The sequence below is a fragment of the Cynocephalus volans genome, chromosome 1 (genome assembly GCF_027409185.1).
Source record: "Cynocephalus volans isolate mCynVol1 chromosome 1, mCynVol1.pri, whole genome shotgun sequence".
Taxonomy (NCBI): Eukaryota; Metazoa; Chordata; class Mammalia; order Dermoptera; family Cynocephalidae; genus Cynocephalus; species Cynocephalus volans.
The window spans coordinates 153,276,404-153,420,582 of NC_084460.1; the positions used below are offsets into that span (position 1 = coordinate 153,276,404).

General features: G+C 33.1%; 1 long non-coding RNA gene across 2 annotated transcripts; it reads left to right on the top strand.

The window, feature by feature from the left end:
* Positions 1-54,667: 54,667 nt before the first annotated feature.
* Positions 54,668-118,024, top strand: LOC134361955 (uncharacterized). 2 transcript variants are annotated; one of them, XR_010021508.1, is made up of 5 exons: positions 54,668-54,753; positions 81,527-81,563; positions 83,348-83,442; positions 102,380-102,558; positions 117,241-118,024. It is a non-coding gene; the product is annotated as an uncharacterized LOC134361955 (long non-coding RNA). The 2 variants fall into 2 exon arrangements; XR_010021509.1 differs by having other exon boundaries at positions 102,380-102,482.
* Positions 118,025-144,179: the final 26,155 nt, after the last annotated feature.

Here is a 144,179-nt window from a genome sequence, read left to right on the forward strand (position 1 = left end):
CTAATATTTATATGAAACAAAAGACACCAAATAGCCAAAGCAATGATGAGCAAAAAATAAAGCCAGAGACACAACACTATCTGACTTCAAAGCTATAATAACCAGAACAGCATGCTACTGGCACAAAAATAGGCACTAAGATCAACGGAAAAGAACAGAGAACCCACAGACTTACAGTCAACTGATCTTTGACAAAGGCAACAGAAACATACATTGGGTAAAAGACTGCTTCTTCCATAAATGATGCTGGGAAAATTGGACATCCATATGCAGAAGAATGAAACAATATCTGCACCACTTGCCAGATATAAAAATCAACTCCAATGGATTAAAGACTTAAGTATAAGACCTGAAGCTATAAAACTACTAGAGGAAAACATAGGAGAAGCACCTCAGGAAGTAGAACTGAGCAAAAACTTTATGAATAAGACCTCAAAAGCACAAACAACAAAAGAAAAATAACCGAATGGGATTATATCAAACTAAAACTTTCCACACAGCAAAGAGAACAATCAAGAGAGTGAAAAGACAGCCTACAGAATAGGAGGAAATATTTACAAACTATACATCAGGCAAGGGATTAATATCTGGAATAAACAAGGAACTCATACAATAGTAAAAAACACAAAAAAATCCAATTAAAAATTGGCAAAGGAGCTGAATAAACATTTTCAAAGGAAGACATACAAATGGCCAACAGGTATATGAAAAAATGCTCAACATCACTAATCATCAGGGAAATGCAAGTTAAAACCACATTAAGATATTATCTCACCCCAGTTAGCCTGGCTATAATCAAAAAGTCTGAGAATAACAAATGCTGACAAGGATGTGGAAAAAGGGGAACTCTCCTCCACTGTTGGTGGGACTCTAAATTAGTACAGCCATTATGGAAAACAGTATGGAGGTTTCTCAAACTAGTATATATAGATCTATCATACAATCTAACAATCCCATTTCTGGGTATATACCCAAAGGAATGGAAATCATCATGTCAAAGGGATACCTGCACTCCCTTGTTCATCACAGCTCTATATTTACAATAGCCAAAATATTGAACCAACCTAAATGTTCATCAGTGGATGACTAGATAAGGAAAATGTGGGGTGTGTGTGTGTGTGTGTGTGTGTGTGTGTGTGTATACACACACACACACACACAGTGGAATACTACTCAGCCATCAAAAAGTATGAAATACTGCCATTCACATCAGCATGGACAAGTTTACAGAAAATTATGTTGAGTGAAATAAGCCAGGCACAGAAGTAAAAATACTGCATGTCTTCACTTACAAGCAGGAGCTAAGAGAGAAAGAAGGAAGAAAAAAACACCATAGTCATGTGCTGGATTTGCAGAGGGAGAGAACACAGCTAGGGTTGCTGAGGGAGAAGGAGTGCGGGGGGTGGGGGAGGTTGGTGAGTTGTTGGGTGGGAGACATGGAGAATAATTGCTATTTGTGGTGGTGGGCATGCTTATAGTAATGACCTGATCATCACATCTTGGACACAGAGGCTGATGGTCAGCTCTGTGATCCATGAATATGTATAATCAATATATATATTAACATAAAAACTGCAAAGTTGGAATTAGAATCCAAAAAACCTGTGTCAGGATCCAAGTGGCACTACTCTACACTAGCTTATGTTATATTAAATTACAGGTAGAAAAGTTGTCTCTTTGTCAACAAAACATAAAACAAAAATAATTTAGCTTGCATTCTTGTTCAGCTGAAGTCATCTCCTGTCTACACAGAAGTGAACATTAGAAGTATACTTAGAGCCATAATTTCAAAAGCTCAGCTTGGATCTACCCTAATTTAACAACTTGATAGAGCTTTTTACCATAAATTATGATAGATATGACTTTGGCACAGAAGATTTGGACAAGAGAAGTGTTACGAACACCTGTTTATACTATAAAAGATCCTATTTTTGGCTCTTGGGACCAGTTCATTCTGAAAACTGAAGTGAGAGGTATTTGAGCACAAAGATTTTATCAGCATCTGTTATAGGTTGTCTAAAAATTTTGTAACTTAACTATTTTTTCCTATCTTCTTGTGTTTGTTAAGAAAGAAAACCTCTGAGACATAGTTGACTTTTATTTGGTATGCTATATGAACACGTGTGCAAATACTCTAAGAACTGAATCAAATTACCAATAAAATGCATTCATCATAAAAGGTATGGATGTAGGTGGAGACTGCTAGGACATGGCTCTGTTTTATTGAAAAGCCCTTTCTTACCCATGCTATTTCTATAGGTCGTATTTGGATAAACGCTTTGAAAGGAAAAGTCTTGATATCTATGTTCAGTTAATGGCTCTACAGTATTTAATAATAGATCAATAGACCCAATAGAAAACTAATTTTCTCACTGAAGGAATACTTTGGGTAGCTAAATTCAATAGTAGTGTAGTTGTGCACAAACTTTCCTAAGGTCCTTCAAGATTTTAAGTTGCACCTGTTATTTGGTACTTAATTGAGGGGAGCAGAATATCAGCATGCTGAATGTGTAGAGATAGGACTAATAGGTTTGTAACCTGGGAAGATATGTATACCTGTATGAAAAAGAAAAACAAACCCTTAAATCTGTGAAAATATACTTGAAATACAATGATAGGATTGTTCTAAAGCCTAGCCCTATTCCACAAAATGTATCAAAAAATATAATGCAAATTATCTTCCAAGAGAAGGTCTTTCTCCAAATGCTTATACAATTCAAAGAAATTAATAGACACTAAAACAAAAGTGGTTAGGAGTCTTGGCTGAATAGTGTCTGGTATCTTCAAGATATATAATAGTGAGAAATTTATAAATGTCATAAGTTTGTATAGGGTGAGGTGGGGCAAATTCCACACTTGGAAACTTTTTTGTAATTACAGAGAATTCTTTTGCTAATTTTTCCAGAGGTATACTTCAGAAAAAATGTGTAATCATTTTTAATACCAACATTTTTTAAATGCTAAATTAATCAAATTCAGTTGAAATGCTAAAATAAAAATTTCAATACTTTTGTATTTTAAAATTTTTAAAATGAGCTCCTTTTAGCAAAATAAACCTAAATAATGTTTTTCTTTGAATGTTTAATTTTCCTGAGTTGTAAATATTTACACATAATTAATAACATTAAAGTTGACCTATTTTTCTTACAAGATGACAGACTGGAAAGGAAATCACGTGACCACGTAAGCTGGGAAATGTTTCTCTCACATCACAAAGCACTATCTTAACAAAGAGAAAAGAAGCATGGAGACTTTGACATTCTGAACAATGAAAACTGCAGCATTTAAAAAATTTAATTATAGTAAAAATTGGTTTTTTTTAGTTTAATTGTCATTTTAATGATAAACTTCTGTAGATTAGGATAAAATGTTTTAAAAAGAAACTCTGGAGTAAGTATATTCTAGCAGATAAGTTACCAGTTCTAGGAATAAGGAACAAAGAATTTCAGTGGCGACTGTATGATTAACTCACTCGTTCACCTTGGCCAAATATAACACCTCTTTGATATTTATTGAGAAAAAGTTCACAAAAAAGTTTGGATTTCTAAGTTCTCTGAATTTATTTTAAGAGTAAAGCATAACATACAATCCTAAAATGTAGATGATAAGGCAAACTGCTGGTTTGAAAACATACACACATACATTTATATGTAAGTTAATACATAAATTTGAAGTATTTGTTGAAACATAATTATAATTTTAAAATGATATGTGAATGGAAACCTCCCCTAAAAATTGTGAGAATTAAAAAATACACATCTATTTATATGAAGTTCAAGAACAGGCCAAAGTTTCTCTGGTCATAAAAGTTGGGATAACAGTTACATCTGGGAGAGGGGATACTGACTGAGAAAGGACACAGGGGATATAGAAGCACTGTATCTTGATCTGTGTATACACATAGGTATATTCATTTGTAAGAGGAATTAAATTGCACATTTAAAGTTTGGGAAATTTATTGCATATATATTGCAATTGAAATAAAAAGAACAAGCATCTTGTGTGTATAAAGTATAGGTATAAAGCAATGTTCTCTCTAGACCATATACTATCTTTGTGGAATTAGACAAGGTGCTTCTTCCAGACAGATTCAGATTCTTGGGCACAGAATTTGGCCAAAAAAAAAGAAAGAGATTCAGATCCATTCACTTGGAAGAGCCTTCACAATAGTATATCCTCAATGCTGCATAAAAATAAATATTTTTGAGGAAGAAACACAAAAACATCACTTGTGTGAATTTAATCACATCGTTAAGTTAGGTGAAAACTATTTCGTGTCAATATGTTTTATAATTAGTTAACAGAAAATATTTTCAATTTTCTAGGATAATATATTTTAATATGTAAATTTTGACATATGTAATTTACTGTTATTTAATAATTTGCTCAAAGAAAAGAGAGCTATATAAAATATAATTCCTTTCATGAGACTGACATAATCAATAATGAAGTTTTTGCTTAGTGACCATAGAGAAATTATCTTTTTTCATAGCACTCACAAATCAATTCTTGACAATAGATTTGCACTTAAAAAAGGTATATTTAAAGCAGGACTAAACTGAACATGGCCAAAGATGAACTAAATTGCCTCCCTTGTTCAAATTTAAGAGTTCAGGTTACACATTTTGTGAATTGTTGTGGAAATCTGTGATCCAAACTATCTTCAATACATCCTTGTACAGAACAAAAGTATCTTGAGCTATCAATGGATAATTCATCAAAAACTACATTCACCTCAGAAATTATGATAGGAGCAAATCTCAAGTTTTCATTCCAGCAAAAATGTATGAGATTTTATCCTACATTTCTGGAGATCTTGGGTATGAGACTCTATATGATGTGTTGTTCATAACTGGTAAGAGGATTTTGTGGTGTTAGTGACATTCATTGCTAAATGCTGTTAGATAAGTTTATTTTCTAAGTTTAGTACTTCCATTTACAACAACAAAGAGGCAAGCTAAGTATGCACTTGTTAGATTTGTTTACTTAAAATGTGCTCTAAGTGATGGATTTAAGTAATTAAAATGCTTTAACTTGAATAAAAATTCAGAGGGTAACTTGTGAATTCTCTGCACAAAAAAATATAGAAGATAAAAACATTAGAAATCAATATTTTCCTTAAGCATAATGATGAGGAAATTGTTGTATTACATTGTCAATATTCTGGCTTTTGAAAGATTTATATTTTTAATGTCACTTCATTTTGAAACTGGATTTAATAAAGTAGATTTAATAAACATGATTGTTGGTAGCTGGTGGTTTTAATCACTGAGTTGACTACCAATTTACTCTTTCTATTATAATTTAGTTGTGTAATCCTTCAGGATTAGTTACTTTCTCAAGCTCTATTTACTAACTCTGAAATTTGGCAAGAAATTGCTTCTATTAATTTTCTATTAATGGCTGTCTGTACATATAAAAATGTATTACAGGATCTCCAGTGGGTAATTCACACATATTAAAATTAATTTTTTTTGTATAAACAGAAATAGAAGAATAAGGTGGATTTTTTTTCCCCTTTCAGATAAAAACAAGTGACTTTAAATTCTCAATTCCAAATATAGCTAAGCTACTGAGGTAAGAAGAAAACTAAATAATCTCATGATGGTTTATTTAAAAGGAAATTTCCTAAATGTCTTGCTTTCAGGACTAAGAAGAAATGATTCCCTATAAGAAAAATCATTTTTAAAAATTCATTGTGCATTGGTAATTTAGTTACTACCAGAAACCTGGACAAAAAAAAAAAAAAAAAAAAAAAAAAGCTAAAGTAAAAGCACAGAACATGGTTATGTTTTGCAGACTCAAATAAATAACACATGTAAAAAATATTTGAAAACTGTCCATGGCTATGATTACATTACTTTTCAATAGCTATAATGATTTTTATTACTTCAAAACCATTATTATCTTCAATGACAAAAATCATCTATCATCTACCTATTGTGTTTTACTGTGAGAGTGGAGAGTCATAAGTGAAAGACTACATCCTTCAAGGACTTACAGTATAATTAGAAAGAAAGATCATATAAAAAGAAGGCACATGATAATAAAAAGTAATATGTGTGAACTGCCAAAGGAGCAGAAGAGACAATAAATTCAGTAGGAAATCAGAGTTTGGGGTCATGATGATATTAAGTTATTGGTATCCCTATGCAAATCAATTCAAAATTATTATTTCTTAAAAAACAAAGTTAAGCGTATGACCAGTGAAAAGAAAGGTCAGTTATTACAACCATTGATTTTTCCACCTTCATACTCTCTCCTTTTCCTATGGAAAACACATGCCCTCTGGTGGACAGGACTATTAGGTTTATGAATTTCCAAGGTGACCCTATCTTTTTTTGCTGATATCAATAACCATATGTTAGAAGTGAAGATCATACTGTCATTATCAGTTAATTTTTAGTATCTTAAAGGTCATTGAATCAACATTTTAAAATGACTTACTGTTTTAGATAGTTACATAAGGACGATGATAGTTTCTATAATTTTCAAAGAGACTAAAAGGATTTTCTATATAATTATGATATTCTGTTTGAAATCTCTAAGAACAATATTGAAAACATCTACTACTCCATGATTATATGAAGTTTAAGGTAAAAATAATACAGCTATCCCTTCCACTTGCTCATTTTACTGCTGACAGTCACAAATCTCTGAATTTTGGACATCTATTTATTATGTTTCTTAGAACAGGAAACCTGAAACGAATCTAAGTGTCTTCCACCTTCCTAAACCAAAAATGGTCAAGAATTTATAGCATGGAGTTGCAAGTAAAAATATTTCTTAATATATGTGTCTTTAAAAATGAAATGCAATCGTCCCATTTTTAAAAGTTTATGTTTCTAAGACTTATAGGTGGAGGGTGCTAGGATTGATTCCTCAGGTCTCAATGTCCGAGGACCTAGACTGAATTTTTTGGTAATTTGTTTGGGGTGTTTGTCACTGCTGTTTTGTACTCTGTGATTCTATTTGCTAAATGATTACATTAGCCAAATTATTTAATTCTATGAATCACTTTATATGCTAGTCACATTTCAATGAAAGCCTACATTTAATGTTTTTAAGCAAACAACATACAAGAATTAGCATCCCTCATTAAACTCTCTAATCTGAAATAAAGGAAAAAAAATAGGCATTCCCTGAGCTTCACATTATATAGACCATTTAATACCAAGGGAAAATCAAATGTTCTCTCTCCTTAAAGGATATGCTAGAGAATGTATATCATATGACCTGAAGTTTACAGGCAGAAAGCATTTTACTTTGGTTTCTTATTCAAATTTTAGAGATTTTTCACAAGCAATTTATGTAGGTACAAGCTTCTTAAAATGTCCTTTGGGCACATCTGTCTTCCCAATTTCATCAATTCAGCTGAATATAATACCCATGTCCCCAGGTAAAAGTCATGATGCAATTCTATCAGACAGTTGCTGTACTTTGCGCAGTGTGGGTGTGAGAGCTAATTTTGTCCTTAGATTCAGAAGCTTCATTAACAGTCTTCACACATTCGCTGCAGCTTTCTAAACCTCTCAGGCTTTAACACTTACACTACTGCAGAACTGGGGAGAAAGAAAAATAAAATGTTATCCTTGTTTTGAAAACACATTCCTCTGATTTGGCAACAAATACAGATCTTTTTTACACTTCTAAATCTGAGTTCCACCATGTCATTCTGTGGAAGCCTTTTGACAACACACAATTGATATTACAAGAAAAGTACTTTTACACACACATACAAACACACACAAAAATTTTGTCCAAACACAAGTGAATAAGAGATGATGCCTCGACTTACAGAGATTCAGAAATTGTGATTAGCTACAAAATAGTATTAAAAAAAATCTTTTTACTGCATTTTGAACATATAAGTTCCATATTATTGTAATTTCTCAATATTAATATTAAAAAATTTCTCAGATTTCAGTGATTAATATTCCTATCAAAATGCTGTCCAGTTGTAGAATGAAAACATTTATCAAGTCTAACCTTTGATTCTCAGTATCTATATTCAATTATTATGCCAGTAACTACATACAGTTGTGATATATAGAGGGTGAAGTCAAAAAATGCAAATTATTTCCTTAGCAATTAGAGCAGGCTTTGTCAGACTTACTCAAACTGATATCTTGGAGTGATGTTAAGCAAAACTTTGCCATCCAGGTATGCCAACCTATCCCTACATCTACTTATAATATGTCATAGTTACAGTTCACACAGTGTCCAATTTAGCCAGTCCAAACTTGGGGTTGCACATATGAAAAACAACATATGTGGTTAATGAGAAAATGTATAAATTAGAATTTGCACATATTAACATTTTAACAATTAAAGTTATTCAAGATGAAGAGAGTATGTATGGAAACATGAGTAATTACTTATTTTATTTTAATTTTTAATATCCATACAGTTTATTTTCTTAGAAAACATTAAAATATCTAGCTATGTAAAGTCATATTTTTAAGGAAACATTTAGGGCTTCTAAATTGTCTCAAAGCTATTGACAGAAATAGTTGTGATTTTTGGCACTGATCTGAAAATCTGGAAAATATCTTGGAAATAGGTTCAAGTATTAATAAAAAAATTGAGTGAAGCATTTTCAGATATATCTGCAGTCAAAATTATGAAAAAAGAAAACACACTGTTCACACTTAAACATTATGTAATGACATCTAGATGACCAGGAATATAAATTGGTTGGAACATAGAGGCAAATGGTTCCATTAATTTTGTGGTATATACTTTAAAGCAAAGGAATTTAGTTGTTTGCATGACAATAACACATATTAGAATACACTGTTCTGTCTGGTATCATCACACCTGATTTTCTAACAAAACATTCTAAGAAATCACTTAAATTGAAAGGAAGAAAGGATTTTTCAGAAAAGATATTCATATAATAGATTCAGTTATTATAGAATCACAAATAACTTTCCTTTTTTTCTGATGTCTAACCAGAAATGTTATTCAAATTGCACTATTGGCGGGGGAGGGGGTGTCTTTTTAATAAGGGTTTCAGGAAATTTGATCTCCCTCATTTGACAAGATAAATGCATCATAATAGGGTAGTCATTCCAGTCTTACGGGATACTTTGCAGAAGACCTGTGAAGTGCAATATTCTATAGTATTCTACAGGCACTGTGTGCTCTGTAGGACACCTTGAACTCATACACAACAGAACAATTTTATAAAGGCAAGTAGACTATGTGTAAATAATATCAATCACATGCACACTTAGCCTCCCACCCACCCACCCACAGGTAAACTAAAGAATCTGGAACCATCTTCTCCAGCTTATTTTATCTTATGAATCATTTCTTTCTTAAACATTTTGGGTGGATGCTAGCACACACGTAAAAGCAGATAAACTGGAGCAGATCCTATAAAATTGAAGAGAAATTTATAGGAGAAAATATCAAACTTGAGAAAATTCTATTTATAATCTTATCCTCTCAATCCGCCTACTTCCCCTCTCCCACACTACCGAACACTGGGAAAAACTAACACTTCCATTTCAGCAGCTGTAGGTCTGACCCAGCCAATTACAATTCTTTGTAATTACAGATTGAGAAGAGCAGGGACAACTACATAGAGGGGAGGGGTCCCCTTCCAATGGGCAAGGGTACAGGAGCTGTGTTTGCATGGGCCCCCAGTCTGAGGAGGAAGGAGTTATGTGGTACCTCCTTAGGTGTATGCCTGCTGTGGTGTGGTCTGGACTAAGTCTTATTTTCCCTATCCACTTTGCCTAGTTCTTATCTCACTGCAGATGCTTATCACAGTTTTATTAATAAAAGAGGAAAACCTAGAATGTCTCCCTGTGATTCTTCCTTTGATAACCACTTCCCTTGTTTCTTCTTTCGGCCCAGCAACCTGACTCTCATTCTTGCTCTCTCTCATGTGGGGTCTTTATTTTTCTTCAGATCATATATGATGTTTACCTGATGCTCTTGGCACAAAATTACAAATGTCTAAAGAGCAAGGAGCAAGTCTTCCTCGCATTCTGATCCTCAGTTCCTCCCCTACTCCTGGCAGTAGCCTGTCCCCTTCCAGAGGTACTCTGGGCACATTCAAACATATTTGTGCACAAACACAATTGTCTGATTATGCAGATAGGAACATACCTTATGCACACCTTTCTCTGCCATTCCCCATTTATCTCTGTGATTTTTTCCATATCACATGGATCTTGACCTCTGTTTTCTTGATCATGGATCTTTCCCAGACGCTGATGAGATTACAGCTGCTCAGAAAAAAGAGCTGAAATTTTCCCCCTACAATAAATCCAGTATCCAACAGAGGTCTGGGAAGTGGAGGGTGACAATTTTACTATCAACACACTTTTCGGATACAATGAATCTTGTATTATATATTTCTATAAGCAGTCAATTAAACTAAACAGCAACTAATATGAAGTCACCATATTTATGCAAGTTTCCAAATAGGAACTCTTAAATAAATGCCACCTACATAACACCATTTTACAAAAGAAGGTGTTTTAACACACACACACACACACACGCACAGGCAAAAAAAAAAAAACTAGAAAGTACAATCTCAGAATAAAGTATATAATTCTTATGAATGAAGTATTATGTGAAAGTCACAAATATAATGATTTTTTTTCTAATTCTACTGCACATCTATGGAAACTTCTTCAGAGATCTGCTCTGGTCTAGAGACCATTACTTGAGATCCACTGGCACGTGCTTCATACACTCAAGTTACAGCTGTGTCACAGGGGAAACTGCCTGGACAAGAATTCCAAATCCTTCGGAGCTAGGAACCTCAGTCTCTTCATTTGAAAATGGGATTAAATATCTATTACTCACGCCTTCCATGATAAGTAAATGAATAAAATATATGAGGGTGTTTCAAAAAGTTCATGGAAAGATTTGTGTTATCTTTTAATTTTATTTTTCCATGAACTTTTAAAAGTACCCTTGTATGTAAAAGATCCCTGTAAACAATAAAAAAAAAAAAAAAAAAAAAAAAAAAAAAACTTTGTTACAGTAATCTACTTAGTTATTAGTGTTGACAGTGTTGGTCATTTCCCTGGAAATCTTTGTTACATATTTTGTCTTACTGATAGATCTTCTACAGAAGAAACAAAAATATTTTTTACTTCAGTCTTTGGAATGCTGGTTAGGAAAAGGGAGGACACAATAATGATCTGCTATTAAATCTTTCAAAATAACCTAAGTTTCTTGTATTATAGCTCTTACATGCTTCTGGAACAAACACAAGTCAATAACATAGATCAGAGGGAAAGCAGTGAATTCCTTGTTTTGGATTTGAAGGCCTCCTACTATCTGCACCCCCATCCCAACCCCTGAAGTGCTCTGGAGTGTAGGAAGGCCTGGTACTACAGCTCTACAGTAAAGTTTCCACTGAAATGTGGACTTACCTAAAAACTAGTTCATTTTAGAGTAGATATTGACATCTCTTGATCCATATCACATTTTATATGTCTCCCTTAGATCTATGCTGTTATTATTATGCCCAAAATATGATGTGAATATTTGTATATATTAACCCCACAGAATAGAACGCAGCTTAAGAATTCTCTTCTGTTTTGGAATTGAATTTATGCAAGAAACTGACATGTCTGCATGAAGTCATCTGATCCTTAAAAAATTATAAAAAGCCCTAAATACTTGAAGGTGTATTAGAATGTATTTGTTTTGGCCATGTAAATCCCTATTCCTTAATTCATACAAGTTTTTAATCTTTTTCTTAGAAACTGGGTCTATAAAGTCACATTTATATTTACCAAATTATACTTACATGTTCTGTATATTAACATAAAATTTCTGTTACATTAATACAAGCCCTCCAAATTTTTTAAAATGATTTTTCTATGTTTCTTTAAATGCAATAAAGATAGAGAGATAGAGACATATTTAAAAGGAGCAAAGAATGTTTAAAAATTAGAATAGTGGGGCCGGCCCGTGGCTCACTCGGGAGAGTGTGGTGCTGATAACACCAAGGCCACGGGTTCGGATCCTATATAGGGATGGCCAGTTAGCTCACTGGCTGAGCGTGGTGCTGACAACACCAAGCCAAGGGTTGAGATCCCCTTACTAGTCATCTTTAAAAAAAAAAAAAAAAAAAAAAAAATTATAATAGTGCTCCAAAGAAATATCGCAACAATTCACTCAGTCTTCTAGTAGACAAAATAGGAATAATCTAATAAGTTTTCTTGGGGATAGGGTTTTTTACTCTGTTTTGGGAGAATTTATAAAACTATAGTTGATGTGCTTACATTATACACACTGTTCTGATTCTGGATTTGAAATAGTTTGCCTTAAATGTGTCATTTTGCTAGTATTTTGGGGGAATGACTACATGTTGCCCTTTTCACTGAGTTTTTATCTCAAAATGAGCTAAGAAAAAATTAATTTCAGTATTTGAATATGTCCTTATTTTACGTTATTTTTGCATGGTTTTACCTCCTTAGTTGTGAGATTCAGGATTATAAAGGCGGCTTGTTCAACAAATATTTTGCTTGCTGCACATATTCAGCTAAGGCTTAGGGGTAACAGATGAGAACTGGTTTTTGCTTTTGAGGAGCTCTCTTTTGAATTCCCTTTCAAATGCCTTTGTTCATCCTTCCTGTTTGGAATCCCCAGGCTGTTCAGAAACCCCTCTCACTAGAAATGCCAAAAAGATCAAACAATCTGCATTTAGGAAGCATATTTTAAAATTAAGGGGTAACACATACTCATCTAGAAATATCCTCAACTGCATAAATGTATTTGCAAACAGTAAAGTCTCCTTAATATCAGAGGAAGAAGATTTCCTGTGGGCTAGGATGGTCAAGTGAAGCCTCATCTTCCTACAAGAGGCATTCCTGTTTCCACTCTTTGCTTCTCTGACAGTAACTGAGAGTTCTGTCACTGCATGACAAGAGTATTGCATTCAAGGCAATATCTGCTAATCTACTTGGTTTGTAAGTATCAGCAACATCACATGGTTTTAGATACTCTATAATATTGTCAACCTGTAGCTGAATCCTCTTCCAGTCTCTCAGTTGATTTGACCAAAGTCTAACCATGTGAGTAGATGTAACCACAGCAGACAGATATGTGAATCCTCTTTTGTTCCCCTTGCCACAAGCCTAAATAATATGATAATAGACTAGAGCAAAATCTTTGCATCACAGTTGCTCAGCACAATGAAACCCACTTTTGCTTATCAGTTAATGCTTTCATTTTTTTATTTCCAACTTTCAAATCAGCTAGCAAATATTTATTGAATGTTTCCTATGATCAGGAAGTTTGTTAGTTTCTTGGGTATACAGGAGTTTTCAGGACAAAGTCCTTGCCCTTGACAGGCCATTTGGGAAAAAAATAGTTCATAACTATGCAAATCAATAATTAAATAAGTTGTTTCCGTGGAAGCTGGGTGTTATGAAGATGTCATGGGTAATCATATAGGCTTTTATGGGGAGCTAAAAACTGAATGGAGAGAAGGAGGGGCAACTCTACAAGAATCTGAGGGCAAGGGGTTGAGAGGAAGGAGAGTGGAGAGACTAAAGCAAAATAGTCAGTTCAAGACTCAAGAAAGAAAAGAGCCTCACATGTTATTAGGAATTTTCCTTAAAGCTCAGATGCTTGGCTAGAACTTCAATATCCTGTTTAGTTCTTCCTAGCTCCTCACTATTTTATTACAGGCATCTTGCTCAAGATTGAGTGGGCCGCCTATAACGAAGAAGTCACCCTAAGGAGTCTGAGTATCACTGCCACCATCCTGGAAACACCTGTTGTGTTCCTCAATCTCCCCAATGGAGGGAGTAGGACGTCTACCCCTTGGAGATAAACACCAGCCCAGATAAAGCCAGAATGCACTCTACCTCTTAAATGTTACAGTTAAAGCCTTGTGAATAGTACAGTTACATCCAGAATGACAGGAGTTTTCATTTACTTTTTTGTTATCAGAGATGTGGATGTAACTCCTATCTCATGTGATCTAAAGAAAATCACTTAACTTCTCTGACTTCCAACTCTATCAATAAAAGTACATATGCTAGTCTATCTTAGTCTATATAATTTTTTTAGATCTTATATTAGAAAGATTTTGAATAAAGTAGTATGGAGTATACAAAGAATGATAAGACAGTGTCTCTGCCCTAAATCACAGTAGCATCCTGTGAGGGTGATAAAACACATATAAAAATTACAGGAGACCAATTAGAATGTAACAGCACCATGGAAAAGAAATCAGTAAAACATAATTAGAATCTGAGTAGGAGAATATATTACTTTTAAGCTGGGGGACTAGAAGTAGGGGAAGTTGTGTCCATGTGTTAGGCCTTGAAGGATAGGGTATTTGCAACTTATATTCAAAAGATAAGGGTGTACACCTACATCATCTGGTTGGAAGAAATAATGTGGAATCCAAAGGCGTAAAAGTAGAAGATCATGGGATTTGTTTAAAGAATATTTTTCTATCCAGTTGGATCAGATTTCAGAAATAAAAGGGAATAGTGAGAATTAAGCTGGAAATGTTTAGGAGACTGAATTTTCTTTTGTGGAAATGAGGAACCACTGAAACTTTTACATTAAATGATGACATGTTAAGGTGTCCTTACAAATATATTCATGTTTCTGTATGTAGGAAAATTTGTAGTGGGGAAAGACTGAATGTTTTAAGATCTGGCCCAGTCATCTGACTGTAAGACAGGTTAATGTTTAAGTACAGTGTATAGATATATGGACAGAAGGGGTACCATTCCTTAAAACAGATAAACCAATAGTGTTTCTCACAGTGATTATATTAACACAATTAAATGCTAGTAAAGGTCTTTATTTAGGGCTTATACATTATTAAATTTGAGACATGCATTATTGTCTACAAATAATAGGTAGTACATAATAATTGTAGTACTACTTCTATTCAGAACATTACTATTGAGTTCTTAGCTGTGCTTTATACCTCATAAACTCAGACTATGGATTTACATCTTAAAGTTATCATTAGTCTTTTAGACCAATGTTCTATCTATTTACTACTGCATAGAGGGATTGGCTATTTTGATACAACATTCCATACATTTCATGTTTTTCAAAAATATTTAAGATGTCTAGTCTATTATGGATATTAATTATAGTGAATAAAAATCTACAGTTAGTGGCATTTATCAATTACACGAGATTTTATCTTGAGCCTTAGTCACCCGCTTTAAATAGAGACATCTGACACACTTTCTAAGTAGATTTATATCTAGGGTTGACTACTTCCTATGTATACAACCTTGGTTAATTTATTTAATCTCCCTAATTTTCTGATCTTTAAAATGGGATGACTTTAGCATCTGTCTAACAGGATTAAATGGATTAATAAAAGTAACAATTTTTAAGTAGTCTTAGTACTAAATTGTTGTTTCAAAAATAGTGTTTGTTATTGTGTACCAGGCACTTTTTCCTCTCAAAGCACAATTTTTTTCTTGTAAATAAATCTTAAAATTTCAAAGATTAATTTGAGAAAGAGGGAACACAAGCCATGCATGTTAGTAAAATTATTGCTTTTTTTTCAGCAAAAGTCTGCAGCAACCAAACTGAATGAAAAGTTAGCAATTAATAGATCGATTTACACTATGTCTAAGTTAACTTAGTTCATATACCCTAAAGAAGGTTCATGTTGGGGCTTGACTGGCTGTCTACATTGACAAGTTAACCAGATAATTGATATTTCTTATCTTAATAGTGTTTTGTAAGCATAGAGTCAGGTTCTAAATTCAAATGTCATGCAGTATTTCAAGACTAAAGTGAATTTGAAACAAAATGTGCAGTAGTTTTACCTTTCATTAACCCATTGACATTCCCATCACTAACCTCATTTAAAAAAGAAATTCCATAGAGATTTGGTAAAATTAAAAGAAAACGCAGTCTATGTACTTTACCCCTCCATAATTAGTAATGTGGAGACAGCATGTTATAATTTGAATAGAACTCATAGTACAGTCAATGTCTTCCTAGTTGTTAACTAACCAGATGTGTAAATTTAAGCAAGTTATCTATGTGCATCTTATTTTTTTCCTCTGTACGATGGAAGTTGGGTCCATGGTAAGAAAGAGGCACTAGGCAAGGAAAAATTCACAGGCAAGCATTCTATTCTATACCCTTGTTGCTTAGCAAAACTCCTGACACATAGTAGGAAGTGATAAATATTTGCAAAACCAAACCTAATGCTTCCAGCCACAGAAATGTATAGTCTGTATTCATCTCCTGAAGTGCTGACATATCAAGGAAGCTACTTAAATTGTGAATGTACTGTCTAGGAAGAAACCAAAAAATTATCAAGAAAACAATAATGGTCAGGGTTGTCAATTTAATCTATCGCTGGGAAATTAGCCATGACAGAAAAAAGAACATACTGGTAAAGTAAAATACTGGAGGAAATAAAACTGTCTTTAATTGAGGTATCTTCAAAGGAATATATACCTAAACTGCAGCAGTAAAATTTGCATCTGAGTCTTATCTTTGAATTTTGCATGTGTGCATACAGATCAGGTACAGCCTAGCTAACTTCCCATTTCTCACCATGCAATTACTTGAAATATGCATGTAATTGAATATATTACAAATTCTGCAGGTGCAACTTATAGGTCAGCATGAAAACTGCATTTCTCTAATTTTAAAATATAAATTAATTTAGCAATTTTATTATATATTTTAATAAGTTTTAAAGTATCCACATTCTTGTTACATATTTTCTTTACAGAATATATGTATTAAAAACACAACAACAATAGTAGTAACAAAACCACCTAATTCAACTCATCCATGGAAACACATAGGAAAAAAATACATTTTAAAAACTGACAAAAACTTATAGTGATGGTTACAGATTGTTCTACACAGAAGGCATATATAGTACCTTCAGAAAGTATATATAGTACCTTCAGTATGGGAGGTGTGGGGGATTGGTTCCAGAATTCCCAGAGATACCAAAATCCACTGATGCCCAAGTCCCTTATATAAAATGGTGCAGTATTTGTGTATAACATATAAATCCTCCTATATACTTTAAATCATCTCCAGAATTATTAATAGTACTTAATACAGTGCTCACACATCACTTCACTGGATTCAACATAGTACTCAGTGCATGGCAAATTCCATTTTTTTGCTTCCTGGAACTTTGTGGAATTCCCCCCCCCCAATATTTTCAATTTGTGATTGGTTGAATCCATCTAGTTGGAATTCATTGACAAAGAAAGCCAACTGTATAGGACTGTCATTATGGTAACTGTTCTTTTTGCACTATTTCTAACTTTCACAGTGATTTTGTAAGGTGGAATATTAACCCATTCTAGAGGCAAGGAAACAAAAGTTCAGAAAGCCTATGTGCTTTCTGAAGGACACATTGCTAGTAAATGTCTGATCTGAGACTTGCAAACTAGGACTGATTGACTCCTTCTGTGTCAATGGTAGTTTTTTGATATTACACGAATCTAATTTTCTTTAGAAAATGTAAAGAAAATAATTTAAGCACTTCATGAAGTCATATTCTAGAATTATTAACAGTGAAATATTTAGTTCTCAATTTTGTGATATATAATAATGGCAAATATCCTGAAGAATATATCTATGCATATTTTAACAAACAATCAACATAATAACTTCGTTATTGTTTTTCTGATACCACAGGGATGATAAATAAGAATGAATAATCTATTTTTTTTTTAGGAAATTGATTTTGGCAAAGAAATGAGAAGAAATCTTGTGAGTTTTCAATTATTATTACTCTAATTAGCAAGTTTAATAATCTCATTTCTCCATTAAGATACAAATGGAGCAACATAGAGTATGAAACTCAGCCATATAAGATCATGGAGAAAAATGAATGTAAAATTTCTTTCATGACTAAAAACCAGTTTGCAAATACTATTCAAAGCAAAAAGGTATTACATTGTGGAACTGTCACTATTGGATAAGTTGGAAAAGATGAGTCTGGACATAGAGCATATTGTCCCAGGAGTTTACGGTTTGGAATTTGTCAAAGGATTAGATGAGAAACAATGCAAGGTGATATGAACATAGCTATAATTAACTCTTTGTTGATTTGATTACATTTTCTTTTGATTTCTTATTCAAGATATTGCCACCTATTCAATTAAAAGCAGGATCACAATAAACTCGAAGTTATCTGTCCAGTTAAATTCTTTACTTCTACTACTCCAAAGATGTAAATCACAAAGTAAATTTTAAGAGGGACAGTCCAGCTAAAACTATATTTTAGCTGGAGGCACCTAAAAATATGTCTAGATCTTTCTGGTTTAGTTCTTCAGTGTGAATTTACAGAACATTAAATTACTAATATTAAATAATAATTAAAATATACATTCCAAAATTATAACACTATTGTTTACTTTCTTTTATTAGAGATTAGTGTAGATAATACCTGATGTCTCTAGCTTGTAATAAGTTTCAATAGGAAAAAAGAAAACTTAACAGGTACAAAGAAAAATAAGACAAGATCAGATTAATTAATAGCAATCAATTAACTTATTTGGGCTTAAGCAATCAGATGATATATTGAAATGTATAGCTAGTGTTTTCTGGCTTTAAAACTACATATTAACCTAGTGGTATGTGTATTATCTGCTACTTAGATTCTGTCCCTTTTGGTTTACCTTATTCTTATTAATTTTGAAACAATAATTTTATTGTTGCACTTATCCTAACTTGCTGTTCATACTTGAATTATTTTAGTTATTTCCCTATTCAAAGTTAAGTTTCCTGTGGTCATTAAGTTTTATTTATCAAAATTTTCCTCTTTACTTTCCAACTAACTCTTAAATGTAATCCATGTAACCTCCTTCATCATTTAGACAGTTTTAAGGTAATTTTTCCACTTTTCTTGTCACAACACATGTCTCTGTATAGGCCTTGGTCTTGGTTTTTGGACACCTTCTTTATCTGCACTAACTTATGTCATTCAGTCACCTCTTTTAGTAACATAACTTTTATACTAAATACAAGAATGTACTGAGAACTGAAAAACAGAGCAGAACATGCCTCTGAACTCCAGACTCATATATCCAGTATCTCCATTTGGGTGTGGAATAGGTATCTTAAACCAAGTTTCTCCAAAACTCAATGATATTCTCATTATCAATAAATAGCAACTTTGTCCTTTCAGCTGCTCTCTTCACAATAACTCTGAAATCACATCCCGTATTTAAAGCATCAGCAAATCCTACATGCATTACTTCAAAATCTATCCAGCATTTACTGCTATCGCATCTAAGTACCATCTCCTGGTCCAAGGCACCGTCATTTTTCTACTGAATTATCTCAGCAGGCTACAAATTCATCCCCTTGTTTCCTCCATTGCCCTTTCCCTACCCCTTCAACCTATAGTCTAAACATGACACAACTGCCAGGTCTTCTTTACAGTGTGAAATCATGTCTTGTCTCTGTTTAAAATGTGTCTACCTATCTCACTAAGCGCAAAAAACAAGCTCTTTTAAATAGCCTACGAGGTCCTACAAAACCTGTGATGGTCTGCCACCCACTGCTCCCACACCTGTTCACTGACTTGTGTCTCCTTTCCCCACACATCACTCACTTGATCAATGTCAATCTCCCATTCACAGGCAGAAAGGCAGACTCCTATCTCAAGTTATTTTTATCTGCTGTTCCCTCTACCAGGAAGGCTCCTCCTTCAGCAGTTTATGTAACATACTCTATCAGCAACATCAGGCCTCTTCTCAGATGTCTCAGTCTCAGTGAGATTTTCCTTGACCATCCTTTTGAAATTGAAAACATCTCCACATCCACAACACCCCTGCCCTTTCTCTTGGTATTATCTTCTCCCTCCCTGTTCTATTTTTATTCATAGCACACATATATCCATCTGACACATATGGGTATATCTTTGTGTTTATTGTCGGCTTTCTTTTCTAGAACATGAGCTTTATGAATACAGAGACTTTGTCTATATCCAGGGCACTTAGGACAGTGCCTGGTGCTTAGCTAGTATTAAAGAAATGGTTATTTAATGGTGAATAAGTAAATAAATGAATGAATAAGTTGCTATAATCACAAGATCCTCAGACTTTTAGAGCTATTTCTTCAAGGGACAACATAACTCATACAAGTTCTCAGAAAGAAAATCTTAAATAAACTGTTAATTTTTACTTATACACTCCACTCTATAGAGTTTCTTTCTCTGATTTTAGACTTTAAAAAATATTCATTGGGTATAACTTTTCATAGCCTCTTGGAGTTCAATATTATTAATTCTGTGGTCATCTTTTGTTATGTTAGTACAGTATCCATTTCCTTGTGTTCACAGACTCAATACTGTAGTAAATTATTACAACAGCTTCAAAAGTTTGCTTTGGCACATTTTGCTGGCATTTTTAGACTCCTTCAAAGGTTTTGACATGCTCTTCACCAATGTCTAGGTTATCATTACAAGTCTGATAATTTGCCTCCAATTTATACTTGGTTGTCCTCAAATCTCTCACTAACCCCTGTTCTACTTATTTAATTGGCTCAATTTCACACTCTAAATGCATAATCTACATTGCAGACATATTCAAAGCAGCTCTGAGGTGAAGTACACTATATATTTTGTTATAAGCTTTCTTTATAAAGCATCTCACACTTAAAGAGTAACAGCATTGGTGAAAACAACAATATAAAGAGTAAAGTGTAACATTCAACCAATGCATATAGTTGCATACACATGAAATATAGCATTATATAATATAAAGTATCAAATATATAATATCAGCCATTTGGTATAAAAGGAATCTTCTTTTTTTATTAAATAAATCTAAGAGTATCATTATTTCTTAAAAATAACTATTTTTAATGCATATGTACATGTGCAATCTTTACATTTACAGAATTGAATGATAGTGGATTGGATAAATGGAATAAATTTATAGATTCAACTATTAGAAAAGCATATTACCAACAATGTAAAATTCTAGAAGGAGGGTAATATTTGGTTTAACTTCCTAAAATACAAAGGTACTTCAAAAAGTTTGTGGAAAAATGGAATTAAAAGACAACGCAAATATTTCCACGAACTTTTTGAAGACTCCTTGTAGTACTACCAATATTAATAAATATAATAATACCAAAAAAACCCCAAAACAAAAGTTGAAAACTATAGGAAAAACAACATCATAATTTAAATTTTTTTCAATAGAAAAAGAGACTTAAACATAATTTCAAAATATGAAATATAACAACAAATATCTCAAAGAGAATCATTTCAGGTATATGAAATTTAACTTTTTATAGGAGTAAATATAATTGTCTCTATAAATATAAAAGTCTGCCACATTATTTTTTGAGGGCTAGCAGAAGAATATATATATATATCCACCATATTGTATACTTTAAGTATTAAATTCCTGTTGTTTTAATAAGCTGAAAATATGCACAAAAAAAGCAACAAATAATATAAAATAACACTTTGCTATTTTAATTCTCTTGAGATCTACATAAGTTTCAGTTTAAAGGTAAATCTATCTATTTGAAGTGGATATTTTGGCAAGCACAAACTCTGGTTTATACATTTATGTCTGGAATTATTTTAAATTGATTGATTTTCTTGTTAGAATTGGTCAATATTTTATGGTACAAAGTTTTATTCTATATATATTAAATTATATAATTTTAATATATGTTCTATATTAATATTTCATAATATTTCATATGTATAATATTTTAAGCGTAAGTTAGATTTTTTGAAGAATTATTCAGGTAAAGAAATTAAACCTTATTGTTGAGTAGGATTTATTTTAAGATACTTTTTTTTCCTTCACTCATAGAACTCTCGATGTAATGAGATTTTATAAACATATGACAAACCATTTAAAGTAAGAAACGAGCAAGCAGGTGTACAGCTTGTGCCTAATAGGCCTTTCTTTAGTTTCACAGTCTGATAATTTTCTTTGCAGACTGTTTTGACCTGATTATTCATGACTTTTTGCATAATGAGAGAAAGGTTTTAGACATGTTAGGTATGACACACAAAATCTGAAGCTAGTCAACCATCCTGAGAAGTCCTGTTGATTCTTTTTTTTTTTTTTTTAGGAAGATTTAGTAGTCAAATGATTTGACGCAACATGATTAAATTGTTGAACCTATTTGGTGCATTATTTGAAAACACAAAACACCTTAGAATATTTCAGTGTATCATTATATGCATAAAACTGTTCTCATACTTGCTTAAATGTGTTTAAATGAGCAATTAACACACTGTTTGGCAATCTTTAAAAAGTTCTTTAAAGTATTTTACTCTATTAACATGTTACCTTTATCCATTATTTAAAAAACCCCAGAAATTAAAATAACATTCCAGTCATAAATATCACCTATAAATTGGCCTTTAAAAGGTATAAACTCTAGAGATAAATTTCATCAACAGAGATGTTAATATTTCATAAACTGCACAAATTTTAAAATAACATTTAAATCGGGATATCATTTACATTTTTGCAGTTTTTTGTTTTTCAGGGATAGTTTTATTATGAACATTTTTTATATCCTCAATCATTCTCATTAATCCTGACTTGAAAATTCTGCCATACACAACATCCTCTCCGCCCACGTGCGCGCGCGCGCCCACACACACACACACACACACACACACACACACACACACACACACACAATGATATAGATAATCAGTTCCCCATTTTTGGGGGGGTCATTTACTTAAAACTTATTTTACTATTTGTGTACTGTTGTGAAGTTTGTCTACATCTTTGATTTTTCAATTTATCTTCAGTTACTGTGTCAAAAATTTAAATATTTTATGTACACTTTACATATATTGCCAGATATATTCCTGAATGGTTATATTAATTTATACTTAGAGTGAAGATTTCCTCTGATTTTTTTTTTCTGGACTTAAATACAATAGAGTTTTTTGTCTCTCATGTCATTTTCTTTTTTGTAGTTCTTTGTAATTTATTATACTTAATCCTGGCTAATGATTTTCATGTGGAGTACATGGGAGTACTTTTTTAAAATCCTTCCGTTAAAATTATATGTTTCTACACTTTTAATTTTTTGACCGTTTTCTAACAATATAATTCTAGACTGAAAATTTTTTGTTTTGTCTTGAACATAGAAAATATATTCCTTCTATAGCATCTGTTGCTGCTAATGAAGTTTCTAATATCAACTTGATTATTGTCCAATTTTAGTAATCGCTCCTAAAACTATAAGGAAAGTTTGTAATGTTTTTCTTATCTTTTACTATATATATTTTTTTGTTTTGTCTTATTTTGCTATGTTTTTATTCACATCACTGAGCACTTTGTGGGCCTTTCAACCTGAATATGTATATTCTACTTTAGTGCATGAAAATTGTACCATAACAATAACTTTTTTGTAATATTCTCATTTCCATTTCCTTCCTTTCTTCCTTTAGAACCAGTATTAGACCAATGTTAGAATTTTTCTGTATATCTCTTATCTCTCCTTTTTTTCTCTCTCAGGTTTTTTATCACTGTGACCTTTTGTTTTACTTTCTGGAAATTTATTAAACCTTATCTAGGGATGATTGGCCTGATCTTCAGCCCTGTTCATTCCATCGTTGAGCCTCACCACATTTTTCTTTTGAAAATTGTATTCCTATTTCCTAGGAACTTATTCTTTCCTGCTTTATTTTCCTATCAGCCTATTCTTGCTTTTTATAAGAAGTAAATCTGAGGATACCAAGCAGATATTGTGAAATTTCTATTTTTTAAACTATTTCGATTATTTCTATGATCAGAGGGAGTCTTAGTTCATTTTACCTCCTCTTTCATGAATCTAGCTGTCCTCATGAATGGCCTGTATTTCATGCCCCCTTTTCCATACTTGGAATCTTAACAGGTGAATCACCTAATTGTTTAGGAAGCTGTTCTTAGGAAATGTTTGGTGTTGGCTGGGAGGCATATGCTTATGTGATGGAGAGAGGCTTAGGCCCACTAAGCTTTACAAATTTCTGGTTCTTGTGTTTGGAATTTATTTAGGACTCCCTTGAAACATACTACTCTAATCACAGTAATTTGCACTATGGTTTGTATTCTTATTACAGTGTTTTTACACTGTGGTTTTCATGGTCTCTTCACTTCATCATTTCAATCTTATATGCTTTCTATCCTCAAGACTTTGATAAAGAATGAGAGAAAATTAATGAGCCCCTTTCTTAAAGTCTAGTAGAGTTATTATTTTATGCTTGTTAGAAATAATCTATTCTAACATTATAAAAGTTTCTTAGAAGCAGGGTGTTCCACCAAATATTTGAAATAGAATTGTTTGTTCTTTTAATTTTAATGATGGACATGAGGGAGGCAGTTGCAGCCACTGGCACCCCTGCTGCCCCAACTAGGCAACTTCACTGCCACTGCAGAATTTTTAATATTTTACTGTTAATTTGCATTTTTTCTTTAATTCACTGCTAGCTTACACATCTTAAAAATTTTCCCAGTTGAAAGTGACATCAGCAAGATGGTGTAATAGGAAGCCCTGTACTTTTCATTCCACCACAGCCACACCAATTCAACAGTAACACACAAATTAATTTCCTTTATAAGAAATCCAGAAACTAGTAGAAAGTGCATCTTGGGTAAAGTGCAAGTCCAGTCATCTTGAAGCTGGTAGGTAAAGCAGAGATACTCTGTTGCCATATCTACTCCCCAGTGCAGTGCCATAAAATCAGGAAGGAACCCCAAACTTCCAGCTTCTCCATAAGGAGCAAAGGAGTAAGACCACACATCTAGTATCCCAACTTTTCTGGCTTTCACCTGAGACACTGGCTTCTATCTTGCCTGTCTCAGAAAGCTGATGAGGACTGCATTCTCTAGTCTCCAAGAGCAAAGTAGTGTTTGAACTAGGTACAACACCCTCATATCTCATCCTCCCAAATCAGTGCAGATCCCAGATTATCCCAGAGAAGGGAGAGTGTTGGATGACACATCTAACAACCTAATTTTTCTGGGGGCTATCCAAAAGACTGGCTTCTAACTTGCCTGTCTCAAAGCACTAAGTGAACCGAGCATATTCTAGCTGCTAACTGCCTGGGGACCAGTGAGAAAAATGATGGCAGTCAGATCTAGCAATTGGTCCCCACAGCCCCTACAAACCAGCTCAGCACAGAACAAACAGGCAAAAAGTCCTGTATCCCAACTTCTCCCTGCAGAGGAAAAGAGATGGAAAAGCATCCGACAATCCATCTTTTCTAGGGGCTTCCCAAGGAACTGGCTTCAGTCTCACTTGTCTTAAGACACTAATAGAACCTGGCATACTCTAGATTCCTGGAGACCACTAAGAATAAAGAAGGTGAGTTTTACTGGCATGAAGATTCAAGAGGCTTCTTAACCTTTGGCTGCTGTTTGGTGAGGGTCTTCTCCTGTATAAGCCCAGTCTATGAAGACAGAGAAAGGTGGCTGTTTTGTAGAATGAGCACAAACTAGCACAGAGAGTCAAGAAATAAACACAAAATATATTCCCAGAAAGGAACAAAATAAATCTCCAGAAACCAATCCTAATCAAATGGAGATATATGATTTCCTGAAAAACAATGTAAAATAACCATCACCAAGATTAGAACAATGCACGAACAAAGTAAAATTTTCAACAAGGAGATAGAAAATATAAAATAGTACCAAGCAGAAATTATCGAGCTGAAGATTATAACTGAACTGAAAACTTCACTAGAGGGTTTAACAGCAGATTAGATAAAGCAGAATAAAGGATTAGTGAACTCAAGACAGTTCATTAAAATTTTTTCAGTCACAGGAGAGAGGGAGAGAGAGAACGAAAAAGAGTAAAGATAGTTTAAGGGACTTATGGGGTACCATCAAGCATACCAACATATACAAAATGGAATTCCCTGAAGGAGAAGAGAGAGAGAAAGAACCAGAAAGTATATTCATATAAACAATGGCTAAAAACTTCCCAAACCAGGGAAAGGAAATGAACACCCAGATCCAGGAAGCCCAAAGTATACCAAATAATGTGACTCAAGAAATGTGCACCAAGATGCATTACAGTCAAATTATCAAAAGTCAGACAAAGAATTTTGAAAGTAGCAATAGAAAAACAACTTTCCCCATATGAGGGAACATTCATAAGATTATCAGCAGATAATTTAGTAGAAATCTTGCAGGCCAGGATAAAGTGGATGATATATGTAAAATGCTGAAAGAAAAAAAACTGTCAACCAAGAATACTATATATGGCAGAAAAGTCCTCAAATGAGGGAGAAATAATGACCTCAGACAAACAAAAGCTAAGGGAGATCACCACTAGACCTGTCTTAGAAGAAATTTCAAAGGGAGTTATTGAGCTTGACGCAAAGGGATGCTAAACAGCAACACAATAGCATAAGAAAGTGTAAAATTCATTAGTAAAGATAAATATATAGATAAATACAGAATACAAAATTACTGTAATGATGGTGGTAAATCACTTTAATCCTAGCATAAAAGTTAAAAGACAAAAGTACTAAAAATAAACCTATAGGATGTGTTAATGTATACACAATATAAATAGATGTAAATTGTGACATCAATAACAAAGTATGTGAGGAGGAGAAAAGTAGAAGTGTAGAATTTTTGTACGTGATTAAAGTTAAGTTGTTATCAGCTTAAAATAGATTGTTATAATTATTCTTGATGATGATTTCATGTATATGACACCCAAAGCACAGGCAACAAAAGCAAAAATAGCCTAGTGGGACTACATTAAAATAAAAAGCTCTGCACAACAAAGGAAATGATTAATAGAGTAAAAATGCAATTTACAGAATGGTAGAAAATATTTGCAAACCATAAATCCAATAAGAAGTTAATTTCCCAAAATAGTTCAGGAACTCCTTCAATTCAATAGCAAAAAAACCTAATAACCTGATTAGAAAATGGACAAAGGACTCAAACAGATGTTTCTCCAAGGAAGATATAAAAATGTCCAACTGATAAATGAAAAAAATGCTCAATAGCACTAATCATCATGGAAATGCAAATCAAAAGAACAATGAGCTATCCCCTCATACCTGTTAGGCTATTACCACAAAAAAAAAAAAAAAAAAGAAAGAAAGAAAAGGCAACAAGTGTCTGTGAGGATGTGAAGATATTAAAACCCTTGTATACTGTTGGTGAGAATGTCAAACGTTGCAGCAGCTATGGAAAACAGTATAGAGATTCCTCAAAAAATTAAAAATAGAACTACCATATGATCCAGCAATTCCACTGTTGAGTATTTATCTAAAAGAATTGAGATCACCTTCTGAAAGAGATATTTCACGCCCACATTTATAAAGGCACTATTCACAATAGCCAAGAGGTAGAAACAACCAAAATGTCCATCAAAGGACGTGTGGGAAAAAGAATTTTATATATACGTACAATGGAATATTGTTCAGCTTTTAAAAAGAATGAAATCCTGCAATGTGTGACAACATGGACGAACCTCAGGGATGTTATGCTGAGGGTAATAAGCCAGTCACATAATAAGCCACAATATAATGCCTGGCTCCATTTTTAGAAGGTATTCAAAATAGCCAAACTTATAGAAGCAAAGAACAGAATGGTGATTGCCAGGGGGTATAGGGAGGGAGAAAGGGAGTGTTACTAATACAAATGTATAAAATTTCAGTTATGCAAGATTTATAAGTTCTGGAGATCTGCTATACAACATTGTGTTTACAGATAGCCGTACCGTATTGTACACTTAAAAATGTGTTGAGAAGGCATATCTCATGTTAAGCGTTCTTATAACACTTTTAAAAATCTCATTAGTCTACCACAACACTTTCCCTTGCTCACAGGGGACTTTAAAAATAAGCATAAATTTGTTACAGTACTCTTTAACATTTTAGATGACAAATAAAAACTGTGAGTCAATAACAATAAAAAAATAAAAAGACACACAGTATGAAAAGCAAAAAAAATCAAAAGCATTCAGTAATAAAAAAATATTTCTTAAGGAAAATATATGAAATTAAATCCAACAAAAATTTAAATATTATTTGCTCAAAAGTAAATGTCTAAATATCCCCACAATTAAAGCTGAATATATATACATTGAATCTCCTTTGGAGAGAGGATAATTGTGTCCCCTTTTATGATATTTTTTTTAAAATTTTTATTTATTTATTTATTTATTTTTTAATTTTATTTTGTCGATATACATTGTAGCTGATTAATGCTCCCCATCACCAAAACCTCCCTCCCTTTTTGATGATTAATAAAATATCACTTATCTCATCTTGAATATTAAAAGACTCAGAGAGTAAAAATGTCCTGTTTTTGTTTTCTGTTTTTTGTTTTTGCATGGAGTCAGTGATTCACTATAACAATGTACTCACAGCAATTTATCTGCTGCTGTAGAGAGGTTACCAATAGTTAAGATTATCCAGACCTCTAGAATCTCAAAACATATTTATTGAAGTGATCGGCAGCTGGGACACTATGGCAGAGATTTGTACTACTGAAAAATATAAGCTGCATTTATGTCACTCTGGTAAATCACCATTGCTTCTGATTAATCTGAATAAAAACATATTTCATACTTTTGACAATCCAAAATGAGGATTATATGCATTTCTAGTTTGTTTTTTGAGGGACTGCTCTATAATTACTTATCTGTAAGCTATATAAACTTCCAAAATTTGATGTCTTCTGCCAATGTGCAGAACTACTTTTTTTTTTAGAAAAGACAAAACCACAGCTTAGTATTGTCTGAGATTAATGTGTCATATTTCATAATCAGAATTTTAAACCTGCTCACATTAAGCCAGAAACATTTCCAAGTTATAAAATACATAGCTTTGGGCCGAGCCGGTGGCGCACTTGGTAGAGTGCTGCGCTGGGAGTGCGGCAACGCTCCCGCCGCGGGTTCGGATCCTATATAAGAATGACTGCTGGTGCACTCACTGGCTGAGTGCTGGTAACGAAAAAACGACAAAAAAAAAAAAAAAAAAAAATACATAGCTTTCAAATATATCTACAAAATATTTTACAATGATGCTTAAAACATTGCTACTTATCATAAAACTGCCAACATACATGCATGTACACATACATGAACACACATACACAAAACAGTATCAACAGTAACAACATTTCCTCCATAGATCTCTGGAAAAATACATACTTTTAAAGAGAGCATGCATTATCTATCTGCATAAACAAAAATTGTTCTGTAATGTACCATGGTAGGCACAGAAAATATAAAAAAGAATCAAACAATTTGTATGCCCTCAGAGGACTGATATATTTTGGAAGAATGGAACAGTTATAAAATTAAATGCATCAACACTAGTGATGAAATACTAAGTGCCAAATGAGTGGGACAAGTCCCGCTATGCTAAAAAAATAAATAAATAAATAAAATTAAAGGAGACACTATCAAAGGCTTATAAAGTGGCCTGAGTAATACTTTAGACAGAAATTAGAATTTACAAGGGTTGAGAGACAAATAAGATAGCATTATACATAATAATTAGTTAAACAAAGCTGTAGAGGTAACAGTGGGAATGGAAGAATATTTACGAAGTAATACCCAGATCATTTTTATTGGGGTAGAGAATTTGTAGGTGACACCTTAAAAAGATTGATCTAAAAAAGCAATAGAATTTATCTTTAGTCATTAGGCATCTATTAATCTTTAACTTACTTTATTAAAAGTAGTAAGTACAATTTTAGGACAAATGTATAACAGAGGTTATAGAAAAGAGATAGAAATAGTGAAATAAAAAAGACTGTACAGAGCTCAGGAAAAACCAAAACAAAACAAAACACGATGGGTTTTGCAGAAACTGAAAGAAAGGAAAAAGGTCAGAAGATGAAGAAAGAATCTGCAGGACTGCCATGTGGGCAGAAAGCACAGTCATACAGGGTTATTAATAGTTTGGCCTTAATGAGTGAAAAAATAATAGAATTTCAGAGAAAGACAACAAAGTTTAGATACAGATTTATTTGTGAAGTGGCTGGAAAGGGTGCTGGGAGGCATTTATAAACTCATTCAATCCTTCCTATTTTATCTTTTATGAAGAATTATTTATTTACTGCATGTTATCAAATGGCTAGAAGAGAGGAGATTGAATGTCCTTATCACAAAGAAATGATTGTTTTGTAATTACAAATATGCTAATTACCCTGATTTGATCATCACACATCATATACATGTACTGAATATAACTTTGTACCCCCAAAATACGTATAATCAATGTAATAAAAAAGAAGATAGAATGAAAAAGGCAAATATACTATAAATTTAATAACTAAAATAGTCAACTCCAGTCTCAGAAAGGAGAAAGCTCACCAGAAAAGCAAACACAATTGACTGATTTCACAGTAGGTTGGCCAATTTGTATCTAGTGCAGTAAGAGAAATACAACGAGTTAAATAATTCCACGTGACAGAATGTAGCACACCAACCTTCAGTGAGAGATTTTTTTTTTTTTTCTTAGAGTTTCAGGATGATGCAAAATCCAAGATAAAATTTTCAGGAGAAAATTGATTCATGCGAAATTTAGACTTGAGTGAGAAGTTACGGTTAGATACAAAGAATAAGTTGTGGTGACGATAACTAATAATATTTTATTGTATATTTCTAAATAGCTAGAAAAGAGAAGCTTGACCATAATCACCACAAAGAAGATACATGTTGAGGTGATGTTTATGCTACCTACCCGAAGTGTATAACTACAATATATGCATGTATTGATACAACACACTGTAAACCCACAATTATGTACAATTAAAAATAAATTTTAAAAAAAGAAGTTATAGTTAGAAATGCAGCTCCCATAGGATATTATAGAAGTGATGGGTGAAGAGTTCTTCAAATTTTTTAAAGAACTCAAAAATAGGAAATTACAGAGCTAAAAGCCTTGGCATGCTTTCACTTAGAGGGTGGAAGGTGATGGTTCTGTTTCACTATTCATTGACTGCTTGTATAGTCTTGGGCTTGTTATTTCAGCTTTTGAAGATTCATTTTCCTCAATGCTTTAGGGGGACACTCAGAGTTTCTCTTTCACGAGATTGAGATAGTGCAATTAAGGGATTATTCCAGTTCTGGAATTTAATGTTTATTTCCTTTAAAATATAAACCTCAGTTTCTGTCCATTCCTCCTGTCACCATCCCAGATCAAACATTATTTTATCACAGACTAGCAACATAATGTTTTATCAGTTTTCTTTTTCTTTTTCAAACTCACTTCTGTTTTGTATTGGCTCAAGATTAATATTCATAAAGATTACTTTGAACATATAAATATCCTGCTAAACTGTTTTTCAAAGAATTTATACCTAGTTCTAAATGAAATTCAAAAATCTTAGATAGTCACAGTCCTCTAGAATATTTCCTTAACTTACCTTTCTAGACTAATTCTCCATTACTCGCCTATCCACTCTTACCACCTGAGTCAGATTGCACAGTTCACCATACCTGAGCATAGCACAGTTTTTCCATCTACATGCTTCCATCCCTGTTATTCTTCTTAAAATACACTCCATCCTTTCCTATTGAAAATCATCCAAGCTTTTCTTTCATGAACCATCTTAAAGCATTCCTCTGTTCAACCTCTTAGCATTTATTTGCATTGACATTACCTGCATTTATGATTAGCCTTATAGTATTATTTTTAGTGCAGATCAAATTGGATGAGGACTATAAACAAACCATTATGTTTAGCCAAATGGGAAAACTAGAACTAAAGGAGAGAAAGTAGTAAGACATGTTTCTACTAAACACAAACAAGAAGTTTCTTAAAGTCAAAGATAGAATGCACTGCCTTGAGAAATTAAGTGTTCTGAAACAGTGGTTGGGTTACCAATTAGTGGGGGTGTAATAGAGGCTGATGGCTGATCCAAAGGATTTTCTAAAGAATCTCAAATTTTGATTTTCAATTACGTTGAAAGACTTATGAGGGTACTTCAAAAAGTTCATGGAAAAAATAGAACTTAATGATAATACAATCTCTCCATGAGCTTTCAGAAGCACCCTTGTCTTTTCAGTAGCAAGGACAGCTGAAGCCATATACTATTATTAAGTACAATGTAAAGTCATATGGAAATAAATGATTTGAATGTAGTCAAGAGGAAGAATTCATGCTTAATTGAACATCAAGGTCAAAGAATTGTGTGTGTGTTTGTGTGCGTGTATCTTTGTGTGTATGTGTGCATACATTGTTTGTTTTGGGTTTTGCTTTGTAGGAGATACTAGAACAATTGAATTACATATCTTATCAGTTTATTATATAACATTAACACTGTTATGAGATATCACATGACAAGCATCTTGCTTTATTTCTTTTGAAAATAGTGATCTGCTTTGACTGACAAAAATGTTAGTACATGGGCCACTGCTTGACAAAAAAATTTTTAAATTATTTAGAAATACCAATAATAGTTCTCATTTTTATACAGTACTATAGCTCACACATAATGACCCTGAGTTTCTCTATAATCAGTGTTATTTGTCAAGAAAAAAAGATTCTGCTGTATATTTGAAATTCAAAGTGAAAATAGCTTTGAAACTATGAAATCAGGGTCAATTTTATACTACATTATTATTTTTATAATATATTCTTGGTTTCAATAATGAAAATCAAAAGATATTATGATCATTACTTCACCATCTAAGAAATCACTTAGCAAATACATGTAGTAAAAGAGAACATTTGGCAAAATATGCAATTGTAACAATTTGAGAGCAGAAGCCAGATCAATGGGAAAAAAATGCATGAAACCGAATGCTTAATCAAGAAGTTCAAACCCATGCAAGCTTTATGTGTATATATGGATTTGATATTTTCATTAAAAAGATACTACTTGAAATCCCCCTTCCCCCCAAAAAGGTGTAGAAATTATGTATATGTCTATCTACTTATCTGTTATATGAAATTTTTGTGGAAAGCAGGGGCACTTATTTAAAAACAAAACTAAAATTCATTATAAATAAAACCAAACCTATATTAGGCATTTACTATTAAATTGTTGATGACTCCTATAATTCATGTGTTATGTAAAAGTATTTTGGGTATTTCCTTAGGAATTTATAAAGCACCTTTGTAATCTTTAAGTCTGCAAGACCCAGAAGAAAAGCATCTGATATTATCACTGCACAGCAAGTTGAATATTATCACAAGTATTAAGAAGGAATTCAACAAGGCAGTTGCTTAAATGAGAATGTCCAAATTGCTCTTCTACATCAAAATCTTTGCTAGAGCTTTTCGACAAAGAACAGAGTATTTGAAGTGGCCTTAATGTGAGCTGCTCAGTTCCTCTTTAGCCACAACTTTTGCCTCCTTCTCCCTGTTCATTAGGTTCTATGGCCAGGCTTTTTCCAGTTTCTCATTGATTCCAAGCTCCGTCCCTTCTTAAGGTCTTCACACATTCTCTTGCTAGAATCTCTGTCTTCAAAGCCAAAATTCTCATACTCTTTTAGCATTGCCTCTTCAGTGTTGCTGCTTGGGAGAAACCTTCTCAATCCTCCTTAACCAGGGTAGGACCACTCTGAATTTTTTACTGCTATAGGTTTTTCAGTAGTTTTTGGTTGTTGTTTGTTTTATGTAATTACATATTTAATTCCTTTTTGAGGTACTCCATGAAAGCCCATGAAAGCACGAATATCTGATTACTGCTGTTTCCCCAGTGTCTACTTCAGTAATTTTATTGAATGGATACATGAGAACCATGTGCAGAGATAGAAAAGTATCCCATCCTACAGTACTGGCATTGGGTAGATGATCTTTGGACTGTTTTGTCAGTACTTCATTTAAGAATACTGATTAACTCCAGGGGGAATAATATTAAGAATGTGTCTGATAAAATGATGTGTACATAAGCTGGGTCTAAGTGCCAGTTTACAAATAGCTTTTAACTTGCTGTTTACAAATTGTGTGATCTGGGAGAAACTATTTAATTTCACTCAGATTTTTTTCTTATTTTTAAAATAGAGATAATTATTCTTACAGCTAAAATGAAATAAAAAAGTTAACAAAACACTGTAAAATATACATGTCTATCTAACATATCTTCTAGTAAAGTAAGAGCTAGTATGAGGGCAACGTTGACTTCCTTGTTTGCAAATTTCAATGAAAAATATGTTTATAGTTTTTTTATATATATATTCTTTCCTTACTGATTCTAGCTCTCACTTAGGACAAAGCTTCCCTTGAAGTTCCCTAATGATAGTTTCTTCTTCCAAAATCTTTTTTATTGCTGGGCCTTGAAAAGGTCTTGTGCTTCACCATGCCACTTTCAAACCACTTTCCTCCCTCCTCAGAATTCCCAAGCTTTAAATCTCATTTCTTCAGATCATGTCACCCACATGGTGTCCACTTCTCTAGTTATCTTATTTGTCTTGATTCAATGAACATTTTTAGCACCTGGCTCATTGTTACTTCCGATCTCTCCACTCCTGAAAGCCCCCAGGTTGTTTGAATCCTCACAAAGACTCTCAATTCCTTGACTTCTTCTCCTCTTAACTTGTCCCTTTCCTACCATGGACAGTCACTCCCAGGGTCTTGCTATGCACCTCGCCTTACCCATAACAGAAAACTCTTCATCATCTCAGTTCTAAGCATTCCACTCTTTAATCATGCCTTCTTTCCATCCAGCTGAATTTCTCTAGCAACTTGACTCTAACACACATTAATTTAAATGCAGGTGGAGCCACAACCCATTGAATGCACCACCTTTCACTGTCACTAACCCCTAAATGTTCTCACTTTCCTCTTTATTCACTTCAGCAACAGGCCACCACTTCAAAGGCCACTCTCTTGCATATACCTTCAATTTCCTTGCCCTTTTCTCACACTGTCATTCTTAGCCAAATCCTAAGCTCCAACCCTAAACCCATCCCAGGCTTGCATCCACATAGCTATATGTGGCTAGAGGAAAGCACACATCTGTGAATACTCTTCTCTTAAGTTCATGATCATAAACTTCATGTGTCTTTAATGCTTCAAGCAAGCATACTGCATTTCCAGTCTAATTTCTGTCTCCCAATCTCTAAGTGAATTATTTTTAACTTTCCATCTCCCCTGAAAATTCCTATACTGTCTTTCCATCTTTACTTTTAGCTCACAACCTTGCTTCCAGGGCCCTTAGACTATAAAATGTATCAGAAGGGAAATACCTAAGCCACCACTAATTCATCTCCTGCCATTCTGAATCCATGTCCATAACTTAGACATCCTTCTTCTTAGTGAATGAACAGTCTGGGCTTTAAATTCCAGGTCTGTGCTCCCTGCCACTTGTGTCCTAGCTCCCTTCTCATTTGCTCTAGGGCATCACTGTAGCAATTCTCTCCTTCTGTGTACTGTAAGATATCATCACTTTACCTGTTCTATTCTCTCTCTTTCCTACATTAACAATTTTTTTGTTTATTGCATTATTCCTATAGTTTAGACAGTCTGTTACTTCTGCTGTTTACTTTTCTTGAACTCACTTCATGCCCCAACTGTTGCTCCATTCATATTAACTCCTCATCGAAACTCCTCAAAAGAGCTGTATTCATTATCTTTAATTCCTCTCCTCTTACTTTTTCTTTAACTCACAGCATCACTGAAATTGCTCTTGTCACACTTACCTGTGGCCTTCACTCTGCTAAATCCTGTTTGCAGTTCTGAGTGTTCCTCATTGACCTATCAACAGCATTTGACCCAGGGGATCTCTCGCTCTGCCTTGAAGCAGTTTTTCTACTTGGCTCCTGTTACACCTCATTTTTCTAGTTCTTTCCCTACCCCACTGCTTGTTCCTTCTCATTCTGCTCTGACGCTTCATTCTTACCATCCTCTCCTGTGAACATTAGAATGTCCCGGGGCACAGACTTTGGAGATAACCTCTTGTGTACATTCCTCTCTTGGTGATCTCATCTAGTATCAAGGCTTTAATTACCATTTATACAATAATGATTCAAACTTTAAATCCAATATGAGCTTCTTCTCTAAGATCATAAATCCAAGGGCTAATTCAACATTTCCAGTTAAATATCTACTAGTTGTCTCAAACTTAATATGTCTAAAACCAAAATTCTGATCTTCTCCCCCAAACAATTCCACCTACAGTTTTATTCATCTTAACATATGACAACTTCATACATTTAAGAGTTTACTTCAAAATCTTGGGGTCATCCTTAGCTTTCCTCTCCTCCCTCCCATATTCTTTATTCAATCAATTAGCAAATCATATTGTAACATCTTCAAAATATGTTGAGAATCAACTACTTTTTACCACCTCCCTTGTAACCATGCTGATGCAAGCCAACACCATCTTTCCCTAAGATTTTTGCAGTATTCTCTTGCTGTGAATTGACTGTCCCCCCAAAACTCATTGAAACTTGATCCCCATTGTAACAGTGTGAAAAGGGTGGGAAATCAGACTATGGCAGCATTGAAAAGAAAATCCTTTGAGAGGTGGTGGGATCATGAGGACTATGCCTTTGTGAATGGGTTGATGATATAATGGGTTGTCATGTCTGTGAACTGGTAGCTTTATAGGGAGAACGCATAAGAGCTCTTGTCAATCTTGCCATGTGATATACTGCATTGATACAGAGGCCCAGCCAAGAAGAAAGCCCTCACTAGATATGCACCCTGGACATTGGACTTCCAAGCCTCCAAAACCATAAGAAGTACATTTTATTTCTTATAACTACCCAGTTTTGGGTATTCTGTTATCAGAGACAGAAAAATGGATGAATACACATTTTAATTGCTCTGTTCTTTTTTAGTTTCTTCTCAACACAGCTGCCAGAGTGATTTTGTCAAAATATAAATTAGATCATGCTCCTCTTCTACTCAAAATCCTTCAGTGTCTTCCTCTCTCATTCAGAATAACCATCCAATGGCCTATGGGAACTTAAAAGATGAGGCCTTCACTAACTTTGACCTTATTATTTCTTAGTGATCTATCCCTCATTCACTCAGATCGAACCACGCTGGCCTCCTTGTCATTTCTTTAAACAGACCAAGTACAGTCTTGCCATGGGGTGTTTTCCATTTCTGTTCTCTCTGACTACACTTTCTTCCTCCCAGTACCCATATGTGACTCACTCCCTCACTTCCTTCAGGATTTTACTCAGAATCACCACTTTACTTATTTATTTTTTTGTTTAGAAATCTCTCTCTCAGAAGGCAACTATGCTCACCATTATACCACCAATGCACTTAGAACCATTACTCTCTTAATTCTAACCCCTCTGCCTCCCAGTATCTTGGCACCTCTATTACCCCTTTCCTGATTTTGTTGTGGAGGTTGTTCTGCATAACACTCAATGGAAAAAAAACTTAATGCACTCGATGGAAAAAAAAACTTAATGCTCTCGACGGAAAAAAAAACTCATTTACTCTGTTTAGTGTCTGTCTTCCCTTACTAGAATGAAAGCAAGGGCAGGTATTTTTGTCTGTTCATTCATGGCTGTATCTTCCTTATCTGGACAATAGTTGGGATTGATAGTAGGGGATTTCCTGACTGAATGGATGAATAAGCACATGACCTTCTCAACTAGTAAAGTCACATAACTCAGTAACTGTAAACATAATTGTGGAAAAGTAAGCCCTATGATAATTGGTGATTTTTGCAGTTGCTTCATTCTTGCGCTGAGGCACCGAAGACATAGAATGCCATTTGTATCACTACATAATTATGAATCTGAAAAAAAGGTTTCTGTATTTAATACCATCTTTCTGTTCTTTTCTCTAGTTTGAGGAGAGAAGCATTTTTATACAAAGTTGTTTGAATAGAACTGTATAAACAGCTGCCTTTTTTCTTAACAATAACTTGATTTTAAATATTTTTTCTTTTCAGCATAAAAGAAGTAAATTCAATTTAAAACATCCTATAACAACATACTTCTTTTTCATCAAGAAAAGTGCAGCACAACAGGTTATATAAGCTCTTTACCAGCAAGATGATTTTATATATGCTTGCATTTTCATGCTATATGTTTGCTGCATAAAAATAAAAAGATTTTACTTTTAAGGTGAGAAAGCTATTTTGTCGTCTCTCTTTTTCTGAGGTTGTTTGGTACAGTGGAAAGAACATTAGATTTTGGCTTGGAACCTGTCATTTCTGTGCTTGGCTCTGCCATTCTCAAACTCTGTGGCCTTGGATCATTCACAACAAACTTTTTTTTTTTTTTTTTTCTGTAAAATGTTGACTCCTGCCCAACCTTGCTCACTGCAGTGGTTATGAAACCAGATGACATACAACAGTTCTCAAATGTTTGGTAAAATAGTGTTGGCAGGTGTTGGGATATTCTTTGGTTCAGAGTTACGACAAAAATAAGAGATGAAATGATAAAGTGTATGATTTTTAGAATAATATCTATTATATGCAAAAGGGATTTTCTTTGATTTGGTATCAGGTATTTCCTGTTTCTTTTAGTAGTAGTAAAATATATTATAAGTTGAGCAGCTGAAGATGGCTATCTTCTTTCTATTTTGCTTTTTGGTGTTTTTTGTTTGTTTGTTTTTTGATTGTTTAATTATATTCTTTTGGATTTTCTCTTTGGTGAAGTATAACTCTGAAAACCCTATGTCAGTTTTCCAGATTTTACTTATTTATTTTTAATCTAAGAAATATATGAAGCCTCAAAGCCTGGGAATGACTGAGTTAAATATATGTGCTATTCAAATTTTGATGGCTGGGCCTGACAAGTTAGAGGTAGAGGCAGGAGAGATGGTTATTATTCTAGTTCTGCCATTACAAAGCATTATGATCAGGGGCAACTCACTTATGCTCTCTGTGTCTCTAATATTGTTTATATGACACAAAGAAAATAGATTGAAGGATTTTGGAAAAGGCTTCTGTTTCAAAATTTATGACTAAATCATACTATATTATTTTCTATCTTGATATTTCCTAATCCCAACCAATTATGGAGTCCTGCTTCTGTGTTCTAAAAGATAGTAAGGCATTTTGATAATAAATCCTTTAATAAAATTTTATTTTGTCATTGATTATTACAGTAAAGCTCATATTGATCTCTGAAAATAAATGTTTTAAATAAAAAGCAACACAGGATTATAACAAAACAAAAGCAACAAACCATTACACATTGTTTTAGCATAGAGCAATATTCAAATCAAAGACCGAAGTCACTCTGAAGTATTTCCCATTCAGGAAGCAATTTTGCTCAAGAATAACTGCTAATCATTCATCTCTTTAGACAACATTGACTTTTAACCGGACACTGCTAGGTTCTAAAGCTTCATATGGTGTTTCAATCAGAGTGATTGTGTTACGAGAAACATGAAAGGGTAACAGCAATTAACCTCCCCCAGTTTAAAATGGAAAATTGAAAAACATAAATGAGTTAGCTTGTATCCATAGGTCAGACATGGCAATGATCATGTTCATTAATTTTTTTTTCATGTTCTTACTCATTGAAGGGACTTATGCTTCATTTAAATGTTTTCATAAAATTTGTATTTGTGGCAGGAGCACTTAGAAGTCAGTGCTTAGATATGATATTTTCTCTTGGTTTCCTTTTTGCCATGTGTTTAGATATGTGTGAAATGAATTGCAACCAAAGATTAATTTGTTCTGATGAACATGAGCCCTTTACGCCCCTGGACTAACAGTGAGGACCAGATGTTTGAGTTCATTCTGTATGCTGGGTTTACATGAGGGTTGGTGGAGGACCAGGAATTGCTCAACTTTTTCTCACCACACCATTACCAGCTTCATAGATTTGAAATGTTAATCCTAAAGACTAAATGGAACTTAAGGCAAGGAAGCATAATCACATATATATTTGCTATGAAGCTTAAAAGAACACCTAATAAAACTAGTGTTCTAAACACAATGTTTTAGACAAGGTGGCTATCACCTTGTGCAAAATATTAATTCTTTATTGGTATCTCAAACACAAAATGTATAGAATGTATGACATATACCTAGAATGTATGCATATATACATACATAAAGTTATACATTTTAATTTCCTCTTTGGATAGCTATGCTGACAAATCAGACCTTAGAGAATTTATGTAAAAATTAAAATTTTCTTGAATTACTTGAAAATAGTCCATCTTATAAAGTATTTAATTATGAATTTCATTACAGAATGTGTAAATAGGACCGATCTCCTTTTAAAATATTTCATCTCAGGCCAATAAATCCAGTAAGTGATTTAAAAGTAAAATTTTGGAGGTAATTATAAGAAGTAAAGTTCTGCAATATATTAGAAAAAATAGACTAAGCTAATCCTTATGATACTTAAAAAAAAAAATTGTTATTGATAAATGAGGATGATGCTCCTATTTTTTCCAGGAACCTAAGTGTCTCTCATGAAAAACCATTATTTTGCCTGTAAATGATACTGGTTAGAGAGTGATGGAAAGACAACTTAGCAAATAATACATTTTAATCTGATGTTGAAACATTTTTAAAATAAAGATAAAAACTTTGTAAAAACAAAGATAAAACTCAAAAGACAGAAATATAAACTGAAGAAGTATCAAAGAGAAGGAAATTAAAAATGTTATTTTGTACTAGAAACAGATGGCTTGCATTGATTTGGCCTCAAAAGAAAAAGAAAGTGAAATTGAGGGTTGTTAGGGCCATATGTCTTTTTATTGTCTTTCTGTCATATGAAACATAATGATCCTGAGAGGAAATTCCCAGGGAATGAGTAAAATGATATCTGACTCAGTACACAAGAGATAAGGAAATGTTAAATTAGCTATACGAAACAGATTTCTGTTCATAAAATTAACCAAGGGTTCCTAGCGGTAAAAAACTAGAGTTTGTGCATCATTTTTTAAACACATTTTTTTTCCACAGCTCACCAGATTTATGTTAATACTTTTACTGTGGTATTAATTCTTCATCATCTGAGACCACAATGTTGATTAATTTACTTTGTATTTTAGTATAATTTGTCTTTATTTAGTTTCAAAACATATATAGTACAGTAACTAGTTTTCAATTTTACTTCTTTCAAGTAAAAAAAAGTAAATAGCTAATTCTCAAAGTGATGTTAATTTTCTATCCAAGTGACAGTGTAAATGAATATGTATAAATAATTCTGTAAGGGTCATTATTCTGTCAGATCTTCTCAGGTTTTAAATATAAGTATTTACATTATTTATTATTATACTTGTAGCTTTAATGTTACTTATGGTTTTTTGAAAATTTTCCTGTATTCCATTCAGTAATATGGCAAGATTCCTATTATTCTTTAGCTGCTCAATCCAATTCAAAGTAAGAATTTGTTTTATTTTATTTTATTTTAGCCTACTTATTAAGATTGAATCCCTCCACTGCATTTTTGTCAATATTGTTTGTTTGTTTAATGTCAGATTAGATGGCATAAAGTAAAATTTTGATTCGTTTTACGGTGTGGAGGATAGTTTCTTACAAACTAGTGGTTAACAATATATTTGTAAAGTAATTCAAGGAAGATTTTCAATATAATCAAAACTCAGAGAAATAAAAAATATTTATTTTACTCCATATCTTTGCATTTTATTTGATTACTAGAAAATAATATCCCCCCAATGTAAAATAGTTTTATTGTTTTTCCTTAACTTTAATTTTCTTTATAGTGGCAAGAAATTCTGGAAGTATGGCAGAGATAAATCACCAGGCTTACAGTCATAAAATCTCAACTAAGATCCTAGTAGGTTTCTGGTTCCTAAGTAGTAATACACAATTCAATCAGTTACTTAATTTTTTTTTCAGTTTCAAATGAAAGTATATATGTGTAAATGTGTGTTCTTTGCTTAGATGGGATGTTTACACTGAATATATTCAAAGAAACATCTATTAAAGCAGATATTTACAAAATTAAATAGCTTAACTATCAAAAATATTAATTTGTGAGGAATCTATTCCCCTCTTGATTATCAGAAATGATTAACTTAATAAAATTTTTAGTATTTCAACTTTTCATTGTAGAAAAAGGGTTCATCTTGTGTTCAGTTTAGTTTAATAAATAATAGAAAAGAATACAAATATGCCACACTAGTTAAATCCTATTGAAAATCATTTTAATATAAGTATGGTTACAAATTAAATAAAATTGCTTTTATTCATGGGAATGAATGAAGTATATCAAGTTACCCAAACTGCCACAGGGTTTTTACACATGATTTTTTCCTTTGACTGCAACACTCTATTCTGCCCTTTCTCCTTTACCTAGTAACCAAGTTATCCTCAGGTGTCAGTTCAATCATTATTTCCTCAGGAAACCTATCATTATAATTCCAGACCAAGTCAGATCATCCTAGAGTACATTTTCATAAAACTTATTGGTAACATCTGTAAGTTTATATTTTTGTAAGATTATCTGAAACCTATTTCCGTTACAGGTCATAAACTTCAATATGTTTATGACATTGATATAGTGCCTAGTACATACTAGGAGTTTTATCATTATTCTTTCAATAAATGACTTTACTAATGAATGAATAAAATGAACCAATGTAAAGTACATTGCTAATAAGAAATAGGGCATTTAAACTATGAGATAAATATGCTCTGTTTCCAATAAGGGATTTTAAACCAGTAATTTTAGATATCTAAATATTTCAAGTTGTTCATTGCTATGACTAAAAAACTCTATTTGGGATCAGTATTTGCCTATGTCCAATAAAAAGCTCCTCAGTTTATACCATGCATATTATTAGTTCATTCAACTAATTTTTTAAGGTATTATATACCAGACATTGCTCTAGCCGCTGGAGAGATAGCAAAAAATCCCTACCATCATGGAACTTACTTTGTATTTGGTGGAGAAGGGGAGGTAATGCAATAAATAAAATACATAAGTAAAATATATTGCATGATGGAAGATAAGCAGACCAAAAATAAATAATTAAAAATGGCAATTTTAAGTATAAGTGGTCAACGATGCCTTTTCTGGGAGGGTACCATTTGAGTAATTATCTAAAGAATGTAAGAAAGTGAAACAAGGAGAGATCAGAGGAGTTTTGTGGTAGAGAGAAAAAGAAGTAAAAAAATAAATAAATAAATAAGCAAGAGTGTGACTTGCATATTTAAAAGACATCAAAGAGAATGAGGAGGTAAGGAGAGATTCTTAATTCCAAATGTCACCAGACCAGGACACATTTTAGATGCTACTCTAAAAAGCTGGCATATTTTTCTCCACATTTCTCATGAAAGTTGTACTGAGAGACAAAAGGTAATTTAAAATCCTACTATATAGAGAAATGTGCCTTTGCTTAAAGTTATTGCCAATATTTCAACTTTACCCTAAATTGAGATTTTAGAAGAAATACATTTCTGATTTATTCATAATACATAAAAAGATAACTGCTTACAGCTTTCTTTAAATACATTGTCCTCATTTGGTCTTTGTCTAGGTTATAATGTTAAATCCCCATGCACATTACTTGATGAAGAGAAATTCTCTAATACTTAGAAGATTTTTAAACATAATTAGAGTACTGCTGTTGATTACTGATGAAGAGCTGCTAGTTAGATTTTTAAATGGATGTTTTCACGCTTTAAGTTGACTAGCAATGTCAAGTCATTGATCCAATGTTGGTTTTCCCCTCTATTTCCCCTTCAACAATAATCTAGCACTTCTACAATTTTAAAGCAATAAAATTGCTGATTACCCAAAGGAACGCCATGAAAATAGATCATTAAGCACCGTTCAATATAAAATACCTAGTAGCTGTTTCTATATTTCTACCTTAATAAAATGATATTCAGGAATTTGTAAGACATATTCAGAGGCAGTTAAAACCTTACAGTCTTCACTCAGCTTAGCTAACATCTTTAGATAAAGGATTCTTAATTTTCTCCCTCTCTTTAACTGATTTGGATGAATAATTGAAAAAAAAATCATTGAAAAATTGAGAATCATTTAATCTGGTACTGCCATAGATTGTTTCAATTAGTAGTAACATTCTATAGTTAACTATATAAAGTCTAATTATTAAAAACAAACATACTTTGTCAGACTTCTTTAAAAGTCTGAATCTATTGTCTATAGTATAAATTATATATTTGGTTGGTAATAGCTTAAATATTTTGAATTGAATAGTCATAACATCTTTTTCTCTTCCTTGTATCACATTTAAATTCATTCACTTTTATTTACAATTTAAACCAATTCCCGGTGAGAATAGTGTCTCCAAATGTGAAGAGCTCAATTTTGAGGCTGCAAAAACCCAATGGGAAATAGCAAATATTGTTATCTATGGCATATTTATCCAAGCTCCATTCCTTATTGTTAGAAGACCATCTGACCAGCTACAAACAGGTAGCACAGTACAGCCTGATAAAGAATCGAGACGCTTATGCATTCAGAAAGTCAGCTTACTATTTTCCATTATGAGACTATTTTCTCTCAAACCTTAGGGCATAGAAAACAAGTTACTCTTTGAAAAGTCGGCAATTTTGGCTCTATTAAGGTAGAAACAGCTACCTTCGAACATGTGAATGAATAATAAAGTCTCTTCAGACTTAATACTGGAGGGCAAAGAAAGGAGGTTGGCAAACATATATTTATTATATAATACAAAGAAAGTAGTTTGGCAAAAAGGAAAGCTATGAATAGGAATTATTCTTCCCATTTAAAGTTTCAAAGAGTTCTATAAAATTCACTGTAATTTAGAATCTTCTCAAGCATCATAGTTTGAAATGTCTCTTTAGGTTAAAAAAAAATCATAAATATTATTCGTATAGGTACTACAATTTGAATGTGTCCCCCAAAGTTCATGTATTGAAAACTTAATTCCCAGTGTCACCATGTTGAGAAGTGGAACCTTTAAGAGCTAATTAGGTCATGAGGGCTCTGTACTCATGAATTAATTAATGCTCTTGTGGAGGAGGTGGGTTCTTTATTGCAACAGTGGGTTTGTTATAAAAGCAAAATGGGCTCTCTTGTGTGCAAATGCTAGCCTTCCCACCTTTGGCCATGTGATAACACAGCAGGAAGGCCCTCATCAGATGCTGGTGCCTTGCTTTTGGACTCCCCAGCCTCCAGACTGTAAGAAATAAATTTCTTTTCTTTATGGTCTCTGGTATTCTGTTACAGCAGCACAAAACAAACTAAGACAGTAAGGAAAATTATTCCTTGATAATACATTTATAATTAAAGAGGTGTAAATAACTAAATAAAAATGAAAAAAAACTTAATGTAATTTTTGAAATAATGCAACAAATCTTAAATTTTGTCATTATAATTATAATACACCAATTTAAAGTTAATATGGATTCTGGACTTTTTTTGCTGTAACCTAGGTAGATGTGTTTTTTAAAAAATAGGAGACCAGTAATATCTACCAGTGAGTACTTACCATATTCTGAATGTTGTTTAAAGGCCTTACATATGTTATTTTATTTAATGTGCACTGATGAAGAAACTCATGTCTCAGAGAGAAAATGAGGATTTATTCTATTCCAGTCAGATTCTGGAAATAACTTGCATTGGTTTGTTAGAACCAATTATTAAAATTTCAGCAATTTGGCTAACTTGTTGTCAAACACAGGTATTATTAAAAATTAAATTAATTTAATTTAAATTTTAACTTATATTTAAAACTGGCAATACAAACTCAAAACTTACAACTTCCCAATTATTTTACTAAATTTTACCATTACCTATGATCTATAGGTTATTTATGTCTATTATATGTATGGTAGAAATACTGTATGTTATCATGTTATTCTGTATCTCTTCCCATCTCAGGATTCAGTGACAGCACTTTAGTAACTTGAAATCAACTATCCCGCGGTACTTACAACAACAAAAAGTGGCAGATATTAAGGTGCTGGATTTATTACTGTGTTGATTGTTTAAACTCAAGACTTAAGAGTAATGGAGAAGTAATGGAGAAGATTAATAATATAGTATTATTAATATAGATTAATTATATAGAGTATTAATTAAGTAATGGAGAAGATTTAATAATATAGATTAAATTTAAAAGTGTCTGTAACTGTTACCTTGTAAATAGCACAAAACATTGAAAACATGTTCTTACAGCATTCAAAACCATTATCCAATTCAGTTAGAAGTTGCTCATGTCACTGACTAATAAGTGAAGTTTCAATATATGCCTCCTTTTGCTTTGCTTACGTCTGATTCAATAACGTAAATGAAAATATCAGCCAACATTCTTATTGGAAGTATGCTTATCTGTCAATTGCCACTATTTTGTGCATACACACTCAACAATTGGACAAAAATCAACATGAGCATTCTGTGAGGACAAATTAGCTATATGGAATTTACAATAAGCAATATTATACATTTTATTATTATCTAAAAATTTTGCTACACATCTTCCATATCTATAAAATTTGTAATAACCTAATGTATGTATATATACAGATAACTTTTTTTCCAGAGAGTCATTGTTTAAAATGCCACTTATTTTTCCTGTAAGATCATGTTTCACATAATGTAGTGTCCTGCTTCAAAATAACTAATATAATTAGGCCCACCCAAAGTGAATAATATTGAGGAACCTAGACTAGAATCTTAAATTGGACTAGTAAACATAAAATAAATGTTCATTGATTCACTACTTGGTGCTACCATATCAGAAGTTGATTGTGAAGCAATGAGGTTGGATGTAGAGAAATCCAGTGTCTGTCATATTCGAGGCCAGCAACAGCCTCTCCAAGAGCTTGAGAGATTGTTATGTTCAGCATCAGCATTTGCACATATGGGCAATTCTGAAGCTACCCAGATCTCCTAGCACAAAATAATTGTTTAAAAATTAAGTACAGAGAATAGTTTCTACATGGGCTGGCAAGACAGACAAACATACAAAAGTCTAGGATAGAAGCCCAAAGGGGAAGAATCTGATGAGAATAAGGTCAAGCAAAACTAGTGCTAGAAATTAGGTGAGTGAAATAATATGTCCCAAAGTAAGGGGAGAAGTAATTTTACCTTTAATGCCATAACAAGTATAGAATTTTTCTGTTGTACTTGAACTGGACTCTATGAAGAAGTAGCATTTTATCCATCACATGGAGTAAAACATTTAGAAGGCAATAGCATAGGGAAGGAATGCATTTAAGATGAAGTCAAGATCCTTCAAAAGTCATTTCCCCAACATCAATAGGTTTGTACAGGAAACAATGATGAGTGTAGCTTAAATGTCAGTTTCAGGTTTGGGTGTTGATGAATAGTACTCAGTATCCAGGTTTGGAGCTCAGAAGGTAGGCCTGCAGAATGAGTAGGAAAGTCTGTGAGGAGCTTTTAAAGGAAAACAAAATAAAAACTACTTGTCTTAATTTTCTACCAACTAAGGTTAGAAGAAGAGAGCAAAGAAAGATCAGGACCTTAGGCAGATGTTTTGATAATGAAAGGTGACAGAGAAGCTTCAGAACTTCTTAAATCTCATTTTCTTTCCATATTTTCTCTAAGGTTGAACTTGAAATTGGAAGTGAGAGAGAAAATAAAAATTCAGGGACATTATACCTAAAAGAGATAGGCGATTCTAATAAAACAAATAGGCATTTTAAATGAATGTAAATATTGAAAAAGCAATATTCCAGATTTTTTTTAAAAAAAGAAGTAATTGCAGATATAAACAGAGGGGGATTATTTTTAATCTTTTTAGAAATCTCAGAAAATGAAAACATTGCAAAAGATCAGAGATGCTAAAGTTTCCAATTTGCAAAATGGACCAATGATGATTATCACAAATTAGAAGGAGGTGATCTTGACATCATTATTGGAAAATAGTGTGAGTGAATTTTTAAATATAAGTATCATTTTAGACAAGATTAATTCACTTCAATAATGTATCAGTATGAAAGAGCATGGACACTAGGATCAAGGAGACCTGCATTTAAATCCTGAACTGCCATTTATTAGCCATGTGATATCAAAATAGAATTACCTTTGTATGTAAAATGCCTGGTATGGTAACAGAGTAAATAGTTAGAAGGATTAGGTTTTATTATTGCTTTGGGTTTTTTATATATTTGTGTGTGTGTGTGTGTCTGTGTGCGTGTGTGCCTGTGTGTGTGTGTGTTTGTCTTCATATGCATAGATCATGGTATAGATAGCTATAAAGATGAAAAAATAGTAATTTTCTGGAATAATACATCATATTTACACATAACATTTTTAAAATGATTTATCATATATATGCATTTTTTATTTTTTCCTCATTTTGTGAAAATGCCTGTTTAGAGATTATTTTTTCTATAAAAATAGTAAATGTGGCAACTCAGATTTGGAACAGTAAAGTGGGAGGAAAAATTGTATATTGGAAAATTCTCTGGACATGAGGTTGTTTCATTCCCAATTCTACCATTTGCAAACTGTATTCTTGATAAGTTATTTAACTCTCTGAGTTGCAATTTCCACATTATTGAAGGCTGAAAATATTGCCTAATTCATAGGGTTTTTGTGAAGACAGATTTAGATCCTTAACACAAAGACACTTTGGGTACTCTGGAACTATTAAAATAATATTATCATTAATCTTAGTTTTATCATAAAATTTTCCAAGAATATTTGATAAATTCAGCCTCATTGAATAAACAGACTTTAGTATCATTAATAATGAATTCATGCCAATTTGGTTTGATCTGTCCTTGGTTCCGTTCTTTCAACGTATTTAATCAACGATTTGACATTGGAAAAGACACATCATTAAGAATCTAGACTGCTGGATGCCAGAATTAAGATTCAAAACTTTCTCAGCTATTGATAAGAAATTATAGCATGTAACATGAATAAAATTAGAATTCTGAAATTGAGGTTTAAATGTCTAATGTGTCATTTTAGTCAGGAGAAATTGGACCTGGTTTGAATTTATGTAGATAGATTTAATGTGGTTTAATATCATGGTTCTAAAAGCAAAATACATGTTTAGGCTTTATTTATGTAATTATGGACATTTTGGATGAAACATTTTCAGAAAGTCATTGAGTTACATGATGAAGATGAAAATGGAGAAAAGGTAAAATACATTAAATCTGTGCCATTTTTTAAAGATTTGGAGGTGTTTGACTTGAAGAAAAGAAATCTCGGGAGAAATTGAATTATTGTCTTCAAAATCTCAAACGATGCCAGAAGAGTCAAAGATAAGAGTTATGACTAATGCGTTGAAATTCACAACTTTCTAATAAAATGGTGTATTTTGTTTTGTTTTGAATTTAGCGATATTTTAATTGAAAATACCTGCATGCTGCCCTGTAAGTTAAATAATTTAATGTTAACCTTAAATACTCCTTCTTTAAAATGGGGATGTAAAATACCATCTTGGGATTTTTGCAAGGATAAGTGACTATTAAGTGAGTGAAATACTAGAATTAATATGTAAACATTCAATTAACATTAAATTATCTTACAGAAAAGAAAACTAGTATATTCACTGAAGGCCATAGAAAAGATTTCATAAAAGAATTACTAATGAGAAATTTTATAAGGATAAAAACCATTAGAATAGTGATTCACAAAAGGGGAATTATGTTTGAGTAGGAAATGGGCACAATTGTGATAAATTCTGATCAGAAATGTCTATTGAGAGAGAAAAAACAAAGAAAGTTAGGAATACTAGAAAAGGACAATAGGAAAGGAAAACAAAGAAGTAAGACACACTTTTTCTCTATCAGAAATGAAAAAAGATGTCAAAACTATTTTTTCCAGTGTTATTCAAACTGAAACCCAGGATCCATGGTAGTACTAACTTTTTCTGAGATCCTACAACAAACTAAATTGGTTAGATCTATCCTCTTGAATTCAACTTAGCTTGTGCTCTGCAATCATAGAGTCACAAGCTTTAGCAAAAAAAATTATTACTGATAATAGCTGAAAAACTATAATGTGGGAATGGTTTACTTTTTTAATAATTTAGAGTTTAGAATAGGTTTAAGATTATACCCACCACTCTACTCACTGAGTTAATTGACTGGGAGAGGAAAAAGTAAACTGACAAAAGTGCACTGGAAACTGCACATAACCTGTGATCCTTCTTACTAGGTGCAGTCCATAGCAGCATGTCACCAATGTTAATGATATCTATTCAAAGATGAAAAACCATCTGAGAGCCACTCACACACCACTCACTACTTGTGAGTGCTCATGTGATGGGTGAATTTTAGAAATGATATCACAACACCTGCTATTACTTATAAATGCAAGAAAGCCATCAGCACTTCAGACACTACTTAGCTATGTTGAGGATTTGTCTACTTCCTCTTTCTAGCTAGAAGAAAAAAATGTCCTAAACACAGAGAAACCTATCAGTACTTCAATATTTTTTTCTAGCTGAATCCAGGTCTTTTTTGAAAAGTATATGAAATCTCTGTCATATTTTTTAAAGATTGGGAGGTGTTTGACCTAAAGAAGAGAAATCTTAGGAAAAAGCTGATTATTGTCTTCAAAATTTCACATGATGCCAGTAGAGTTAAAGGCAAGAGTTAGGACTAATGAGTAGATATTCACAGCTTTCTAATACAAGGGTTGTGGCATTAATAAAAGAAACATCCTAAAGACAAAGATGGTGTCAAAAAAGCAATTAAATGGATCTTAATTTGGAGAATGTTTCTTCTATGTGTATCAATAATCAAAATAATAATAATAATTGCCTGAATATTTTGGGTTTGCTTTATTATTATATACAAATTAAGAAATCAAATGAAAATGACTGATCTAGTATAATCCCATACACTTATGCCAAACTAACTTATATCATTTTTTTCATACTCATTGTGGAAATCACATTGTTTGTGATTACAGGGATTGTTGTGTTCCACTGAATAGAGGAGCAGTATTCACTTCAGAAAGAAAATATTTGAAATTTGTTGAAGCAAAAACGACTTTTGAAGAGGCAAACTAACCAAGAAAGGAGTTTCTTCTTCTCTGCTCTAAATAATATTCAAGTAGCTTTAAGGAGTTCACTCAACTTCAAAAGATGACTAACCTTTTATATTATGTCTGCACTAAGAAATCCTGGCACAATGATTTTGGAATGAGCCAAGTTCTCAAAACACAATTACATGTTATTATTTTTTCCATCCTATGTTAGACCCATAATCAGATTGGAAATCTATAGTCAGTGATAATGGAGCACCGAGACAATTGTCCATACCATTCAAGCCAAAGAAACACTTTGATTTGAAATTCTGTATTTAAATGATTGGGGGCAGAGTGCTCCTTTGGTTTGAATGATTTGGATAATTGTTTCAGTTCTCCACTTCATCTTGCTAGTATAAATTGCCCAAAAGCAAATGTATGAGCTACCATATTCATTCAATGCAGTGAAAATATGTACATATTTTGTGGCATATAAAGTTTGTAAATGTTTAAAGGAAAATAAAACTGAAAACTACTGAAGGAATCATTTACATATTTTCAATACCTACTTTACAGAAAATAAATTACAGTATGCAGGCTCACACATGTTCACTAAATTGCATTTTAGCGTAGCTATTTATCACTAAACTATTTCTGAAAATGAAACAATTCTTAAAAACTTGATCATCACAAATGATTAGGAAAAATAAATTAAAATCTTCTAAATTGAACTTGATTTAAAAAAATAAATAAACTTACTTAGTGTCCCCGGTTACTAGAGTAAAATATTCCTAAGCTGCAGAGCTAGAATACAGGAAGAAACATCTACTTACCTAGTTATCATGCTCCATGTTGATGACTGAACTGTGTTTTTGTTGCCACGTATTTTACAATTGCTGTGTACTAAATGGTAAGTAAAAGGCAACTACACTTCCCAAAGTGGATCATTGTACTTGTTTTGGTCTCCCTTTGTAAAGCCTAAGTTCTGATCTGTGCTGCAAGCACTAAGGCAATCAATGCTGATGAATGACTAGAAATGGTTTCTTTATTCCAGTCCTCACTGAATAGAAAGTTTCCATTATCTCCTTCAACATCTTCACTCTATCAATTTGACAGGGGCAGGCAGTTCCACACTTCACTGCCTTCACCTTGGAACAGTATTCTACTTATAGATCTGTTTCTAATATGAAAGAAAAATGAAAAATAATAAAGTCTGGAGAAAACTTCTTGTTTGCACACATATAAACGCCATTTTTCATTCTTCTTTTAATTGTTTTTCTGTTTTACCCAGAAAGTACTTATGTAATACAAGTTGCAGAATAAAAATGCATAGATGATAAAGCCCAACTTCTACAGTGTTAGGTAAAATAAATCAAGTTTTACTTGTTGGAAAGAAAAAAGAAGCCTTATCTTTTGTACCTTTTATGATTCTAACAGATATGGTACATTTGTTCACTTTTGAAGGGTTGGATAGCATCTTGGCTTCCTCCTGTGACTTTGTTCTGGCAACCTGGCAGCTTAGAAACTCTCCCAACAAGCACATATTGAGGCTTCGTGAGGTGGTTTTTTCCCCCTCCTTTTTGAGTATTGTCTATCTATATGGAGCAGAAGAGCACTCTGGAAAACAGCAAGGTGTGAACCAGCCTCTCTTTGGCAGCCAGTCAGTAGGCTTTTGAGAAGAAAGTCCTCCAAGGTAACAGGACAAGATGTCAGAAAGAAACTTTTTAGAATAAAAAATGGGAAAAAACCATGGAAATTGCTTAGGCATTAATTACCAGAAAAGGCCATTTACAACATTTTATTCTCTGCCAGAACTTTTCTTAACGCTGCAAAGACAGCAGCCTTCTAGTGTGAATAAAACACATTCTATGCAGGAGCAAGGTCCAGCCTCCATATATCCTGGCTAATCAGTCCTGCACACAAGTTTGGCTGCTCAGCACAGCGGTGCTGCCTCACACACAGGACAGCCACAAGGAAAGCAAATCTTTCTTCCTCTACCCTTTCCTGTTCCTTGTACATTTCTATGCACATTCTGTTAAATGCACTTGTGAAAATAAAGATCTTTTTGAAAAGGAAGGAGCCACTCATGTTTCAAGGAAAAGAGCATAAATATAATACAAGAGCAAACTCTTCAAATTATAATTTGAAATATTTCATTGATTACTTGTTTTTAAAATATCAGTGGTCTGTCATTTTATTTTATTTTGGTTTGTGTCACTACACAACTACATATAAGGATTAAAAAATAAACTTTTTGGAGAAAAAAGTTACAAATATAAGTACATGTAACAGAAATCACTTAAACTCACATCCTCCAGATATCATCAGTGAAGGAGAATCAGCCAAGTGTCCCACATCACCAGACAATGACCACAATCCTCTGAAAAGTAACCCTGAGCCTGTCAATGCAACATTCAATGTCACATTTCTCTGCCAACAATGAGGAAAAAGAACTCAAAGTTATATTTTTGGATACTGAAGATAATACCCTTAACTACCTTCAAAACTTACAGAATAGGCAAAAGAAGGCTAGATAAACCCTACCATAGTGAGTAAATTAGTGTCTATTTTTGCCATTTCTCTCCTTCTTAGCTATATTGCTGGTTCAGCTGTCTACACTTGTGCTGTCTTAATCAACAACATTAATCCAGGTGGCTTTCCAAGAAGAGTGAATAGACTGTACAAGTGCAGTTATCAATGCATGTGAAAGAGGAATGAGTCTTATAGATGAGAAATCTCAAAAAGTATTTTGACATTTTTTTTTATCTCATATAAGTAAAAACATTCTGCTATTTTAGTGCTTTGTACATACCTCAGGGTCAGAGATAAAAACATTGTTTAATGTTACAATATAACAGGGTAGTTAAGAGCAGGTATCTGAATAGTGCATGGAATCAAACCCTGGTTCTGCCAGGTGATGTGACCTTTGCAGCTTACTTAACCTCTGTTCCTTAATTTTTTTTTTTTTGGTAGTTGGCCTATATGGGGATCTGAACCCTTGATCTAGGTGTTATAACACTGTGCTCTAACCAACTAGACTAAACAGCCAGCCCTATTCCTCATTTTTTTAATTTGAAAAGTGAGACTAAGTAATTGCACCTATCACTTAGAGATGTTAGGAAAATGAGTTAATATTTGTAAAATGGTCAAAACAATGCTGGACATATGGTGAGCCCTGTATAAATGTTGGTTAAATAAAATACTTTATCAGAAGATGATTTTTTAAAAATTAACTCTGATACAGATGTATCTTTTTATTTTTCCAAGAAGCTAAGTGGCAAAAGAAAATCAAAGTCAAACCACAGAAAAGAAACATAATTGTTTTTACAATGTGGTAAAATACCTCTTACATTAGTTCAATACCAGAAAAGCAATAAAGTAACCGAAACAATTAGAAAACGGAAGGCATGTGCTAAATATGCAGTTAAGCTTTTAATATATTTATAATGAGGCTTTATAATCTACAAACCTTGGTGTTAATCAAAATTAGACTTTGTGAGTATTAAAAGAACTTGTAAACAGTGAGATTTCTCAAAGTGACTGTGACTGTAACAATAATTGAGAAATCTCTGGAGTTAAACAAATTTATTTGGGGGGAAGAAATATTTTATAGCACTTTGCAGAAAGTCAATATCCCAAAATTCCTTTTCTATTGGTTTAGTTTAGGTCTTTGGCCTCAGAGTTGCAGCTCTTTTTGAACAGGAGCTCTTAGTTTCCACAGGTGCATTTCCTCTGGCAGATTTATATGCCTCATAAAAGCTTTATATAGCTCATAAATGCAGACTTTCAATCCTACAGGTACTGCTGATCTGGAAGTTTTATTTTATCTTCCAGGCTGATGAAAATGACACATCCTTGTTGCGAAATGCTACTATGAATGGCAGAGCAATGCTATAAAAACAGGAGAGTGATCCTGATGGAAAAAGGGCTGGGAGAGGAACTGTGAAGTCAAAGTCTGCAGGGACAGAGGAAGCTGCTAACTGGGAGCCGCAGGGGAGGAGAGATTCGCGGCGGGATCCCAGAGGCGTGAGTGCTGTGCCTGAGAAGGCAGAGTCAGGAAATGGAATGACGGAGCAGGTGGAAAGGGCCAGGCTGGAAGCACGCGTTGCGTATTTAAATTTCCTCTCATGTTTAAATTTCCTTGTGATGTTTATTGATTCTCTGTACTGTCTAGATACTTTCACATATCAAGCTAGCGTGATTCAGGAAAAATAAATAAATAAATGCTGGTGGATATTTTCAAAATACCTATTACATTAAAACCAGATTTTTCTAAAGTTGTAAATATAATAATAAACCTTAGTAAATGTTTATTATATATGTGGTGAAATAGAAACAGCATGTACAATATTTTTCTGGGTAGGGAAGTAGGATAAGAAAGAGGAAAAAAAGTCAAAAAGAGACTAGGTAAGGACTTATTTTTATAGTCCAGCAAGAAATAAGTTCTATAATGGGTGCTGGCAGTAGAGATGGGACAAAGGATTGAGATACATTTTGAATGTGAAATAACCTATATAGTGCTTAATACATGCCAGAACTTTAAAAAGAGTTTTACATATATTCCTTCATTCACTTCTCAAAAGTGAATACCGATAAGGTAGGTATTTTCCAGTATTCCTATTTTACAGAAAAGTGAATTTTAGAGAGGTTAAGCTGAATCATCTAGCTGCAAAGTTTTGGAGCCAGGGTTTCAGCCAGGACCTTCATGTATGACTGTGTCAGCCATTCATTCCACAAGGACGCTGGCAATAGTTTCAGTAGGGATGAAATCCAGCTCATGTCTACTAATCCAGCCATGTTGCACCCACCACCCAAATGAATGGAACCAGTTCTGATTTGCTCAAAGGTATTATTTGGGCTAATGACAACCTTGCAGGATATGGACCCATGCAGTCTGACACCAGACTCTATATTATTAAATGTCATGCTGAATACACTATATATGGGGAATGAAGGAGTGTGAGGAATCAAAGGTGATCTCCAAGTTTCTGTTTTACAAGCAATTGGATCCATGTTAGTGCTATTTACTTTTTACAGTAAATAATTAAAAATTTGGGTGAGATGATTGTGTAAATACTATTATGTAAATTAAATACATACTTGGACTATATGTTTTAATATTATTTCATTTTGTGTTTACAAAACCACAGTAGGGTAGAAGAGGTGCCTTTACCCTTTGCAAACTTGCTTTATATTTAACCTACAGGCTAACCTACAGAAATCATGTCAAGCATTGGCTTTTGCATCTGGGTGAAACCCATCAGTGGGAAGCTCTTAGAAGGAGATAGTAAGGAAGGAGGAGAGGAACATCAGGGCATTTATTTCCCCAGCTGGCTATATCCTTCAACAAAAATTCAGGGCTCCTGCCAGACAGCACTTTCCACCCATTGTTTCTGTCCTTGTCCTGTCAGCTGTAAGAATAATCAGACCCCTTATTATTACTAACATTGTACTGCATCATTATTCTGGTCCCACCAAACCCTCTCACATTTATGAATAAAGCCTTGTGATATTATTAAATATACGTTTGGTCTTTGTCTCAATTTCCTGTCACACAGTTTCTAAAACCCTTAGAATCTCAGAAGTAATAAGAGTGTCTTCTGTATGCTAATGAGATGACTGGTGGCTGGGGCCCCTAGATAGCTTCAGAAAGGGGGCTGGTCACCAGAAAGACCAAAGCATGATTAGAGGATTGGGACTTTCAGCCCCATCTCCACCTTGAGGGAGGGGAAAGGGGCTAAAGGTTAAGTTGATCACCAATGGCCAGTGATTTAATCAACCATGCTTATGTGATGAAGCCTCCATCAAAATCAAAATCAAAATCCAAAAGGATTGGGTTTGGAGAGCTGAACACGTATAGGATCCTGGAGGGTGGTCTGCCCAGAAGTTCCCTGGATGGTGGAAGCTCCGTGTCCTTTCCCACATGCTTTGTCCTGTGCACCTCTTCCATCTGGTAATTTGTCTGTATCCTTTGTAATATCCTTTAGAATAAATGGGTAAATGTAAGTAAAGTGTTTTCCTAAGTTCTGTGAACCACTTTAGCAAATTAACTGAAGCCCAGGAGGGAGTTGTGGAAACTCATTTATAGCTGGTGAGTCAGAAGAACAGGTCACAACCTGGGGCTTGTGACAGGCATCTGAAATGGGCGGCAGTTGTGTGGGACTGAGCCCTCAACCTGTGGGATCTGACACTATCTACAAATAGATAGTGTGAGGATTGAATTATAGAACACCCAGCTGGTGTCTACTGGAGAATCTGGTGTCAGAATTGTTGTACTGAGTGGTGTGTGAGAGTAGAAAAATGCTTTGGTTGGTTTTTTTTGTTTTGTTTTTCTATCCTAACAAGCCTTTATTAAATTCTCTTCAAAGTACATAATTTGATTACCCAAATTATCCAATCTAATTTTTGACAGGACTCTGACCTATGCAGTTTTCTTCTTTCTAATTTACATCTAAGAAAATTCTAGGCCACATAGCTAGCAAGTTTAGTTCAATTTGAGAAGCACGTGAGGCTAAGCAAGAAAGAGAAGCAGCAAACTTTGAGAACACAAGAAAAATTTTTACAGAGGAGTCTTAAAAGTTCTAGTATTTCTTCAGTTCAACAAAGAGAAAAAGACATTATATGCAGAGAGCATCCTGTGCAAAAGCAGGAAAGAGTAAAAGATAAAGAAAAGCTGAGGGAATTACAAATAAATCTTTGCTGCTGCCTTATATAGAACTAGGAATGGTCAAAAGTGAATTTGTAAAGGTATCCAGGAGACTAGATAATAAAAGGGGAGAATAGGAGTGGTTATCAGAGAACTAAGCTGTAGGATTTTACCAGGAACACAGCCGGTATGAGTAGAACATTTAACTTGATCTCCCAAAGCCTGATCATATTCACACAATAACTTTGATTTTAAAGATAGTAATATATATGCACACATTTTGCATACATTTCCTCTGCAATCATGCATCTATTGTATACGTATTGATAAGGAATAGTGCAGTTATGTATCCCTGTGCTAAAGGGAAACTAAATATTCTGCTCATGATATCTAAAGCCCAAGTAGTTTGAATGTTAGTGGGCAAAATTTTAGATTCAAACTGACATAATTTAAAGAATATTTGTTTTGTTTAATTTTTTGTTTTTACTGTGAAGACTAAAGTAATCTTCAGTGGACGTTAAACTTTGTAACTGTATTAGGAAAAGAAATAAGGCTCATAAAATTTGCAAAGTTTTGTTTTTCTAAGCTTGATGAGATTTTTACATAATAATGAGGTCATTAAGTTAGGTGACATTTTGTCACTGTTAGTAGTCTGATTTGAGAAGTACACAGAAGTCAGCAGACAGAGCAGATGTAAAACATGTAATGCTGAGAGCAGATGAGTTCTTTATAAGAGGGATAAAATTAGCTTTATGACAGACATAAAGAAGAATGGGTTCAGGAGTCAGATTCCTTGAGATAGAATAGTGTTTAACATTTATGTGTCTTTCTCTATTTCAAGATAAGAATAATAATAACATCTACCTCAATGCATACGAGAATTGAGGATTGAGTGATGTAATACACATAAAGTACTGTACTAAGAATAATATCTGACATAGTGTGTGCTGCTTGGGTAAGTGTTATGAATAAAGATATTAGTGCATTAGCTATCCTAGAGTATCTTAATGATATTAGCTATCATTTTTTAAATTTATACTTACAATTAAAACATCATGCCAGCCAACTCTACAACATGTGACTTATCCAATATTCGGTTAAAATTCCACACCCAGTTCTTTCTCTCTCCTTCTTTATTATTTCTTCTCCATTATTGCAAAATCAGTTGGTGGTGTGGTGATCATTTCAAGCCTTGGGGATTTTAAAGATGATCTCCAAAAATTCACTTTTCCCTGAGTATATCTCAAAGTAGTTGGTGCATTTGTAGACATGAGTAACTGAAATTGGTTCATAGCATTTAAGATAAACAAAGATGCTGAGAGAGCCATGGTCAGATCTATATTTGCCAACTTTTCTCATTAAGGGCTAATTTTGATTACCCTCTTCCCCAAACCTTATAATAGTTGGTGGGAAATGCAAGTTTTGTGACAAGGAGACAGAGGATCCTAACATGACAAATTACTGGTATGGTGGTCACAGATATTTACCATTATGAGAAACATCTATAAATTACCACAAAAGAAGAATGTCATTCATGTTGAACAGATAATCCTTCCAATTATACAGTTAGAGAATACTTTTTATTAAAAGGTCCTTTAAAGATCTTTCACAATTTCTTTTTGACTGAGTGTTTTCTGGTAAAATGACTGCGAATTATTTAAAAACATCAGATGAATAAAAGTGCTATGACGTTAAAAAATGTGGTTTCCCTGCCTTTATTTGGCTAGATAAATATGACAATTAAAGGGTTACCTATATCTTGTCCTGTAAAGCATCTGGTCTGCAGTTGGTTTTGTTTTCACATTTGTGCAATGAGCAAAGACCAAAAGAAATATAATGGAAGTAGTGTATTTAATAATATAATATTACATTTACTATATTTAATAATATATAAAAGTAGTTTTTCTATGGTATTAATCAATTCCTTCAACTAATTTTCTTATGGTTATATTTCCACATTTGCTTTAGGAGTGTAACAATAATCTTATCTTAAAAAACAAGTTTACAAAATTGGTAAAATGACCGATTGAAACCTCTTTTCAGTCTCCATGGTCCTTTGTCTATGTGACACATTTAAATCAAGATTTTTGCCTGTTTCTATAATATTTTTGCTTCTGTAATTTTCCAACTAAGATCTGGAGACCACAGAATATAATTCATTTGGGGGTCTACCAGTGTAAAGAAAATGTTGAAAGAGAGGTTTAGAGAATCTAAACTTTTGGACATATATATTAAATGAAATTGGTTAATGTCCCATTTTTGCTGAGAGGCAGGCAAGGACAACATAGCTGACACAAATACTTGGTAAATAAAAAAAATTCACTAATAATGATTGTTCTAATTAGACAGAAGAGTGGAAGAAAACTCAATTTCTAACCTAATTAGACATTACAGACCAAAATAAATTTCTAAAAGAGGAAAGGATTTAATTTTAAAACCTCAATCTTAAAAAAAATTTGATAAAACTAGAACAAAGAATTTTTACATGTACTAGTACATGGGTACTTCATAATAATCCTATAGAATAAAAACAGTAATATACGTAACCCTGCCTACACATGTACATCTTTCTAACATATTAGGAAATTTGTCTCTAAAAGCCTTTTAAACTTATTATTTGGATGAACTCAATAGACTTAATAAACATCTTCCCATACAATGACTAAAAGTGGGAATATTTGTAAATAAAAATTGAGATTCCATTTGTATTGATTCCATTTTCATTATTTGTTTGTACTCCAAACAATTGTCTATCCATAAAAAAGATACCTTAGATTTTGATCAATAACATTTCAGTTTTATCATTTGTATTTAATGATGGGCACCACATGCTCAAGGATAGCCACATTTCCTCTCCCTCCCAAGGGGTTTTGCATTGTAGTACCCGGTCTGTGCTGCCTTGCAGTACTGTGTGCAGCAACCAGATCTCAGTCAACAGGAAAGTGGCCATAGGGCAGAACATATTCAAAAGTAGCCACATTTCCTCCTTCTTCCAAAGGCTTTCATCTCCTGTAACTGCTCAGCATCCTGCCAACTACACCAATTGTTGAGCTCTTTTACTTGTCTGTAATCCTGCTGACTGGGCCAGTTGTTGAGCTTGGACTGGATCTGGAGCTCACAGACCCCTCAAGCCTGTTCACAGACTGGGTCACAAACCCTTCACACACCAGGCTGGGTCCCCAGACTGCTCACACACCAGGCTGGGTCACCAGACCCCTCACATGCAAGTGTATGAGCTAGGTTACTGGCAAACAGGTCCTTGGAAGTCATAGGCTGGAAAGCATGGCTGTGTGGCACAGCATCCGCCCAAGGCAGAAGAACACCAGCCAAGGTGGTGGCACCACGCAGGTGCACTAACTCCACCCACACACAACCTATTCACAAAGAATGTGCTGCACCACCCCCGACCTGTCCTGAGGTGAGGGGAGCCTGATCAAGTTATTCTATTTTCCCAACGGAACTGCAATAAATTATTTTTATTTCAAATGAGTCAAATAATTTTTTTTTTCCAATGAAGAAAGGGAAGATATTCTGGCAATGTGAAGGAATATTGATTTAAGAAAACAACGAGTAAATTAGTATGGACAATATCAATGTTGATTCAACCATGACTTAACTTTTTACTAAAGCCATCAAATGTCCTGTGTATTTTAAATTCTAGCAACATTTTTTCCAAGATGTCTGAAATTGGTAAGCATTGCTTTGTAAAAATACTATTTCAACTAGATAGCCATGTAAAAAGAACAATGAAAAGTTAAGAATCATCTGGATGGGGCTAGCTAGTAAGTTTCTTTATCTTGTAATTAACTGACTTGATTTTAAATATCTCAGATCATAGCTAACTAGAATTAGCAAAGTCTGAGAAATTGCTAAAAATTCAGAACCTGGTCTAAATATGTCACAGTAATAGCGTGTTTTAGAAGACACTTCCAATATGAACACTTAATCTAATAAAATTAAATAAACTACAAGTGGAAATATTAAATTACAATCATTTGGCGAGATAATTTAGTAACAGCAGTTTATTTTGTCTCACAATACCGTATAACAAGGGGTATTCCATTCTACTAAATAGTAGCAAAGACTGAATAGGCATGATAATTTTTTTTTCTTGAAGCGAAATAATTATGCTACAAATGAAATTTTTTTCATGTATTTTATGAAATCAACAATACCTTCTGCTCAAAAATCAGGTTGCCTAATTTTCACTATTTATTCATCCAGATTAAATTTTGGTTTCTCTATGATTAAACATACACATGATGAGAACGTTGATTTACTGAGTATATATCTAAATTACATCAGATGTTTTTATTTAGGCTAATGGACTAGGTTTCTATGAAACATTATAGTTATCTCCAAATTATGGAACATGAGTAATCTTACTCTGGCAATTACTTCTATAATATCACTGGCCCATTTCTGATTTAAATTTTTTTGTCAGCCTATCTCTTACACTTATTTGTAGACAGTGAATATAAAAACCTATGGGTATCACAGTGACATGCTCATTAATATACATTTATGGAATGAATAAATATTTCTGGAATGAATAAATATGAATGTGAATGGCAGAGGAGTTCATAGGGGTATATGAGACAAAATTCAGCAAGTAATTGTGCTGAATGAAAAGCAAGAAAATAATTTTATTTGGTTTAAACATAAAGTTGTAATTAACATTAAAATACATGAAATTTTAGATTTTTTTGCTAACAAAAATAGAATAATCCATTAGCAAGCAATACTTGCTCAATATGATGAACTATGTAAGTAAGGATTTTTCAAATGTTGGAACAAGAAGATGGAATTTTGTAACATTATATAGATATGAGTTTTTGGTTGAATCTAATAATTCTAATGAATAAAACCAGTTTTAAATGATTAATGTATATTCAACAATCTTTTATCTGTTTTACACAAGACACTAAACTAGTATCTCTGTTGTGCCCACTACAGTTTTATATTATAATACATGCCTGGCAAGTATTTGTTGAATTGAAATTTACTAGGAATACATTTCCATTCACTTTCAATTATCTATCACGATAAAGAAAGAGAATAAAGTGGCTAAATTAGCATCAGCAAACATTCCAAAAACTTGACTTTGTCAAAAGGAGAGTGAAAAATAAAAATAATCAATTCATGTTGGGCAGCAGCTACCTTTCCGGCACAGATGGTTGCTACACCTAATGACGACTGCTTATTCCCTTCTTTGTTTTTCACACGTGTTCAGGATGGCACCCGGAGGATGTAAAGGGGGAGTGACTATGGGGTCGGGTAAAACCTCACCCCCTTTACAGGGCTTAGCATCATTGGTGCAGAGAGCCTTCCGGGCTCGTGGACACTTCATGATCTTTACTATAAGCATAGGCAGGAGCCATGCATGAACGCATGACCTATAGGGTGACTGGCTTGTTAGGTGGAGACCCCCGCCAGAATCCCCTGCCCATTTAGCCCATTTATGCATAAATATGTAGGCTTTGAGTTGAATAAACGGAACTGCTTGACAGAACCCCCACCGCGTCTGAGTGCTCCTTTGCGAGCCGGGTTGGGGCCGGTGGCTGCACTTGCCTATCTCCTGGGCTCTCCCTCCCGCTCCCTCTCGCACAGGGAGAAAGAGGCAGGGAGTAATCTTCGGCCTCGTTCCCGTTCCCTTGAGCCACGCGCGGTTTAGCCAGTTGGGGGGGAGGGGGCAGGCGCGGGCGCTGACTTCCCCCCACCCTGACAAATTCACACTATTCAAAGTCAATGGTCAATTCCTAAATAATTAGGAAATTGTTGTATAATGTTGGGATTACTGACCTCATTTAAAATCACCTATGGAAATATGCCATTAAAAGAAGTACGAGAATATCATTTTGTGTATTTAAATGTCTCAGAAATTTTTTTTTGAAATATTTTATAATTCCAAATATTTATTATTTAAGAATAAACTAATAATTCTGAAGTTCTCTGTAAATTATAGCCCAATAGTTATTATAGTTAAAACTTTTAAAACTACATTTATTGTACTTTCAGTGAAAATAGAATACTATCTTTCATATATCTTTTTCTATACTTTGAGCAATTGAATTTCTCATTCATTAATTTTAGAATCAATATTATGTCTAGGAAAAGCTAATGACACTACACTTGTTCTACTGTAGTTTTGTGTGTGTGTGAATTACACTGAACTTAATACAGTTTCATGCTTTTATTTTGCTGCACTAGGCCCTTCTCAGAGTATGATTTGAGTTAATCATGTTTACAGACATGCTATTTATCCTATCATAATTAGTGTTATGTACAATACCAATTGTAGTCATGGGCTCCTCATTTTTAATTGTTATATCTTAACTATTTAAACTTCATTTCTTCACTTCAGGTAATAAATAGGCATATTCAATTAACATTAATATGTACTGAAGAGATTAAAATATAAGTTAAATTGATATGTAACAAATCAATACAGGTATACAATATGACATCAATAAAAATCTAAAGATCTGCAGTAATAAGTTATCTCACACAAACACCACCAAAAATGTAAGTAGTAAACAAATTTTAGAACTCTGAAGGCAATTTAAAGTGGAAATATCTTTGTCAGAAGTTATTTTTCCTGAGTGGTTTACCCACTGAGGGTAAAGAATTGAACCTTGTATTTCCGTCACAATTTTTTTCTGACTAAATTATCAGTTGCATAGTTTGTTCAATCACTGTAATGGTATTTTTGAAGTTTATCTATTATAAATCTGGTTAACTTCTTACAAACTCTGATTTGCTAATTATTAAAGAAACTTTCTCAGAATCCAATAAATTTATTTTTCAATCCTTCTGGAGATCCTTTTTCATAAAAATAACAAGTACTAAATGACCCCTAGTAATAACTTGTGTCCTTTGGTATCATTGATTTTATTTAATATATCTCAGTATGAATGACAATATACGAAGAATTTTAAAAGTGGTTGTTTAAAATACACACACACTCTAACCAACTCTATTTACTTTAGCAATCTTTAAGCTTCTAGGTTATAAGAATTTAGCACAAACATAGGGGGGAAGGTGGACTTTGAAATGAGACAAACCTGGATTTTAGTTTCCTCATCACCACTTACTAGCTAGGTGACTTCTGGCTTTTAATTAATCATTATGACCCACTATTATTTTGAAATAAGTTATTTATATCTCTCTTGTGTGACTCTTGGGAGGATGAATATAATGCAGTCAAGACAGACTGCACACTGCTTTGGCACATGATAGTAACTTAATATACTACAATTAATAAATTTATAAATAGTAATCTTTACATGCAAATGATTTATATGCCATCACATTTGAAGAAAGGAAGGAAGAAAGAAAAAGTGACTGGGATAGCAAACAGTCAGTCCTTTAAGTGTTGATTAAATGGTCAACTCCAAGGGAGATGACCTGTGTAGGTACACACATATGTGCAGGTGGAGAACGGAGAGGAAAGCCTCAGGCTGAATTCTCCTTTAGCTAGTAGCTGATTCTCTCCTACAGTTTTAGTTTTATCACATGTTCTTAAATCCACAATGCACTGATCCAGACTTATGAAAAGCACACTGGGATCTTTTTTTCTTTGATGGTTCACATGGCAACTTCATTTTTGTTGCCTGGATTTCCCTGGTTATGTAGAGGATTGTCTGGTTTTCCTGGCAAGACTCCTGATTGAGAATAATCATGTGAAAACAGCTATTGTATGACTTGAGAGTAATGTTGCATTCTAGGTGTCATTTTTGTCTCTTGTAAAATAGATAAAATAATCGGGATTTAGCCAATGTATTTTCTTTGTAGGGGGAAAAAAAATCGAACTATTCATTATTTTCTGTCATCTCCCAAACATTAACTCTTGGCTAGACTTGTAAAGAATGATCAAAACCTAATAATATTTCTTTTATAGTTTTCCACATTCTACCAAATTAATGCTTTGGTAGCAGGATGGTGGTGAGTGTAGGAGTAAAGAACTTATTCAACAAATAGATAAAATGGAATCAGTGACCTCAGAAATCTGTAACATCCCTGGGGTCCTATAGAAGGACTCACTTACGGATGACAGCCTGCAGTTGAAAGGAATTGAATTGTATCTGAAGATTTATACTCATGCTATTGCTCTAAATCATAGCTTGGAAAATGAGAAATAATGGCTAATGAGAAATAATAGCTAAATTGGTATAAACATAACCAAAAGAATTGCTTTAGAGGCTACATTTTCACATTTCTTTCTTGCAAGTTCAAAAAAAAAAACTGAAATAAAACTTTAACTACAATTTTATCTAATGTTATTTAAACTGAAGCTTTCAAAGATACATATAGAATGATTTGCATGTTTGGTTTAAATAAGTTGAGCCTGAGGAAGTTCAATCGATGCCTATTTTAAAACCTTTTACTGTGAAAGGTTTTTGGCTGAGGTTTTACCTCTCTTTATTCAAAAGGACCCAAGAGAGACATTATCCTTCAGTCAAGTACACAGTTCTTGCATATTGTTGAGATTTTTGCCATACTATTTGTTATAATAAACTAGAGACTGAAAAAGTGGTCAGCATGATTAACCATGTACCCAGTCTTTTCATAGATAAAATGACTTCCCATATTTTAAATGAAATTCATATTTATGCTAGGAGGTTTTTTTTAGCAACATAAAAGTCTAGGATTACTACTCTCCAGTGCAGAATATGCTCTAAAATTTAGCTTACAATCTTTGGAAATATTCAATTGCTACAGTTCTCTTTTCTACAAAAGGTTGGGGGATAGGCTGCACAATAGGTTTGGGATTCAGATAATCAATTTTACAGTGATTTTTATATAAATATTTGCCTATTAAATATTTCAGTAACAACAACAAAGAAGATTGGATCGGATCTAGTGGAATAAATTATCTGAATTTTGCTCTGACAGTAACTAACCTGAAAAGAGACCACTATGAAAAGGCCATAAAGAGAAGAGTGGGCCTACTCCCAACATTTTTATTCTTATAAAACTGGGGATGTTGATTTTTTTTTCCTTTCCTTTTTTATAGGACTCTACCAGTTATGCATTCACCTTGGATAGAGAGGATATTAGTTACAGCTGAACACTCTGATTCCCCCACTCCATCTGGACAACTTAATGAGCAGCCTCCCTCTTTCAGGACCAAATGAGATAATGCGTGCAAAATCACTCCGAAGAGCATAAAGTACTTCACAAATGCAAAGTATTATTACTTTCAGACAAGTAATTAGTGCTTTTCGTACTAAAGAAGTACCACTTGATAAGATAAATATATGAATGATAGGCCTTTGGAAATGATCCTCTAATCAGTTGGCCACACACCTAAGTAATAAGTAGTATAACTTAAGTCACATTATCTTCTTTCTTGATGAGAATTCAAGAAATTTTATAAGAACAAGATACATCAGTCTAAAAAGATATACAGTGTCAATTGGTTTTCATTGAACAATATCTAGAATGCTAGAAAATATCATTCATTAAATAAAACATTCAGAAATATTTAACAACTATTTAAAATAAAATATGAACAACACTATTGAAATATGGTAGAAATAATATGTTTGGTAAAAAAAAAGAAAAAAGAAAACTCTTCTGTTTAATACAATTTACTTTCTTTTTAAAACTCAAAATGTCTTTTGAATTACATGTTAATTTGGAATTTGTAGAATGGCGCAAACCTATTCTTTGTGAATAAGTTTTTTTTTTTTTTTTTATGGGAACTTCTCAGAAGTAATGTGATTTTAATCTTACTTATTTTATTGAGGTCTTAATACAACAATATATTAGTTATTTCAATCCATTTAAAATAGAATTTTTGAGCACAAATTATGACTCTGTTCTCAACAAAGCAATGTCATTAATGTGCCATAATTTTAAGCCTTTTAGAGAGTTATGATTAATGGATTTCATAAACTAAAACAAAAAGAATAAACTATATGAGAGTTGGAATAACATTGAGTATTAATTAACAAAAATATTTTTTATGAAGAAACAACATGGATTTGAATTGTCAGTGCTGGGATCTTGTAGCATCTCATTTTATGATTTTTTTTAAAAACTACACATGTATCTATGATGGCAAGATAGTGTTAAAACCCAGACCTCTTCCAAGATGAAGAATAAATAAATTAAATCTTCAGAGGACTAAAAAGCCAATATCTAACAATCTCTAGTGAGTTTTAAACTTCCAAACTTTGCTCAATATTTCAAAATTGGATTATTAGATTAATTTCTTAAAAATACAAAGATATGTGATAGTCTTAACACATAGTCAATAAACTTTCAACAATTAAGAAACATTTTTTTAAAAAAATGAAAAGTGAATTTCATGATGTTTTTTAAATAATGAAGGGTAACATTTTCAGAATAAAATCAAGCTTATTTACAAAGTTGTAATTATATGTCAATACTGTTCTTTTCACCTACATTGAAAAAAGAAAAAACAAACAAACAAGCAACAGTAACAGCAAAAAGAAACTTAAACTTAACAGAAATTAAATGATATTGATCTGGTTTTCCATACTTTTTAAAATATCTAAATACTTACAGGGTCTATGCAGAAAAGTTTCATACCTCAAAAGTTTACGCTACTTCGTGAGAATATTTAGAAAAAAAATTATGTAAAGTCTCTTTGATTCTCAAATTTTACTTAAGAAATACTAAAATGGAACCTCTGGTTTCCTTATTCATATCAGAAATATGATGCTTTAATTAACAAATGTCATGTTGGGCATGCAGCTGCTCTATTAATGTCAGCTGAATCATCTTTCACAAAACACTCAAAAGAATGACCTAGAGAAGGAAATTGTATTGTAAATATTTTTAAGGAAATTTGTAATATGTTAGCCCTAGATAAAATGGATTTCTCCAGCTTTTTCTTCACAGAATAAAATTCTCCAGATTTGTGTAATTTTCATGAATTAAACAATATACCTGAAAGGAATGAGGATATTATTTTGTTTATTTTACATTTGAAAAAATATAAATAAAATAGGTTTGATAATAACTTATTTCTATCAAAAAATAAATATCTTTACTAATTTTAGTGATATTATCTATGAGGTGATTAACCTAAATTATTTTATCAACTATGTTTTGTGACTGACTGAACATTTAAACTGATATGATTTTTTTTCTCATTTTTAAACAGTAAAGAACATTCAATTAGATGATATTATCTAAGAGTCTGTCCCATAAGCCAAGTACATTTTGATTTCTAATTCCAAAGTACTGAATGAAAAGTTATTTAGACATCTAAATTCTCCTGATTATTTTATTTCAACTTTTCTTTTAAAAACGTGCCTAGTATGCAATTTTTTTTGCTAGAGTTCTTCCTTTCATAAAGACTGAATGTGCTCTGAAATCAAAGCCTTCTCATGTATTTTCTCTACACTGAATGTCCTATCATCATCTAAGCTAATCTGCTTCTTAATATTCTCTTATTTTTCGAGCACTGGACTTTTATTCATGTTGCACAGAGGTCATACTTGTAGGTTTGCAGTGCTTAATAAAATTTTATTGCTGCATTTCTGTCAATCTCAAGAGTAGGTTAAGTCTATTATTACATGTATAATTAAACACATGGATGCCCAGGAACTTAATCTCAAATAATAAAAGGGTTCAATTTCAACACTTAGTTTACTTTTTATAAACTCAAGATTTATGCTATATCATCTATTTTGATACTTTAGCCACAAATGTTTATGAATAAATATTCTGATAACATTTAGATGATGAAAAATTACAAAACAATATATGTATCTATCACCCAAGCAAACCCTTCCTTGTCCTTAAAAGGTGTCCTAGCAAATGGAGAAAATAAACAGAATTTTAAACAGCTTAACCTTAGAGAAATAAGAGAAAATAATGATGACTTTGCCCCATTAAGATCATTATACTTTGAAAATGATTCTCTATTTAAACTTATCCCTCAACCATTCATTTTATGTTAATCACTTCCAAAATAGGAGCTATCAACCTAGTCAGATAAGACTGAATATCTTATTGATGTAGGCTTAATTAAATATTTTATGAGCAATAAACATTATGCCCGAAGTTGAGATATGACACTAATAAACATTTTGTTAAAGTAATATCTATGAGCTTCTCAAATAATTTTCACAAACTAAAATAAATACATACTGTTATCAAAAATAATTTCAAGAAATCACATTTTTATATTAAAAACAATGTATCATGCTATGAAAGCATCACGTTATAAATCTAAACCTAGAGAAAAATACCTACTTTCCAATGATCCACTTCTGTGTATAACAATATATTCAAAGAGTATCAACATAAAAGTTATTAAAATTTTATCTAAAATATTTATCACATTACATTTAAATTTGTTAGCAACACCAATACTGCATTTTATGAATGATAATAAACCAGAAGGAGCCAAAGAGAAAAAATAAATTTCTTACAAAATGGCATCATAAAATCATGTCAGAAATCTCATTCATTCATCCTATAAAGATACTTTCTCTGGCATATATCTTTTAAACAACTTAATTTATTAATGCCATAATCAAATCTTAAGAGAACTAATACTTAAATTTTTTAAGTAGATTTCCAGCTCATAAATTTCAATGTGCACTGATAACCTCCATGAATATAATTAATATTTAATAAAGAAGATTTTCCTGACATTTTGAGTTCACTTTAAGAGCTGTTTTAAAGTAATTCTTGAAGAGTCAATTATTTAAAATACTTTTAGTATCTTAGATCAACATTTGTTAAAAAAAAAAAGTCTGACAAAAGAAATCAATTTCCTTACTAATTCTACAAAAGCTATTTTAATTAAAATTACAAAAGTTTTGTTTCGTAGAATTTTAATAGAATGACCCATGAATTTTCTCTTAATATCTTGTTCTAAAACATTAAGCCACAGCTAAGTGTCTTCATTTGATCTATACTTAATATTAAATTGGTTAAAAAATGAGGTCCATCATATTTCCAAGGTTAAAATCTAAATTCTAAAGGTGTTTCTTAAATCAGTAAAGCAGTCTAGATTTTAAAGAAATCTTATTTTCTACAATTTTATAGACTCTTCAGGATTAGTAAAATAGCTGAAATAGCCAAAATCATGTCTCCATTTATTTTCCAAACAATCTGCCATCTGAAATAACATCCACTGACAATAGCTCTATCAAAGTAAGTCATTGGCATTCAGGTATGAAGCACACCTGGATTTACTTATGTGCTAATTCTGATTCACACAATACAAATATTAAGAATTAGAAAAAGAATTCCCTCCCCAATACTCATGTGCCTAACATGGAGTAGCTTTTAAATAGTTGATCATAATGCCCAGTGATAGAGTGCCACACTCACTAATTTATATCTATGCATGATTCAGCATTCAATCTGGTGCTTAAGCCAAGTCTTTTTCTTTACTTACCCACAGAACACTAATAAAAAAGCATATAATACTTCATGTCCAGGAATTCTGGTTTTAACCTTCAGTTACTCACCTGTAAGAAAGAGAGAAAGAGAAGATAATGGTTAGTATCAAAAACGCTTAATGTTTTATGTTATACTCTGGGAGCATCATGATAAAAAGGGTCTTTTTTTATTGCTTTGTACTTTGATGTACACACTTATATCACAGTTTTGCAAAGTAAATTGTATTTGAGGATTTAACATTGCTAAGATTTTAGGAAGAACTTTATTTTCTATGTCAGCTTACTTGAAGAAGATAAGTCAGACAGTAAATAATCAACTGATCTACCTAAACAAGTATCTTAATATTCCAATTGAATTGCACTAGACAATATTTTATTAAATTACTTCATTAAAACAAATGTTCTAGTCAAGCATTTGTTCACTGTCATCTAAGCTGTTGATCTGCCTAGTTGACTTTTCCCTTTGGGTTCTTCCCTATACGCAAAGAACTCAGAGGAAAGACAGGTTATCCGAAGGGAAGCTGTAACTTCACTTCTCTAACCTCTGGGATCTGAACCAGCAGAAACTGCTATCCTTCAGTGGTCTGAAACCACACTAGTTTCTTTCCAGACTACTACACACACACACACACACACACACACACACACACACACACACACACACACACACACACACACACACACACACATACTTTCTATAAAATATATATATATATATTTATTTATAGAAAGCATATATATATATACTTTCTATAAAAATATATATATTTCCTTTTTAATATAAACGCATTTTTTAAATATATATATATTTCTCTTTTTTTCTGTAAACAAGCATTAGAATGATGAGAATGATTTGGAGTAGAGAACAGAAAAAGTTGACATAAGAAGTGAAAAATAAGCTACAGAAATAATTAGTTTAATATATACTCATTAAAAATGGAATTCCATTCCCTTATAGGATGCAAATTTGGTAAAGTAGTATGTTCTTAAGTCCAATTCTAGAGAATTATAAGACAATTTCCTTTCTTTTAGAAATTAAAACAATATAAAAGTATACAATTTCATTGCCAATTAAAATTTAGGTTGTTTTTTAGAAAAATATCTGCAGTTCTTCAACTTAGGAAGTACCAAGCCAGATGAAAAGATTTTTAAAAGCACTAGTGCTGTGAATTCTCACAGAAACCATACCAAGTAGATTTTTTTTATTATTTCTATTTTAAAATTAAGAAACTAAACAACAATAGTAGTAAATATTGGCGCTGGCATTAGAATCCAAGATATTTTCCCAAAAAGTACTAGTAAAATCAAATTTAAAAAGAAATCAAAAGCTTATTTACAAGGAAAATGATATTTAATTACATATATTTACCTCTTTTCAAATAGCTATACTGATCATTAAAGACCAGGAATTTCAAGAGCTGGTAATAGAAATCTTGCCTCCAAACTATTCCCTTTAAAGTACGTCTTTAATATAAGAAGCACAGCACATGGAAGTATAAAATTTGTTTTGGTGTATTTATACTTGAAACCAAGTTTATTTTTTAAGAAGCTCAATGTTTTGAGTAACCAATAAATAAGTAAATAAAAAAGAGAGAGGGAAAGATGAAAAAATTAACGTGATATATAATTATGCTGACTTAGAAAATTTTTACTATATGTATGTCATAATTCAGCGGGTTTCATTATTATTATTATTATTACTTTTATATTGGAGTCAATCTAACACACCAGAGTAATATTTTAGTTATCTAGTTATAAGGTACTTCTCAAGTTTGATCAATTTTTTCATTACATATAGCATGAATAATTGTCATCCCTGTGAGATAACATAAGCATCCCAATACCCATACTAGTATTTGTTTCTTTTTTAATTTGTATTATTTTTATTGTATTTTTTCTATTTTTAAAAATATTTTCATTTTCAAAAAATGTTTTTATTGAAACATAGTTGACTATACATATCTGTGGGGTACAGAGTTGAATATCAATACCTGTGAACAATACATGATGCTCAAATCAGTATAATAAATTGGGATTATGCTCCATTATTAATTTAGGTGTTTTTATTTTGTTTATTTTGTTTATTTTGTTATTTTGTTTATTTATATGTTTTTTATTTTGTTTATTTATAGGTGTTACTTTATTTTGTTAAAAATCACTTTTAATCCACAAGACACTGAAATAGGGTATTATTTAAATGTATGTCTCTAACACATGTAGACAACTTCAAAGCTACTAGATACTTATAATATCACTAAAAGTTCATCTCACCATGCCAATGGTTCTTCATTTCCTTCACCCTTTTTGTCCAGTAGTTAAAGTTTTGACTCTGAAGTTTGGCTGGCCTGAGTTTAAATACAAATCTCTGACCTTTGGTATTTGCATGGCCTTGAGAAAATTACTTAATAAATTTAAGTCTCAAATTGCCTCATCTCCAAAATGGCCATGATAGCCTTTATCAACTATGGCTTAATAAATATTAGCAATTATTCAGCATTGTTTGAAGGCCTAGTTAAGATACTATTTCTATGCCAATATATCTAGAGTTGCTCAGAGTCTAGTACACAGTTTTGGTCAGTCAGTCATGCCAGAAGTTCGCCTCCTAAGAGAAGAGATTATCTGTCTCTTCTGTTGCTATCCCCTTCCTGCTAGGAATGCTCTGCAAGTTAAGGTTTCTGCTTGTACTTACTCCAGCCCCATCAATGACTTTTCTCACACAGAATCCATCAATACTTTAAAATCCATCAATGTATATGTGGAGGAGCCAATGGTGGTTAGTAGGGAAGGCCCAATGGTAGCATAGCCTGTTATGTATGTAAGGGTTTTATTCACATTTCCTCAAATTATGTAAACCATATAGGAATGATTTTATTAAAATATATTTAAACCAAAATCCCATCCTCCAACTCAAAGACATTTTTAAGTATGCTTAAATGATAAATATCTATTTTCATTCTTTGCAATTAATTTCAAGTCCGCCTGTTCTTTAAAAATGAACTATAGCTTCCAGTCAAGATGGCAGAATAGATGGTCCCTAGAGTCACTCCCACAAATCAACCAATTTCCAACTATTAAAAAGCAACGACAGCCAAGCTGGGGCCGCTAGAGCTCAGGGGAAGAGGAGAGACATTTGGAGTGCATGAAAACAGGAGAAGCCATGGTGAGAAAAAGAAAGAACCACTCCGACCATTTCAAATCCCAGCTGCTTCCAGGCTGGAGCTGCTGAGTGTACAGAGCAGGAGCTGGCAAAAACTGCAGCTGTGCTGTTCAGATGAAGTGCTTGGAGGAAGCAGGGGAGAGGAGGGCCTTGGTGGATGCCAAGCCAGCAAGGCCACTGACAGGGTTCCTGTGGATCCACATAGGAGTGAGGAGCCACAACAACTGAAAAAAAGGAGCCACTCAGAGGCCAATGAATTATTGCAAGGGACTGGTGCACAGTCCGCCCCATGGGAAGTGTTTGGAGCATGACTGGTGGGGGAGACAGGCCAAGTGAAGGAACACTGGAGCACAGCAAGGACAGTTGATCTGCCCCCCAAGCAGTATAGGACCACTCAGAGGAGACTGGTGAGGAATATAGAACTGCAGGGCATGTAGTTTGCTGAGCAGACTTGGGCCCATACCAGAGTTTCTACGTAACCCAGGTGCACTGGATCTCGTGAGAGCCAGCAGTACCTATAAAGTCAACCATTAAAACCTGAACTGCACAAAAAGCCTTCCCCAGGGAATCAGTAGCAAAGCAGAAATTTAGCTCAACCACAGAGCTCAAGTACCAGCCCCACAGGAAGTTCCCCATCTTAAAAGTAAGCAAAGGACAACAAATTAGTTCCAGTGCAGAGCTGAAATGGTGGGAACAGTAAATAACCCAACAGGAAATACCCACAACTACAGACAAAGTTTGATATTAACAAGTAAAGTTCTCATTTCACCAAAGAACACCTATAAAACCTAGAAGGACCAGAAATCCCCTGGGCTACCAAGCCAGAGATGGGGGTAGGGTTGAGGGCCTTAGCCATGCCCCCCAACAGCCACAACCAGTCCCAAGGGTGGGGGCTTTGGCCACACCCCACCAACACCTGCAACCAGCCCAGTGATGACCACTGAGCCATGGCACAAAGTGCCCCAAGCTTTCCTGAGCAAGGGTGTGGGGGGCCAAGGGCCTCAGCCACATGCCCTGACACCCACAACCAGCCCAGTGAAAATGACCAAGCTGTCACAGGAAGTGCCCCAGGCTCTCCTGAGCCAGGGCAGTGAGACACCAAAGGCCTTGGTCCCACCCCCTCAACAGCTGCAAATAGCCCTTCAACAACCACTGCAGGAAGTGCCCCAGGCTCTCCCAACCTGGGAAAGTGGGGAGCTGAGGGCCTTAGCCATGCCTCCCAATATGTACAACAAGCCCATTGAAGACTACCAAGATGCCACAAGAAGTGCCCTGGGCTCCCGAGCTTGGATGGTGGGGAGCTAGGCTTTAGCCACATCCCCCTGACATCTGCATGCAGCCCAGCAATGACCAAGCCACTGCTGGAAGCCCCCCGGTCTCCCCTGTGGGAATGAGGGGGGTGCCGCAGGCCTCAACCCCGTCCCTCCTCCTTCTATCCTACTTCCTTCCCCTTCTCCCCCTCCCTCCCAACTGCTTCACAAGAACATCATAGAATGTAAAAAAAACAATATTAATAAATAAATTTAAAATAAAATAAAAATAAAAATAAACTATAGAAAAATATGCAAATAAAATATTTCTAAATATAAGTTTGATACCAAAATAAACTTTCTAACGAAGACAGTTTACTCTAACTCAATTATTCTGCTCACTTTGTATTGTTAATTATCAGTAGAATGGACATCTTAGTCCCTCTCTCAATTATAATCTGAGAAATGCTACAAAAGTGAGAATATTTAATAATCCCAATAATTAATATTGATGTATATGAGAACACCCGATGTAAGTGAGGTATTTCCTCTTTTGTGGAAAGGACCAGTAGGGCGTTCAGAAGGGAAATACTGCCGTAAATGATGATTAGCCTGGGTAACTCTGAACAGTACTTTTGTGTCTTTCCAACAATGCCCTGGGAATAACGTCATCCATCCTGGAAAAAATTGTGAAACAGCTTCACAACAGAGCCCTTTTTCTGCAGGCCAGGGAATGACAGAGCAGAATAAGGAGAAGGGGAGGGGGAAGGGAAGGGGGATGAGGAGGAAAGGGGAGAGGGGAGGGGGAGGAAGGGGGAAGGGGAGGGGGAAAGGGGAGGGTGCAGGAGAAGGAGAGGGGGTGGGGGAGAGAGGCACCACTAATAATAATGCAAACCAGAAAACTGATGTTTGAGAGACAAAATGACAGCTGGATAGCCACACCTAGTGTTCACTGAACCGAGTTCAGATTAGCTTTTGAGTTAATGCATTTTATTCTGTTATGTTCTATGCAGCAGTTTATCTAGAACACTTGACTCTCTACCCATAGGGTTAACAGAGTTTATTATTTTTTTGTGAAAATGTTTGCAGTAGCACAAAACTGAAACTGGGGCTCCTGAGAAAAGTTCTATACCATATAATAAAAGAGTAGATCATATGAATCACTGTGAGTAGTATTTACTACATGTCTGTTTTTTTGCACTTTAGCTTATTTATGACAGATGGAAAAGATTCTGTTTTTGATATAGAAAGATATGAGGATTCAAATCAAGGTTCTAATTTAAAAGTCTGTAAATTCTCCCCCATATTATGCTGCTCACTTGATCTATTTTATCTCAATATCATAAGCACATAAGTGTTTAACTGAAGATAAAGACAAGTTAAGATGGTACATGGTGGAAGGTAGCATAATGGAGTGCTTAAATGTCAAGTGTAGGGTCTCTATAATCAAAGTTCAAGTCCTTGCTCCTCAACTGACCTTTGTTGAACCTTGGCAAATTTACTAATTTCTTTATAACCCAGGTATCTTATTTGTAGAATAGGGAAAATAAAATAGTGCTTAATTAATTGGTAAACTTTGAGGATTATCTAAAATTATTCATGTAGAACTTCAGAACCATGCTTGGTATAAATAATTGTTCAATAAATGCTAGCTAATATTATTTGTACATTGATTTGATGAGAGTGGTAATAATTCATACCATATTTGTAGAATTACATATGTGCTTTAATGGATAAAGATTTTTACTATATTTTTACTATTGAACCAATACTTTGATTTTTTTTTAATCTGGAGAATTTATTAATAGGCTATTAATATCCTCTAATGTGACCAATGATAAATAATATATTTTGTGAAACAAGTCAGGACTAGCAATACAATCTGCAATATTCTTCAGAAAAAATCTTCCTAAACCACTGGGAATTTAATTTTTAGCCCTTGTTTTTAAAAAAACTATTGTCAATAAAATAAATTAGAGAAAAAATCTTGCTGCTTATCAATTTCAGGAAAATTAATCAAATCTCACCTACAATGTCTAATATACATACAGCAACAAAAAAATTTTAATACTGGATAGAAACACTGAGACTATATCAAAGTATTTTTTGCTTAAATATTTTAATAGATTTTATTTTTTAGAGTACCTTTAAATTTACAGAAAACTTACCCACAAGGTACAAAAAGTTCCCATATAACCCCTCTCTCCTCACAGAGTTTCTCCTATTATTAACACCTTGCATTAACTAATGTGGCACATTAGTTATAGAGTGAATAAACCAATATTGATACAATATTATTAATTGAAGCCCATAGTTTACATTAGGGATGAGTCTTTGTGTTGCAAAGGTCTCTGGGTTTTGACAAATACATAATGTCACGTATCTACCATTATGGTATCATACAGAATAGTTTCACTGACCTGTAAATGCCCTGTTCTCTACCTATTCATTCCTCCCTCCTTCCCCTTGAGCCCTTGGCAACTACCAATCCTTTTACTGTCTCTTTAGTTTTGCCTTTTCCAAAATATCGTATACTGAGAATCATACAATAAGGAGCCTTTATAGACTGGCTTCTTTAATTTACTTGTATGCATTTAAGGCTCCTTTTTTTTTTTTTTTTTTTTTTTTGGTCACTTGATAGCTCATTTTTTATCACTGAATAATATTGCAGTATATGGATATACCATAGTTTGTTTATATGTTCAACTATTGAAAAACATCTTTGTTTCTTCCCATTCTTTTGGCAATTATGAATACAGCTGCCATAAACATTACTGTGCAGGTTTTTGTGTGGACATAAATTTTCAACTCATTTAAATAAATACCTAGGAATGTGATGACTAGATTATACATGGTAAGCCTATGTTTAGGTTTGTAAGACATAGCCAAACTGTCTTCCAAAGTAGCTGCACCATTTCGTATTTGTCACCATAATGAATGAGAATTCCCCTTGCTCCACATCCTTGTGAGCATTTAGTGTTGTCGGATTTTAGCCATGCTTAGAAGTATGTAATTCTGTCTCATTGCTTTAATGGGCAATTTCCTGATGACACATGGTGCTGAGCATCTTTTCATATGCTTATCTGCCATCTTTATATCTTCTTTGGTTAGATGTCTATGCAGATCTTTTGCCCGTTTTTTAACTGGGTTGTTTTCTTGTTGTTGAATTTTAACTGTTCCTTTTATATTTTGGATAGGAGATCATTGTCAGATATGTGTTTTGCAAATATTTTCTATCAGTTTGTGGCTTGTCTTTCCTTTGTATTTAAGTAAAAGATTACAAATGATTACAAAAAGATCAGATTACTCATGTTTAAGATTAGAAACAAATACAAGCTCAGAGAAAACTTCCTTAAAGGGAAGTGTGTGTTTGTCTGAGATATATAATCTTCTGCATAAAATCCTGCCTTGGTGTTTTCTAGGAATGTCTCTAAGCTGCTCAGGATCATGGTGTCCCTATGTGCTTTTCTCTCACAGTTTTAAAAATAGTTCAGAGTAGCATCTGTTAGTGGTTTTGCAATATGGTAACCAATAACAGCATTTCATGCTCATACTGGACACAATCACTAAAACAAACCACACACGAGCAAAAAAAGTTGAAACCAAAAAAAAAAAAAAACACCACAAAAAAGGGGCTCAGAAGATTGGAATTGAGAAACCAATACACTGATATGCTCCTCTTTAAAGAATAAATGTCTTATTATCGCCTTCAGAAAGAGACATAAGGACACTGTCTTTTTCCTCTATTTTTAGAATCTTCGGCTCAAAGAGTAGCAAAAGATACCCACTTTTACCTCTTTTTTTTTGATAACTGGCCAATAAAACTCCTGAAAATAATATCCTACCTCTGTGTCCCTCATGGGGCCCAAGAAGAGAAAAATTGAGTATAATAACTTAGAGGCTCTGGACTGTGTTTTCCCATCTTTGAATCTGACTTTATTTTCTTCTCTTATATCCATCCTCTTCTTTTCTTACCTGATCTCTTCTTGATTGATTAAGTGTACTCTGCAGAGCTCTTTGAAATTTAGGAGTGCAAGTAGCTATGGAAATCTAAAAAGGCAATGTAGCAGTGCCATGGCTGCTTCTACTGAGGAGCTTCTCCCTCATATGAGTTAGGAAGACTTTTGAAAGTAAAATAAAAATATTTATTATATGGATGGAAAAACTGTCCCAGTTGTTATGGGCTGAACTGTGTTTTCCCAAAAAATTTTATGTTGAAGTCCTAACCCACAGTACCTCAAAATGTAACTGTATTTGGAGGTAATTAAGGTAAAATGGGGTAATATGGGTGGGCTCTAATTCAACACGACTGGTGTCCTTGTAAGAGGAGGAGATTAGGACAAAGACAACACACAGGTCAAAGGATGGCCATGTGAGGACACAGTGAAAAGGCAGCCCTTTGCAAGGCAAGGGAAGAGGTCTCAGAAAAAACCAAACCTGCCAACTCATTGATCTTGGATTTCTACCTTCAGAGCTCTGAGAAAGTCAATTTCTGTTATTTGAGCCATCCTGTCTGTGGTATTTTGTTATGGCATTCCTAGCAAACTCATATACCAATTTCCTCCTGTATCTACTATCAATTATAAAAAGGTGCAAAAAGACACCAGGCTATAGTTCATTAAAATAGAAACAAACAAACAGAAAAACTCCAACTCTTTCTTGTACTAAAGCATTTTTAAGAGGATTATGCAGAACAGTTAATTTCTCCCAATTTCCCCTATAAGAGCAGCATGTGATAGTTAATACTGTTGTTAATGAGACGTAAAAATAAAGAACAGCAGTAGAAAGGGTCTCCTGAAGCATTTGATGGAGCTGTTCCTTTCTCTCTGCACCTGCTTAGTTAAGCTTTTTAAACACAAGTCTATTTGTTACATAACTGGCTAATGACTTAATTTGAACGAGTTAACAATTTCACACTTTCTAAGCATAAGGTGAATACTAAGTAAAATCACTAATCTAATATCCTCACATAGGTCACTTTTATTACCCATAATGGAACAATGAGATAAACTTGCACTTTCAAATTCAAATACTCGATTACTTGCACTAATGGAGGGGATAAGAACCATAGATAATCTGAGACACTGTCATTTAGGCCTAGCTACATGTTTTGCATTCTCAGTCCTTCATGTTTGGTAGTGTAGGAATTCACATCCATCCAAATAATGAAATTACAGTACAGTATGCAAAACCAGTACCCAAAGCTCTGAAGTCTACCATCACACACCTGTGCCTAAGATTCTTCATAATGCAATCCTTGCTGTGAATAGATCTGTAGGTTTTTTAAATACACCATTTATCAGTTCAGGCCAAGGCCCAGGGAGGGGAGGATCTCCCGACTAAATTTCCCTTGCTTAATCTCTGCTAGCACCAGTCAGTTGATTTCCTAGCATCAAAGTTACTGATCTAGGTTAAATACGGAAAGGTCATTATTTTCTGAGACCCACATGTCTTTCTTATCAGTTTAATAATGCGGGTTAGCTTACAGATTAGTTATTAATGCTGGAAAATAATGTAGTGACTGCTTCTAGGGAAAAAAGAATGCATGATCGGTAACTTACAGTGGTAATAGGTACAAGACAACAACTGTAAATCTTTGGGATAACAAATACAACTTTCAGTTTTAGAACAGACCTTAAATCCCAGCCCCAGGATCTTCTCCATGGAGTATCTCCATTGTAATAAATATAAAACACATATCCTATTTTGTCAATTCCATTTTTGAACCTAAAAATGTCTTCTCCTTCCACTTGACAAAAACTTTCTCTGTGGTCAATTTCTACTTAATATGATTCCTGACTACTGGTAAGCCAACTTTTGAAATTGTTTTATTTTTATCTCTATTTTGTTTTAGTTACCTGACATTTATTAAATACCCCAGGTGCCAGATTCCAGGAATATAAATATAGGTGAGAAAAAGACCTTGGCCCCATAACACTTACACTCCAGATTGGGGCATAATGACTATTCAAGTGAAAATATTAAGTGCAATAGTAGTCCTGAAGAGGGGAAAATCATATATATTTGAAAGCTCTATAAAAGAGGTGGATTTAATGGTGGTTCTAATACAAGATGTAGAAAATAGGTATGTACTTGTATAGATGGAGAGGGCAATTTTGGTTGAGAGCATAATTTCAATGAGAGATGCGACCAAAAAATTCAATAGGAACAAGTTGTTCACTTTGGCTATAGCATAATAGTAAATAGTAGCATTACATAAGCAATACTCTAAATTTAATAGATAATATCATTTAATCTTATAATAGCAAAATAAGTTAGGTATTATTATCTCCAACTTACAGATGAGTAGGCTGAATAAAATGTAAATGATTTAAGTGCTCTGTTTTTCCAGATTTCCAAGAAGCAGATGCCAAAATACGATTACCCAGGTAAGAGATGCATTAGGGGAAACATGTGTAACAGAGTTGGGAGACAATAGAAGGGAACCGTCAGATTCTAACCCAGGTCTGCCCCTCAGTGAAGGGAAGAAAAACGGAAGGAAAGTTGAGAAAGAATCTTAAAATGCAGTGTAGTTCCAAGCAGATTTTGGCAAGGCCATCTGGTATTCCTGAAGCCAGAATGAGTGAGATATATATGAGTTACATGAATCACGTCAGAGGAGTCATGTATCTCCCAGCAATGGACATGTCTTATCTCTGCCACATTCATTGTCTGAGAGCAGAGCAGCCAGTAGGAGTGGGGCCTCAACACCAATCACACTGATGGATTCCCAGAGCACAGCACCTGGGGCTATTGGTCAGTTAGCTCCCATAGTCATAGATCTGACAGGAGTGTTCTCATTTCACCATGGTTATCAAAGCCAAGTGTCGGAACTGGTCTTCAAACCAAGTCTATGCAATGAATTTAATCAAAATACAAAAACAGAGATAAAAACAGCATTATGTATACATTTTTTTCTCATGGACTAAATTTTTTAATAATAATTTTGGCCTCTAAATATTTTTTACACCATTAACTTAGTCATGATAAAATATTAATTTCCCTGTTAAGTTCTCTTTTCTTAGACTATATTTACTAGGATGCTATAGTTTGTCTTCTTTATATTTCCAAACAGTAATGCAATTTTAGATTTTAAAAGGTATTTAGAGCTAAATTAGACCAACCCACTCATATTACAGATATGCTAATTCAGGCCATGAACGATTTCATGTCTTGCTCAGGGTCACTTAAAGAATTAGTGACAGTTCGGATAGAGTGCAGATGTTCTAATTCCTGTTTATAGTGGTTATCACCACTTACCATTACCTTTTCACTCCTTTTATTTGGCTTTAATTATTCTACATGTAATTATGTCGTAATATACTTACAAATTCAGTTATCACACCCTGCTTACAATTACATATAAAATAGTATCCATTAAGATACAGAATAACTTCCATAGTACTCTTAAATTTTCAGAGTTTTAGAATTACTGGCTCATCTGATTTTTTTGTTTGTTTTTTATGTTAGTGATTGTTTATTTTTCTGTTAGACCAATATAGCATGAGAAATTAAATTACAGTGTTGGCAATTAGCTTTATTTATTTTTAAATTTGGAGGACAATCTAATTAATAATGAAACACATATAGTCTTCTGAATTTGGTTTCGACTGTATTAGCAGGGCAAATGCTAATGTGATAGAGATTACTAGCAGCCTTTTTTTCCTCCTCATTTTTATCCTGTTTTAGAAAGTAGTCTTAGAGTGCTATGGACATAGATAACCACATGAAATTGCTGTGGCTCAACCATCTTTGACCTACAAAACTGGCAATTTCATACAGTTTAACTTAATAGATTCCTGTCTTGAACGTTTGGAACATTGAAAAATTTGGAAAAAAGTTTATTGCAAGGAAATATTTCAGTTTTAAAATCCACAGAACATCCAATTCTTTACTCCAGGCATGAGTTCTTCTACGATCTCCAGGGCAGGTTGATTCATCCGCTCTTTAACACATCTAACAACGACAAAGCATTCTAATTTCAGACAACTATAATTTTCAGGGAATTCTATTTCATGTTGAATTCCCTAGTAACTTTACCCAGAGATTTTAGTTCTTTCTTGTACTTATAGACACCGTTTAGAGTATCATCCAGAGGACAATGTGTACAATATTTTTAAATAACCATATTTTTCCTAACCAACCACTCTCTTATTAAATTTGAACTTTTCAGGAAGCCTGGTATTCTTCCCAAGGTGTTAAGTTCTCTCACCTTTCTGGTCATTTTCTTACGGATGTGCCCCAGTTTATCAATGCCTCTCTCAAAAGGTAAGTCCAATTACTGGACACAATATTCCAGATATAATTTTGCCTGAGGAGATTTAAATTTAATATGACTATTACTTTCTTTGGTATGGCCAATATGGCCAATAACTGTTATCACCAGATTATGAACACATACCTTAAATGTCCAACTTGTCAGACACTGAAATGCTTCCAAAAATTCTGAACTGTATGTTTGACATTACAGAGACAAACATAAAAAGGATTGTGTTTTTCACTTTCTATTTAAATGTGTTGGTGTTGATAGACTATGTCAATTTGGACAGTGGCATGGAATGCTGAATATATTGGTCTTTGTCTATATCCTGAAGAAACATTCACCAAATTTCCCACAAAAAATTATGTTACGCTAGAGATCACATCATGAATATCATCATCAAAATTGAAATTAAATGCCACTTTTCTCAGCTAAAATCTCAAGAACTAGAAAAGACCTAGAGCTGCCTAAGGCTTGGAGGCAACATTTAAAAAAAAAAAATACAAGTATTTTTTTTGGAAAACCTAGGTGGATTTCTAGTGTGTATCAAGGTGTTAAAAACAAGAGCATACATTAAAAACCTATTAATCAAAATTTGACTAATTAAACAAATATAAGATAATGTTTACTATATCAGTCTCTATTATAACTGTTAATATTTCAAGCTGATAATACTATTTTGTAAGCATACCTATTTATTCATAACTCCATGAACTTTAAGACAAATTTAAAAGAATTCATGTGCCTGAAATTATATGTAGTTGTATTACCATAATATCATATCTTTACATCCATTATCATCCCAGCTACTAAAATATTCTTGGCCAATATGTTCTTTCTTTAACTGTCAAGGGTATAATGTTTTTTCAAATGGAATATAGTTTCTTTGTAGAGATGAGGCTGTGAACAGTAGTTGTTTTGGTATCATGCAGGTTATAAGAACATTTTTAAAAAATCAATATCAAGGTCACTATGTAGCATATAACCAATTTTATTCACTTTTTTGACTAATGACTACAATTTTCTCTCACAGTAGCATAACAGGGAAATGTAGTTGCTTTTAAGGCTTATTCACTGTATTAGCTCCATTTGAAATACATGTTGAAAGAAGATACCAGGGTTTTTATATAAAAATAATGTATATTTAGGCAGAGTTGATGGCTACTTTTAAAGTGACAGTTACCTAAAATTATGGTGGGTACCTCTGAGACATAGAAAGTGCAGTTCTGTTTTGAATTGAACAGTTTTGAAGTGAACATTTTAGGTTATGACAAGGTCAGTGTATTTTTGGAGTCTATTTCCTAGGGCATTACATTCAGTAGTGGCTGAAATTCTCAATCCATTAGATTTTACTCAAAAATAAATAAATACAAAACAGAACAAAGGCAAATAAAAATGCTCCTTGATTAGGAAACAATGTTTCTACTTTATGTAAACATATGCTTTGTTGGGTGATACTATTTCTTTCTATATGCCCTATATCGTATTATTCTTTTATCAATAATTCAAAACCATCACTATATTACCTCCTTTGCATTCTATGTTCTTCTCTTTCAAATTTGATATTCGGATAATTCTTCAAGGTTTGTAAAGTAATCTTACATTTTACACAAACGTTTCCGTGATATTCAAGTCAATCACTGTTTTTAGACTTAAAAGCATATTTTTTGTAAGTTAAAACTATGAGGTAAGATATACTGAGCTTCATGGGCAACCAGGGTGACTAGGTTATAGGCCTGTGTTATCAATAGTAATTCAGAATAACTATTATTTAGAAAATTGCCTGGACAGGCAAATGTGTAAAGTTTCCTATAAATGCTTTTTATGTTGACTGAGACAACCACCAGAGCAATTATATATTTACCTAAAATTGGTGATGATGAGCTTATATTTGATAGCTTTTTTTCAATCTGAAAAACTATATTTATTGTATTAAAGGATTTGGCTTTCTGGGGCACTTTATAATCTCTGAATTTAGAATTAAGAATATAATCAGTCTGTAAATCAATCCTTACATAGGCATTCTCAAATTATGCCCAAATGCCTTAAATCTCATTTGGAAATATAAAGTTGATATACATTGCTTAAAAAATATGAATAGGCTATGGCTCCAAAAATAACTTACAATTAGATTTTTTATAATCTTAGGGAATATTTTTCCATTAAAACAAAGTTATAGAAAGGTAGTTATGATCCCAGATACAGTTTTTTTCAATTCTGCTATCATCCCTAAAATACAGAAGCTGAGCAAGAGATATACTATATGATTTTATGAGAAATAACTTGCAGAATTCTACTCTAAGATGTCAGTTCACGCATGGAAAATAATCTCTGTCCTTTTACTATTCACTCAAGAAAAAATAGGTAGCATTATCACCAAGGTATTGTTGCTAAAAGGTTCTAACTGCTAATAAGGCCATGCCCACAAGAAAGCTGCACAATTTTACAGTTTTCTGAAAAGCTTGTGTCTAAATAGCTGTTGGAAAAAAAGCTAAGATCATTTCAGTTTCAAGAAGATTCATAATAAAAATCTTCTTACTATTTAATGGAATATAAATTGAAACAGGATCTCATAATTTCCTATATTTGTCTTGCCATTAATTTCCTTTTTTTTTTTTCTTCTATCTTTTTAGCAAGAAAGCAAGATTTTCTGTATATCTATTGGTCTAGTCAAAGGGAAAAAGCACAAATAAACTTTATTGTATCACGTCCTATTACCTTATTTGATATCTTGACACTTCTAGTTTTGTAGGCCAAGAATATATAGTCACCTTGATATATATGGACTCAGCAAGGAGCCTGGCAACACTTCTTGTGAAAACCTGTGTGCAAGATGAAGAAATACAGGCTGAATGTGAACAAAACTGAGTGGATTGACAGGCTTAACGCAAATGACTAGACTAAAGGATAGTCTCATTAAGAAACAAAATCAGTATCAAACTGGGAGGAGTAGGTAAAAGATTTATGAAAGTGTTGTTCTTTAATGTATTAATTAGTAATTAATCAATTGTCTTCTCTAATGCATTAATTCGTGAATCAGAAAAAAACCTGTATTTATGATATTTGATGGAAATTGATGCTAGAAGTGATTATCCAAATTCCGAGACCAAAGTCTGTGTACATAAAGCTCAACAGACCAAAAAGATCGTCCACATAGATCACAATGAAGTGACTGGTGCTTCTTACAAGTTAATAACACCAAAGTCTCCATTTCTTTGAAAACTTCTAAAACAGCATTTTATCAATGTTAGATTTTTCCCATTTATTTCCTTTTGATATCTATTTTTCTCCTAGGTTTCCATGACCGTTGAAGGTAAAAGATGGTAAAAAAGTTTATTAATATCATCACAATAATTATGATGTGTTACTGAATATTTCACGTTCATTTACTGTTATTTTGTGTTTTATTTTCTATGATCCTGTCAAGTACATTTTTAACCAGAATTGCTTGAGAACATTAGGGAATGCCTATCCATGATCTGCTCAAAGATTTTGGATAGTACAGAGGCAGGACTATTACAAATTAAATCATAGGTTCATTTTCAGACTAAGGGGAAGTGAATGTAGTGGACAACGACGTGTTTCAGGGAAGCCGGTTTTTTGTACAGATGCCTGAAGAAATCCAGTGTGTGAGTTTAGCTATAGTAATAAATGCATTTGTGATCCTGGATGCTTTATTTGCCAACTGTAAGGTCAAATGCGTGGAGCAGTTGACAGGAGGTAACATCAATGAAGTTTAAAAATTATTTTATTATTTCTTTCCATATAAATTTGGGAAACAATCTTTACAGAAATATTTAGGCACATAAATAGAAGAGCTTGGGCTTCTGTAGAATTCGAGTTTCTTTTTGATCTTGGAAAATCAACTTAACCTTTGAGGACTTCAGTTACTTTATCTATAAAATAGATAAAATACCTTCATCATAGGACATTATTGGGAAAAGTAAATGTACACAAAGCACTTAGCACATTGCTAGCCTGAGTGCCTTGATAAATGTTTTCTTCCTTCCCCAAATCTGAACCATATACGAGGAGGCTGTGTACTAGAGAAGCCTGAAAATGTAGAACTTCAATATCTTTTTGAACAAGAACTCATGAATACTACACTAATATTAACTCAGTCTGTACTATTTTGGAGGAAAAAAAATCAAAGCATCTTTATTTTCTCTAAACTCATTCATGTAAAAGGAGCTTTGCACACGCGTACCATTTCCAAAATGAAAGTATTCCATTTCTTTTCTGTGTTTACACCTTTCAGAAAGCTTAATCTATTTAATATGTTCAAGATCCAAAAGATCATTTTAAAATTCATGATATAAATATGTAGCACAGGTTTAGGAGGTGTTAGGATGAATACCAGTGAGTGTTCTCACTGATTGGGAACATCATTTCTTATCTGGAGTGACATCAGGTGACACCGTGAATGTTATTTTTAAATCATTGGATATGCTTGTTGCTCCAACTGCACCAGCACCTGGTGAAATATGCAGCTGAGGGGACTTGGCAATTTTAAAATAAGTGAATCAGAGATTATTTTTAATTTCAATTTCAAATGCAATAATCATCTGTACTTAATATTAGCCATATTTAGACAAGCTGCCTGTCTCCACTTAAATGTATCTCTTTACCTCTGACATTCTGCAAGTCAACATTCTAAACGCTTTCTTTCAATATGTAGATTTCTCTTCTCCCATGGCTGGATTGTCATTAAAACTGTCAAACTAATTATTTATGTATATCTATTTACTATTAAACCAGCAAAATCTTCACCCCATCTGACTGCCTTGTTCCCAGGTCACCTTGTGAGCAAAACTTTGCATTTTTCAATTCGCTGTTGGTTTCCTATCCACCTGTGTATATATATATATTAAAGCTCTTCTACTTTTCCTTATGCTTATGGCAAGTCTTATCTAAGTCATACACCTTCCAGTATTGCTATCACTTTATTACAGTATTACCATTGTACTTTTATTAAAACATGTCTAGTAACATCACATAAAAGGGTGTTATAACAATATATTCCTAAAATCATAAAATTAAATTTGGGTTTTGTAAGATCCGTGAATTGACCTGGATCCTGGAAAATTTATGTCACATGTAGGAAGATAACTAAAAACTCAAATATATCAATAATGAGAAAAGTGCAAGGCTAATCACTCTGTTTTTTGAGATGCTAATATGGAGTGCTTTTGGATTGCATTTGAGTCATCATACAGCATTAGAGTGTAGAAAATATGTAAGGCGTTATATGTTGGGCAGTGTCAGGGAAAAAAGATCTAAAACACAGTCTTTACTCTTACTAGGGACCCACAGTCTACTACAGGAATTGCACGTGTATACAACTACAGTAAAGGTTAATGATGATGATTATTATTCCAGTATCGGAAATACACAAAACAAAGCTGAAAACAAAAGAGAGGTTCTGGTTTTTTTTTTAAAGTCCTTTCAAGCTATATACTTTATTAACCTGTCAAGTTGAACTCATAACTGCAATAAACCAAATGTTGGTCAAATCAAAACAGATTCAAATTAAAATTATGCCAATCGGTTTAATTTTGAAGAGACTCTTTCTGTAATTCATGCCCTTCACTGAACTTACATATCTTAATTTCTTTTTCACTTACTTCAAATCATATTCATTATTCTTTGTAATTTTGCCCTTAAACCAGTAGATGAAAATACTGTAGTCAAGAATGTTTGAGTATACTTTATAATTTTGAATTCCATAGAATTGATGGCTGCTAAAAAAATGTAGCAAAGTTTGGAATTTTCCTGGACGTAAAATTGTACCATGGCTCCTGATATAAAATTAAACAGAAAGACGTAAGAAGAATTCCGAGAGCTCATACATGTATATACAAAATGGAATGTTTTACTTGAACACACCATAGTTTTCATAAAAGGAAATGTCAGTCATCCAAAATATAAAGCAGAAATACCTCTAAAAATAAAAATAAATATTTAGAGAATAAAATAAATAACCAGAGATTGCCCATTGATTTGTCCATACCCTGAGAGATTTGAAACAGACAGTTTAGATTAATATCATTGAGATAAAAAGTGCTATCCTTTAGAAAGAAAATATGAATCAACACATCATTCTAAGGTTATGTGTTTGCATTAAAAGACATTTCATCCAAATATTTTAAACATATGGCCAATAAATAGAAAGGTATTTTGACAATATTTTATTGGAATCCAGTTATTTTTTAGAAGCAATCTATGATCTATTTCATTACTATTACATTCGAAAGCTACTTCCTTTTATTTTCTTTGTAAACATAATTTGATTTCTCATTTCAAAATGATGACATATATTAATTTTAGTATCTCTGTTCTTTACACAATTTAATACCTGCATAACTCAATGGAAAATTTTAATGTAAATTCCTACACAAATATAAGTTCCAGAGAAAAATTTAACAACAACAAAAAAATCATTCAAACTTTTATCCTTATGTTTATTTATGTGTCTAGGTATAATGGAAATTCTTCAAAATTTAGAGATATATGTATTTTAAACATTTTCAGGAAGTGAGTTTAAAATAAAGTTTTCAAAGGGATATGTACAATCTATAAAACTGCTCATTTCCTCAGTGACAAATTAGTTATTAACTGCATACTCATTTATGAGAAATTTTTATTTTATTTTTATTTTCATAAATTGTTTTCTTTAAATTTGCTTTAAATTTATTCTATTTCTGAATTAAATGTCCATGTAACTTTCTTTTGACAAAGGAAGGGTCTTAATGCAAATTCTTCTATTTACCACCTAATTTTTGTTGAACTTTCAAAATATGAGGATAAGATTTCATATGCTTATATATAATCAAAGGTCCTAGCACAATGTCAAACATGGGTGCTTAACTGGTGTGTTAAATTCTCAATATCAGTTTAATTTGGTGACATGAATATTTTTCAGCATTGTGCTAGATGCTGTGCAGATTTTTTTTTTAATGTTTTAGTCTAGCAAGGGGCCAGAGAATTTTAAAAATATTACATGAGAGCCTAATGCATGCAAATTTGGAAGTGACATAATATGAATAAGTAATAGGAAGGAAGAAGTGCTTAATCTTTCTGTGGTGGGAAGAGTGAGCTTTATGGAGGAGATGGAACTTTAAGTCCAAATCAGAGGTCTCTGGCAAAATTACAGGAAGAATATGATCTAAGGTGGTTCCATATTTCTGGAGTGTAAACTGTGAAGGGTAGAGTGGCAATGTACACATTATTAAATAGAAAATACTTAAATAGAGATTTATTTTATTCCTATAATAATTTGGCATTGAATCAATAAAATCAAAACAAATTGAGTTATAAAAGAATATATACAAATTAGTTTAAACCAATTTCCTTAAAATAAGTATTGGTACCTCCTATTTACACTGAATGTCAAAAACCTCATTTAAAAAGGTCACAATTTTATAAAGCATATCATTTTTAAAACAATGAATAAACAAAATACTTAGTGTTTGCTTAAATTGTTGTTAACTGTCTCATGATCTTACCATGAAAGACAACGTTCTTGTTCATTTCAGCTCTAGTGAACCCATCATGTCTCATTTCAGTAAAACCAAATGTTTAAAAATTTTATTGTTAAATTGCATTGATAGTATCAAAACTTCTTATAGGTATTTTTAATTTTATAAGGATTATCCTTTCAGTCAGTATTCACTATGCCAGCTATCAAATGAAAATAGGAAAAAAAAGCGTTTTAAATGAGCCATTAAAAATACTTTTATTGACAATCTTATGTTAAGCAGGAAGAATGGTATTCCTGTAAAAAAGTAGAGTCTAAATTATTAAATACAGCTAATATGTTATAGAGCCTATTTTACTTGGTTTAGCTAATAAGAATGATTAATGTCATATTTGAATGTCTGCAGTATAAAAGTGCTATGAGAGAAAAATAAAGTTTGGTTTAATTATTTGCAGAACCTATCATTCGAATTAGTTTTTTAAAAAAACCCTTAGTAATTTAAAAAAGAATAAGACAATGTTAACAATATTTAATATGAATAAATATTTATTACTTCTCACAGGGATATTAATAAGGAAAGTCCTATTTAATTATTTTTATGTAGTATAAGTTAAAGCAAACACATTTGTATTAATATAGTGAAATGGTTAATAACAATGTATAAATGTTTAAAATATTTAGATTCAAATTAATCATAAATTGAAAGAAATGAGATCTTCTATCTAAAAAAAGTTGTTACAGGAACTTGAGTTAACCAGAAATTCCATACAGGCTTAATGTTTTAAGGTTCTGGATACTTTAAAGAATGTACATTGCCTAAGAAATATAGGTTTGTAAAAATTCAATATGAGAATTTTCACCCCACTAAATAATTGACCTAGAATACCAGTTATTTGGCCTCTTTAGTTCTCCAGGTTTCATATTTCCTCGCTCCATAAATCTCTATATTTGGCTTATTACCTTGATTCTGCTTCCTGTTACTACGTATCTCGTTATACAGCCTAGAAGCCACTATTTGATGACTGATCTCTCCTCGAAAGCAGTTTATGACCACTGTACTCCTATACCAGGTCCGAATGAGGTATACATCCTGTCTTTACTTCCAAGTACTTTTCACTGATTAAACTTTATCTCCCCAAACTGTGAGCTCCTACTCTGTTAGCTCTGAATCCCAAGTTACCAGTACTTGATAAATATTATGTGCTCAAGGTGCTCACCCAATGAGTGAAAATGTTTTTCCAGAAAGAGTTACTTAATGACTGAGGAAAAACAACAGTTTTATAAATCAATTAATACAGTACTGTCCCTTTCATACCCATAATATTATGTACCTTTCTCCACAAAAGAACAAGGAGGGTCTTATTAACTTTTATTTTATGTATGAGAAACCTGAGCTTTCAAGAAGTTAGAGACTTGAGTTGAATTCAAAGTGGAGAAGACTCCACATTAGTCTTTACACGGCATTCAATCCTAGAAAGAGTGTTTAGAGAATAAAATAAATACTTCCAAATACAACATCAATTGCAGTCATGTATTTCTTTACAGTCTACTAAGCATTGACAAATGCATTATACAATTTTATCTGCACAACACACCCATGAATTTGACAGAACAGAGATCATGAATTTACATTTCAAGAAGTAGGTGAAGGGTCCCGTCTGAACAATTTCACTATTCTTTTAGAGTTAGTCATATCTTTACAGTACGACTTAAAAATGTATATGAGTGTACTTCAAAAAGTTTGTGAAAAACGGAAGTAAACATAATACAAATATTTCCATGAACTTTTTTTTTGTTGTTGTTGTTGTTTTCTTTTTTTGTGGTTTTTTTTGTCTTTTTGTGACCAGCCAAACCTCGCTCAGCCAATGAGCGCACCGGCCGTCCTTATATAGGATCCGAACCCGCACCCGCTGCGGGAGCACTGCTGCGCTCCCAGCGCCGCACTCTCCCAAGTGCGCCACGGGTTCGGCCCATCCATGAACTTTTTGAAGCAACTTTGTGTATCTCTAATTTGAACTTTTTGAGAATAATTATAATTATTTGACACCAGGTTTGTTTTCCCCACTTGATTATCATAAGCGTGATATTAGGAATTTTATGTACCTTCTCATTTTATCCAAACCATTAAATGTGTGTATTGCTATATTAATCAGAAAACACATGGTTCAGTTCCTCCATCACATATGCTAGAGATTTGTAAATACAAGTCACCTGTATTCAAGAAACATTTGCCCTGAACATTTATAATGCTAGACTCTGAGATAAACATAAGTTGATGGGCTTCTCTCTGTCTCTCTCTCTCTCTCTCTCTCTCTCTCTCTCTCTCTCACACACACACACACACACACACACACAGAATTAATCCCAAAGACACTTTCTGCCCCCTTCTCCCTCCCACATTAATAATTCATTGTGAGAAAATCACAGAACTAATAGTTCAGACATATCATAACCTGAATATAAATAGCTATTTTGCCAATTGCTCATGTAGATCATAAGATATTTTATGTACACTAAAGTGCTTATTAAAAATGGGCATAAAGAAAAACAAAAGTAGTTGGAAGTAATAAATGTAAGAACACAATTTATAAATCATAAAAGGATGACATATTATAATGGATCAGTAAAGATCAAATGATGGAAAATCAAATACAAATTAAACCTATAAATAGCTGGGTTTCCTGCAGTGGAAGAAAATTAAGCACATAGCAATTAAAGAAGAGTAAAGACAACATTTAATTCCCAGGTAGAGAAATAAGTGAACTTGTCTCAATGCAGTCAAGAACAATAAGAATCAATACATTTAAAGTAGAACCTCCTATGATTATTTGCTATTTTAAGTGCTTTAATATGAAAGTGCATAATTTTAACAAAAATTGCTAAAAACAACTGAAACAAAACAATTACGATATACAGAAGGTAGAAAGCAGAACTTAACAGCAATAATGTTGCTCACAAGTTATAGAGTGATTAATGCCCACTATCCTAAGTCAAATACATGTGTATGTGCATTTAATAAATGGCCAGTTGAAACGAAAATATAAATTGTAAATCAACAAATTATTATTTAAAGAAAATCAAACTACAAAATCACCTATGAAAATTAGATAACTTTTTTGTAGTTTGTCATATGAAGTTAGCCAAGAGATACTGCTAGTGTGATTTATGCCTGAATTATGGTAAAATATTTACTGAGGAGTATTACTTTAATTCAAAAAGAAAAACAAAAACATGCTACTAACATTATGGTGAGCACATAAGAAAGGTGAATTAGGTTGTGAAAAGATACAGAAAGAAGGTATATGACCGTACATGTGAATATAATTTTTAAAATATAAATAACTCCCACCCCACCACCACCAATTTCATCTACCAAACGGCATTCTAATATTGCTAAACTTTGATACCAATAATTATTTTGAAAATGTGATCTGACAAATTACAGGTGTTTAAGGAAAAACGCTAGGATATTTTATAAAAGTGTTGATTCTCTAAGTACTGGAAGAGAATAATAATAAAATTATAATTTCTGTGAATTAGGCTAATTTGTTTCAATATATGTGTACTGAGTTAATATATTCAAGGCACTGTGCTAATACTATAGAGGATAAGCATAAAAGAAAAACAGAGTTAAATAAATCATATCATTAGCTGCATTGGCGTAACTAAATAAAGCAAGCCAAGACATCACTGAAATATTTACAGTAGTGATGAGAATTTATGGGAAAACTTTTGTTATCAGCAGTGCAACCTGACTCAAAGAAAAAAACTTCACATAGAGGATGAATTTAAGACCTGTTTCAAGCAACTAGACCCCTGAGATACTGCAAACAATCATTTGGGCAGATTATACTTTTAACCATACAAACATATTATATATAATCCTAGGAGGCACAATTTGAAACAAGTAGAAGACAAGGCAGCATCACGAAACGAAATAGACATATGACATTTGCACAACATAACACCGGAGTTAGATAAATCTTTTGTATTCACTTGTGTCATTCACACTGGATACACTGAATCCCAGAATATAGAAGAGCCCCTAAACAACGCTTTTACAACTTCAGTGTCTAAAATGAAGGAGGGGAAGCAGCATATTAGAGTCAAACATACCTAGTTTGGAGTCCCAATTAATTAACTCTCTGTGTAGTTTTAGGCAAGAAACCTAACTTTTTAAGGCTTCTATTTCCTCATCCGTGTAATGGAGCCAATACATAGGCATAGGGTGTCTCAGATAGTCTGTTTATCTTGCTTACTCATGTATCCCTACTGTCAAACAGTAGCACAAAGTATACACTAATTAAATGTTGAATAAAAACAACATATATAAAATTCCTGGTACACTGTCTTCCACTTTGTAAGCTGTGTGGTTAGTTTCCCTGTTAAGCTTCCATTGCACACCACACTGATCACAACTGTGATTATAAAACTATTTATGTAGAATTGTTTTTTCTCTCTACCACTAACTAAAGTTCATGAGGACAAAATCCATGCTCATTTGTTCATTAACTCAATAAATATATTCTCAATGTATAAGACAGTCACTTAATACAGTCGATTCTTCCTTTTTCAAGATTGCAAAACAAACCAAAAAAGATTGTTACCACGTTATTAGGTGTATAAGAGTTTCTGTAAGTGATAACTGACAATGGTTGTCCTAAAAGATAGCAAAGATTTCTCCTAGGCCAATTAAAATTTCCTTCTCTAATAAAACTCACAAAATAATGCTTTACCATATAAACTTTGCTTTTACATTTATGTTCTAATTTGAGTCATTCACTTATTAACAAACACTGAATTGGCTATTTTCTACCAGGGAATTAAAGTAAATTAATCCTTGCCCACATTATGCCCACAATTCAGCAGAAAATAGAGTAATTTGATTCTCCTAAAACCCTGTGATATAATCAGGACAGATATTTTTAGCTTCAATGTACAGATTAGTGAACAAAAACTTAGAGATGTTTAAATGACTTCTCCCGGATGATAATTAATAGGTGTCAAAGTCTTCTAAGAATAGTATTCTTTTGACACATTAAGTTTCCCTATGGATTCTCATGTTCATCATTAACCAAAACAAGCCTTCACGTACTTTAAAACAGAAATCAAGACGCTGCTTTATTGTATCTTTTCTAGGATAAATAAGCCAATTATTAAAAATCTGTATACCTCTTTATTGCTTTTCTTTATCCTCTTAGCCTTGCCAAATATTATTAAAGTTGAACTACTCTCCTGATGAGCTATTTTAAAATATAAGTATCTTACAGATTATAATAACATAGACATTTGATTATACTTTAAGATATAATTCATGACAAATTATAATGGAAGAGATCTAAGAACCCAGTAGTAAGTGCCTTTTTAAAATCTGAACTTACTGAGCAAGCTAACATAAAACAATAATTTATTTTTATTTTTGTTAACACAGAAGAAAAGATTATACAGGGCATTTGCTCGTAACAGTTAATGCACGAAGCCACCTCATACTTCTGGCACCCATTTTAAATCATGTTCAAAAACAACACGTTTAAAATGAAGGCAAGCTGTCATACATACGGCAAGCTGGGGCTAAGAAAAGAGTCTGGCAATTAAAAATCTTCAGCACATTTACCAATCTGAATATTCAAGAATTGTAAATCATTAATCATAAGTAAACCACCTGCTGGGGACACTGTAACCCAGCATAAAGATTTTCCATGTGCATAATTGTCAGTTTCACACAGAATTTTTATCCAGGGAAGAACAGTGTTCAGGATGACTTGGGTGAACGTGCTTTATTACATTTGAAATTATAAATGACTGTATTCCTCACTGTATTTCAAATATTGCAGTAGCACTGATTAAAATGACAACGGTTTCATTATATCTAAATAATGTTATATTTTGTTAAATTTTATCAATTGTTATATAGCTCATTATCATAGGTGATAAGACAATATTTAACTTTTTACTATACATATTTTTTAAAAATCCAAATCTGTTATCATAAACAGAAAAGAAACTGACTCTCTATAATCCTTAGAGTTTTAGGAAGGCACACACATGCCATTCAGTTTTCTTAACGGGTACATGTAAATTTATAGCTTCCTTTGCTGTAGACCCCAAGCTGAATTTTCATGACAAGTAGATACTCTTAACTCAGCTCTACTGACACTTTTGAACCAATTATAAATTGTGTGTGTGTGTGCGTGTGTGTGTTTTGCTAGTTTTCATATTTTATATATATTGTCAAAGATGTATTACCTCTTTTTATTATGAAATGGCTAAGAATTCCTGGGTGAGAATTAAGCATTTGCGAAACATATAATAATCAGAATAAAGGATGAGAATCTCCTGGTTCATGATGGGTTATGCACCAAATCTAGTTTAAGCACTCCTCAGATTATGGGCTGGATTTTGCTCCCTGAGAGTAGAACAGGCCACCCAGCTGTTATCTGAGCTTATACTCACTAACGAGAGAGGCCATGGCTTAAGTGGGAGATATAGAGGTCTTAACTGATGGGATTCAGAGAGCCTCTGGATTCCCCCCCAAGCTGCTCACAGAGATGAGGTACAAAAACCCAGAAGGATAGGGAACATAATTTTAACTGAGAAGCAGGAGGAAACTTGAAAAATCCAATACATAATTTTTTTTAACTGGAATCCACAGAAATTAAATAACTTACACAATATCCCCCAGCCAAGCACTTCAACTATGATTTGAATTCCAAGTCTATATTTATAAGCAATGCTTTCTCAATACTTCATGTGACCATGACATGTTTTGAGCATGAGCATTTTTTGTATGTGCAATACTTTGAGCATTTTTGACAATAAATCCATACTTCAATATATTTCCACTGTTGCTTAGAGTTTAGATTTTATCAGGACCACCAGGAGGACTTGTTAAAATGCAAAATCTGTGAGCTACACCTGTCCTCCTAATATTTTTGTTTGTGTTTGGTTATTCCAATATAGGCAGTCCTCAGATTGAACTTGAAGAAAATGTGATATATGGTACCTCTGGGAACAATGGGATCACTTTTGAGCTGTATGGTAAAGTTCCTGAGAAAACTGTGTTTCCTAGGTAGCAAACATGATAGTTCCAATGGGTGAGGATTTTAAATTCCATATAACAGTCATAGATTTCTTTCTGCCACAACCTCTATGACCTAGTTTCCCACTCATCTTTTTGTCTTTTTTTATCCTTATTGCTAATTTTTATCCATATTCTTCCTTCATTCACAACACAGTGTGGCTCATTTGGTCTGCTCAGATTAATTGCCCCCTACCAATCTACTACCTTTGTTCTTTTCTAAATGCATTCTCACCACACCACCCTCCTACATAAAACTTCTGATTAGTTTCCAATGTTTTAGAACATACTCACTAGTCTCCACCAGTCAACAAAGTTTTGTGTGTTCTATTTTCTTGCTTGAGTATTACTTGTGAAATTAAGCCCCACACCCTCTCTGCAGTCCAGGCTAATTGAAATTTTTAAAGTCCCTCTTACACAGCATTTATACACATGCAACAAGACTTTGCAAAAGTCCTACCTTCTCCCAAGAGCCCAAGTTTATAATAACCACACTCTTCTCTACTTTCACCACTTATCCTCCAGATGTTAGTGCATAGGTTACTTCGTTAGTTACTTCATTAGAGAGTCCTCTCTGACATTTCTGTCTGGGTAAAATCCCTATTAGACAATCTTGCAAACTGCTAGGTGACACTTCTCACAACTACAATTTTACACTTTTGGTGTAATTATTTGATTAATGTCAGCCTCCGCAATTGGACTTTAAGTTCCACAGAGTCAGACCATGTCAGCTTTTGCTCTCCTTGAACCCTGCTAGGTAGTGCTTGGCACATTTTAGGTTTTCAGTGCATGCATTTGTTAAATGCATGAAATATTAAAAGATCCTTCATGCCCCAAGGGAATTAGTAATTATTCTGTGGACAATAGGGTGACAAGTTTTATAAGCTGGGGCCTAATATGATCAGATCTGAGATGCAGAAAGATAATTTGTAGCAATTAGAGATTGCGCTGGAGTGAGGACAGACTGTATAAGTCTAGGTTAGAAAGAGTGAGGGTCCAAACAATGGAAGCAGCAATGGATAGAAGGTTGGAAAGTAGGGATGTTAGTGTTTGGGAGAAATGTGGGAATAATGGAAATCACTGATAAATTATTGCACATGCAGGAATGAGAATGAGATATCAGGAAATTCTATCACGTAAAGAGAAGCAGATTTTAGAGAAAATTGTAAGTTCATGGCTGAAAACCGTGAGTTACCCATAAGAAGCTTTTATGATTATTACGGGTAGGTCTATGCTCAAAATCCAGCATCATCAGTATAAAGGTGGACAATGAAATAAGAAAAATGAGCTACCATATCCTTGATATCATTCTCCTTCTAGATAACCAGTTAAAAAATGAAGTCATACAACTAATTTACAAAGTCCCGTGAATCCTGTAAAAAAGTATCATATTTACCATATATACCCTATATTTTAATACTTGTCTTGCCGTATCAGGATACACTATCATGATTTCTGAAACTCAAACCCTCATTACTTCATAAGAAAGGCTAAAGCATCTCTCTTTCTAGATAGCTTCTGCATCTCTTAAACCTGCTGCCTACAATCCATCATTTATTACGCTTCAGACTAATCTCCTTCAATTCTGCTTTAATCTTAAAAATACCTATAATGTTTTTCTGTTGTGTTGCACATCTAGGTCAAATTGGCCTTTTTAAGGCCCTTTGAAGTATACCGGTCTTATCTCTGCATTATCCAACATCAACCCTATACTAAGTTAAATCTTATAGTTACACCTTTTCTCCTGCCCCATGTCAGTCTGATACTTTAAATGCATGATAAAAATCATACTTTCCATCTCCTTCACAAATCCTTCCAACTTTTTTCATTACATACTAATCTTCGTTTTTCACTTTTGATAACACTTACACACTTATTTCTAAACTTTTGATATATATTTTTACTTTTAAACCTCTTTGAGGTTACTTCCTACTCTTCTCAGTATCCCACATGGCACATCACAAGGCACTTATCAGTACTCTCCTTTTGTGATGACTAAGGGAAGATGAGCTCTTGTGAATGCTCAAGGAAAACAATAAAAAGAAACAGGATTTGCCAAATAGACGTTTTTATATTAATGTCAACATGACACATAGATATCCACTATTGAGCAAAAGAAGATGAGTGCTGTGTTTACCAAATAATTGAATTCTAAAAGACTTTTGTTTAAATGTTGAAGGAGAAGCATTAGCATTTCCCAGCAAAGAACTACTTCAGATCTTGCAAATTAAATTTAGTGTATTCTAATTGTACCATTTGGTACACCCTAAAGTTGATTTGACAAGACACTAATCTCTGCCCTTCTTTCCAGACAATGTGATGTCTTTTTTCTTACTATGAATGATTTATTGTAAGTTGTCAATAAATATATCATTTTACAAGTAAAATTTTATTTCACACAATCAAGTTTATGAGACACTGTGAAGACAGAGTTAGATTAAGCTATGTGTGGTTAAAAAAAAAAAGTTCTGCCTCATCTTACTACTATTGATTCAGAGGCAGCTCTTCTGTAAGATGAATTTGGAGACCCTGTGTATGGAGACCTTGCAGAGACCACAAGCCTTGAGCTAGTTGAAAATAATCACCTACAGAAATTAACAAAACAATGTCTCGGATGACTGATAATTGGATCATCATTGCCTTTAGGCTTCCTGAATTCAGTAACTTGTGCCCCAGCTAGTCATATGGCACACTGATGCATTCATTTATTCATTTATTTATTCAACAATTATTTGAATGTATAGTGGAGAGTAAAACAGACAAAGCCTCTGCCCTCACGGTGCTTGTAACCAGAGCTGTTGGTTTACATCAGCCACTGTGACTGTAATTAAGTCACCATTTTCTTAGAGCACAACTCTGAAGTCAAACTTCATAGGTTCATAATCCAAGCTGTGGGTAAAATATGTAACATATCTGTATCTCAGTTTTCTCACCTGAAAAGTGGGGATAACAGCATTTTTGTCAAAACATTATACTGAAAATTAAATATATTAATATTAGTAAATTAGAAAAATTTATGGCACACAGTAAGTGCTACACAGATATTTGCTACAGTTGTATTTAATCTAATATGTCTTGATTATTATAAGCAATGTGTATTGATTTGTGAGTTGCTTACTGTTGATGACTCAAAATAAGGTAAAATCTATCAAAAGTATATAAATAAAATGTAATAAGGAGCATAGTTTTGGATTAGATTATATTTGAAGAAAATAGTAGGCAATTTTAGAAGGGTGTAACTTTACATAGCTATTGACTTTTCAAAGATAATTATTAGCTTCCTGTCCTACATCTGCTCTAAGGACTTCTGTTAGTTTAAATATATTTTGCTGACAGAATGTCATTCATCAATACTGATTACAAAGCACAATAAACTATACATTTCTTTTTTAAAAAATAAAATTTTGAAATTAAAAAATAGTTGCTACACATTATACCTCTTTACATATCTTATTTTGATTCTTTTTTAAAGATCAAATTAAACAAACACAAGGGATTTTATATGTACTTGACTAATTAATTGGCACAGTTACCAATCTCACTGCATTTATTAAGAAAACTTTTTGAGAACAATAAATTCTAGTTCATCAAGGGAAATTAAAACTTATGGAAGTTGGTAAGAAATAATAATCACTTAATTCTATAAGTTGAGGACAGCAGCCCATAAGAGGATACCTTCCCTCATCACATTCGGTGATCAAGATTTGATGTACTACATTAATTTGCTCAGTATTCTACTATTTCTTGTTCTTTGCCATATTTATAAATGCCTTGATCAAAATTATCACCTTTCTTTTAAATCTCTTCAGGCATTTATTTTGTGTGCGTTTAGGGAATAATATAATGTTATAGGCAAATTTTTCTTATTAATTTTCTTAATTCATTTTAAGCCCAACTGTAACACAGCCATTGTATTTCCTAATACTATACTTTGCATGAGGCCAAGAGTATCACTTTCAACAAAGGAATTTACCTACTAAATCTCACATTTAAGACAAATGACATTATGTGGTTATAAAACTTTCAAAATACAGGGGAAAATGATGTGGTGAAGGGAGAAAACAAAATATGATTATTGAGTGAGGAACAACACAGCCATAAAAAAGAGAGAAGAGGAAACATTCCAGGTTTAGATGAGACAAGCATATCCTACTGAGAACAGGTGGTGTGGTGGCAGCCTCCAAAATGACCCCCAGTGACCCTTGCCTCTGAGTATTTGTACCTTTTTGTAATGCCCTCACTTTGAGTATGGTCTGAACCTAGGGACTTGTTCCTAAAGAACAGAATATGTTAAAAGTAATGAGATGTCACTTCCAAGATTAGGTTACAAAAGACTCCAGCGTTTGTCTTACTCACTCTTTCTGGTTCTTTCTCCTTTGCTCATTCTAAGGAAAACCATGTGTGTAAACTGCCCATCGAGACTGTCATGTGCAAAGGAACTGTTGATATCTCTGGATAACATCATCAAGGACGTGATGCCTGCTGACTGCAATGTGAGTGAGTTTGGAAGTAAATCTTTCTTCAGCTGAGCTGAGATGATGGTAGCTCCAGCACATACCCTGATTACAGGTTTGTGAAAGCCTCCAAACTACAGGATCCCACTAAAGCATGCCTGGATTCCTGACTCACAAAATAATGAGATAATAAATGTTTGTTGTTTCGTATGGATCATAAATGCTCAATTTATTCTAAATCTGTCATACCTTCCCATATTAGTACATGGTCTGTTAAAATAGTAAACTTCTGGAAAATAGGCAAAGTAATGTCTAACAAGTTTTTACATTGTTTATTTCAGAATATAAATGTATGTATATTATTCAGTGTGTTCTCTTGATGTGAATAACAGGATTTTCTTTCAAAATCTTCTGATTTGAACTTCAATTACCTAAATGATTGCTTTAAATCTCTGGTTCACTTTAGCTTTGGATTCTTAGGTATAAAAAATTATCAGGCTCCTACCATTTGTCACTTAAATAAACCAAACAAACTTGCAACTTAAACTTGAAGAATGGAAAGTTGGTAACAAATCCTCTGTAATGTCAGAGAAAAACATTTCACTTTCAAATTACAAGAAATCAAAGGCATAAAATGTCATTCTACATGGTTTCCCTTATAGTTAATTCTATAAATTGTGATTAGTTTGAATATATGTATTAGTAATAGCTTACTTTCTGCATCAACAGAGGCAAACTTCAGAACCCTTTTCTATTTGCTCATTTTTAAAATGCACAGTTAAAAGATATAATATCAAGGACTTTTCATGCTTAGCAAAAGGAAGATAACCAAATATAATCCTATGATAATATTTCTGCTCAAACCAGGTTACACTGATTAACACTTTCAGAATATTTTTATGGCTATACAAATACAAAAAAGAAGAAATACTACTATTGGATTGCATATATTGTGAAGTATAAAATGCCTGACCATGAAAACTATATATGGATATAATTGATATATGTGTATGAGATAAAAAATAATTACTAGGCAGAAATATCCTGAGCAAAGATAGAAATAACTACAACTATGTATAATTAACATTCTCATTTTTTTTTAATCATATAGTTTTTGAATACCTAGAAAGGGCTAAGAACCTACTTTGAACTGATAAACTTATTTGATAGGTATAAAGAATTTTTGTGGTCACATTCGTATGTATTTTTAAAAATCTGATATCTTTCAAAATGGTTTATGTATACACATAGCATTAAGATAAAAACAAAGAACAAATAACTTGTTAAAACATGACAGCATAGAAAAGTTATGCTGAAAATATTTTTAAAGTACATGTCTTTCTTGGACTTCTGTCCAGAAATTAAATCACATTTTAAAAAATTACAATTAGCAATTAACGTTATTACCTAAATTATTTAACACATAAATTGATATTTCAAGGATCAAAATTTTAAGTACTAACATGTTCTGATGTCTCAACAAATTTTATAAATTGTTGAATCTATTATAGCATTACCTGTATAAATAATAACAGTAATTTGGCAAAATTACACTTGGCTATTACTAATAATTCACATTGATTTTTATTTACATGTAAGAAAAAGAAATCTCTCCTTATTAAATTCAAATACACCAGGGATTTTAAGATATTTTGCAAATTCAGGTATGTTAAGATGTCAAAAAAAGTTCATGTTGTTTCAACAAAATATAATAATTACCTTATATGTCTATACAAAATACTCCAAGAAAGCTTCAAAATCTTCAGAGATTAGATAAAATAGTATGTTTATGCTAAAAAAATATCCACCAAAATCACTTTTTTTAAACTAGCTTCTTTTTTTAGAAAAGAGCTTTTATTTATGTTCTTGTAAAAATCCACATTGGCTTTTAATGAACATCAATTACACTTCAATTGTTCATATTATTCATGAAAGAAAATAATTTAGACTCCTTTACAGAACTGCCAATTGCAATTTAGCTTGGCTCTTTCAGACAAGAAAGTTTCATAAATCAGCAAGTTAAACATTTACTAAATGACAAAGAAATAAAATTACAAATGAAGAATATAATATTTTCCTTCAAATACACAAACAATATAGTTTTAGTACAGAGGTTTCAAAAAATTATAAAGGGACATTTCTTTTTTTACCCAAGTTGATATTGTTAGAAGGACACTAAGAAGAATTTTAAGAGTTTGGAAAAAATCATTAATATTACGTTATTTTAAAACTTCAATATAGAAAGTTTTCAAGCTATTGAGAAATCTTTAAAATATTAGCAGTTTAACTATTATATCAGAGGCCTATGCCTATAAAAATATAGATATGATAGAATATTTTCTCCCAGCTTCCTAAACCATGCAACTGTACTGTACTGCCAAAGAAAGGCTACCTATTTTAATAAGAGCTGGCTTGGGGTTTTTGTTTGTTTGTTTGTTTTGTTTTGTTTTGGTTTATCTTGGACAACCTAAGTCCTCTTGGTACCAATTTCCTTAACTGCAAAATATACATTCCATGCACAATGCTTTTTTTTGTTTTAAGTATTAAATAATTTGTGTAAAGACCCTAGTTCAGTGCCTGAAGTGAATTGTCCATCGTAAAAGGAACTTGCATTATTTTACAAGGACATAAAAAGAAACTTCATGGAGTAATCGCTTAATAAATATTAACACAATAGCAACTGGCTAATTTTTCAAAGCATATAAAGCAAAGAAAGCTCATGGTCCTTAAATATAATCTTATAGAAATTACCTGTCCCCTACCTTTTAGGACTGTATTACAAGCACACAAATAAATAGAACTACACACAGGTAATTTATCAGTTAGCTAGTCAGTACTGCTCAGCTAGGAGCAATTTTGTCCCTCGGGGGCCACACTAATGTCTGGAGGCATTTTTGATTGTCAAGACTGGGAGGGTCTAATACAGGCATCTAGTGTACATGGATCAGGGATGGTGCTAAACATTCTAATATGCACAAGACAGCTCTCAAAATAAAGAAATATTCAGCCCAGAATCTCAGTCTTGAGAAGCACTGCCCTACATGTTTCTTGGGCAGCCATTATACCATGTAAAAAATATGAATTATAATGAATATAATAAAGAAAACACGCCTAAAAAGGTGAAAATGTATCTATAATATTTCCTCCTCTTAAAAAAATAAGAAAATAACATTTTTTAAATGGTTCTGCTGGTGTCATTATGTTATCTGCTTGTTAGTGCCTGGGTTTTAGATTACGAGGCACTCAGTTTTTGTTTTGTTTTGTTTTTTTCAAAATCGAGTTTGTGACCAGGAGCACCTTTTCACTATTGTGCTGAAAGGCAATTACAGGCTCTTTCCTAGATGCCCAAGATTTGATCATTTCAGAGGAATTTGTCTCATTTCCCATCCTGAAAAGGAAGAAAAGAAAACATTCATAATAGATTTAAGATTCTGGGTCAGAAATTGCTGTCTCTGTTCTAGTTTAAAAATATACTTTTTTTAACCTTCTGTACTACCAGCAACTATCTTCCCTGAAGAGTATTCAGACACCTGTGCCATATCAAATTCTGTGCTGAGGCACATCGCTCTACCATGGCAGGGCCTTCTACTCGCTGGGCACTCTACTGAATGCTACGTGGATCAAGAAAAATTGCCGTAGTACCTCCTTCTAAAAGCTCTAGCATATCTTTTGTGGTTGAGGAATAATCAATTACTTATTCAATTCAATTCAACAAATATTTATTAAGCATTCACTCATTCTTGTATTTTCTCCCCTTGTGGGCTGCTATCTTTAAGAACAGCTGAAGCAGCAGAATGACTCCCATTTATTAAAGACTTATTTTAAAGATCCTTAAGTGCAGTTCACAGCTCTTCAACTGCTCTTACCAAATCCTCAGAGGCTCCATTGTAGAGGAAATTCATGTTCCATTGTTCAGAAGTAAGAAAGATGTGTTCTCTTTTCATTTTTTTCAAGAAAATATCAGATTATAACTAGGGGAGGGATGTGTAGACTAGACCTCGTGTATCTAAATATGAGTCACTATACATTAATGCTATAAATAAACTTATTTATATATCACATTAAAATAATAATGTGGATTTACCTTTCAAAAATGCCTGTATGTTAAACATTTATACTTCATATCATAAGGAGAAAAAAGAGCATATTTTGTTTATTACATTTTATTTGCTCCTGGTTTAGATAATACAGAAGCTTGCTAAATGTTTTGAGAAACATATGCTCCTTTTTCCAAGAAGGACACCACATTTTTGCTTTTTTTTTTTTTTTTCCTGAGGAGCAGAAAGTGTAGTTAGATGCCAATCTTAAAATAAATATTCTTTATTTGGATCAATATATAGATGATTCTTTCCAAGAACATTAATCACAGTACTGCTGGGAACTGTCCCCAGATTTATCCCAGCCAAAAAAAAAAAAAAAAAAAGTAGGGCATCTTCTCCAGAGAACCTTCACAGGTTCTATTTTTCCCACCTTGGGATCTAGAAGAGTGCTCCAATACATTGTCTCAGGAATGTCAGAAATAATACCCTGTCATCTGTTTTAGAGCCAGGGTTATGTTTCTCTTATAGGAAGCTTACTTCATTAGCACTCCATAAGGTTGTTTCAAAGTCAGAGTCAGCTCTGTCAGAGTACTACTGAGGATACCACAAAGACAGTTGCTTTGCCTTAGTAGCAAAGCCCATCTTAACTTTTCAGGCAATGCAAACTTCTGAAAAGAGCTCATTCTTCTAGTAGTGAGAGACAGAGGGATACCATGTTTATCTTGATGAATTCTATCTTCTAGACTCTTCATGAGTAAGCACTTATTACTGTACTAAACAATGCACTCATTGCCTAGACAATAAATTTCATTTAAAAGCTTTTCCCAATCTAATTTTGACCAACTTCTGTAAGTAACTGTCCCTCTTGCGAGCACGTAAGAAATTATTTTATGTTGTACTTTAAAGCTTGGTCTGCTTTACATTAAACTTTTTGCCCTTATGTCTCAAATCCCTTTCAAAAAATATTATTTTCTTAAGGAGAGAGAGCATATCTGGTTCATTTTAGTATCACTGATAGTGCCCAAGACTATAATCTGTACACAGTAGAAATTTGGCAAATGTTTAAAGAAGTAGGCAATAATAAGAAAAATGAAATAAAACAAATTTGTATATTTTCATTGCAAATAAAATAAAATAAAATATTGGGTCATTTCTGATCCCTGAAACCTAATCACAAGTTATAGGAATGCTGGAGTTAGGACAACTGTCCTTGTCTACACTGTCTCACTTACCAAAGCAGTTGCCTGCTCCTGCGTTTCTTTGCAAACCTCTGGCTTCTTAACCATTCATTAGCCAACATGCTTACAGATCTATTAAAACTCTTGTATCAAAGGTCCCATAATCGCTCAAGCAAAAACCTCCAATGTTTTTTTCATTTTTTATCTTTGTCAACTTTCATACTGTTTGCCTCTCATACATGCCATTTAAACACCTAACCATCTAACCATTTTCATTCCTATTCTCATACCCTTTTCCCAAATAACACAGGTAAGTAACTTATCTATTACTTTACGTATAAATGGCTCAGCCTTCAGCTTTTCTAAAATTCCGGTCCCACTAAGTCAATATTTATTAGATTAATTGTACCTTTTTGCATCCTTTTTTTTACTGTATCATCACAGGCACAAAAATAAAATAAATACCCCCATTCCTTATTATGGAATTCTGTTCTGCAAATTGAGCCTCACATTATAGACTTTGTAATCTTCAGGCTGTAAGACAGTATAATTATAGTATAGATTACTATTAATATCTAATAGGTAAATATTGCTCCTTTCATATGGAATATTAAGATTTATGAGGAAATTGTTTTATTATTTTCAAATCTAAACATACACAAAATAGCCATTAAATCAAATAACTGTCTCAACAGAAGGAGCTTTCTGAAGGTGGGATGGGACTAACCATCTGCAGGTTAGAAAGTGTCTCAGGCATGGAAATTATTGTGCATCTGGCTTTTCTTGGTATCCAGCTACATAATACATTGAAATGAAACATATTGCTTGTTTTTTTTTCCCTTTGTGAAATTTTTAAATGAATTTGGAAAATATATTATCCTACCATGCTTTCTTAATAGAATAATATTTCAGGACCTCAACTACAAACAAGAACAACAGAATGTATTCAATCAACATGTTCTTTATTTGTCTTTGTTGGTATTAATAATCATGTGCAGCATTCATTTTTAGATGTGAATTTTTTGTGGAAAATAAAAGTATGTCCATGGTTCAGTAAGTGAATCTCATGGCCACACTTGACAGATTTTAGTCTCTAATGCCTTAATCCTTCCCCAACATCATTGATGCAATCTCTGAAAAGCTGAGTATTAACCGGAGAGTGTCATTTTGTTTACATCTTCTGGAAAGGAGGATTCAGAGCGCATCTTGTGTAAATTGCAATTATACGTAGCGTACTATTTAGAGCCATCTTCATATAATACTTTACATAATTGAATTGTATTCACTTGATGTTTTTTTACAAGGGAATGAATGATACAGTCTAAACATAAGACACTAAAATTAAAATAAAAAAAAACTTGAATTCTAAATAGCAATATAATATTTGCAAGAGGTATCAGGAAAGATAATTCTTCACTGCAGGTTAAAAATAAGATACAATTCTAGAAAATAGAGAGAATTAACATTTGTAAAGCACTTAACTATAAAACAATTGGTATTTTTAATCTGTCATCCTAAAAATCTTTCATTTTGAAATAACTTTAGGTTGACAATAGAGAGGCATAGACTGTTTCATATACCCTTCACCCAGTTTCCCATGATATTAGCTTCTTGCATAACAATAGTACATTTAACAAAATTAAATTTTATGTCCCTGCATCTAAACTGATATACCCTGTTGCATTCAGTTTCCCTATCTTCTCTGTCTCTTCCGATCTGTGATTCTTAGTTCTTGACACTTTTTCAAGAGTAGTGGTCAGGTATATTGTAAAATATCCACTGTAGGATTGGACCGGGGTTATGGATTTTAGGTAGAAATACCACAAACGTGAGACTTTTTTCTCACCATATTATATCTTATTATATTATGAAGTATAGTATAGGATAGTAACATGACATTGCTGGTTAATTTGGATGATTGAGTTAAGGTAGTGTCTGCCAAGGGCTCTCAACTACAAGGTTATTGTTTGTCCCTTTCCAGACCCCATTAGAAGTCTGTCATCAAATCTGGCCCTCACTGCAGAGGAGAGGATTTAAGCTCCTTCTGGAAGGAGCAGTATCAAATAATTGTGGACTTATGTTAAAAGCACCACAGTAATTAATAAGGTTTGGGGAAGATACCTGAAATAATGCACATCTCCTGCTTCTCTTTATAGATTTGCCACTTGCTTAGTATTCGATTTACCACTTTCAATGAACCTTTTATGTCCCAAGAATATTGATATATATCTATAAGGGCACTTTAAAAAGTTCATGGAAAAATATAGTTGAAAGATAATACAATCTTTCCATGAACTTTGTGAAGTACCCTCATATATAAATATATGTGATTTATATGTACATGTATAATGATATATATGATTTAATATAAAACTATTTAATAGTTACATATTAAAATAATATATATATTCGTTTAATTCTTCTCTCAGCTATATTGATTTAGATCACCTCATCACCATAACTCCTATAGAATTTTTAAATGGTGAATAGAGGGCAATGATTAAAAATATATATGTCTCCAAAAAATAGGATAATAAAGGAAAATATTGTTAAAGAAATCAATGAGAAAAAATTTCTGTCAATAGACTTCTTGACAATATCTCTATGAAAGCTTAAGAAAAAAGTGAATGAAGTAAATGCAAACTTGCTCGTGGAAGAAGCTCCATCAGCCTGCACTGAATTGCACCAACTATTCCATCATTCTTAGAGAGATTTTCCTCTAAGATTTTCAAAAAAGTGATACCTTGATATTCAATTCACAATTTAACATGTTATATCCTCAGAAAGAGCTTCTTTTAACTGTTCAGGCTAAACTAGGCTCCCCAAAGTCACTGTATTTCATATTACTCTTCAATTTTCTAGCAAATATTATCTTTTTATTGTTTAATTTTTTTTTCTCATTTCAACGGAAGGTAACCTCCAGAAGTCCATGAATCTTACCTTTTTATCTCACCCCCAACATGGAGACAGCATTTACCACATGATTGCTTCCAATAGAGTTTTATTGATTCATTGAATGGATAAGAGAATGAATGAATGAAAGAACCATAAAATGGATCTCGTGGCACAAATTTTTTTAAAAGATCTCCAGTCAAAATCCCATCTCATAAAAATCAACCTATTTGATGTACGTATAGATGTCTTTTAAGTTTATATTTGTATGCATATTCCACTTAGCTCTCATAAAATTATCATCAGATTATTCATTATCAATTTTTTTCTATTCAGAATTGCTACATGTACTTAAGCTTTTCAAGTAAATTTTTATTTCTTTGTTCAGTCACTCTGTTTTACTTTGTGTACAATTTTCTCAGAGATGAATCACAGACCCTGTTTTTCCTCTTCTTAATTCCATGAATATTTTTCACCACATTCTCTTTTAGGGGCTAATTGCTTACACACTATAAATGATAGTAGCACAAATTTCCTAAGGATTTATCTCTGTGTTGGCCAAAACCTTCTTGTGGATCACATTTCAAGGGGTAATAAATAGATGATAAGTTAAAAATCTGATTCATATCAAAAAACATAGCTCTATACACTAGAAGTCTAAATTGTATTCTCATTCATTACTCCTAAAAGAACAATTTACATTTATCTATTCCTAAAATTTTGATTCAGTGAGTGTCTGAATGAGGGATGTATTCTAATAGTACATCAGAAATCCTGTAGAACTGTGAATTATAAATAGTAACAATGAAAACTAAACATTTAAATTTAAAGTAAAATGGCATCAAAGTGTCTAGAAGGGAACAAGTGAGAAAATAGGGTAAGCAATTCTTCCTGTTTTTTAACCTGAAAAGACCTTTGCCAATTTGATACTTTTTTCAGTTGTTAAAAGTTATCAGTTATCTTCTCAATGAGGCACTTAACACTATATAACCCACTATATATTTTACTTATTCATTATATTTACAGAATGTCTTCCATGTGGGACAGAGTATAAAATAAAAGAGATATTATTTTATTATGTTTTATATCAATAAATCATTTTTTATATACTTGTCTATGTTTTGAGGGCTGTATTTTATAGACTTCTGTGTACCCGGTTTCTATAGAATTGTTATTCATATCATAGGTACTCAATAAATATTTGTAGGACTATGAATATGAAGTACTAAAGTAATTATGTCAAATGAAACAGACCTTGTACAATTGATCATAATAACATCCTATTAAGAAGATAATCGAACCATAAACACTAAAATGGCTGCTTTAGTATTTTATCTTGAAGATATAAACCAAATTTATTTGTGTGATTCAGGTATATTTTATATATATATATATATATATTTTATACCAGTTGGCATCAATTTCTAAGCACATATGGGAAAAAAATCTATCTGAAGACTGTCTTCTAAATACCTCAGTGTACAGACTTGAAATAGATACTCATTTTAAATATTTCCTACTACTCAATTTATTTTTAAAAATCCTAATAATATGACCCCCAAAGTTACATGTTTAGAAAAATTAAAGAGATCATGTGAAAAATTATAATTTTAGTACTGACTTTGCACTCATGTAAAAAAAAAAAATTTATGTACAACAAATGCAAAAAGAAAACCAAAAACAAACAACAAACAAGGAGCAAAAACCCCTCCAAACAGTAAAACAGAATAGTTGTTATAAAAGCCATGTCCTAAATCTGATACACTTTATAAGAATACAATCTTTCCACAGACCCACAATTTTTTTTCTTAGTTGCACTAAATTCAACTTAAAGGTGGGAAAGGGGAAGGGGGAAGGGGGTTGGCATGAAATCAATTAAGGGTCACAAAGATTGATTATGCTTGGTAAACATGAGCATACCCTGATTTGATCACTACATATTGTGTACATCTTTTGATATTCAATTCTGTACCCCACAATATATATAATCAATTATCTTTCAAATAAAAAAAAAGTATAAATGGTAAAATAGGGCCTATGCTGCTTTTGACATAGTAAAATCATCATAGCTTTTGTTATCCACAAGAGAATTTTCAAAAGTAAATTATCTGAGGTTTAAATTCTCATGGATTTTTATAGTTTTTTGCAACTTAAGAATGATTTTAACATTTAGGGATAGAATCTATTTAATTATTCAAAAATAATGCTAAGTATTTTTAATTCATTTGTTTCAATAACACTGTACTGAAAAAGACACAATACTACATTTAAATATCTGAATCTAAACGTAAGTAAAATAAACCTTATGCAGATTTCTGCAGGCTTTTATTCAATACCTCCAGAATTAAAAAAAATATATGATACATGGGCCTCCAGTGTCAGAACATCTAAATTCTCCTAATTTCTCATTTTTAAAAAGAATACAGCATAATGCATACTTTTGGGGATTAATAGGTTAAAAAATGTTTCCAAAAAGATGTAGTAAAGAAAGAATTTCAGCTAATAATTTATAAATAATCTAAAGCTTATGCCAAGGTATTATCTCAATTAATTATAAATTAATTAATTGAGATAATTAAATCTCATACATAATTCATATCAATTAAGGAAATTCAAGAAAATTCAAAAATTATTTTTCAGGTCCTTAGTTAGACCTCTTAGACAAATAGTTTTAATTAAAGTCATTGAAATATACATTAGCTAAAGTGCTACTTTTAATGCTTAACCTGTAATATATGGAAAATTCTGACCTCTATATTTATAGTATCTTTCACTGTTTGTTGCTATCATTCCCAGATTGCATCAAAATAGATGTAGGAATACATACTTGCTTGTAAACATTAGTATAGACACATTATTTGCATCTCTAATATTAAATCTCTGATCAAGAGCATTCTAAGAAGCATATTGCATGTGTAGTGTACAAAATTCTATACATTAGTACAATTGCACTAAATTCAGTAGCAAATTAAATTTTCCTGCCCCTACACTGCTTTTTTTGTGATCTACTTCATCCATGAAGAACAAGAATAGAATAAAGTTTCATGTGACATTTATGTTTTCCAATTTATCTTAGAAGATAATTATCCCTTTATATCCACAGATGCTGAGTCAACCAACTGCTAATAGAAAATATTTGGGAGAAAAAATGATAATAATAAAAGACAATACAAAATAGCAATAGAACAATAATACATATAATACTAATTTGAAAAAATATAGTATGACAACTATTTGCATAGCATTTACATTGTATTAGGTATTATAAATAATCTAGAGAAAATTTAAAGTATATGTAAGAATGTGAGTAGGTTATAAGCAAATACGAAGCCATTTTGTATGAGGGACTTGATCATCTGGGGGTTTGGGTATCCCAGCTGGGTTGTAGTCCTAGAACAAATTCCCTAAGAATATCAAGGGACAACTGTAGAGTATATTATTCATTCAACATTCACTGCTATGGCATTTAAGAGAATTAATCATGTTTTTACTTTTTATGTTAGATATAGTGTTGCTTTTAGTAACTTTGCTATAAGTAGCATAGTCAAAGGAATTTTTAATACAATTATAGAAATATTTTTTAGAGCTTGACACATTTGCATTTATTACATTAACTATATTTATTTTTCTGCAGTCACCTTGTTTTAAGCTCTCTATTTTTACCATTCATTTTTTTTTTAATTTTATGTTTGTTTCTATAAAGAGCAGAGAATTTTAAGATATAGATAGTGCTTTTTATATCTACCAGTTGTTACTGTTACGGTTTGTAATAACGTTTTAAACTTATTTTTCAAGTTTCTACTATCAAAATTTAAATAAATTTAAAGATATAAATTTATTATAAATATATTTAAACACAGATGTCCTCTCCCTCATATACACAGAGAACTTAGCTCCCCCTACACCAAGAGTTCTACTAGAGTATTTTCTCCCAGGGTGGTTTTAGAGAGTACGGCTTTGCACAGGGAATAAATGAAAAAAGTAAAATGATTGTCTTTACGTAGAAGAGTGTCACAACAGATGAACATATATTCATGTTATATTAAAGACTCAGGCATTCCTATCTCCTGTTATGAGGTCGTAAGGTCAAAGCAGGACAGGCTTGAGCCATGCATAGAAAATGAACCCAAAGCATCCTGTCTACGTGCATGTCCATCCACAGTCAAAGGTGCCACCGTTGTATGTGGACAGAGCCTGATTAATGGGCAGTAAGACTTTGGTTTTAGAAACACACTTATTTTTTACATCAAAGATATCTGTTAAGTTTTGCTTCTCTATACGGGGTGGCATTTCATCACTTCATGTTCATTTGGTCTTAGAAACTCAAATCCTGCCAACTCTAGTGTTATATGCATATCTAAAGTGGAAAATAATTTTTCCAGCTTTATCTTTTGTAATAGTTTCATCAAACAGATATCAAAAGCCTACAGAGCATTAGTCAGGGACAGGGTGATTAGTTTCTCTCTTTCTGGATGGGTAATTAATATAAAAAGGATGGAAAAAATCCTTAATCCCATTACACTTGATCCATCATTTAGCAATGCTTTTTGACTCTTCAAGGTAAAATCTGCATCTGAATTTCCCCAAAGCAATCAAGTCATCAGTTTCAAAAAATTATAAAACCCCACAGCAAACTGCACATCACTGATAGAAAAAAGTGAGGTTTCTGACATTCATCTAAAACAATCTCATTGAATGAAACTGTTTCAAAGATATCACTTTTTAAATTATTCCTAATAGAATTGACCTAATTTTGCTTTAGTTTATATGATCTAAGGATAAAGGCAATACCTTCCTAATAGAAAACATAATATATCAAAAGAAGGCTACATATAAATCTACAGATAACATTTATGAGTTGGTGAGGGGGTGTGACTCATAGAAGTGCATGCAGAGTTGCAAAGTGACAGAGCAGCCTATTGCATGGTAAAGACAAGCCTTTCTTGGAATGCTTTAGGCAACTTTTCAAAACCCATTAAATGGATCTATCAAGATTATGCATGGGTCTGGCCCACAACTTTAAATGTTATGGATTTCTCTTCTTGATCATTTCCTATTTCTAATGCTCTGTGTATCATAAGATTATGACATGACTCAGATCAACAATAGTCATTTATGTAACAATTGTTGGATGTCACACACACACACACACACACACACACTTTGTATCAGAAGTTCCTTTACTCTCATAACTACCTCTTTTGCATTGCTTCATTATTCCATTGAAATGAACAATTATCTTTTTTTATTGTGGTAAAATATACATAAAGTTTACCATTTTAACCATTTTAAGTGTAGAGCTCTGTGGCACTATGCACAAAGAAGAACATCACACTGTTGTGCAACCATCACCACCGTCCATCTCCAGAACACTTTCATTGTCTCAAACTGACACTCTTTACCCATTTAACACTTGCTCCTGGTTCTCTCCTCCCCCCAGCCTTGGCACCACTGGCAACCACCATGCTACTTTCATTGCTCTGAATGTGATTATGCTAGGAACCTCATTTAAGAAGAATCACATAATATTTGTCCTCTTGGGACTGGTTTATGTCACTTAGCATGTCTTCGAGGTTCATCCACATTGTAGCATGTGTCAGAATTTCCTTTCTGTTTAAAGCTGAACAATATTTTATTTATGTCCCACATTTTGTTTATCTATTCATCTGACAATGGATACTTGGGTTGCTTTCAATCCTTTTAACTATTGTTTATAAAGGGTGTGCAAAATTTGCTTTCACTTCTTTGGGGTATGTACCATGACATGGAATTGCTGGATCATATGGTAATTCCATGTTTAATTTTTGGAGGTATAACCGGACTGTTCTCCACAGTACCATTTTATGCTCCCACCACAGTGCACAAGGGTTTTAATTTCTCCACATTCCCACCAACACTTGTTATTTTCTGGGGTTTCGTTGTTTATTAATTTATACTAGCCCTCCTAAGGAGTGTAAAGTATTACTGCGTTGTGGTTTTGTTTTGCATTTCCCTAATGACTGGTGTTGCTGAGCATATTTTTGAGAAAGATATCTTCTTTAGAGAAACATCTATTCACGTTCTTTGCCCATTTATTAATCAGGTTATCTGTTGTATTATTGTTGCTGCTGCTTTTGTTGAGTTGTGACAACAATCTCCTGAGTCCAGAATCACAATGTAAACTAACACGTAGGGCATTAATTTTGTACTATTGTCCCCATTTCCTGATCCTGATAACATCATCTAGTAAGTTAATTTCTATCTTCTCTTTTTTTTTTTTTTTTAATCACATTTAGACTTGAACAATGACTGGGAAATACTTCTCCAAATCTCATCATGTCAATAGCAAAATTTAGTAAGCTTAAAAGAGTGGATAAATTTCTACAGGAAATTTGAATTATTATTTTAAGTAAAGGATAATTAAAAGACAAAATGCTGAATATTATTTGAATTTAATTCAGCTGTTTGGACTCCCTCAGGTCATCTCATGCCTTTATTTAAATGCTTTAAAAAAAAGTTTACCTAAGTCAGCTCGTGATAAGAAACTTCAAAAGAAAAAAGTCCACTCACATTAATGCAATGGGACACAAACAGTGTCTCTAACAAACAGTGAGCTAATTTTTTGAGGATTTCTAACTAGAAAGTAAATAAATAAATAAATCCAAGAACACAAACCTGACAGTTTATCCTGCTCATATGTACTTCTAGCTTTTTTACAGGGCACAGTGGCGGTCCTCAAATATTTGAAAGTCTATTATGTGGAAGAAGGATTAGACCCAGGCTTCTCAAGAAAGCGAAGAGTCAATGTCTAAGAATTAACGTGAACCAACTTCCAGCTCAATTTAATGATAAACTTTCTAATCCTGAGACCTGCCTGACAATGTATATGGGTGTTTTGAGGAGTAAGCTCACTGTGCATTTTCAAGGACAAACAAGAGAATCAGGAGCTAGGAATGTGGGTTTTTTTTGTTTTTTGATTTTTTTGGCAAGGAGGTTGGCATAGGTGACTTTCTGAGTCCCTTAAAATTCCTGTTTCTCTGATTCTAACAGCTTTTTAAAATATCGTGTGGAATATGAAAAGAGAGTTTGTATGTTAAGGACCATACAGTCTAAATCAGATGTAAACAAAATGATGGCTAAGAGCAACGCAACTAAGATGTATAGATATGAATGCTACACACAAAAGAATAAGGCATTATTTGCAAAGAAATCATTTTTAAGGACAGATTTTGCCTGTAGCTACAGCCTTAAAATTGAATTGTTCATATTACTACAGGGCTCAAATGGCTCATTCATTCTCTTATGCTTCAATGGGTTTTCCTTAAATAAAACTCTTTACTCTTTAAAATGTCTTTCTAACATTTGTTTTCTTATTTGTGGACAGCCAGATATATATGTATATGTGTATATGATAGTCCAGAAATTTATCAAACTGGCACTCACTCAATAAAAACAAAATAAATCAACATCCTAATAATGTGAGAGATATATTTGATCAAGATACAATTTGAGAATCTTTAACAGAAACATTAAATTAAATGAATTAGTAATGCTTAGATTGGAATAAAAATGTTTCAAAAAAGAAAATATCCCATATTAAAAGTATTATTCATAGTTTGCAATCACAGGAAAACCTTTATTTTGAAGAGTTTTAAACTAATTTACAAAATGGTCTTAGAAATCCTCTACATAAATTGTGCAGTAATATTGACTCTTCTCTATTTGACATTTCTCCTGGAATTTGGCAATTCTTTTCTATCTACATGCACCTATATAGATCTATCTATCTATATATACCTATATAGATAGACATACATATTTCAAAGGTTGAATATATGTGTATTCACGTATAAAATCTGTTCAGTCTTTAGTTTCTCACCGCCATTGTTCTGGTTTAGACCTCTCAGTATAAACTAACAGATCTTCACCTTATCATACACAGAGCCACCAATAACAACAGCCTTACAGCATCTTCCAAAAGCAGCAAACCTAGAGCTGATGATTACCTGGACCCACCCACCAAAACATTCAACATCTATCCATTGCTCAGAGAATAAATTTCAAACTTCTTATCCTGGACTTCAAAGACTCTCAAAATTTTAGTTCCAGAACATCTTTCTTTACTCCACATCCCACCACCACTATCCCCATCAGGCTTACACTTGTCAGTTTCCAAGCCTTTGCTCATGTCTCCTCAACCTAGAAGAGGAGGCATTAGAATAATTATTTTATAATGTGTTTCCCATTAGGCACTTAGTCTCTTAAGGGGTATTACTCCTTTTTATTAGTTTCTGTGTCCCCCATCTTGCTCCCATATTACTTTTGCTGATCGAAAATACATGTTGAATTAAATCAAACTCTCTTTTTGACAACTACAGAAATAAAAGTGAAGACTGTTAAAATGACTTGCAAAAGCTTAGGCTGGGCATTATCAGGCAGTTCCAAGAATAGAAACTGGGGCTCACCCATGACTGCAATCTGGTGATCCTACCATTAGAGAATATTCATCCCCAGGTAACCTAATTTTTTTTGACAGTTGGCAATGTTCTGCAACTGTAGTACAAAAATAATAACTTAATGGCACAGTAATGTGAAACTACTTTATTAGGATAATGCATTTAACCTTAACTTTTATTTAGATTTCTATAAATTGCACAAGAAAGTAACATAAATATTACTAGGTGAAAAAAATTGAAGTTTGTTATGCAATATCAGCTTTAATTATGTGCTTCTCTTGGAATACAAATTCAGACAAACTATGAGGTTTTAGGATCACAAAAATAAATTGGTACACTATGTAATGTTAACACATAATTGCTACTTAAGAGTCTACATCAGGCCACGAGTTTGTCCTATATTAATTGTTTTATTTGAAATAATATTTCAATGACTAATTATTCATATTTGTGCTGTTAAATTTTCGCTAAAATGTGAAAAAGATATAACTGTACATATTGAATTCTTTAACTTTAAAATCTATTGATAAAAATGGCTACTTATATGAGGTTTCCCAGGAATGAATAAAAACCAAATATAGATTATTAATCTGAGTTTCATCTCCTCATTTACGTCAATAAGCAAGTAGAAAAACCTGTGTCTCACCTCTAAAAATAAGAATTATAATGCTTGTTTCTTTCAGTGGAAGGTCATAAGGAGTAATTAGTATGTATAAAACACTTTAAATGTGAAAATATAGTCTTGACTGGATATATGTATAAAGATGTGCATTATTCCATTCCTAAGAAAAATTTGTCATTTTATCATGTTGTAGTAGCTAATAAGAACCCTTAACTATGCAATAAAGAACAATGTTTCTTTTCTTTTAATGGAAAAATCTCAACATACTTTTAATTTAACAATTATTATAAAGCCAGTAGTCACTCTTGAAAATATTTCCAGAATCAGTATATTTCAATGATGTTGTCTGGTTTATTTTTTTTTACCACATTATAACATCTATTAAAGTGAAGAAATCCAGGGTGTAAATCATCTAATGTGTCCAAAGGACTCAAGCAGACATTCAGTGAATAAAGTATAAGATGACAACCACAATTTTGTTTAAAAGATAACACTTGTGAATAACTTCAGCTGTGGAAAATTTTCCCTTTTCCTTCCAGTATTGGTAATGTATATTTACAAAAGTCAGTAAAAATGAAAACGATCGTTTCAGAGACCAAAATCTTCTAAACTGAGGTCACTACTCCAATGTTCTCCAGTTTGGTTCAGGTATAAAATTGGAACTATTTAGAGAAATGAATTAACTGAACAAAAGTTCCAGGCTTTTGATACTTGAGTAAAATGGTACTTCTTGTTTATCAAACAATAGCAGGTTTACAGACCTGTGTTCTATCAGGCTGGACGTAGCATTAAAATTCACCTCTGTTCTATACAGGAACTTCATCAAGCCTCTCGACTGACAACCGACTTATTCAGGTAAATGGGCTTAAGGAGAGCTCTCTGACTCAGGAATGTTTTTCCTTTGAATGCATACCTGGGTCAGCTTCATCCAACATAAGGACAAATGAATATGCAAAGCCTGAAAGTTCAGAGCTGCAGAGAAAGTTAAAAATGAACTGTGGTTAAAAAGTTGAAAGTTGAAAGCTAAAAAGTTGAAAGTTAAAAAAGAACTGCAGAGAAAGTTAAAAGTGGATGTTCCTAATCTACTATCAGATTCATCGAAAAAATCAAAATATCTTTACCCAGGAGACATCTAATTTCATGCAGCACAACTTACTCTAAAAGGCTCCTGGATAAATTGATTGCAAGATGTATTTCTAGGTAAATAAATGATTTGACCCATATAAGGACGTGTTGGATAGATGCCAATTAAAAAGCCGAAGAGAGCTAAAAAAAGAAAAAAGTTGTCCTTTTAATTTCAAAATAGTTGATCTCAAGCTATTATTTCTGACAGGAGTCAGATAGTAGGGCCATTTTTCTATTGAGGGCTCTTAGTTTGTGACAATAACACCATACTATCAGCGCAGGAGAAAACACATCTTTTGATTTCTCTATGGCAAAAAAATATAATTTGCTCAACAGCTGTGAATGAATAATTCTGTCAAAGAAGTTCTTACAATAAAAGAATGTTATATTCTTGTTTTGTGAACTGTTTTCTCAATACACTGAAAAAATCATTATATGTTTTTAGCGATCGTATTTCAAAATTTTTTTGGTGGTTTTCACAGAAAAATATGAGTAATGAGGCATTTTACTTTCTACAGGGAAATCATCTTTCATCATCTTATAATTCCTTATGAAGAGTGATAAGAGGTTGCCTACTCTTCTAGTTATGCTTTTTTCCCCTATACCAAAAATTGCTTTATAGATAATACACGAATTTACTAGGGAAACTGAACTAAGGACGGGATGCTTTAAAAAACAATCATGTAAAGAAGCATGGGTATACGGACTCAAGTTTGAAAGAAACAAAATTAAATATAATAAAATTTTATTAAAATTCAACCATTAAGGAAGAAATTCAAAGACTATTGCATCCATTCATCCACTTTTCAAATATACGTTAAGTGCCTGCTTTATTCCAGACAATTAAACAGACATGTACTTTGTCTTTCTGTAGCTAACATTCCAGTAAGGAATATAAAAAAAACCGATGAATGTGATGATTTTCACGAAAAGGAAAAATCCGTTGCCTTGAAAATGAATATGAGATATAGCATTAAGTCTACCTCAGAACCTATATTTACATGGAGCCCAAAAACTACGATTGAGATAGTGAAGAAAGAAAATGTTGGCTTGTGCATCAGTATCATCAAGGCAACTTTACAGATTGAATCAAATTTAGGCAAAAGATACTATCTTAAAGAATAGCAAATATAATCAGTATACATGTGTCGATTTATACAACAGAAACATGTTTTTAACTGTCAGAATTATATTTCCTGTATACTATATAAATGATAAAAAAATTAGTGAAATTAAATTTTAAAATTATAATATATATTTCCAGGAATACCATGCAAGAATTATCAATAACGGTGTAAACATTGACAACATGGAAAATTATATTGTAATGTTTCCTGAAAAATCAAGTTATAAATGTTATCATTATCTATGTAATAATTAAAAGGTATATGGGCTGGCCATTTAGCTCACTTGGTTAGAGAGCGGTGTTGGTAATACCAAGATGAAGGGTTCAGAACTAACCCTTGGTTTGTGGCTATGTAAGCCTATATGCACCTAACATATGGAAAAAGCTCAAGCTCAAGGAATTTATAGTTAATGAGTGAATACGTTTTAGGGTAATGTGACTATAGGTTATTTCAAAAATTCTCTTTGATTTAATTTTCATTTTTGTAAACTTTACAATTAGCATGTGCAACTTTTTTTAATATGAAAGGAAGTTTTCTTTCAAACTTCAAAGAAAAGTACTGAATAATATTAAATAGATATTAATATTTGGAGGCAGATTTAAAGTTTCTAATTACCAAAATCAATGGAGGAAGTAAAGCACTTGGTTGAGCATATGCATTTTAGAGTTAAGCCAATTTGCATTTGAATTTCAGTTCTGCCCCCCTCCTAGTTTCAGAGGACGATTTAGCTTTCCAAGCAAAACTGTTGTAAACCTGAAACAAAATAATGCTTATAAAGTATTTGGCACTCACAGTTACTTTCAAATATTAGCTTCTTTTATTTTTACATAATGTCACTAATGACATTATTAATGCATTAATAAAATGAGTAATCTGTAAATTATTATACTTTTTATACTTTATACCCATTTTCTTGTGTGCTTCTCTTCAAATAAGGTAAAAATACTGCAAAAATAATTTTTTATTGACACATAATAAACTTTCTCAACATTTAAATGGAATTTAGAACTGAGCCTATTCACTCAAACTTATACTGAATTTTTTCCAGGCTATGCATTATTTGAGGGGAAAGCCATCTAATTCCCACATCAACTTCAATCCTTTTACCTGGAAGTCACCCTTGATACTGGAATCTTTTGAAACTATCCATTCCTTAAAATAAGAAAAACAAATGTCCATCTAAAATCAAGTCTAATTCACATTCACAGTCTCATGTATATTGATAAAGGCTGTAGGAAATAATTATTTTTTATCATGCAATCTCTATTTAAAAAAAAAAAAAACTAAGGCATAACATCCATAGCAATGAAACATGTTCTGAATATTACTATATATATTTTTAATTGAACATTTGTTTCCAGATGATCATATAAATAAATAAGCCTACTTTAATTTTATTATGTGCAATGTGAATAAATTGAATCCTGATCCAGAAAATTGGTGATAAAGTCCCTTGGCATTATTGGTATTTTTACCATCCTGGTATCTAAAATAATGGCATTCTTTACATTTCTAACTCACTGTTGATGAGGGAGCTCATGCCTTCTGTAAATAATATTTAAACTTACTGATTTGGATATAAATAGAAGAGAAAATAAGTAAGCATTCAGAATTTAGAAGAATTCAAGCTTTTAATATATTCCTTTAAAACTGCCCCAAATCAACATGATATAACCACTAATTATAATTATTGTCTTTCTATCGTCCAGAAGATATTACTTCTTCATTAGCTACATTATACTACAGAACATTTTGATTCAATATAAGTTCCAGCATTTTTCCTCTAGAATCTACATTCTCATAAATTACGCTTTCTAACATCTCATTATAATTGAATTTCTGTGTTATATCCAAATTTTAAAATATATATTTTAAGAAGCAACCCACAGTTTAATACGTGGCATTTTTTTGTATTAATTTTTTTTAAATGGACAATTTTTTACATAGTTCAAAAATCAAAATAATAAAAAAAACGTACATTGACAATTCTTGCTCCCACCCATTTCCCCATTTACTGGTTCTCTGATTTCCCCTCCACTCAAGTCACTGTAATTCATAAGTACAGTGATCCTTTTTGTAAATACAAGCAAATGCACATATATATTTCTCATCCTTTCTTACACAGAAGTTAACACACTACATACATAATTAGGCATCTTGCTTTTTTTTTTGTATGTGCCAGCTTAGCGGTTTGTTTTTTTAGAGGCTATTTTTTAGACTAGTTTTAGGTTCACAGCAAAGTTAAGAGGAAGATACAGAGATAGCCAATATACCCCTGCCCCCATTCATGCATAGCCTCTCCCATTATGGACATCCCTGTATCAGAGTGGTACATGTGTTACAACAATTGATGAACCTACATTGACATCATTATCACCCAAAGTCCATAGTTTACATTAGAGTTCATTCTTGGTGTAGTACATTCTATGCATGAGTGTAATGACTCATATCCACTATTATAGTATCATATGAAGTATTTTCTTTTCTTTTTTAAAAATTTTTATTGAATAATAATTGATTATACATATTTTGGGGGTTCAACATTGAGATATGTTGATCAAATCAATATTAGTAGCATATATATTGATACAAATCGTACTTATTCTTTATGCCCCTTGTCCAATCTCTCTTCATGCCGCCTCCCTCTCCCCTCCCACTTCTGATAACTCCAGATTTCTTCTCTCCTTCTGAAAGAGTAACGGTTACTCTGGTGATTCGTTGCCTAGGTGATCTGTCCAATGCTGAGAAGTGTGTTCAGTCCCCCAATATTATCATAGAGCAGATGCTTCTTCTGTTGCTCTGGAATGGGCTTTGTGGAGAGAGACATCCTCTTCTTTTCTTTGGTCTCTGCTACTGACTCTCCTTGTGTCAATGCACTCCAGTGGCTGGCAGACCATCTGCATGGTGCTTGTATGTCTATCTGCTTTCACGACAGCCATGGTTATTGTAGTGGCTGTGGTGGGCCACCCACATGGAGGTGATGTTTTTGGCATGCTTCTTGGCACTGGCATAGTGCCTGGTTGTGGGAGGGGGTCTGGTCCCTGAATCCATGCCTCAGGTCCCCAAGTAGATCCTGAGGCGCTGACGGTGTGTCTGGGCTGGAACGAATTTGTTGTCCTTTGCTTACATCTAAAATGGGGGAACTTCCTGTGGGGACCAGTACTTGAGCTCTGTGGTTGAGCTAAATTGCAGCTTTGCTGCTGATTCCCTAGGGAAGGCTTTTCGTGCAGCTCAGGTTTTAATGGTTAATTTTATAGGTACTTTCAGCTCTTCAGGGACATGGTGCACCTGGGTTGTGTAGAACTCTGATCTGGGTCTTTTCATCAAACTGCACCCCATGCAATTCTATTTTCCTGACCAGTCTCCTCTGAGTGATCCTTCATTGATTGGGGGGCAGATCAGCTGTCATTGCTGTGCTCCAGTGTTCCCCTGGTGGGCCCGTCTCCCCCACCACCCATGTTGCAAACACTTCCCATGGGACAGATCACGTGCTGGACCCTTGCAATGACTCACTGGCCTCTGAGTGGCTCCTTTTTCAGTTGTCTGTTGTTCCTCACTCCTATGTGGGTCCACAGGAATGCTGTTAGTGGTCTTGCTGGCCTGGGGGCCACCAAGGCCCTCTTCTCCCCTTCTGCTTCCAAGCAACTTCATATGAAGGGCACAGCAGTGGCTTTTGCCAGCTCTTGTTCCGTGCACTCAGCAGTTCCAGACTTGAAGCAGCCAGGATTCAAAAAGATGGGAGCAATCCTTTCTTTTTCTCATTGTGTCTTCTCCTGCCTTCATGAACTCTATAGGTCTCTCCTCCTCTTTCCCTGAGCTGTAGAGGGTCCAGCTTGGCTGTCCTTGCTTTTTAATAGTTGTAAATTGGTTGATTTGTGGGAGAGAGTGGTTCTGGGGACCATCTATTCCACCATTTTGACTGGAGCCCTAACATGGCATACTGTATCAAAGGTTCAAAAAATTTACCACACATGGGATAGTGGAGGTAAGGGGTGTTTTAAATCTTCTAAAGAGTAGCACATTTCATTTATGTTGCATTGCTACATAATTTAGCAAATACAAAGACAGACTCAATGTAACAGAGTTAAGCTGTACTAAGTTATCAAGCACAGATTTTATTTCCAGCTTTATAAATGACATTATGATCTTGGGTCTGTATTTTAAACTTCCTGTGCTTTAAAGAACTATGTCTTGGATTAACTGAATCTGCTTCACAAGACTGCTGGGAAGGAAAAATTTAAAAAGTGGCTTTATAGAGAGATACTAGACAAATTTAACATATAATCTATCAGAACTTAATTTTCTTTATTTTATGATGTAGCTACATTACTATTTCTCATATACCAAAATGCCCAAGATAGTTGATACAAATCCACAGAGAATAGTACTTTCATAGAACTATAATTACTGGTTAATAATTCAATTTTCCTAAGAGGCAAATAATGTTTCACTTGCTTTCTGAGAAAAATAGTAACCAATTTTAAATGAAACTTGGACATTTTAGAGACTGTTGCCTACATTTTTTAAAATTGTAACTTCTTTAGTGGATACGAACTCTGTATCTTCAGGGATAGATTTATCACACACATCATATTTACTCATTTCCTAAAACATACCAAAGCAAAGGGATCCTTAAATATTTAGAAGTTGGGTTTTGTTTTGTTTTGTTTACTATTAGAAGTATATCACTATGAAGAAACATATTAAAATTGTATATCCTTAAGCATAGATTGCATCAATATGAAAAATAATTGGTTTCCCTCTGGCAAATTTATTAAGTGAAGCCTTAAGCAGAATAGCATTAGGAGTAATTTTTAAAATAGCTTAGGACCTCCCTTTAAGTGCATTTTTAAGTTCTTAAGATTTTCTTAGATCATTGATTTCATTGACTTAAGTATTTCTTTTTAAAGATTTGTGAATATATTTATTTACAGAATAAGATAAAATTTATTTACTTAAGCTTTGTGGAAGCAATATCATCTCATGGCAGGGAAGGAGTATTTTAACATATATTTGTCCTTTGTCATGTGTTTCTCATATATGCAAAGGTAAATATACTTCAAGGACTCTGATTATATGAGTTAGCAATAAATTTATAAAGTTGGTGATATAGTCACTACTTATTACAGTCACTACTGAGTATATTTAATACAAGATGTAGTTTAAAATCTCCTCATATTATGGGACTCTATCATGTATTTATTTCATATACATATATGAATACATTCATATGTATGAAAGATACAGATATATATTCATATTTAAGATATTACTTGACTGCTTCTATTTAAAATACTGTGTTGAAAATATCTCACATGCTCTTATCAAGTTTGAAAGCAAGGTTGTAATTTAGAAATGGAAATAAAAATGTTTAATTTACTCTTCTACAATATAATGCATAAATAGCATCATGTTTAAACATGTGAAAGATAAATCCCAAATAAGGGCAAATCCTCATGTCTCTATTCATTTGGGGCATATTCTCATTCTAAAAGAAATAACAAAGCAATTGCAGATATCTGCCTATACAAATCAAGACACGCCTGATTGCATTTTAAGCAAGTCTCAGGAGATGTCTTCCTAAAATATATTCCATCAGGAAATGAAGGAAACTTTACCTTAAATGCTGAAATTCAAAGAACTCAGGCCTTCTCCTGATGGACTGCTGTTTTGGTACTCATGATTTTAAATATAACATCTATGCCTGACAGTTACTGGGGTCAAGGATAGAGTAAAAACTGGACCCAAATAGGAACAAAGATCTACCCAGACATCTCTCAATATTTCCTATATCGCCTCTTTCTTTAGGGGAGAAATTTTGCATTACACCTTGATATCATCTGTAATTTTCTTAAAATCTGTGAAAAAGACAACATCAGAAAGTAACCAAAATTTTATTATACTTGCCAGTATCTACCAGTTACTTGTTTTGTTTTCATCATAAGCCAGGTCACCTTCACATAGCTAATTCAAGATTGTGCATGAAAGGTATATAAAGATAAGCAAAGAAAGAAAAGAATTCAAGGACAAAATGAATCTTGTGTCTATCATTTCACAGTAGCAGTTTCTTCGAATATAATATATGCAGTAATTGGTATCAATCTTAGAACTGAAATTGTTACCAAAGTTTTTGACAACATATAAAAATAATTTCTATTCTGGACATTTTTTAAATATAGAGAGACAGAAAGTAAATAAGTAATTGCATAAAGCTGGGGTGTAGGAGGTAAAAAATAGGTAGATGAGGGAGAGAGATGGGGAATGACAACTAATGGTCATGAAGTTTCTTTTTTGGGTGATGAAAATGTTCTAAAATGTTCTAAGATTGATTGTGGTGGTGGTTGTACAACTCTGCAAACATTCTAAAAATCATTGCATTTACAATTCAATTGAGTGGATTGTATGATATGTGATTAGGACTCAACAGACTTTTATTTTTTTTATTATTTTATTTATTTATTATTATTATTATTATTTTTAAATTTTATTTTGTCGATATACATTGTAGCTGATTATTGCTCCCCATCACCAAAACCTCCCTCCCTCCTCCCTCCCCCCCACCCCCCCAACAATGTCCTTTCTGTTTGCTTGTCGTATCAACTTCAAATAATTGTGGTTGTTATATCTTCTTCCCCCCCCCCCCGGTTTGTGTGTGTGTGTGTGTGTGTGTGTGTGTGTGTGTGAATTTATATATTAATTTTTAGCTCCCTCCAATAAGTGAGAACATGTGGTATTTCTCTTTCTGTGCCTGACTTGTTTCACTTAATATAATTCTCTCAAGGTCCATCCATGTTGTTGCAAATGGCAGTATTTCATTCGTTTTTATAGCTGAGTAGTATTCCATTGTGTAGATGTACCCGGTTCCAACTCTTGGCTATTGTAAAGAGTGCTGCAATGAACATTGGGGAACAGGTATACCTTCGACTTGATGATTTCCATTCCTCTGGGTATATTCCCAACAGTGGGATGGCTGGGTCGTATGGTAGATCTATTTGCAATTGTTTAAGGAACCTCCATACCATTTTCCATAGAGGCTGCACCATTTTGCAGTCCCACCAACAATGTATGAGAGTTCCTTTTTCTCCGCAGCCTCGCCAGCATTTATCGTTCATAGTCTTTTGGATTTTAGCCATCCTAACTGGGGTTAGATGGTATCTCAATGTGGAACTAGACAAGGATGCCCACTCTCACCACTCCTATTCAACATAGTGTTGGAAGTACTAGCCAGAGCAATCAGAGAACAGAAGGAAATAAAAGGCATCCAGATTGGAAAAGATGAAGTCAAACTGTCCCTGTTTGCAGATGACATGATCCTATATATCGAACAGCCTAAAACCTCTACAAAAAAACTGTTGGAATTGATAAATGATTTCAGCACAGTAGCAGGATACAAAATCAACACTCAAAAATCAGTAGCATTTCTTTTCTCCAATAGTGAACATGCAGAAGGAGAAATCAAGAAAGCCTGCCCATTTACAATAGCCACCAAAAAAATAAAATACTTAGGAATTGAGTTAACCAAGGATGTGAAAAATCTCTATAATGAGAACTACAAACCACTGCTGAGAGAAATTAGAGAGGATACAAGAAGATGGAAAGATATTCCATGCTCTTGGATTGGAAGAATCAACATAGTGAAAATGTCCATACTACCCAAAGTGATATACAAATTCAACGCAATCCCCATCAAAATTCCAAAGACATTTTTCTCAGAAATGGAAAAAACTATTCAGACATTTATATGGAACAATAAAAGACCACGCATAGCCAAAGCAATGCTCAGCAAAAAAAATAAAGCTGGAGGCATAACACTATCTGACTTTAAGCTATACTACAAAGCTATAATAACCAAAACAGTATGGTACTGGCATAAAAACAGACACACTGACCAATGGAATAGAATAGAGAATCCAGAAATCAACCCACACACTTACTGCCATCTGATCTTTGACAAAGGCACCAAGCCTATTCACTGGGGAAGGGACTGCCTCTTCAGCAAGTGGTGCTGGGATAACTTTATATCGATATGCAGGAGAATGAAACTAGATCCATACCTTTCACCGTATACTAAAATCAACTCAAAATGGATTAAGGATTTAAATATACACCCTGAGACAATAAAACTTCTTAAAGAAAACATAGGAGAAACACTTCAGGAAATAGGACTGGGCACAGACTTCATGAATACGACCCCAAAAGCACGGGCAACCAAAGGAAAAATAAACAAATAGGATTATATCAAACTAAAAAGCTTCTGCACAGCAAAAGAAACAATTAACAGAGTTAAAAGACAACCAACAGAGTGGGAGAAAATATTTGCAAAATATACATCTGACAAAGGATTAATATCCAGAATATATAAGGAACTCAAACAACTTTACAAGAAGAAAACAAGCAACCCAATTAAAAAATGGGCAAAAGAGCTAAGTAGGCATTTCTCTAAGGAAGATATACAAATGGCCAACAGACATATGAAAAAATGCTCAACATCACTCAGCATCCGGGAAATGCAAATCAACAGACTTTTAAAAAAATATTTCTACACTATTATATGAATACATAGTGCCACAAAAATTAACTAAAATATTTAAATGTGAAGTGGCAAATGAATAAGGATTTTTATAGTCTTCATGTTTTGACACAGAAAAATTCTCATTTTGGGGGAATGGGGTATGCGGATGTTCCTATGTATGTATTTTTTATATCATAAATACACAGATTAATGGTCTTAGGGCATAAAGTTCTGAGACTCCATTTTGCACTCTCCACATAAATCACAAATTCTGTATCATTCCATCTGTCCCTAGTCTGCCAGCCTCGTACATATCAATTTATCATTACTGTAGCTAAGATGTACTACTCAGTGTTCATTGAACTTCCTACTTCGGCACTTCAGTTTACATGATGCCCCAGATGCTTTTTAATCCACTACTCCATCCTGCTTTAAAACTTTCCACCAAAGTTTTAGGTTCTGTCTCAAATGTCATCTGGCAAATACCTGTTTACTCAGTCATGAATCCCGACAAACAAACTGCTTGTAATACATTCAATCTACAAAGTCTTTCAAAGACTTCTATAAGACTTTTTAACATGGACCAGAGATTTGCAAACTCATAGAAATGCAGTAATGTATTATTGGTTTCTGCTAATGATATGCTTACACTAATTACAAATTTCATACTATTACAACTGAATATGACACATAATAATATGACTATGTTGCATGGAGAATGACAAGTGAATAGCATTATGTACAACCGTTTCAAATTTACATGGTAAGTTTGAGACTGAGGTTACTTGAATTTCTGTTTATTTACCAGATAGATGATAACTGAATTTTATTTCTTTCAAGAGCCCTGTGTATATGTCCATTTTCTTCAAAATGTTTCTATCAACATTCACATATGAAACACCATTCTTTAACATTATTTTGGTATAATACTTATACTTTTAAATGTATTATTGCCAAGGACACTATCAATATATATGATTCATACAAGAACCAATTTTTGATAATGATCTAGAAAATATTTTTGCTGTGCAATTAAAATTTATAAGCAAAAGCTGAAATTCCAAGATTAAATTTCAAGTAAGACTATAACATAAGCTACAGAAATATTACTATTTAAAAATAAATATTATGTTAATGAATTATCAATGTATAAATGTCATTGAAATTCTGAGTGATCTGTATAATCTCTAGGAACACAAACTGAAACTGTCTAAAATTAGCTGAAACTGGTTTTATTTCCCTATCTCAAGTTACTTCAATGTTATCTTGCAATGTGTAAGCTGAACATGTGTAGAGAGAGGACCTTGTCCTCCAGATGACCTCAGGCACCACAAGAACCTGAAATTCCTGCACCTAGGGACTGGATTCAAAATCATCCAATCAGCTCTTGACTTATCAGCCAATTGGCCCTTGCCTATCCCAGCCAATCAGTCTTGCCTCATTAATATATGTGGCCTGACTGGAACTGTCCAATCCACTACTGCCCCATCACAATGCCAGATTCAGAGTTGGCCATTCAGGGATACTGAATACCCCTTAAAAGCCTGTGCAACCCCTGGATGAGAGAGACAGATTTGAAAGCCTTGCTTCATGTCTCCACACCAGTCAGGCATGTGAAATAAAGCTTTTTGTTTTCTCAAAAACTTGTGCCACGGTATTGGCTTTTATGTCCATCAGGCAGCAACCCCTTGCTCAGTAACATAATCTCAAACACATTTTTCTTAATGACAGACATCTGTTAGCCAACTTCCATTAGACTTTTGAAACCTAAAGCAATGGTCTTTCTAGTTTGAATCTAGTACTATCAGAATTGATACATTAAAAGATAAATTAGGAAGAACAATTAGAAGTACAAACATACCCAAACCTACAGAAATTTTCTGATGTGTTTATTAACACACACACACACACACACACACACACACACACAAAACACTATTTACTGATGATAATCAGGAAAAGATGGTAAGCAGTCTACATAAATCTCCATAATTAGCATTATTTGCAAATAGACAAACTCAAGTGTTACACTATATATATTTTGTCTGTAGTGGTATTTCTTTGATCACACATTTGTTGTTCTTCTCTTTATAATGACACAGATTTTACCATCTATTAAAAGCTTAAACTATAGGAACCCACACACACCTCAGAATGTAAACAGGAACTTGTTTGTTAACTGCTAAATGCCTAGCACTTAGAACATACCTGGTTCATATAATGAACTCAACAAATATCTGTGCAACAAATAACTATTGATTAAAATATAAAGCTACTTGATTTTTCTATTTTGTTTCATTCAACATCCTTAGTTAATTTACCCTTTTCCACCTTCCTACGTATGCAAGCAATATGATTCACAGATACTTTCTCATGTCTTCTCTTTCAACAGACAAATGCATCCCCTTCTCAGATTCCAGCACTCACTTTTCTTTTTCGTTCATTAAATCCCAGATTACTGACAGTGTATTCTGTGTGATTCAACTAGGTTTTAGTGGGCCATGTGAATCCAGAGCCTGAAACTGTGGATGCCCTGAACTTAAAGGGATAGCACGAAAGCTAAACTTCTTGGGTAGGAATCCCAGGCCTGGCATAAAGCCTGAGAAATTGGAGGGAGTCCAAGACACACCTCTGGATACAGAAAAAGGAGGGAACATCTCCTCTGACTTCCTCACAGACTCTAAAGCACTTGGTCAAACAAAATGAGCTATTTGATGTGCCCATACCCCCAATTTTCCTAGCTACGTTCTTGAAAACTTTTATTCAACAGTTTTTTTCCACAATTCAAAAGGAAATGTTTAAAACTTGAGTATAAAGAAATTCATTTCAGCAAATCCAATCAATAACTGCTGTGATATAAAATGTTTTCTGATCCAACTAAAGTGGTCAATATTAGAAAACAAGAGGGCATAGTTTTTAATAACAGAACGGGACAAATAGAACAAATAATATTTCATCTATATTACATTTAATGGAAGTAAGACTGAAAAAAAAATGGCTTTACCAAGATATGTATCTGTCCTGAAGCTTTACAAGCTCACTTTGCCTCGGAAACAGTCTTAGTCCCCAGAAATGCAAAACTGGCTAATAATTTAGGGTGCATGTCAAAGATATGGTACAAATGATTCAATCATTTTCACTTTAAATTCAGGACAGAAGTAATATTTATTTCCTCTACATCCCATTAGATGCAAAACTCTTCCAATTATTAAATTCCTTAGCTGGTTATACAATTCCTCAGAGCCTTATTCCTACATGGGAAGACTAATTATTGTATAAATGTCAATTCTTACAGAATTAATTTATAATATTTGTGCAAGCTTACAGAAAATAACAACCAAGTTTTTTTAAAAAAAAAAAAAAACCTGAAATAATATATCTAAGAGAATAAACAGGAAAAAATAGCCTTAAATTTTTTGGAGAAGGATCATAAATGAGAGGGCTTCCACATTAGATATTTAAACAGCTTATTTTAAAAGCTACCTACAAAAATGTGCAACAATTAGATAACCTTAGAGGAGATCCTAATATAGATGGATGTCTGTGTGCACACGTGTATATATATTTACATGTGCTCATGGGCACTGTATTAAGGAGTCATGCAAATCAATAGGAAAAGGACAGTTTTTTTTTTTTTAAATAAGAAAATTAGCTTCATTTGAAAAATCAAATTTGATCTTTACTCTATATATACCCACTATGAATTCCGGATGGATTACAGAGTTAAATAAGAAAATTCCAGAAATAGAATTATAAGAAAAAGATCAGAATAACTAATTTGGGGACTGGGAAAAAATCTATAAGCATAAGAGTAAGAGAGAAATTCACAAGTTGATTTATGTGATAACAATATAAATGACAAAACACTGAAAACCCTCATTTAGAAAAAAGAAGAAATTAAAAGTATAGGTAATGTTCCATCTCAATAATAATAAAGTAAATAATATATTGATGCCATTTTCAGTTATCAACCTTCCCCCTCATATGTATGTATGTATGTACATGTGTGTGTATATATGTACATTTTTATCATCATTAGAGATGAGGAAAAACAAAGTTAAACTGCAAAAAGGAATTTCAAATTATAACACATTCTGAGAAGCAATATGCCAAATTTATGAAAAGTGTGTTTATGTGTATGTGGTTTTTATTAATGAGTATATTTTCAATCCAGTAATTTCAATTTTAATATGACACTTGAGAATTTGATTATTTCTATAAAATATATGTCAAAAATTTAAATAGTATGAATTGTAAACAATAGACTAGCTAATAACTTACGTCTTATTGCTACTATAGAAAATGATGCAATCACTGCAAATTTTTTTGAAGATGATATGGAGATCTCTCTTAGCATTACAAATAATTAAGCTAGAAAAACTATAAAATATGTTCATGGTAATTTGGTCATATGTAAGCACATATGCCTATAGGTTTGAATACAAACTGTTTTTGTATAAAAAGTGATCTCTTATCTCTTTCCACATACACACAAACACATAGATATACCTCTCTCATTCTTTCTCACACACACACACAAAACACTTAAATAGAAACAGTGGTAATCCTCAAATATGTCTTCGTAATTATTTATTCCCAATCTTCATAATTTTCCTTCTTTAACTTCCCAACTGAAGGATATATATAAAAAAGACTCCTTTTTTTAAAAGAAGGTATGACAGAAGGTTATCTAAGTAGTCACTATATGGTGAACTGAAAAAGAGAGATATAAAATGGAATTTGATAGGGCTTGGGGTAGAATATGACCTTAAAGCTGCACCGTCACCGGGTGTAGAGAAACAGGAAATTACAGACAAACCTGCTCTGAGGAACAAGGTGAAGCATTACAAGCAAATGCAGCATAAGAAAATGAAATTTCCTCAGTCATCACAGATACAATCAAAAGCAGGGCAACACAGTAGGGTGATGGGCCCACATAAAGTTACCATAACTACAGTCTTTTTTGACCACACGTCCTTGCATATAAATACACCCACTGGCCTAGCACAGTCACACATGTGTACAGGCACAGCTCTGAGTCCAATATAATTAAGGGTCTGGAAAATAATAATGAAAGTAGACCAGCATTATAGTGTATTATACATACTAGTATTAAATAACATGAAATAGGTTTAGACTAGATTCGTATTTAAAAGCTGAAAAGTAAAGTAATATGCAGAAAAAAGTCATCAGGTAATCTGTTCTTAGGGGAAGAGATAAAAAATGGGACAGAAATAATTTGAAATTTGTAATATATAGAGATTTGGATTGTAAAAAATTTGTTAAATACTTAAGTTACCATCAGTGAACACATGAACTCAAGCATTAACCTTTTCTTAAAACATATGGTATTCAATAACCTAAAAGTTCGTTAGTATACTCTATTCATTGTTTCTAATACTAAGAAGGCATTGTCTTAAGTTAAATTTTAAATTCTATAATAACTGGCTTAAATAAATCTGCCCTAATTTATAAGCCTGAACCAAGGCAAGCTAGTTTTGTTGCTTGAACTCAACTCAAGTACATTAGAATGCAGTGCTTATTATGTAGAGAAGACTATATTGTGAAAGCCAAAAACTTGTTAAGTTTATGAAAAAGTATATATAGGCAGCTTTCAAATGAAAATTGGCTACTTTTGCAATGTTTCTTCATAAGCAATTTATCTAAAAATAAATATGCATTCTTCCAAAGACAAAATATGTTTAATAAAGCTTTCCTAAGTTTCTAGGATATCCTCCCCAAACCCTTTCCCTTTACAAGAAACCCCAAAATATCAATACTACTACTAAAAACAAAGAGTCATACCTCAGCTAAATCTTTTAAGTGGTTAAATGAGCATGAGATAAAGCATTGAGCATCCTCAGTTACCAGAGACACTGAGTTTCTAAAAATATTAATATTGTGGTCTCAACTACAGAGATTTTTATATCATTGGTCTAAGGAATGAATTATTTTATTGTATTTTTTGTATGCACAGGTAAAGTTATTAGTGCTCTCAGGATATCTCAGGGTGAGTCTGATGACCTGGTTGGACTGAGATGCACTAAGCTATGGAATCTGTTGGCCTCTTCCTAGTAAATTGGGCAAAAACCTCTCTCAGACTCAGTCTTGTGCTGAAAAAGTGGGATTTTAGTAGGATCTAACTAATAGAACTATTATGTGGGAGAAATGAGATCTTATTTGTAAAGAAACTATTTGTAGAGAAAGCAATTTTTCTGTAAATATTAAATGTGTGTTTTTCGTGTTGTATCATATACAACTAAATAATGATATAGAACTAGCCAGTGTCACACTTATTTTTATACAAAATCCATTCTGATTTTCAAATACTAGCCATAATAGTTGCCTGCTTCAGTAGCAGTAATGAGAAACGCTGAGGATTTCTCATAAATTCCACTAAAGACCAACTGTACTAGGGATACATATTACACAGAAGCTATCCAGGATGAATAAAGAGCTTTGACAATTTCTAAAGACTGAAATTCATATGTTGAAACCTAATCCCAGTGTGACGGCATTAGGAGGTGGGGCCTTTGGAAGGTGATTAGGTCATGAGGACAGTCTTCAAGAATGGGATTAGTGCCCTTATAAAAAAAAGGCCTCAGAAAACTCTTTCCCCTTAGCCTTGTGAGGATATGGGAAAAAGAAGCTGTGGATGAACCGAGAAGCAGGCCCTCACCAGACACTGTATCTCCTGGTGCGTTGATTTTGGACTTCCAGGATCCACAACTGTGACCTATTTATTTCTGCTCTTTATAAGCCACCAAGTCTATGGTATTTTGAGAGATCTCATGGCGTGGGTTTTTGAAACGGAGGTGAGAAGCTCATCCGTGGCAGCTTCCCAATGATCAGTTGCTCTCAGGCAACGCATTGAGATCAGTGCCTCTGTCTAGCAGCACAAGGTGGTTAGCATTTGAGAGAATGTGTTTATGCTCTTTGGACTGAAACAATGGAGGGCTCCAGTCATATAAGAGTCTTAAGTATCCAGTAGTGATACCAGGAGTAAGAAAAAGGGCAAAACTAGCAGTAAGAAAACCAAATCGGGTAAGTAGAAAATAGGAGTGAAAAAAAAAAAATTATGATTATCAAATAGGGCACTTCTGGGGGAAAGGGTTTTTCAGTAGAGGAGAAAGACCAGGAATATAGTAATGCATGAGTAAAGAAATTCAAAAAAACAGACAACTTATGAGGAGAATTTGTAAACAATTATTCTAGCAGACCCTGTAGTACTCCTCAAATCAGGGGCAACATCGATCTTGGAAATTAGGCTGAGGCTAGGTGAATAATTACATACCCATACATATTTTTTCTTTGTTACATCCTTGTGTCCCAATCTACCATTGCTTTGCTTATTGAATTTGGAAGCAAATTTCTAAAGTGTGAGTCTTAATAAACAAAGGAGAACTTGTCTTTTCATATAAGATGGGTCTTCCTACATTACATTCTATGAAGGTTCCTTGCCATCTGCTTGACTTTCTTAATAGACAGAATTTCAACAAATAAACTAATTTAAAATCCTAGCTCAGGAAATTGGTAAGGGCAGTTTTTCTTATCACATCTGTATGCTATTTTGTAACTTAATAAGGAAAATCTTTAATCTTCATTGGAAAAAATCTCTGCTCAAGAAAAACTACTAGATAGATTTAAATGAGTGTTATATTGCTAACACCTACATTTCAAATGTTCTTTAAAAGTAAGTTGTTTCTGTGTGAGTTTAGCAATGTCTTTTGTACACCATCACCAGCAACAGAAAGACCATATATCCCACCTTCTTCCTCTGATTGCCCTCTATTCTTTGCAAAGGCCCTTTATGAAAACCCCTTTAGTACTCCAGGGTCACTACTTATTACGGTAAATACAGACAAAAAGGTCCTGTCATCCCATAAAACCTTTCAGTTTCTGAAAGCTAAAATTTAATTCCCTGTGCAAATTCAAATATAACTCAAGAATAGAACAGCTTCTCTGTGTAGTTGATAGGATTATGACAAAAGGGTAGAAGAATTGATTTTCAACTGAAGTGAGAAATTAAGTTAACCTTAACCTTCACTCAGATATACATGCTGGTGAATCAGAAAAGACCATGTAGCTTCTTTCTAGTTATCAGAAAATTCAACCTACCAATATCCATTGTTAAGACACCATGAAAATAGAGGAGGAAATGTGTATGTTAGAGAATTGTGATTTAATAACATAATGAATACAAGAGTTGTTTTGCTATTTTAAAACTCAGATTATCATTATAAATAATTATATGCAGAAGATTTAAACTAGATGGACTAAATGCAAGTTTTTAAAATGATAAATGTAAACACATCTATACTGCCACTTTTTATTAAATTTTCATGTCTTTGTCTTAGTGCATTTTTGCTGCTATAACAGAATACCTGAGACAGGGTAATTTATAATAAACAGAAATTTGTTAGCTCATAGTTCTGGGGGCTGGGAAGTTCAAGATTGAGGAGCCAAAATCTGGTGAGGGCCTTCTTCCTGCATCATCCCATGGCAAAAAGCAGAAGGGCAAGAGAGCAGGAAAGGGACAAACTCACCCTTTTATAATGGCACCAATCCCACCCATGAGTGTGGAGCTTTCATGGACTAATCACCACTTAAAAGTCCCACCTCTTATTATTATTACCATGACAATTAAATTTCAAAATAAGTTTTGAAGGGAACAATCATGCAAAGCATAGCAGCCTCATTTTAAAACATAATATTGAAAAATATACTATTTGAAATTTACACATCTATTTTCATCATTATGGGTTTCGAGGAACCGTCCAACTGCAGAACTGCATGGAAATAATTTGAGGCATGGCTAGTCTCCCAGGTGTAGAAGAGGTCTCCAAGGATACAATCTTTCTCTCTCTACCCCACTTTCCTACATAGCAGAGCTGGAGAGGAGTGACTGACAAATGTGGCCTAAGCTTCTCAAAGATCAAGCAAGACAACCCAAAAAAGTACTCTTTATTCTTTAAGGGGATTATTTTTATCCTTGCAAGGATATTATTACCTTGCAAGATGTCAAAACTTCCTATAAATGCAAAGTAATTAGAACTTGTGGTGCGTGGGCAGAGTTAACCATGCTGACCAACAGAACAGAATAGACCCCAGAGAAAAACACACACGTGAATAATTTGGAATATAAGACAAATGTTGCACTGCAGCTGAACAGGGAAAGGGAAGTATTCACAAATCAAGACTGGAACAAGTGATTACCCATGTGTTAAAGACTGTCTTACCTCCCACCTTGTGCAAAATATCAATTAAAGAGGGAGTAAAGTCTTAATTATAAAAAAGGAAAATATTATAGAAAAGATTAGAGGAAACAATCTTTCTAACTATTGAGACTTCTTAAACAAGATACAGAAAAGCACTAACCATAAAAATTGATAAATTTGACTATACTAAAATTAAGAACTTATGCCCATCACAAAATACCATAAAAAAATGTAAAAGACAGCCACAAACTGGGAGAAAATATTTGCCACACAAATTGTTTTGTGGGAATTTTTTAACATTCAGGATAATAAAAAATTATTCAGTTGTATATGCTATTAATAAAACTAAAACATGATCTAATATCTTTATAAACATTAGGCATTTGTGCCCCACAATTGTACTTTCTGTGACATGGAACATAATGTAGTGTACAGAAAATTTCACATTACATATCTCTGAAAGTTGAAAATTTAAGAGTTTAAAAAATTTGTTTATTTATGATCGTCATAACTCTTGGGATAAGCAATGTGCTGCCCCTCTTCTCAAGTAGTTGCTGAAGGTGGATATTGCTCTGTTATTGCTGCAGCTGTTCCTTATTAATAAAGCAGCCTAGGAAGCTCTGCCTTCTGTTGGACTTAGCTTTGGAATTTGGAGAGGGCTCAGCTGTCCTTAAAGCTGAGAGAATCAACCTACGTTGACCTCATTTTAGGCTAATGCTTTTTTGAACCTGACATGTCTATTTACATGCTGTGATATTCATTAAATGACCTGCCTAGATGAGGTTGGGACAATATTGCGCCTAACAATAAAACTGTGAGTACTACAACATTCGACATATAAAGTTGATAATTTTAACTGTGATTATTGCTCCAACAACAGCAACTTGATATATTTCTAAAATCATTTCCAAGTTATATGAATTAATAACAGTGCCATTCTACCACTATATACATATTCTAATTTATACTTGGTGGTTAGCGATTAATGTTAAAAATGTGAACAAAGCATTTCTAAATTTCAAATTTTGGTGTCCTCATTTCCATATCTCCTATTATCCACTCATAACTTGGTATTCAATATAAGAATGAAAGTAGCATAAATTGATCAACATAAATTAAATTTTTAATCATTTAACATTCTGAAAAAATTTATAGTTAGAAAAATAGATATTGATGCTACATCAATGCTACGTTTAATTGATCTTTATGTTTTCTCATTTTGGAGAATGAATAAATATCTCTGAAGGCTGTGGACAGTTCAAAAATTGCATGATTAAGAAAACTGTCGCCATAAAGAAAAGAAAACCAATATGGATAAATAAAAAGCATAAAGATAAATTTAATATTAGTAATTATTATGCTAATGCTAATAATGTGTAGCACTCTACAGTTTACCATGGATATTCATGCATATTCATATTATTTGATTAATGGAAGAGTTTATCTCTGAAGGGAAAATGAAATGAAATGGTCAGGATCCCTCAGCTGAGCATCTGATGTAAATATAACTGTGCACATACACCCAGGTGTTCCTTGGCTATTGTCTAATATAGATGCATATGGGCACCCAGGTGTCCCTGAGTTATCTTAAGTATAAAGGACAAATGGCTCTGATCCCAGGACACCCCCCAGTCTCCCTCCCCCCACCTCCCTTGCCCAAGATGCCCAGGGGGTGGATCTGAGGGGGTTGCTACTGCTGCTAGAAGCTGTTGCTGTAAGCTGTGGCTTCCATGGCCCCCAGGGTTCTCCAGGAGGCCACCTCCACTGCTGCTGCAGGAGGCTGCCATAAGCTGCTGTTGAGGAAGCTGAGGACTAAGCTCACATTGGAATGAACCTGTCAACTCCAATGGCTCCTAGGATCTTTTTCCAATTACCTAGCTTGTGACCTGTATGTTAGGGGTCTGGTGACCCAGTCAGTACATGAGAGGTCTGGTGACCCAGCCAGCATATGAGGGGTTTGTGACCCAGTCTGTACAATGGGTTTGAAGGGTCTGAGCCCTAGCCCAACACACTCCCAAGATACATCTCTAGAGCTCTCACATAAAAATACCTAACATGCTTCCTTCCAATCCTGGGCATGTTTATCACTGCCTAAACAATCTGGTCACTCCTTAATGAAATTTTTTAAGCCTTATTCACATGGTACTTTAGTTCTCGTGCTTTTTTCCCACTACCTTGTTCAAGCCCAGTCCCTTCCTTTTCAATGTCTTTATGTTTTCCATGCTTTCAGGGCGATATATAAGAAATAACTCAAATCAAACCCTTCTGAATGTAATTTCTGAAGAGTCACACAACACAATTATTCTCCATCCTCAGTGAAATAATAGCTTAAAATCACTTATTTACATTGTACATTTCTCTCAGGTAGAAAACCCCACACAGTCTGTCTGTACAATCATGCATCCACAAAAGTGATATCTGGAAACTTAGCAATTTATGTCTGGACTTCATTTAGATATTTCACTTGAAAGTAAATGAAATTCCAAATATAATCAAGCATGTGACAATACAGTAATTACTATTTCTAGAAATCAATGATTACTTATATGAAGAATATTTAACACTAGTTATTCTTAAAACAACTTTGAAAATTTAATTATTATGATATGTAAATAAAGGTAAAGGAAGAAAACAGATTTTAAATGCTTATTAAAGAATAATTTGCTTGGATTTGTAGATTCTACTGCTTTTGTTTACCCCTGCATAAAACAAAGACTTCATTAAAAATCATAGAAGGAATGATGATGCTTTGATGAGACATTCATCAACAGGAGTCACCACAAAAATGTGTTAATTTATGCCCCCGTAGAAAGCATAGAGATACCATAATACAATTACTTTTAATATTATAAAAGGCCAATTAGAACCTTATCCAGTTCTTTGGGTGCTGTTAAAGTGAAGAATTCATAGATGCCAAGTGTAATTATTAACATAGTACATGCCAGACACTGTTCTAGATGTTTACAGATATTAACTCACAGTCACAGCAATCCTAAGGGATATAAACATTAATCTCATTTGTCAGATGAGGAAACCAAGGAAGAGACAGGTTAAAAATATTGCCCAAAGGGCCAAGCCCGTGGCGCACTCGGGAGAGTGCGGCGCTGGGAGCGCAGCGACCTTCCCGCCGTGGGTTCGGATCCTATATAGGAATGGCCGGTGCACTCACTGGCTGAGTGCCGGTCACGAAAAAGACAAAAAAAAAAAAAAAAAAAAAAAAATATTGCCCAAAGTCATTCAGCTACTGAGTAATAAAGCTGGAATTCAAACCCAGATCATTTGTTTTTATTGTCTATCCTTAACATTTTATGCCAAACTAAAAGAACTTCTCTTGGTTTAATATTTGCCCTGATGATCTCCTTGGCACAAAGTTTGGTAGCACTGCCATGTCGAAAAAAGACATTCAGTAGATTAGGTAGATAATGGAAAAACAATTTAAATATTCCATGTAAATTAAATTTATCCAAAAGACCACGTATTGTAAAACATCTTGTTTTTTCTATGTATGTGCACACAAGCAAAAGATGCTAATTAATATAAGAGGAATTTGTTACCCACAAATCAATTTAAATTACATCATTCTATTATTTCTACTTACCTACATTATTAAGCATGACAAGAATAATTCTCTTGCCCATCAAACCAAAGTGTGAAAGACCCTACTGACATAAAATGGTTATTGTCTTTGGCTTTTATTTCACTTCCCTTCCTACCTTAGAGTTTTTCTAACTTTGTGATAATCCTCAAAGCCAGTATGTTTGACAAAGCCCCTATTATTCACCATATAAAATTGCAAATAATAAAAGATTCTATTTAGTTCTATATATGGACACTAGGAGACACAGAGTACTAAGAAAAGGAAAATCTTTTTTTAAAATATAGGGAAACTGATATAAATAGACAGGTTAGATGGATGAATTAGACATATTTTTCTTAATATGTGCATGGCATTATTGTAAGAGCTTGACAAAAATCCAGCAATATGTTAAAAGAAAAAACAAAACAAAACACTATACAAGGAAAGAAAGTAATAAAAGAAATCTGGTATTTTACTTATGATTTTCTTGCCCACAGTAGGGGATTAAATAAACATTTGTTAAGGTGAATTGAATTCAACCTTGAAAAACATAAGATATGTTAATAGCAATGCCTCTCAAATCTTTACACTAAATTTTCTCCATAACATAGAAAAGTAAATATTCAAGAAGAATTGGAACTTGACCTCCAGTGGTCCATTTTAAGTGAGATTCTATATCTTTGGGTTAAACTGACTATTTAAAAAGGTGTGCAAGGTGTATCCTAAGGCTCTGCATACATTTAGCACATTACGACGTATACTTCAGACTGTACGTATGTTGCATTGATGAATTCTATTATGAATGGTTAAACGACTTGCTCTCCATTCATGATTAAACAGCTTTATATAGCTTTTAAGAGCTCTATGCTTATATTTAATCTACTTGTCATGTTTAGCTGTAATTACATCCGAAATTAATCTTTCAAATCATTAAAATATAATTTTGAATCAAATGAAGAAGATATCTCTAAATTTTTGATTTTCAAGCCAAAACATTTACTCAAGAATGA